Source organism: Lepidochelys kempii, chromosome 3 (genome assembly GCF_965140285.1).
Source record: "Lepidochelys kempii isolate rLepKem1 chromosome 3, rLepKem1.hap1, whole genome shotgun sequence".
Classification (NCBI taxonomy): domain Eukaryota; kingdom Metazoa; phylum Chordata; order Testudines; family Cheloniidae; genus Lepidochelys; species Lepidochelys kempii.
In genome coordinates, this window is record NC_136382.1 from 14,922,447 (window position 1) to 15,066,625 (window position 144,179).

The 144,179-nt window shown below is 43.8% G+C and overlaps 2 protein-coding genes and 1 long non-coding RNA gene across 4 annotated transcripts; 2 read left to right on the top strand and 1 right to left on the bottom strand.

Moving 5' to 3' along the window:
• Positions 1-5,878: 5,878 nt before the first annotated feature.
• On the top strand, positions 5,879-16,871 carry LOC140908510 (uncharacterized). 2 transcript variants are annotated; one of them, XM_073335761.1, is made up of 4 exons: positions 5,879-6,022; positions 11,070-11,717; positions 12,771-15,145; positions 16,754-16,871. In XM_073335761.1, the coding sequence occupies exons 1-4, from the start codon at positions 5,980-5,982 to the stop codon at positions 16,778-16,780; spliced, it is 3,093 nt and encodes a 1,030-aa protein (XP_073191862.1). In that variant the 5' UTR covers positions 5,879-5,979; the 3' UTR covers positions 16,781-16,871. The 2 variants fall into 2 exon arrangements, with proteins under 2 accessions (XP_073191862.1, XP_073191861.1); XM_073335760.1 differs by lacking the exon at positions 16,754-16,871 and having other exon boundaries at positions 12,771-16,745.
• LOC140908515 (uncharacterized) lies at positions 16,723-19,624 on the bottom strand. The gene is made up of 2 exons (XR_012157898.1): positions 19,326-19,624; positions 16,723-16,876 (listed from the first exon to the last, which is right to left on the bottom strand). It is a non-coding gene; the product is annotated as an uncharacterized LOC140908515 (long non-coding RNA).
• Positions 19,357-68,647, top strand: CDC5L (cell division cycle 5 like). The gene is made up of 16 exons (XM_073335763.2): positions 19,357-19,536; positions 23,731-23,834; positions 24,784-24,945; positions 25,577-25,704; positions 26,826-26,925; positions 27,674-27,892; positions 29,327-29,471; positions 29,925-30,113; positions 31,763-31,911; positions 33,649-33,811; positions 35,342-35,506; positions 37,939-38,019; positions 38,440-38,685; positions 43,266-43,463; positions 62,061-62,273; positions 65,820-68,647. The coding sequence occupies exons 1-16, from the start codon at positions 19,492-19,494 to the stop codon at positions 65,922-65,924; spliced, it is 2,412 nt and encodes an 803-aa protein (XP_073191864.1). The 5' UTR covers positions 19,357-19,491; the 3' UTR covers positions 65,925-68,647.
• The last annotated feature ends 75,532 nt before the right edge of the window (positions 68,648-144,179 follow it).

A 144,179-nucleotide genomic window follows, 5' to 3' on the forward strand; every position in this document is an offset into this window, starting at 1 on the left:
GAGCAACATTTGTATGGTGTGCAGTACGTGAAGTATAGGGCCACACAATGAACAACGAGGAGAAAACAAAATACTGAATAACAGTAAGCACTGTCCAGTCTGTGCCCTGAAGAAGTCAGAAGGCTTGTAGAAAAAATAATATGAGACGATGTAATTAAACACTATCATAATGCATATGCATGAGTGAAGTTAATTCTGGAATTACCTAACTTTTCAATACTTGGCATTGCAACCTTAATGCTCTTTTAACATACTGGTTTTTGGGGGTATGGGGGTTGTATATGATGTCCTAGATTTAAAAAAAAAGAAAATTGAAAATACCAGAAATTCCATCATGTGAACCACATGGTTCGTCAGCAGGGTTAGAACTTTTAGATTCACAGCATAAATCTCTGCCACTTGAATGAACACACTAACTGACAGCAGTGGGTTGCCATCCTCTGTGGGCCAGCCACTAGAAGGGAGATGAGACATCAGCTGTGACACCCACTGGCAAAGTTATCTACTGCCAGCAAAGGAATGTTGAGACTCAGGAATCCAGTGTTTCAGGTTTTCAAAGTGCCATGTTTAATTCTAGTGGTTACAGACCCTTCTGCCCTTGGCCCCTCCAGACTGTCCTTGTCCCAGGATGTTTCCACCTCCTGTCTCTTCTTGGCTCAATGCCTGTCTCAATGCCCCTGACTCTGGCTCCATGTCCTACTTCCAGTCCCCATTTACTACTTTTGGCTGTATGTCCAAATATCCACCCTTACCTTAGGCCTTGTCTACACTACACAATTTTGTTGTCCCTACCCTCTGTTTGCCAGGAGCTGGGAATGGGCGACAAGGAATGGATCACTTGATGATTACCTGTTCTGTTCATTCCCTGTGGGGCATGTGGCATTGGCCAGATCAGAAGACAGGATACTGGGCTAAATGGACTTTTGGTCTGACCCAGTATGGCCGTTTTTATGTTCTTATTTAATATGCCAAACCACTGTATCCGCCTGTAAGGTCATCAACATGAGGCACCACTTTGAATCAAAGCACAGTAACTTCAACGCATTGCAGCCTATACTCCGGGCAGCATTGCAAGATGTGACAAAATTGAAAATCTGAAGTCTTCCTATCACACTTCAAAAGTCATTCTCACAATAACAGCAGCTGTACAGAAAAAAGCAAGAGCTGCTTCTCTTTGGATAATGTGGACACTAGCTAAAAAGAAAAAGTCTTTCCTGGATGCAGAGCTTGTGAAGTAGTGCACATCCGAAATGCTGGAAAAGCTTTTTGTCAGAGATAAAAACAAAGATAACATTGTGAAGCAAGTTCCCATCTGATTCCATGGCAGTGCAAAGATTGGAGGTAATTTACGAGGATTGTCTGTCAGCACTGTCTCCAGAGGTGTGCGATTAATACTCCTTTAAAAAAAACAAACATGTTAATTGCATATATTAACTGCAATTAATTAACAGCCCTAAGATAAAGCCAGAGACTTGTATTGCTAATTTCACAAAACCAAAGACTATGGTACACTGTGCATGCAGCTTCACAGGAAATACTGCAGTCCCTGTAATGTACGAAGCAGTCGACAACACAAACCACTTTCTACTATCTGTCTGTCTACTATTTATTAGACTGCTCATTTCCAGTGCAGCGACGGAGGCAGCAGGATCAATTGAGGAATGGTGGAGTTGGCAGGACTGCTCTTCTGGGCCTATGTGGGACCTGACCAGGGAGCAGCTGAGCTGAACCATGCAGCAGGGTGGTGCAAAGCTCCCCTCCACAGAATAAGAGTAGGGATGCTGCATGATTCTCAGGTTTGGACCAGCTGTTTAAAGAGCATCCATAAAAACTATTCTGACTCTTTTGTGCAACTAATCACATCCATATTAGACAGAAACAGAAACCCTTTATCCAAACTCGGTCCTGTTTCATGTTTGATTCTTTTAATGGAATGTCTCCTCAGTGCCATAGAACATTCAGAGCGATACAGGAGGGAGCTACCTACAAGACCAGGGATGTACATGCCAAGCACTTTGCAGCTGACAGGAAAAGTTAGTTAGGTTCTGAACACTGCTGACAGATGAGGTGTGGCTTCAATGCAGAGCAGGGGCTGGTATCTGGAAAAGGATATCACTGAAATCATTGTGTTATAAATACCGACAAGATACACATAACCAAGGATTTCAACTGCTTTCAACAGAGGCTTCCTCTGAAGTCCAAAGTTTTCCACATTCATTCCTACCCCACATTCTCGGAGTTGAAGTCATTCACATTATGTGCAGTGCTGCTATTAATTTAGATGCAATATATAGGCCCAAAGATTTAAAGGTGTTAACATGACCCTGTCACTGTCCAACGTTAAACAAGATTTGGGGTTTGGGTATACAGAGATGTTGGTTTGTTATTTGCATGGCAAACACACTAAAACTCATGCCAAAGTAGCTTAGGAATGTATTATCTAAAATACGGGGTGTGGGAGAGCTAAAACAAGTTATAAAGCTGTTTAAAACAGATAACACTGTTTAAAATTGGAATTAAAAGATTATATGAGACAAACTTAACTAACACCCATCTTCTCCCTTTTGAAGAAAGGATATCAGTTCGAGTCCGTTATTTAGTTGGACAACCCTTTTTAGTGGTGATGAAAGGGTTCATTTCCAAGATGTGAAGGATGGTTACTTTTCCTGCTTTTGACAAACAGATAGACACAAAGGGGTGAAGAGAGAGGATAGTAAGAGTAGCAGAAACATGACTTTTGTTAATGTTCTTGAGATTCTGGGCAGCAGGTCAGTCATAGATAGATATTCTGCTATCATGGCTAACCTGCCAACCCAGTGCTCTGGGCTCTGGCTCATCTCTGGGTCTGCGACATCATCTGATTGCTCTGGTCCCTCTCCTTTACCAGTCTTTCTCAGGTTGGGCAGAACTAGGTAGAGCTGATGGGCTGCCTTGTCTCATTGTGCTGGTGCTGTGCAATACAACTGGGGGCGGGGCGGGGCGGGGGGGGGAGCAGATGTGGGGCTGCTGGCATATTATTGTGGCTCTTTGGCAATGTACATTGGTAAATTCTGGCTCCTTCTCAGGCTCAGGCTGGCCACCCCTGCTCTAGACTAATTTCAGTTGTTGGGTTTAGTGTGAGGGTGCTGGGTGGCTTTGGTGGACTGTGACATACCAAAGGTCACAGTAGATTATCCAGTGGTCCCTCTTGCCTTAAACTCTATTTGCTTTTTCAAATCGTAACATTTCTCTCTCTCCTGGCTACAGGTATAATTCTTTTTATATTATTGATTGAATCTATCACACTATTTATTTTCCTTTTCAGGCATTTATCCCATACCATGTCCACATTCTGCTTCTTCAGCAACAGTAGTTGACCCAGAAACATCACAAGGTTTAGCTGACAAACATGATCAATTCCAGATCAGGACAGGAAAACATGTGCTGGACCTGTTTTGTGATAACTAAAGGATTACATTCTGAATGGTTCCATGAAGATGATCTGACAGTTAAAGCGAATTCAGGATTTCACTATCACTGATTCAGGATAACTGGTCCTATGTCTGCCTCCTGTAGACCTCCTCTGGGACCCTGGGCAAGTCACAATCTTTGTCTGCCAGAGTTTCCTCAGAGATTTCAAAGTATTATCATTATTAATTATTATTATTATTATAGCTGCTTTCTTCCTGAACACGGAAATCATATGAAAAACAGTTCTAAAAATATCTCAGCAGTTGCTCAATGGCAGAGGCTCAAAGATGAAGTACTGTAATTCAGCCAGGCCAAATATGTAATTAGACACATCAGATGGCACTAAATTCCTATCAGTCAGTTTCTGTGTCTTCCTACTTTCAGTGGAAGATACCAAATGCTGTTTATATCCAGAGGCCACTTCCTACATCTCTTCCAGTTTGCAATTTCCTTCCAATTCTTAAGAACCAAAACATTCTGGAATAATAATACCTATAAAAGTCATCTTGATTTTTTTAAAAGCTGCAATCAAAAGCAGAAGATACCTACAAAACACATGAGGCAGGTAATGATATTTCCAGAGCAAGTCACTGGCATACTGATTTCAGCCCCAACTCATGGCCCTAATTATTTTTTTAGGCTTGTTGCATCTGCCACCATATTGAAATTTCATTTTTCAGAGGAGAAATGCACTTTCTATGAATCTGAACATTTTGATGTGATTTATATTTAAAAAAAATTGTAGGAAATGTCAAGTCTTGCTACTTTTAGAATCCAACAGCCTCAGCAACGCAGCTATGTGGCTGTTTCTGCATGCACATATCCATTTGTAGGCATAATCACAGGAATAGTGCAGGCAAATTAGGCCTACTTGATTTGTGAAAACCATACCCTAAGAGCCCCAATAACTACTTCCCAACAGTCCAAGGCTGCAGCTCATTTGTATATGAATTTACAAATATTTCATCGATGCAGATAACTAACATTTGCTTATACTTTCCAGATCAATATATAAAAAACTGCTTATGGCTGAGACTACCAGCAAAACAAGCAAAAAATCCCCAAGGCATTCATAGATGTGCTAGGCATAGCTCACTTAGATTCTAGCTTTTTAGAATCCTAAATCATAGAATAATTATTCTGTTGGTCAAATTCAGGTCTGCATATCTTACTTATATGGAGAAACAAGAGTTTGACACATCTAGGGCAACATTGTGCAAATTGATGGGATTAGTACGGTTTTACCAAAGTAGTGAAGAAAAAGGCTGCCCCCTTTCCTAGTCTTTCCTATTCCCTACTGTGTCCAGTCCCCTTCTCCAGTGTCCTGCCCCACCTGCCCATTTTCCTAGCCTTCTATCTGCTCCCTGCATCCTAGCCCCTCCCACCTCCTTGTCCCCAACTGTGCCCTGAGCCCCACCCCATCTGTCCCGTGTCCTGGTCTCTCCCAGGGGTCCTGGCCTACATGCCCACTCCACTGAGACTCCAGTCCCTCTGTATTAGAGGGGTAGCCGTGTTAGTCTGTATCCACAAAACAACAAGGAGTCTGGTGGTACCTACTAAAGCTTATGCCCAAATTAATCTGTTAGTCTTTAAGGTGCCACCAGTCCCTCTGTGATTATCCCCCCCCCCCCCCCCGTTTCCAAACATGTATTGCATGGTCACGCCCTCCCCTCAGGCTGGGGACTCACCTACCCTAGTGCAGCTGCCCCTATACCTGGGTGCCCTTTAGATCGTCAGCCAGAGGGGTTTGCTCAGGTTTGGGGGGGGGTGGGGGTAGAGTCCAGCTGGGAGGGCATATATAGCCCCGTGCCTTGAGTGCCTCAGCACCTCCTTGGAGAGATTCCTAATGCAGGGGTGGGCAAGGCTGCTAGCTCCTTGGGGTGGGGACCCCAATGGGTGTCCTTCCAGGAAAGTCTGTTCATGGAGACCCCTACTGCTATAGTTGCTGCTCGGTCACCCCAAAAGGGGAAACTTACGGGGGGGAGCCACAGGGGGTCCCCATTGAAATGTGGTGCTGTTTTAAAGGAGTCACTTAGGTTCCATGAATCGTTTTACCAGACCCCGCATGGGGCGGGGGGGGCGCTTACCCCCCCCCCCCCAGGCAGGGCTGTAGTCGGGTTTCGTGCCCTTATTTTTAACTTTTTCTCCTCCTGGGGTGGATGCCTCGCCCTCCAGACTCCCAAGCGTAGGGGGCTCTGCCCCTTGCATCCCCGCTGTGGGCTTTGCCCGCGGGCCAGCCCCTACATTGAGCGGGGCGCGCACCCAGCAGCGCGACCGGCCGCCGCGCCCTCCACCACGACACGCAGGCTGGCTCTGCCAGCAGCCCCCCCTCCGGCCCCGCGCCTGCGCACAGGCTACCCAGCCTGGGCCCTCCCCCGCGCCGGCGCCTGCGCCTGCGCCAGCAACGCTCTCCCTGACAAGGGGCGGGCGGAGGCGGCGCTCCTAGAACGCGCCTGCGCGCGGGAAGCTCAGGGCACGCGTAGTGGCACGTTTCCAAGGCGGTAGTTGAGGCCGCGGGCCGGCCGAGCCATGTCGGCGGGGCTGCTGAGTCCGGAGCCGGCAGGGAGCGGCGGTAGGTGCCTGGTGGCCGGGAGCCGCCGGTTTCCGGGCCGGATCTGGAAGCGGGAGGAGGCCGGCTGGGCTCCAGCTGAGGCGGGGGCGGGGCCGGGCCGGGGGCGTCGGGGCGGGGCGGGGCGGGGCGGCGAGCCCTGGGCGGGCGAGGTGCCGGCTGGGGCTCCCCGGCCTGGCTGAGCTGCGGGGCGGCCCAGCCCCCGCTGGGACGAGAGGACAAAGGCGGGGGCCGCCGGGCCGCCCCGGGCCTGGCGGGAGGCACGCTGAGAACGAGGCTCCCCTCCGCCCGCCGGAGGGTTGGCGGGGAACTGGAGCCGGCGGGGGCCTGCGAGCTCCGCTTGCCCGGCCGGGTGGGGGCAGCGTGGCCCTGCCGCCGGCCCTTCTGCCCAAGCAGTAGCCGTGGTGCCATTTGAGTCGCCGGCGCCTCGGCGAAGCGAGCGCCGCTGCCCGCTGCGATACCCCAAAGCCTTCCGCTTGGAATCGGGAAAGGAGGTTTGTAACCTGGAACAAAATCCGGAGTAGCGGTTGTGTTAAACTGATCGATGGTCACCTGAATTCCTGCGTAATAAACCTGGGGTGTTGTGTCCCAAACAACAGGGGAGCGATGCCAAAGGACCCCCAAAGCCCTGCAGGGGCGACAGTGTGAACACTCAAGATGAAGCTGAATGACGTGAGGGACTTGGTTCTGCAAGCTAAGGGAGCCACCGAAATTTTCGTAGTACTAATTACAGTAACTCCTCGCTTAATGATGTAGTTAGGTTCCTGAAAAATGCGACTTCAAGTGAAATGATGTTAAGCAAATCTAATTTCCCCATAAGAATTAATGTAAAGGGGTGGGGGTGTTAGGTTCCAGGGAAATTTTTTTCACCAGACAAAAGACTATATATCGTATAAATTTTAAAGAAACCATTTAATATTGGTACACAGCGATGATGATTGTGACTCTTGGTTGAGGTGAAGTCAGAGGGTGGGATATTTCCCAGGGAATGCCTTACTGCTAAACGATGAACTAGCACTCGGCTGAGCCCCCAACGGTGAACACAGTTGTTAATATAGCCTCACACTCTACAAGGCAGAAGGAATGGAGGGAGGGGAGACAGCATGGCAGAGAAAGACACAGCTACACTGTGTGTGTGTGAGAGAGAGAGAGACTTGCATTGCCCCTTTAAGTACGTTGACCCCACTCTAAGTACATTGCCTTTTTAAGTAGATCAACAAGTTGAGGCAGCTGCTGCTGGCAAGCTCCCTCCGACCTGAGCCCTGTCCTGTCCCGCTCCTGCTCTATGGAGATGGGGGTAAGTGGGGTGCAGGAGGACACCCTGACATTAGCCCCCTTCTTTCCCCCACGCACAGCAAGCAGGACTCCTAGAAGCAGCTCCAAGGCAGAGGGTAGGAGCAGCACATGGCAGTGGGGGGAAGGACAGCTGAACTACCCGGAAATTGATAGCCTGTTGTGCAGCTGCGACACAGAGAACTTAGGGGAATGGGGAGCTGATGGGGGGGCTGCTGGTCCACCCTGGTTCCAAGTCCCCACCAGCTAGCTCCAATGGGCTGGTCTTCCTGCAAGCAGTGGACAAAGCAGGTGGCTGCTAAAAGACGTTATAAGGAAGCATTGCATAACTTTAAACGAGCATGTTTTCTAACTGATCAGCAACGAAACAACGTTAACTGGGATGACTTTAAGTGAGGAGTTACTGTACTGTGTCCAGATATGTTTGCAGTAAGCAGTCCTAACATAGAACAAAGATCAATAACAAATTCATTGTTAAGTACAAAGTAACGTACATGGGAAAACATCCCAACTATACATACAAAATGATGGGGTCTAAATTAGCTGTTCTGACCTCAAGAAAGAGGTTGTTGAGTCATTGTGAATAGTTCTCTGAAAACATCTACTCAATGTGCAGCAGCAGTCAAAAAAAAGCTAAAAATGTTTGAAACAAATAGGAAAGGGATAAATAAGACCAAAGATGATATAATACCACTATATAAATCCATAGTATGCCCACACCTTGACTACTGCATGCAGTTCTGGTCACTCCATCTCAAAAAAGATGTATTAGAATTTGAAAAGGTACAGAAAAGGGTAACAAAAATGATTAGGGATATGGAACAGTTTCCATAGAAGGAGAGATTAAAAAGACTGGGAACGTTCATGGAAAAGACTAAGGGGTGTACGATAGAGGTCTATAAAATCTTGAATGGTATAGAGAAAGTGAATAGGGAAGTGTAATTTACTCCTTCACATAACATAAGAACCAGGAATCTTCTGATGAAATTAAGGGGCTGCAGGTTTAAAACAAACACAAGGAAGTGCTTCTTCACAATATGCCTGGGAATGTTGTAAAGGCCAAAAGTATAACAGGGTTAAAAAAAAATTGGATAATTTCACAGAGGATAGGTCCATCACTGGCTATTAGGGACAGTAGATGGGGAAGGTTCTGAGTTACTAGAGAGAATTCTTTCCCAGGTGTCTGGGTGGTGGGTCTTGCCCATATGCTCAGTCTAACTGAATGCTATATTTGGGGTTGGGAAAGAATTTTCTCTCAGGCAAGAATAGCAGAGACCCTGGTGGGTTTTTTTGCCTTCCTCTGCAGCATGGGTCACTTGTAGGTTTAAACTAGTGTAAATAGTGGATTCTCTGTAACTTGAAGTCTTTAAACCATGATTTGAGGACTTCAGTAACCAGCCAGAGGTTAGGTGTCCATTACAGAAGTGGGTTGGTGAGGTTCTGTGGCCTGGAATGTGCAGGAGGTCAGACTAGATGATCATGATGGTCCTTCTGACCTTAAAGTCTGTGAGATGATGAAGAATGTAACCCCATGCTCTGGGTGTCCCTTAGCCTGTGACTGCCAGATGCTGGAACTGGGCGACAGGAGATGGCTCACTAGATTAATTGCCCTTATTTGTTCATTCCCCCTGTAGCATTGGTCGCTGTCGGAAGATAGGATACTGGGCTAGATGGACCATTGGTTGGATCCAGTATGGCTGTTCTTATGTTGTGACAGTGCTGTAGCTGAGCATGGTGCTCTGCAGACAAAAAGGAACACATAATTCCTGTTCCCTGAAGAGTTAAGAATTTAAATTAGATAAGATGACCCTTGAATTCTCTTCTCACCTTATTGTCCCCGCCACTCCTCCCCAAAAGGAAATTAAAAAAACTGTGTGAGGAAAGACAGACGTGTGTAGGTGGGATTTTTTTTAGATTTTGTATTTTTATAAGAACATAGGACACAGAACTCTTCATGTAGATGCTTGTAAATTACACTTTTTAATTTAGAAGAGAAGAGAAATTTTTCTTTTGTTTTTATATTTATTAAAGCTTATGTTTAATAATTTATTTTTCATATTCTCTCCAGACATTTCTTTAGCAGAGCCAAGACCAGTGAGAGCCTTGATGGCTTGAGGCAGTGTGGCCTACTGAATAGGGCAGTGGACTGGCAGTCAGGCAACTTGGATTCTATTCCTGTCTATGTCACTGCCCTCTTAGAATCATAGAATATCAGGGTTGGAAGGGACCTCAGGAGGTCATCTAGTCCAACCCCCTGCTCAAAAGTAGGACCCATACCCAATTAAATCATCCCAGCCAGGGCTTTGTCAAGCCTGACCTTAAAAACTTCTAAGGAAGGAGATTCCACCACCTCCCTAGGCAACGCATTCCAGTGTTTCACCACCCTCCTAGTGAAAAAGTTTTTCCTAATATCCAACCTAAACCTCCCCCACTGCAACTTGAGACCATTACTCCTTGTCCTGTCCTCTTCTACCACTGAGAATAGTCTAGAACCATCCTCTCTGGAACTACCTCTCAGGTAGTTGAAAGCAGCTATCAAATCCCCCCTCATTCTTCTCTTCTGCAGACTAAACAATCCCAGTTCCCTCAGCCTCTCATCATAAGTCATGTGTTCCAGACCCCTAATCATTTCTGTTGCCCTTCGCTGGACTCTCTCCAATTTATCCACATCCTTCTTGTAGTGTGGGGCCCAAAACTGGACACAGTACTCCAGATGAGGCCTCACCAATGTCGAATAGAGGGGAACGATCACGTCCCTCGATCTGCTCGCTATGCCCCTACTTATACATCCCAAAATGCCATTGGCCTTCTTGGCAACAAGGGCACACTGCTGGCTCATATCCAGCTTCTCGTCCGCTGTCACCCCTAGGTCCTTTTCCGCAGAATTGCTGCCTAGCCATTCGGTCCCTAGTCTGTAGCGGTGCATTGGGTTCTTCCGTCCTAAGTGCAGGACCCTGCACTTATCCTTATTGAACCTCATCAGATTTCTTTTGGCCCAATCCTCCAATTTGTCTAGGTCCCTCTGTATCCTATCCCTGCCCTCCAGCGTATCTACCACTCCTCCCAGTTTAGTATCTCTCAGCAAATTTGCGGATGTGCAATCCACACCATCCTCCAGATCATTTATGAAGATATTGAACAAAACCGGCCCCAGGACCGACCCCTGGGGCACTCCACTTGACACCGGCTGCCAACTAGACATGTTCAGCTTGCGTGACTTTGAGCAAATCGCTTTCTCTCTCTGTGCCTGTTTCCCTTCCTACCCTTTGTCTATGTTGTACATTTAGATTGTAAACTAACTTTGGGGCAGACGTTCGTAGTGCGTGCAAGTATATGAGTACAGTGCCTAGCATAATGAGATCCTGATCTCAGTTGTGGCCTCTACGCTCTATTGTAATACAAATAATAGTAATTGTTCTTATTCCTGCTGATGGGGATTGCATTGTGGAGTGGAGCTGGGAGACGTAGCTGTAACACTGCACACTATGTAGATTACTGGTGTGGCCTGCATTGACACAGCTACAGGCTAGGCTGAGATGTGCTCAGAGATTTGTGTGTTCTGCTGGTGGTTGCAATGCCTGTAAAGCATGGGTATGGAAACAAGGTGTCTTAGAAATGTTGTGGGCAGTAGATCTTGGAACTGCCAAATAACAATGCAATTTTTGGTTATGTAGATGGGCCTCTGTCTTACTCTACATTGAAGAGAATGTTTTGGTTTTTTTTAAAAAGCACTAATACGGTTTTTGTTTGTTTTCAGAGTCTGATGTCTTTGAAATTGACCTTCCCATCACGATCTTTGTGCTGAGTGATGATGATTTTCTAGAAAGTGAAGACGAAGAGGAGGCAATTTTGAGTGGTGATGATATTTTGAAGAGTGAAGAAGAGGTGGCCACTTCGAATGATGGTGATCGCCCAAAAAAAGGCAAAGAGGAAAAGCAGGTGCCTTCAAGTGGTGGTGATGTTCTAAGGAGTCAGGTGCAGCCCCACTTGAATGAAGATGATGTTCTAAAATGTCCAGAGGAAGAGCAGGTTACTCCGAGTGTGTTTGAGAAATCAAATTCAGCCCAAATTTCTTTAAGTGATCAATATGCTCTGGGCAGTAGCAAACCCAGCCAAAATGATGTGTCATGCCTGTCAGCTCCCAGAATGGACCCTGGAGAGGTAAATGGATGTGTCGAAAGGAAGGATGACATCGATTGCCAAAAGGTTCCTGTTCCTCTCTCATGTGGTGACAATAAGGGTAGAGATGGTCTGACTATTGAGACAAATAGGCAGCTGATTCCAGGAGCAATTTTTAAAGATGGAAAGGAACATGAGACTTCTGCAATCAGTTCCTCTGACAGCAATCAAGAGTACCAGCCAGCACTCCATTGTAAAGAAGCAGAGAGATGTGTTGAGACTGAAGGTGAGAGAGAGAGAGAGAGAGAGAGAGAGAGAGAGAAAAGGACAAGGATGTAATCATGAGCTAATGTTAAAAAAACAGAAGTGAGAAAAGAAAGAGGTACAAAACACAGGAGTGGGAAAGGGGGAAGAGGAAGGAAGTACACTGAAGACAACTCAGGATAAAGTTACACCATATTGTATTATAGGAAAGAAATTAATAATGGTGGAATTTGATATACCCAGTGACTTTTTTTTCTGCTACTTGACCACCCCAGTAGAAGCACGCGCACACAGTACATTTATGAAATAGAAAGATGATTGCCAGTGTTATAATGGTACACAGCTCTTCTGTTCCTTTAATTTGGAGTGGAGGGGCACCATAGTGGCACAGGCATTTTTCCACCCTGGCTAGTAAACTGAGTCGTCAGACTAGTAGGCATTAGGTACATTTTCAAGACCTGTCCACAGAAGTGTTCATTATATGATGGTATGGAGAAACGTGGTACATGATTTACTGGTGTGAATGAAAATGAGCTTGGTCTCATTCTCATGCCCAGCACAAAATTTCTGCACAGACTTTGTCCAACCAGCAGTTTGTGCTCACAAATAGGCCAGGACTAAAATAAGAGGTGTATTGCAGGTTGGGAGTTCTGTCCATATTGTTGGGGAAAGCTTGCCCGGCACCTCCCATACATTATTTATACCTCTAGTCAGTGGTCTCAGTCCCTAATTTAGCACTTAACTTTGCTCACCAATAAGGATGAGGTAAGGGCTATGAAGATACGGCTGTTGGTGAATACTCTGGGAGAACCAGTAGTTATGTTGTGGTGGTCCACGTCTACTACAGCTGAGTGAAATTATATAAGGAAATAATTTTACCTTTTTTAGCATCAGTGAGTGGCATTCCCTACTCTGAATACAAATTCTGCTGGCAGTCAGTAATTCTCCAGTTTTATCACTGGGGCTCTTTTGTTTTCTCTGTTTAGCGTATCATAACTTGGATGGGAGTTACTGAGATCATGCCAGGCTGTAGATTACTAGATGACATGTCACATGTATTTTCTTACATTTTTAGGTACTGTCCCTTTAGAGAAGGCAAAGAATAAAACTGATGACAGAACAAGAAAGAGAAATGGTTCTACCGATGAAACTCTGAATTGTGGAATGGATAGCAACTTTGAAGATCTGAATGCTGTAGAAGAAATAGAGCAAGTCCAAAGTATTTTTTTTACTTGTATTAATGGTGACTTTTCTACAGCAGGAGAGTTGCTAGAAGATGTAGGGGACTTGGCAATGAATGCTTGTGATAATCCTGGATTAAATATTTCTGAAGAGCTTATTCATCAGTCTGTAATTCATTCTCCCAGGGAGATGGATAAGCGAGAAGATTGTGATTTTTCTCATGTGATTATAAAACACCCAAATGTAAAGCATCAAGAAGAGACATTCCTACTAGGTAATGCGCATAACAGTGAAGCTGTTTCTGTGGGATTTTGTTCTACCTACAAGAATGAGAAGAAACTGAATCTGAAATGCAGGTTTTGTAGCTCTGTGTGTACAAGTAAAAATACTCTAAAGAAACATGTTTGTTCAGCACATCAAGATAAAAAAATTCACAAATGCTGCTTTTGCCAAAGAAGCTTTTTCTTTTCTGTCAACGTTAAACGCCATCTTAAATTTCATAAGAAAATGACCAGGTTGAAAAAGACAAGAAAAGGTAGAAGTATGAACATTGAAAAAGCCAGGAAGGAGACCCCAGCAAAAACACAATCTGCAAATAAAAAAAAGGAAAGTAAGTATAAGAAATTTTTCATCAAAATTGAAAGGGACTGTAAAACTATAGATGCTCCAGTTATTTTTTCTTGTAAAATTTGTCTCTTTGCTTCACCAGATCCTAAACTTTTTGTTTATCATATGAAGGGACATAAAGGCAGACAGCCTTATCAGTGTCCCCAGTGTAACTATTCTTGTGTTAGCTTGTCCTATATGCTAAATCACATGTACTGGCATGCTGGCTATAGACTGTACAAATGCAGGTTCTGTACATTTTTTTCACTGTATTTTGCAAGTATGGTGAAACACAGTTACATTCATACAGGGGCTAAGCCGTATTCCTGTGAATTCTGCCAGTCGTCATTCACAAGCACAAGTGGCTTAAAGAGACACACAAATATACATGTTGCCAAAGAATTGTGCCAAGGGCAGCAACACTTTGGCTTGCCTGTCGAGGGGAAGAGAACTAAAAGTCCTCCAAAGAGCTATACATGTGATCAGTGTAACTTGGTATTTTACACTAAAGGACTACTCTGCTTTCATGAGAAATTTCATAGCCAAGTTAAAGGCTGTGATGAGATGTTTGCAAATAAGAGTAATGAATACAATAAAAGCAAAGCATGTACAGATGACAACGATTACCAAAAGTACTGGGTTTCTTCTGGTTCTGACAATAAATGGGATGATCACCTGCTTAATGAGAAACATGAAATGCTGGCTTCAGGAGCAGAACTTGAACAGGAGAATGAATTTGAGAAGGATATGAATATATGCTCTGGCAAAACAATGTGCCAAAGCAGCCAGGGAACCAACAATTTGCCTGTTGTGAGGACTGGATCAGAAACTCTTTTCAGTATTTACAAGAGTGAGCAGTGTGATATTGTGTTTTGCAAAGAGAAGCATCTGTTTTTTCAGAAGGTCGCTCATTCACAAGTTCAAGAATGTAATGAGATTGTTACAAAGGCTCCCAAGGCTGAGGAAAATGCTAAGTGTATTGATGTACAGCCTCCTGTTGGGACTTCTCACAAACTGTTCAAGTGTCAACAATGTGATTATGCCACTTACATTTTTAGCAACCTTAAGCTGCATTTTAGAATACACACTGGTGAAAAACCATTTGAGTGTAAAGAGTGCAACAAGATGTTTCGCACCTCCAGCCATTTGCGGAGACATAGTCTTATGCACATAAAGAAAGGTCATGAAAGTGGCCATTGCCATTATTTGGGCAGCACTTCAGATAATCTTAAACTGCACTGTGAAATACATAAGGGCACGTGCCCTAAAAGGGAAGATCTTAGTTCCTCAAAAGACTTAAAGTGTGTTCGTTCCATATGCAGCTCAGAAAACCTTCAGAAACAGATGGATGTTCATGAAGGCAAAGAAAATGAACATGTTCTACCATCACAAAGTCTTCCACAACTTTACAAGTGTGAACAGTGTAATTACATCACTTATGTTTTAAGCAACCTCAAACTACACACAAGGATTCATACAGGTGAAAAACCCTACAGCTGTGACACTTGTCAGAAGAAGTTTCGTACTTCAGGTCATCTAAATCGACACAAGCTTGTGCATTTAAAGATGGAACGCCTTAAGTGTAGGAACTGTGACTATTCAACAGACAAATGGCAGTCCCTTAAGTGGCATTTGGCTTCACACTCGGATGAAAAAAACCTGGTTAGTAGCAAAGTCAAAGCGCAATCACTGCTACCTGTCAAAATATACAAGTGTGAAGAGTGTGGCTATGCTACAGCCCATAGTGGAAACTTTAAGCAGCATTTGAGAATTCATACAGGTGAAAAGCCATACAAATGTGACCAGTGTGCTCTTGCTTTCCGCACTTCTAGCCACCTGAAGCGTCACTTACTAACTCATTTAAAGTTACGCTGCAACAAGTGAGTTTTCCACCATGGATAAATGTGCTCTAGAGAAACATGTAAAAACACAAGGATAAAAAAATGTACAAATGCCAAAAGTGCAGTGTAACACTTTCCACCATACATCTCTTAGAGAAACATAAGAAACAGCATTTAAAAACTGGAAAATAAAACCAGGATTTGTTAAAATTCCTGAGTTACAAGCTTGGATCTAGGAAGTTTTGCAGTAGTTTGAACTTATACCTTGGCAGAAGAGCACAATTTCTTCCTCTTTGCCCTGTATCCCACCTATATGAAATGCCTTCACCTGGCACTAGGTAAAATTGACATGGTAATGATTATGGACCAGACTCTTGGGTATTCCCACAGTGTATAGAGTGGAAGTCTGGGGATGGTGTGGAATGCTGACATAAAACACTGCCCTACTGCTATGAGCATTACTTCCACTACTGCGTTAAAGAAGCCTCAGAGCTGTTTCTAAATTGTTGGCCTATAAAAGTCACAAGGGGCTGTTTTAAACTAGCTCAGACTGGAATGTTCAGACAAACTTCTGCTAATGCTCATCCATTCAGTAAGCGAACGTCATACCACTGTCCTGTCAGCAAGGAGAGGGTTTGATGTCAGCACTCCTACATTGGCTGTACTCCACTGCTGGGTCACCCTTACACTAAGATCTTCCCTGTCCCATTTACTTGGGTTTTACAACCAAAATATGCTATGTCTTTCTGAAAAGAATTTAAATCAAATTCTTCTCTATTACAAATCAGTAACCTGTAGATCAAAAATTTAGTTAAAAATTAGTCCTGCAACTACTGATATTGCCATGCATACCTAATACTGCAAGAGGATGACTTATAAAACCACTAGTTATAATAATTGATTATAGAAACGGAGTGGGCAAGTTTGTGTGTGTGTGAACACCCTAGAAGACAGGTTACTAATAAGGATTCAGCATTGATGAGTGCTGCTGCATCAGTAGCTTTTGAGGCTTAACTCTTGATTTGGACTCTTGAGTAGAAATGTTCTTAAAGTTTTGTACTGCTGTCCTTCAAAGGCCTAATCCTGTAAAATACTGTACCCCCTCAAAGCACTTTGCAAGATAAGTTCCAAACTGTTTGCAAGAAATTAAGTAGGAAGTAGAAGATACAAATAATGGATACCTCTAACCTACCATTTGATGCCTGCTTTCCAAGTGTTCTGCTGCATATCAGAAAATCTCCTTCATTAAGAGGATTTGATGGAAAAGCTGTGGATCTATTAAGATCCCTACAGTTTAAACTATCTCCTTAAAGGAGACTTTACTAGAGCCGCTTGTTTGCTTACGTTCTTTGTTGTTACAGGTCATTATCAATGAAGTGTTTATTCCAAATGTCTGTCTGATTGTGACAAACTTTTTTCTTTATTTTAGATGAAGGAAATTACTCCGTTGATTTAAATACATTTGGCAAAATGCTGGTATATCTTTCAGAAATATTCAAGTTTCTACTTTTCAGTGCCGCTTGTATCTTTTGAAGATTCCTCTGTTAGCCCTCTACAAAGGACAAATAAGAGAAATATGTAGTATGTATATTTCAGCAATTTGTATTAAACAGTTTAATGTTTGTAAAATGTTTTTTCCTAACATTAGTCTCAAATCCTAAAATTTCCCTTTATGTCAAAGGTGGATAAAATTCAGTGTTTGCTGTTAAAATATTTAATTTTGCCCTTGTAGGGAGATAACATTACTATGGTTCCTTCAAATATAAGGAACACAATGGTAATGTTAAAGATGTTAATAGAAGGAAAAATTGGTAAATTAATCTAACTTAACACTTTGATATACTGCCTCAAAGGAATTTCATTAAATCATGTTATACTGTCTCTTTAAAATTGCATGTGCAAGGTCCACTCAAGCAAAGAGCTAGGTCAGCAAAGTATCTAGCTACAACTTAGTAGAAATACAGCAAGTGGGAGACCTAAGAATGGAATTGGGCTTTTTATTTCATGCTGTAAGAGTAGGTGTTACTTGAGCATCTGCAATGTATGATGCTAAGATTTCCCCAGCACTACTTGCCCCAGGGGATTTGTAATGGCAGAACTTTGTGCCTAGCATCTGTTACAATTACTGCAAAAGATTAAGAGACTGGGAAATTAAAAGAAAAACTCTCTAAAGTAGGGGATTCTTGGTATCCCTTTCTTTAATCTTTTCGAAGCCACAAGACAGGAAAGTTGCACTGCAGAACAAGTAGAGCTAGAAAACAAGAGAGCATGAAGTATGGGTACCTACAGTGAGATCTGGTACATCTACCAAATGTACCTTGTGGTCTTCCTTATTAATATGGAGGTGTAGTATAGAAACTATAGGTTTCCAACACTAGCTGTTCTCTTGATCGGAGGAGAGGGTGGTGGTCTCTCAGCTGCATCTCCATATTACCAAAGAGTGTGGCTGCAGTGTGCTCCATTTTACGGAATTAGGAGCAGCCCTTAGGCTCCCATCAAACTGCTTCTATAGCCTCTGAATAGGGCACAGTTTGGCCCGAAAGATATTTTAGCTCTTTTTTTTTTTTTCCCTTCAAAAAGTGCCTGGTTTTCTGTTGAGTTTTTCTTATTACCAATGCTTAATGCTGTAGCATTTTGGCTCTTATCAAGCTGTGAAAACCTCTATTAAGATGGCCTATCTCCTATCTTTCCTGATATTTCAATATAGCCCAGAAGTGTGTTATGCTGGAGAGTCTACGTCTGAAACATAAAAAGCTTTCTTAATTTGATTTATAATTGAAGTCACAAATGCTGAAGAAAGCAGCAAAAATCACTTTAAAAGTGCAAGTTACGTACTATACCATGGGGGGCCCCTAGTGCTCTATAGGTGTAACTGCACGTGCTCTACTGCTTTTGATCTTACCTAGCTAAACCTTGTTGAAACAGCAGAAGAGTGAATGGCCTCGCCACTGGGAAAAATGTGGTAATGACAGATTTTTACACTTTAGTCCTGTTTTTGTATGCAGTGCACCACAATTCTTATTGCCTTGCATTGTGCCTTTTCCAGAGTATAGAGTATTATAAAATGCATCTTTGTGAAAAGTAAATGGGTGTAGGTGAATTACATCATTTCATGTAATAAGTTATACCACTTCATTTATCTGTCAATGGAGGCATTTGGCTTAAAAAAAAATAATTAAAAAATTACAATGAGGTGAAGGCTGACCTATGTTTTTTCTTGGTATTAGAGCTCAGTGTTCAAGAGGAATATTAATATACGTTGTTTGGTATGTGCTTTGAGGTAAGAGCAAGGAAAAGATTGTGAATCTATATAAAAATGATGGTCCTTTTTGAAACAAGGTACCCTTGAAGGTCTCTGTGGAACAAATGAAATACATTCCTTTACATTTTCTTACATATAAAAGGCCTTCAGGGTACATGACTGTCGATGTATGTGAAGAAAATGTTCCTCTTCTGTCTCATTTGTTTCTTACCACTAAAGATGGTCTTTTGTAAACAACCATTAATCACCCGAACTTAAATGCATGGTCTGTTTAGTAACTGATTCTAAAACAGGCTGTATTCAACTTGAGTAATATTTAGAGGACCAAATTTTTGACTCAGTCAAGCAAATAATCCCGCTGATTTCACTAGACCACATACACCCCGCCTCCAGCGCCCCCCTCGCCGCATTACAGGAGGCTGTCTCACCTCCAGGGTCACACCCAGCCCCGCTCCCTCCTCCCCCAGTCTCGCTCGTACTGGATCGGGTCTCCTCCCCCGCCCAGGTCCCTCAAGTTGCTTCCAGCCGGCGGAGTTCCGTGCTCGCAGCACCGCCGGACGCCAGATGGCGCTATGGCAATACTTCCCAGCCATGCCGGCTGCTCCTGAGCAGCCCTGTACACCAGCCCGGCTCGTCTCTTCCCCTCCCTCCACTTTCAGAGCTGCGCACGCGCAGCTTTTACAATTTGACTGGCGGGAGCCTCGTCCCCTCAATGCGCATGCGTACAGCTCCGACTTACGGACTAACTGTGCGTCGGCTCGGAGTTTTGACACATTCCCTGCGCACTTGTCCGAACTGCGCCTGCGCAGAATCTCAACCGCCCGTAGCGCGGAGAGACTAGTGGTGTCTCTCGTGCGCCGCCGTCGTCTCTTTTCTTCCGCAGCCCGCTCGCCTTCGCTGCCAAGATGCCGCGGATCATGATCAAAGGAGGCGTGTGGCGAAACACCGAGGTAGGGGCCGCTTCCATTCCTGGGGCCCACCCGCAGGGTCGGCGGCTGAGCCTCTGCGCGGCAGCGAGAAGGGGTAGCGGAGCGCATGCGCTGAAACGGGGGCTGGAGGGGGTCTTGCGCATGCGCAGATGGTGTCTCCAGCATGCTCTCCGAGATACTTTTACGTGCCTCAGGTTCTCGAGACCCCGCCGTCCTCGTCCCCCCCCCGCCTGCTTAATACTTGAGGGTCCCCAGTGTGCAGCGCGGGGAGGGCCCAGATCCGCTTGGGCCCTGTGTGCTGGGAGCTGTCCCCCCTGCAGTCTGGGGTACCGAGTGTGTAGTATGAGCAGAGAGCACAGACCCGCCTGGGCCCTGTGTGCTGGGAGCTGGCTCTGCTGCAGGCTGGGGTTCACAGTGTACAGCACTGCTGTGGGTCTCAGATCCACATGCGCATCTGTGTGCTGGCAGGGGTCCCCAGTGTGCAGAAATGGGCAGGGGCCCTGTCAAGGTTCCTCCCCCACTCTGAACTCTAGGGTACAGATGTGGGGACCTGCATGAAAACCCTCCTAAGCTTATCTTTACCAGCTTAGGTCAAAACTTCCCTAAGGTACAAAATATTCCACCCTTTGTCCTTGGATTGGCCGCTACCACCACCAAACTAATACTGGTTACTGGGGAAGAGCTGTTTGGACGCGTCTTTCCCCCCAAAATACTTCCCAAAACCTTGCACCCCACTTCCTGGACAAGGTTTGGTAAAAAGCCTCACCAATTTGCCTAGGTGACTACAGACCCAGACCCTTGGATCTTAAGAACAATGAACAATCCTCCCAACACTTGCACCCCCCGCTTTCCTGGGAAATGTTAGATAAAAAGCCTCACCAATTTGCCTTGGTGACCACAGACCCAAACCCTTGGATCTGAGAACAATGAAAAAGCATTCAGTTTTCTTACAAGAAGACTTTTAATAAAAATAGTAGTAAATAGAAATAAAGAAATCCCCCCCTGTAAAATCAGGATGGTCGATACCTTACAGGGTAATTAGATTCAAAAACATAGAGAACCCCTCTAGGCAAAACCTTAAGTTACAAAAAAGATACACAGACAGAAATAGTTATTCTATTCAGCACAGTTCTTTTCTCAGCCATTTAAAGAAATCATAATCTAACACGTACCTAGCTAGATTACTTACTAAAAGTTCTAAGACTCCATTCCTGGTCTATCCCCGACAAAGACAGAATATAGACAGCAACACAGACCCTTTGTTTCTCTCCCTCCTCCCAGCTTTTGAAAGTATCTTGTCTCCTCATTGGTCATTTTGGTCAGGTGCCAGCGAGGTTACCTTTAGTTTCTTAACCCTTTACAGGTGAGAGGAGCTTTCCCCTGGCCAGGAGGGATTTCAAAGGGGTTTACCCTTCCCTTTATATTTATGACAGGCCTCTTGTGCACTGGGAACCAGTTCCTCTGCAGGCTTGGGTCGCCAGTGTGCAGTATGAGTAGGGTACTCATGTCCACATGTGCCCTGTGTGCTGGGAGCTGTTCTCTCTGCTGGGGTTCAGAGTATTCCGCATGGCCAGGGGGTCAGAGCCACATGGGTCCCTGTGTGCTGGAAAGTGTTTCTTTCTGTAGAATGCTTTATCTCTCCCTATGAGGAAGGGTGAGGAAAAGTATAGGCTGCTCTCCTATGGTAAGAAGCATTTCTGACAAAGTAATTATGTGGTCCTTCAATTAGCTAAAGTTGGGTCATATCCTGACATAAAAAGCACAAACGTTTCCCTCCATCTGGCAAGGCCTGTATTCTCCTACCTTCTCAGACCTTCAGAGATATTCTCTCCCCTTTGTCCTTATACTCTCAAAGGATGATGACCTCAAGAATGCATCTCCTCTGAGGGCTCTACAGAAGCTAGAGTCTTACCAGGATGACACCGAAGCAAGTGCTTGTATTTGGTGTTGTATTCTGGTGATTGTTTCACAGTAAACATGTGTGGCTACATGATGGTCATGCAAAAAATGATCAGTGATTATTTGTACATCTTATCAATGTTATTGCTGTGGTGCTAACTTGTAGCAAATGGACTCTTGCAGCAAGAGATGGAAGTATGATAAATACAGAGAGAAGATTTTTTCATTTAAAAATATATATCTATTCCCTGGTAGTATCCCAAACCAAAACTCAGCAGCCTATGATTAAAGCCACAATGCACTCTGAAGACTTGTGTACACTATGAAGAACAACTTTGTGCAGTTAAACTGGTGCGGAACATAGTTTAACTGCAAATGTCTGTTGTTGGCAATGGATACTCTTCTTGTATAGACTGGGCTATAATAAGCATTTGTGGAGCACTTGGTAGATGACTTATTTGATCACTCCATGTGCTTTTCTCTACACTGCCACTTAAGTCAGTGTAACTTAGGTTGCTCAGGGGTGTGAAAACAACACCCCGTGAGCGACATAAGTTACATCGACTTAGCGCAGTGTGGACATTGCTTTATGTCGGAGGGAGACGCTCTCCTGCCAATATAGCTTCCGCCTCTCATGGAGGTGGAGTAATTATCCTGACGGAAGAGCGCTCTCCTGTCACCATAATGCATCTTCACCAGTCGCACTACAGTGGCACAGTTGCATCGGTGCAGCTGTGCCAATGTAGTGCAGTAGTGTGGACTTTCCCTTAGAAAAAGATGCCATCTGATCCTAGGAAAACTTCAAAGGGTAACTGAGCTTTTCAGCTTTTGTTCACATCTCTGGTCACAGTACCAGTGCATGCACTTTATGGTTTCCGTGCTAGAATAGTCTGCAACAGGTCCATAACTTTCTTCCCATAATCTCCTAAATTTGGGGGTTCTAACTTTATTCTAATAAAAGTGAAATGTAAGGCTTCTGTGGAAGAGGGGAAGTTTGGGTTTGGGGACATGTAGTTCTTTCTCTTTCATGGGATTGATGCTTCTATAACTTTGTCTTCTGAGACAAAACTGTTCTATCTCAACACAGGTTTGCATTCCAGTGTCTTGACGTTATCTTCACTATGTCACCTGCCATCAGGAAGTCATGGTGCACACCTTGTCTTGTGACGTAGTATCAGCCCTGATGTAGTGTAGTGATGTAGTGTCAGCCCTAATGGACACTTTATTGTGAGGTAACCCTGTGAAAAATGGAGCTGATGTTTACTGAATTCTTGTGGTGAAGATTTCATGACACTTGGAGATCATATCCTCTTTCCTCTGTTTGAAGTCTTCTCAGGATCTGCAGCTGTTTCAGTTGAAACACCTGCAAATGGGATATTTCATAAATAGATTTCATATGCCATTGTTTGTTTGGTACAAAAACTTTTAGCACTCCTAAGTAACATATTTGCCATTAAACTGTAAAATTAAGTGTGCCTACAGTTGCCTTGTCACAAAACAAGTGTTCCTAACAACACTTTGTTCATACTAAACATCACGTGCACTACATCATGTATATCATAATGATCGCTATCCCCAAACAAAGTTGAGACTAGGAAATGGCTGTTAATCTGCCATGTATTGTATTAAATGACTATACAAGAACAGAAACTTGCTTAGGTTTAGGATGCAAATATAAAAAAATAAACAGTTCTAGCTGTGACCAGATCTGCAACCAAGTGCTTGTCTTGTTATTGACTTCTTCTTTTAGGACTTTCAAAGCTTGCTGTTCTTTAGCCAGTTGGCTCAATTTCCATCGCAAACTTGAAACTTCCAATTAAAGGGACATCATCAACTTGAAATCTACTCAATTTAATAAAAGTTGAAAGTGGTTTTAGGTGCCATATATGCCCCAATTTTCATGCTTTTACAATGTCCTATTGTTAAAAATATTTTCTCACCACTCTTGTTGTGTGAGGGATTCACACAACCCTGGAAACTTACTGTACAGGAGAAACGATGAAACTGGCCATTCACCAAGTGCTGTCAAATACCCAAAGTAAATGGTAATAATTTTCTTTTGATAACCTCTTTCAGCTATAGTAATTTTAAATTCAGCTGTAACATTAATGACATTGGTGAAACAGCCCTAAATCTTCACTCACCTTCGATGAGAGCAAAATTTTGGGGAAAAGAGGGTTACTTTGCCCTTCCCACCTGGCCACCACCCTTATCAAACCCTCTCCTCCATCTCTCCTCACAGAGCTCAAAGCAAGCATTCATCTCTGATAAAGTTTTCTAATGACCCATTGTAATAAGAATTCTTTTTGTTTTAAGGATGAAATTCTTAAAGCAGCTGTGATGAAATATGGCAAAAACCAGTGGTCTCGTATTGCTTCCTTGTTGCACAGAAAATCAGCAAAGCAATGCAAAGCCAGATGGTAAGTAGAGAACACAGTAAATGGGAAAGCGAGATCCGTAGTTAGTGTGAATTTAAAGGTTATTATAGAATTTGTCAGTGGTTCAGGTCCAGGGGAGAGAGAGAGAATTCTTATTTGATGTCATCTTCTGCAGATATCAAACTTGTATTCCTTGAAAGTAACATGAGCAAAAATAGAAAGCCATTCACTTTACGGATGACATCAGTGACATCACATAAACTGAAGATACAGGATCATTATGAAAATTAAGTTCATAATAATCACTTTGTAGTCTGACTTACATATTTTAACGAGATATTTGTCAGAAAGAAACTGCACAAAGAAAATTCACTTTAAGTAAGCTCTTTGTATTAATATAAAGAGGCTTTCAGACCATTCAGTTTAGCGTCCCCTTTTTTTATTTTCCAGTACTAGATTTGAATGTGTACCAAAAAACCCCAAACCCTTAAAATTAACACACATGTACTCTAACAAATCCATATGAGATTTAGACCCCAATCCTGCAGACACTGAAGCGCACATGCTAAACTTAGTGGAAGCATAATCTAATGGAACTACATGCATACTTAAAATTAAGTGTGTGTTTAAGTATTTGCAGTATCGGGACCTTAATTGTTCTCCACCATTTCTTGTAACCATTTGAAAATGGTATGTAAAACCACATTACTAATAAAGGCTAGTTTTGTGAATCCTGTCTTGTGGCAAAAAAAAGTGAGGATGAGGAGAGATGGGACGATCTGTATGACAAATGAGAACAAAACATAAAGCTTTCTGTGTATAAAAGTGCTACCTATAATACATGTTTTTGAATACCATAGATTAGATATATCCAGGATGAGATTCTAAATCCTATCATACTGGTGTGTGGAAGCAATATGACTTGCTCACAAGTGAATTGTCATAAACTGTCTCAGAAATGCCCTCCTTTAATTTTACGACCATGTAACAGGTACGAGTGGCTGGACCCAAGTATCAAAAAAACAGAATGGTCACGGGAAGAAGAGGAGAAACTATTACACTTGGCCAAGCTAATGCCAACCCAGTGGAGGACCATTGCTCCAATCATTGGAAGAACAGCTGCGCAGTGCTTGGAACACTATGAATTTCTGTTGTAAGTGACTCTATTTTGCTAAACATAAATAGCATGAAAATGTTTATAGTTTGTTACATAGACATCAGGAGGTTGCTGGCTGTGTGGACATATTCTCTTCTCCTTCCCTGCTGCTGCAGCTGGAAGGGCTTCCAGTTGGCTTGGGCCTTCTGTAGGCTGCTTGGTTGGGCTACCTAGCTTGATGGGAAAGGCTCCTGGTCCCTGGTGGTCTGGAGGGAGGCAGAGAGAGAAATGACTGGCCCATTTCCTGGCAGGAGTTGCTAGCAGGCCCGTCTTGCAGCAGTTCTCTATTATCAATATCTTTCCATGTACAGCTGTTACCCACAACAGATGAGTTCACTCCTGTCACCCTCATTACTGCTGACTTGTCCACTTTGCATGTTTCATTGCCTCTCTTTCAGTTGTTTTTATTAATTTGTGATGCTTTTGTTCTGGTAGCTTAAATATTAGTGTTCAATGATTTCATAATTCTTCTCTGCAGTTAGTAAATGTCTGTAATATTTACTGTGAGCTACCAGCTTACATTTCTTGGGCTTTTTTGGGGGGTTGGGATTTCAGGAGATAGTTGCTCATTTTCCCCAGATTCATAAAATGGGTCATATCACCTGAACATGCTGGTACATCTTTGCAGGGATAAAGCTGCTCAGAGAGACAATGAGGAAGAAACTGCAGATGATCCTCGAAAACTGAAACCAGGAGAAATTGATCCAAATCCAGAAACCAAACCAGCCCGGCCAGATCCTATTGATATGGATGAAGGTAAATTAAGAATATGTTACATGTATCCGTATTTTTTAACAGTTCAGTCTCTTGCAGTTCCTTTGGCCTTTGTTTGATCATCCTGTCTCTTCTGTTCTCTCTGTTTTTTCAGGCTCCTATCTCTGTTCCTCATACAGTCTTTATCTTGTATTCTGCCTCAGGTCCTCTGTTTCACTCTCGTCTTTCAGGTTTCCTCTTTCTTTTCTTCAGTTTCATGGAATCTTAGAGTATCAGGGTTGGAAGGGACCTCAGGAGATCATCTAGTCCAACCCCCTGATCAAAGTAGGACCAATCCCCAATTTTTGCCCCAGATCCCTAAATAGCCCCCTCAAGGATTGAACTCACAAGCCTGGGTTTAGCAGGCCAATGCTCAAACCACTGAGCTACCCCTCCCCCCAATTTCATATGGTCGCCTTCCTCCTTTGGATCTGCTCCCCTCCTTCTCTTCTGTCTCTTTATCACCTGTTTCCTTGGATGGTGTTTTTTTTATTTCACTGCCTGGCTTTCTACTATTTACTGCCCTTCCACTGGTAATGCTCCTCTCTGTGTCTTCACACCAGATAATGTCTCCTAGATGAATCATTACTGAAATGTACCAGTAAAAATTCTTCTGTGTGTTACACCAGTAATATTTGAGACTAACTGTTAGGAGGGGTAGGAGTCCATGAAGGTGCCCCGGGTGAAGATTGAATAAGGACTGTTCTTGAATAGTAATAGTTTCTCAAGTGTCATGTTCCTGTCATCATAATAATAGGTCAGTCATCATTATTGTGTAGGCCTAAATATAAATTAAATTGTTTTCTATTATTGTGCTCAATCTCCCTTTTACTAGGAATATTCTGATTTCAGTTTAAACAGCCTCGTACATCAGTAAAATATTGCCAACATTATGAATGTTCTTGTGATCTGTTTGGTTCATCTGGTTGGTGGCTTGATCTCTTGTGTTCATCTGGTTGTTTGTGCTCATTGTAAAGAGAGAATGTAGAGGGCATGGGGAATCCATGCTGGCACACCGATCCTGGCAGCTTTCTAAAGGTTTTCTTCTGATCTTAATATTAACCCCCAGCTCCCCAATATAATGTGAAAAATTGGTAATCTTCTTTCTCTATACTTTTTTGCAGATGAACTTGAAATGCTATCTGAAGCTAGAGCACGTCTGGCTAATACTCAGGGAAAGAAGGCCAAAAGAAAAGCAAGAGAGAAGCAGCTGGAAGAAGCTAGGTAGACACACCCCATCCCTTCCACTTGTCTGCTCTGTTGTCTCTTAAGTTTTTAGTTTCTCCCTCTGTCCCTTTCACATGGAATCCCTTTCCTGAACCGATCTGTGAAGCCACTGCTCTCTCCTCTTTCAGCTTCTCTTCAAGACCCATCTCTACTGAGATGCCAAAAAGAAATGAGCAAGTTGATGATGCTTGAAAGAAAGATGCGATTAGTTGCCACTTTATCTAGTTAGAGTGATTAGTTGCTTTATCTAGTTAGAGTGATTTTAAAAAATAATGATTTGCAAATGTGTATATAACAGCAGGATACGATGTACCCTTCTCCCCTATCCTTCATATGCTGCTCGTCTTCTTGGGCCCCACTCCTGTAAAGACTTGCGTGTGCTTACACTGATGCAATAGAATTACTCAGACTGACTTCACTGGGACTACATGCAATGTACAAATTAAAGCACTTACTTAAGTCTTTGCAGGATCAGGGGTTTAGATTGTAATCTTTTCAGGGCATCAGGGGCTGTGTCATCGTATCTTTGGATGTGTTTGCACAGCACCTAGCATAATGAGTCTGCAGCCTGACTGGGGCATCTGGGTGCTCCTGGAATATAAACATTTAATAATGTCAGTGCTATTATGGTCCATCACATTTTATAAATAATATCTCATCCCTAAGTAATATCTGATGTTAGCAGGTGACTGTTGTACAGGAGGCATTAACTTTGAATTAAGTAGCATTTTCTGTGTTTCCTCAGACGTCTTGCTGCTCTCCAGAAGAGGAGGGAACTTAGAGCTGCGGGGATAGAGATCCAGAAGAAAAGGAAAAAGAAGAGAGGAGTGGATTACAATGCAGAAATCCCATTTGAAAAGAAGCCTGCTCCTGGCTTTTATGATACATTGGAGGAAAACTACCAGGCACTGGATGCGGACTTCAGGAAGCTACGTCAGCAAGACCTGGATGGAGAGTTAAGATCGTAAGTTTGTTTTAAATTTTGTGAGTAATTTTTAGTGCTCATGTAACAGAGGCCTGGTATGGGCAAGTGTGTTCCTCACTGGGCATATGCCAGTGCACCTTGATTCTGACTTGCAGGCCGCTTCTCTTCAGTTCTAGGTCTCTTATGATTACTTGTCTTGGTGAATTTTGTGTCAGTTTAATAATGTGGAAAAATGTTGACTGGACCCAAGAATGAGGCTCCCGAACTCCTTTTTTGCTCTTTTGAACCAAAGAATTTCAAGACTTCAAGGAATTTAAACCATTGCATCACCAACTCTGTCATATTTTTACATCAGTAAGATAATTGCATTTTAGTTTTCATCAGAGGAATGATGATTTTTCTTCCTACAAAACATGGCTTTATTAAATTGCTTGTAAGAGCAGCTCTGACATGTCGTGGCAATACTTCATTTGTTTGTTTTATTGCCATTTTGCCACATGTGATTATATTATTATTAGAATCAGCTCAAGTCTTTTTTTATTTATTTAACAAAATTGTCTCTGAAAATGTTTGCTGGAGCAGCGACAAACGTTGTCAAATGGAACAGCAGAGCTAGCCAGCATGCTGTTGTTTGTACTTCCCCAATTCACTTCCAGTTACTTCTGCCAACTGTTCCCTGTTGAGTGAGCAGATCCAACAATCCGTCCAACTTGATTTACTAGCTCTAATCTAATTAATTTTTCTTTTAATATTTCCTAGTTTAGGCAATCCATTGTATACAGCATAAATAGCAGACAGCTGTGAATTACAGAGCTGCAATTCCAGCAAGAGCGTCATGTGATTGTGAACCATGAGAAGGAAACTCAAGTGGCTTCACCAGAAACTCTTGTTGGAATTATAGCCCTTAATTCCAGTGTTGTTGTTTAAAAAAGTGTGTGTAATATACAGATTCAAACCTGGCTCCATGCCCTACTAACTCTTCCTCCAACTTTCCTTGCAAGAGTTCATGTGCTGCTTCTTTTACTATTCCTTCAAGGGCAGAGCCTTGTTTCCTAAGCTCCCATCGCTCCCTGGCTTCCTCCTACCACTTGTTGGAGGAAGGACAGCTCCTGCTTGCTTACACTTGGGGCTTCTTAGCATTTTTCAGTGCTCCTCCCTCTTCCTACAGTCACTGGCATGCTGGCGAGCACCAATGGATGTCTACTAACTGCAGCCGAAGTAGCAAGCTGTTTCCTAAATCCCATTATTTACAGATGTGACATTCCTTTTCTTATTGCATGGTTTTCAATCCATGTATTATCAATTGACTTCTGATCCACAAAGCTGCTACCTCTTCCTGAAATATGTTTTGTTACAGCATATCCCACCTTCACCAGCTAGAGCAAAGGATTTTCTGTCTCTCTCTGAATTGCCAGTTTTGCTTTGCTGATCAGTTCTGAGCGTTTTAAATGACTTTCTTGTCCATTGTGACAGGGAGAAGGAAGGAAGAGAGCGCAAAAAAGACAAACAGCATATGAAACGGAAGAAAGAATCTGACTTGCCTTCAGCTATTCTTCAGACCAGTGGAGTGTCAGAGTTTACTAAAAAAAGAAGCAAACTAGTGCTTCCAGCACCTCAGGTAAATTGTCGATCAGAGGCAAACTGTTACCATCTGTCTGATGTTTGGTAGCCTGTGTGAAATGAGTCGAATGGTCACAGTTCTGTACCTAGCATACCACAGTTGTTGCAGAGACCAAGGTTCAAACGGGCATAGAGGTGCTTTTCCTAGGTTAGAGCTGACATACGTTGGCAGCACTGCACTGCCATTGCACGTACCGTACCTTTCGACCTCTCAGTCTCGCACCTTTTTATCATCATACATGGCAGACAGGTTGTTTATTTTTTAAAATGCATTGAATAAGCAACTAGCCAGTGCATTAAGTAGGAGTAGAGTATCTGTTTGAGCTGGGTGAGAGGAGAGTATTCTTAAAATGTTACCTTTTTCCTTTGGTATGTAATTCTTGATACCTGCAAGTATGAACTTTATTCTCCCAAATGTAACTCGTTGTTTGATACTGGTTTCCTTTGAAAGATTTCAGATACAGAACTCGAGGAAGTAGTGAAAGTAGGCCAGGCGAGCGAGATTGCACGTCAAACAGCTGAAGAATCTGGAATTACTAACTCTGCTTCCAGCACCCTTTTGTCTGAATACAATGTCACCAACAACAGCATTGCCCTTAGAACGCCCAAAACTCCAGCGGCACAGGACAGGATCCTGCAGGTAAAGTATAAATGTATAGAGCAAGTTCTATGTTATACTAGAGTGAGGGTACTCAGACTTTGTCATAGCAAGCCTCCCTAAGCAAAGGAAAAAAAGTTATGCCACTCCATAGTTTAGTAAGACAACACAAAGAGGTGAAAATCCTATAGCTTATAAGAATACAAGTAATAAAGTAGAAGGGTTTTGATCAATATAGTCATAATAAGAGTCTGAGTATCAAAAGGAGTAATTTGATTTCCTAGAGCACCTTTCGTGTTATCTCACAGTTCTGCTCAAAAAGAGTATAAATCATAGCAGCTAAAATAAAACTTGCAAACATTTTAGGGAATTTTAACACCCATTGACACTGCGACACCCCCTACCACGACCTGAGGGGCCCTGGAATGAAGAGAGCAGGGCTAATAGGTGCTAGGGTCGCAGGCAGAGAGAATGGGTACCTCTTTTAGTGCGAGCAGGGGCAGTGTAGGCTGTGGGTAGGGGGCCTTGCTGCCTGGGGCAGATCTTGGCACTCCTAGGTCCACCAGTACCATGAGCACTGTGGAGATCTGCTGCTGCAGGAAGTCAAGGGTGCTGAGCCAGTAGCTGGGACTGAGGCTGGGGCCAAGGTGGTGCTGCTGTCAGCTGAGACCAATGGGTTACTCTCCAGCTGCATCAGTGCTGTGTGGGAGGCAGTATGTCACCCAAGGCAGGAACCCTGTGGGGCCCCCGCTTCTCCCAGGAACTGACCCAACCAGCTATCCATTCCTGCATCATCTCCCCCCAAGTGAGTAGGTACTTCAGCGTGGGGTGGAAGTGACCATCTGCCTCAAACCTGACATATAAGGCACTTTTGGACACAAGATACTAGAATAGAGGGATTATCATTGTGTTGTAGTTACAGTTCTTGTGTGACTCTGTTTAGTCCACTGTGTTAACCTTTAGGGTTGTCTGATTTCTTTAAGACAAAAGGACAAAATCTTTGTGAGAAGAAAATGTTCTTGACTCATTTCAGGCATATACCCAGATTTTCAAAAGTGACTAAGGCCTGGTCTACCCTACGAAGTTAAGTCGACCTAACTACATCGCATTGGACTGTGAAAAATCTCACCCCCTGTGCAACATAATTAGGCTGAACTAAGCCTGGTGTAGACACTTCTAGGTCAATGGGAGAATTCTTCCTTCAACATAACTACTGCCTCTTGGAGAAGTGAATTTATTACATCTAGACATGGCCTTATGGTCTTGATAATTTTTGGATGAACTTGGACACCTTAAAAGACCCTGATTTTTCAGAGCGCAGGAGAACAGCACTTTCTGAAAATCAGAGCCTTTAAAGTGTCTTTAATTACATGTTAGAGATCACAGATCACTTTTGAAAATCTTAGCGGTGGTATCTACCCAGATTGAAGGAAACTGAAATATTAAGCAACTCCCTCATTGTAGCAACTAAGGAAGATTAAAATACTCAGCTCTGTTGTAAGACATGTAAGTAGCCAGTGTGTTCTTCTTAAAATTAGGAAATTTTTAGCAACTTCAACAAAATACTTTGACATTTAAATGACTATTCAGCATTCATACCTATTTTTTAACACTAGGTCTATTAAACTTGCACAACAGAGGTTGATTTTGGAAATCCTGGTAACGTGCTCTGTATATTGTCTGTCACACAGGAAGCCCAGAACTTGATGGCTTTGACGAACGTAGACACCCCCCTGAAAGGTGGTCTTAATACCCCCCTCCATGAGAGTGACTTCTCTGGAGTGACACCCCAGAGACAAGTTGTTCAGACTCCGAATACAGTGCTTTCCACACCCTTCAGGTAAAGCAAACTATTCAGAGATGGTGGGATGAGTGGAAGTTCTTAACATATTTTAAATAACAGGATTTGATTATTGACCTACAGCAAATGCTAGTTTGATTTTTTAGCCCTTATTATACCACTTTCTTTTTCTTCTTATCATCTTTGTCAAGTTGAGCCTCACATCTTTTAGTACAGTGTCTAGCACAATGTGGTACTGGTCCATGACTAGGGCTCCTGGCTGCTATGGCAATACAAATTAACTGGTATATTTAAAATGGACAGTGGCATTCTATGTAATATCTGATCCTAACGTTTCCAAAGTATTGCATCTGAGTGTCAGCTGTTGAGAGACACTTGATTAAAACTTCTGTGAACCTTTGAAAAGCCAAGGTGAATATTTTATAGGCCATGTTTATGTGTATGTGTATGTATGTAATATAATTCTTGTACAGCCAATCCAAACATTGTGGAATTGTTAGTTTGACTCTTACAGTAGGTCCCAAATAAACATATATCCCACAAATGCCATATTCCGTAGAACTGGAAAATTCCATAGACTCAGTATATTTTGTGGCTGAAGTTTTTCAATTCAAGTTTTAATTTTACTTCTGTTCATCGTACTTGAGGAAGCAGAGGCAAATGAAGTAAATAGGTATTCTTGTGGCAACTTTTCAAAAATAACCTCAGTCTGTTCCCTAAAATTTTTTATCCAGAAGCCACAATTGGATCCACTCAAGCAGGTCTTTATTTTATGCAGAGTTCTGTTGAAGTCAGCGCAGCTTAACACAAGTGCAAAGGTCAGCCTGTGCTGATCCAGTTGCCGGCGTGTGTGTGTGTGTAATCTAATTTTGCGTTCAAGTTTTTCATTCACTGAAGATCAGATCTGCACTTGCAAATAGGGTTGTTTTCTAGCCACCTAACTTTCATGCATTGTGGGTGTTCACATCCAAAATCTTGGATGGAAAATGTGTGCTTGTTATGTTAGAAACAGTATTCTACGTCTTTTTTGTTTAAAAGAAGCAATATAACAAAGCAGAACCTTCATGTTAACAGTTTTAAGATGGGTTAGATGTTATTATTATTTATTCTCTCAACAGAGCAAGTTTAAACATCTAAGAGCCCTTTTAACTGAAATGTTTCCTGTACTTCAGTGTTACTCTGTGGTAATCTGTGAAATTTGTAACATTTTGTTGTGACTAACCCATGCAGAATACATGGGGGCTTTAGTTGTAACAATACTTTGAAAAATCTAAGTTAAAAAATATGTTACTTTAATAAATTCAAGCCTGTAACAATTTTTTTGGCACCCATGGAAAGCTGTGTTTTTCATCTATGCAACCAGAACAAAGCTTTCTCTGGGCTAAATAAAATCAATAGGCTAAGTTAAATGGGCTTTGCCATTCTGACATGTGAAGTGTTTTAAGAAATCCCTATCCTTTCAAGCCAAAGAGAACTGCAGTATCTTTCTAAATACATTTATGCAAGGCTATAGCATTTTTAACGTTGCATCTTAAATATGGTGCTTTGGATCAGTAATAGATTTTCTCTGTGTGTGCATGCGCATTCTCCATTATTGTTTGTTCTATGAAAGAAACCGCTTTTATTAAGCTATCATCACAGATTGTGTGTCTTACAAAAAGTTCTGAAAAGTGGCTCAGTTTAGCTGTATCTTACTATGCAAAAAAGCATTCAAACTCTTTCAGAGCTGATGCCCTTTGATTAAAAGTTCAAATGTGCCTTTACTTAACTCTATAGGACTCCATCTCATGGAGCAGAAGGTTTGACACCTCGTGGTGGAATAACTCCTAAACCAGTGGTTGGAGCAACTCCAGGTAGGACTCCCCTGCGAGATAAATTGAACATCAATCCAGAAGAGGGAATGGCAGATTACAATGATCCGTCTTATGCAAAACAACTGGTAAGTAGTACGTGTGAGGAAGAGAAGAATGTTCTATTAACTTCCTGGGATTTGAAATTCATGTTGATCTCCTGTACAGAATTTGTATTACCAGTTACATATAAATATTCATGACCTAATAAAATTACATCTCTGCATTTTCATCACATCAAGAATACACTTTAAAAGCAAAAATCTCACCACACATGAAAAAGAAAAACAGCTTTGAGTATGCCCAGTCAAAGAGCTCCAACGCTCCACCACATAAAGACATTTGGCTATAACTAGACCTCAGTCCCACTTGTGTCTTTGAAGTGGAACAGGAAATACTTAGTCCCAAGAAAAGATTTGTTTATCCTGTAATCCCATTCCACCCTCAAATCCCTCATATTTTGGCCGCCAATTCTAGGTACAGGACTTTCTCATCAGTGTACCCCGTTGACAAAATTGAAGTAGAGCGGTTTTAAGGTTTACCCATTAAGAGCTGTAGCCCTTGAGATGCCCAGTAATGTAGCAATCTGGTCCAGATTCTTTCATCACCTTTGTCAACAGATGTTTCCATTCCTGGCTATTCTGCCAGATGAATCTTGCCAAATAGATGTGGTATAAGAGGGCACAGAATTACATAGGAATTGCCTTGGGAGCTCCTTTTATGTGGCAAATTCTGCAGCCTGTACTGTGGTTTTGGATATCTCCCACTATAGGCACCGGTGTTTCTCTTTGGGCTAACAAAGGATTTCCAGTCCAAAGTGCTTGGCATGTTCTTTTGAAGGAAATAGCTCTTTTAGTCCAGAATCTGAAGTTTTCTCTTCGCTTAAAGGACTAAGTCTATTTGGAGGTCTTTGCAAGTGTCTCAGTGCCATCTCGTCCTTTTCAAGGGTAAGCTTGGCTCTTGACTTCGGAAGCTCAACAAGAGACTTCAGATTCCGAAGGTTTCCAGAGATGCTTGTGCTTTTGCCATTACCCTACTGGCATAATTGCCATATCTATAAGCCACTGCATTGCAATTCTAGAGCAGTGATATCTGAAGAGAAATGTTCCCGTTAGACAACTCTCCACAGATAGCCCTATATCCAGGCTGTGCAACAACTCTCTATATGAGTAACTTCGTAAAGTGCATGTCATCTTGAACTTCTAGTGTCATGTTGAAACTGACAGTGAGAAAAGAGGAGCCACTCCTGTGCTATACTCCTACACTAAATAGCTGGTTTCTCTGGATCCCTTTCCTTGCACCTTTCACAAGCTGTTTTCAGGGACGGTGCACATCTTCCTTCCACAGGCCTCAGGAGACTATTCGTAGAGCATGAATTCTGGAGTCATTGTCTTTTGTATAATGTGGATTAATAACCTTCATCTTTCATTTGTTAAACTTGCTTTTAAGTTTTTACTTACATTTTCTGTTAAGTTGACTGCATAGCTAGCTAAAATCACCAGATGAAATCTGTGTACTTTTTCTCTGTATTTATTAGTACCCAAGGAAAATGAAAATCTACCAAATAATATAAATGTCTGTGCATTCAGAATGATTAAAACTTGATTTACTTTCAATAGGAAAGAGAGTCTCGTGAGCATCTGCGTCTAGGGCTTATGGGTCTTCCTGCCCCAAAGAATGACTTTGAGATTGTTTTACCGGAAAATGCAGAGAAGGAACTTGAGGAACATGAAACAGATGATACCTATATAGAAGATGCTGCTGATGTGGATGCTCGCAAACAGGTGAGAGTACATTGTGAAATCAGTAAAAGTTCTCTACTCTGTATGTTATTTCCTGTAGCTCAAGATACATACTTAATTAAAGCAATGGGTTATATGAGGAAAATTAGAAAAAAACGTACATGTTACCTGCGTTAGGGTAACATTAGAATATTTAAAGGAACACACTCAAGTTAAAAATCACACTTCTGTTGAAAATTTTTTTAATTTACTAGTATCATAAGTCACACCTAATCTTAACACAAGGAAAGAGATAATAAATATAAATTTTTCCTGAAATATTTTTTTTCCTAGTCACAGTTTTAGGTCCCGATTCTGTAAAGACTTAAATGTGCTTAACTTTATGCACATTAATTAAATTAAAAACTGTCTATTCAGGTTTTCTTTCAGAATCTAATATGGTAACCACAGAATATCACATGTGAAATATAGTAAGGATGTGCACCTTTATTGGGCACCTTGTTTTTTGCTTTTTCTAAGCTCTTTGGAGTATTAATTTTAGGAACATAATTAGAAATTTACTTTCAGTGTGTACCTTTAAAACAATATTTTAATAATTCTCTTTGCCCTTCACTATATGTTGGCAAGTGAACAAAAGATGGAAATGAAGCCTGAATCTTTATTCATGTGTGACAAACGTTTTCCATGTTTGTTAATGCTAGGCTGTCCCACTGAAATCAAGTATATACAATTCATATTCCATTCCATAAGGTCCTATAGCCTATTAATATTGCATGCTATGTACTCCTCCTTTATGTAGAAATGATCACAAGGAAATGAGGATTGCTATTCAAAATATAGTTGGGTGCAAAATTCCCACTTGCCTACTGCTTTACAACTTCAAAGAGCTACACAAGTAACAGGAGTCTGGTGGCACCTTAAAGACTAACAGATTTATTTGGGCATAAGCTTTTGTGGGTAAAACACCACTTCCTCAGATGCATGGCGTGAAAATTACAGATGCAGGCATTATATAATGACACATGAAGGGAAGGGAGTTACCTCGCAAGTGGAGAACCAGTGTTGACAGGGCCAATTCGGTCAGGCTGGATGTGGTCCACTCCCAGTAATAGATGAGAAGGTGTCAATTCCGGGAGAGGCAGAGCTGCTTTAGTCCCTGTGCAAGCCCAAATTAATGGTGTTAAATTTGCAAATGAATTTTAGTTCTGCTGTTTCTGTTAGTCTTTAAGGTGCCACCAGACTCCTTGTTGTTTTTGTGGATACAGACTAACACAGCTACCCCCGATACTTGAACAAGTAAAAGTCACAACTCTCCGTGAGAAGCAGGTGTTCAGATACAGTGGTGGTGAATGTGGTGTAAATGCTGGGATAAATAGCAGTATGTTCATTTTGTAGGTGAGGAAAACAGGGTCCGGGGTCAGGGGCACTGCCCAAGACCTGGTGCTTGGAGGGATTGTGCTTTTAAAGAAACAATACTTCTATTGGCATTGGAGGGAAGGTGCTCGGAGGAGACGGCTCTTATACTTTTGGAAAGGTGTAGCTAGTGCTTTTCGCCTGCATGCATACACCCCCCTTTTCTGGCTAGTGTTTGGAGGAGAAGGGGACATTATTGTTCAATAATAATGAATAAATGGCCATTGGTCCCTAAGGCAGCAGACAAGGCCTGCTATCCTCCTCAACCTTTCTAGTATCCTGCAGCCACCTGCGCAAGTACATTGGGCAAAGTCACTTTATCTTTTGTTCCTCTTGCACATCCATGTGGGGCCAGCTGGTGTCCTGTTTTAAGAGGCAAGGTAGTGGCAGAGCTGGGATTAAAATTTAGGAGATCCTGGCTACCAATCCTGAGTTTTTAGGCAGTGCTACCTCTCCATTTTATTTGTACCCTGTGTGTTGGAAAGTGTGAGAATCCCCTTATTATTTTCTTAAACTTCCATTATTGTAATTCAGGTGGAGGCTCAGTCCCCTGATTTAATAGAAGGGAGAAGTGGGGGCCTGCCAGTAGAATGAAAGGAAGTGGTAAGGAGCCTAGCCTGGATGAGCCAGGACCACATGGGATTGTGGAGCAGGTGTCTCATGAGGTTGAAACCAAAGGGCAGGAGGAATTTCTAAAGAACAAAGAGTATGGAAAAGGATGACCTCATGGGAGAATATTAAGGTTGGGGTATCTTCTCTGAGGGCCTGATCCAAAGTCCAGGAAAGCCAATGAGAATCTTTCCACTGAATTCTGTGAGCTTTGGCTGAGGCCCGAAGTTCTGTCTAGTACAGTGGATGGGAGGTAAGCTGTCAGTTGGCCATAATAGCTCTCCTCCATTCTCTTACAGTCTCTTGCTATAGCCTTTATTCCTATAAAAAAACCCGCAACTAATAATACCACCTCTACTGCAGTAGTCTAGTGGCATTCATCTTTCCTGTATTATTGGGAAGCATCAGACTGTATTGTGGTGGTTGGACTAACATTTGAAATATCTGTTTAGGCTATTAGAGATGCAGAGCGTGTAAAGGAGCTAAAGCGGATGCACAAAGCTGTTCAGAAGGATCTGCCAAGGCCCGCAGAAGTAAGTAAGAGAAGTTTCTTAATGATGGTGTAAGATCAAAATGGCATTTAAAGGAAAAATTGGAAAAAAGGAGACATTTATAATAGTTGTTTGGCTCGCTTTTAAACAATAGCTACTGTGAGGCATAATACAACTAAGCTGGATCATGAAAGAATAAAATCATTCCTTCAGTATGCTAATTTCATCATCTTGTGGCCAATTTCTGCCTTCATATGGATATAATCAGTGGGTGTTACATACGCGTAACTGAAAACAAAATTTGGTTTTTAGATTATTGTGCTGGTACAAAGTTCTTTAATCATCTGTTACATACAGCTCAGTTTTAAATACCAATATTATAGTGTGTGCATTATACAAATATATTTTGGCTAACATGACAATAATGCATAATGTTTCTGAACATATTTTATTTCTGGCTAGGTAAATGAAACGATTCTGAGACCTTTGAATGTAGAGCCTCCTCTAACAGACTTGCAGAAAAGTGAAGAGCTAATAAAGAAAGAGATGATCACCATGCTTCATTTTGATCTTCTGCATCACCCATATGGAGAGCAGCCTGGGGGTAAAAAGGGGAAAGGCCCAGGATTTGGAACGAACAGTGCGGAGCATATTACGTACCTCGAACAAAATTCTTATGAGAAGCACTCCAAAGAGGAACTCAAGAAGGTAAGAGTCTTTCCATTGAAAGTTTCAGAGTAACAGCCGTGTTAGTCTGTATTCGCAAAAAGAAAAGGAGTACTTATGGCACCTTAGAGACTAACCAATTTATTTGAGCATGAGCTTTCGTGAGCTACAGCTCACTTCATCGGATGCATGCCGTGGAAACTGCAGTGAGTCTGTGTGTGTGGTTTTTGGGAGGGGGGTGAGAGAACCTGGATTTGTGCAGGAAATGGCCCAACTTGATTATCATGCACATTGTGAAGAGAGTTGTCACTTTGGATGGGCTATCACCAGCAGGAGAGTGAATTTGTGTGGGGGGGTGGAGGGTGAGAAAACCTGGATTTGTGCTGGAAATGGCCCAACCTGATGATCACTTTAGATAAGCTATTACCAGCAGGACAGTGGGGTGGGAGGAGGTATTTTTTCATATTCTCTGTGTGTATATAAAGTCTGCTGCAGTTTCCACGGTATGCATCCGATGAAGTGAGCTGTAGCTCACGAAAGCTCATGCTCAAATAAATTGGTTAGTTTCTAAGGTGCCACAAGTACTCCTTTTCCATTGAAAGTGTGTGTCACAGGATTATTGACATATGTGCTTCAGGTACTATGATCCTTGTCATCTTGCAAGGAAAACAAGCTCAAGCCTGGATTAAATTTAGTGGGAGACCTCCAAGCAGCATGTAGGTGCTGCAGGAGATGTTACTGATGATGCAGCGCGTGGCACTCTCCCCTGGGGGTTATAACTGAGCCAGTGCTCCAGCATGGTGTTGGGAGGCAGTGTGCGGTTGATGGTGCTGACCTTGGGATGAAACGTAGAACTGTGGTCCTCATCACCTGTCTGTTAGTAAGAGTAGGAGCTCTATAGCCACTCCTGTTGCCAAATTACATCTTGATAACAGTCCATTCCATGAAATTAAATGACGCCAAAGTTTGAATTGGATCTGTTATTATTCACTTCCCATCTGCTACTGGCTGTGTAGTGTTCCTGTGCGCTGTCAGATAACTGTTTCTTTTTGTCACTGCTGAGGTAGAAGCAAATCTATGTATTATAAAAATAATAATAATACGTAACTCTCTATATGACACTTTACATATTCAAAGCACTGTACAGGCATGAATTAAAGCTCACAGAATTCCTGAGAGTATTACCCATTTTGCACACGGGAAGACCTGAGACTGAAAGATGAAGTGAATTTCTCAAGCCGTGCAGTGAGTCAGTGGCAGAGCCAGGATTAGAATTTGGAGCCTTCTGACTCATGCAGACCTCACCGTCTTCCAGTATCCATTGCCTATGTCACAGGGTGTTTAGTTTGTTTTGTAACATTTGGAAAGTGCTTAGAGATCCTCATGTGAAAGATGCTATAGAAGGGTGAACTATCATGTGGAAAATAATAATAAAGCATTTTTGATCCCCTTTCCCATCTAGTCATTCAGCTTCTAAATAGACTCTAGCTGTAGCCAGCTATAGGCCTACAGCATTTGATTTATCCATTGCCAAGTCTGCTGCTCTACATCAATATGATCCTCAGTTATAGCAACTGAACTTAAACCATAGCTGGCTGGACGTGGCTATGAAGGCAGAATTGGCTACAAATGGAACAAAGCAGCAGGCCTCAGAGCTCCATTCTCACTTGCATTGTATGCCCAAAGTGATATATCAAGATCTCTGGTTCTGGGAGTTCATTTATTAAGTACCTACAGATGTTTCACTTCACAGCCAAGTGACTGACTGACAGGTTAGAAGTAAAGCAGTGGAGTTAGCTCCTTGAGGGGGTCTCCACTGTGAATGTGTCAGTAACTTTTAACTAAGGTTATATTTACATTAGCACTTCTGTCAGTAAAACTTATGTCACTCAGGGCTGTGGAAAAAACACACCCCTGACCGACATAAGTTACACCGACAGGAGCAATGGTGTGGCCAGCACTATGTTGGTGGGAGACACTCTCCCAGAGACATAACTACTGCCACTTGTTGGGGGTAGTTTAATTATGCTGCTTTCTCCCATCAGTATAGAGCAGCTACACAGGAGACCTTACAGCCCAAAAGTTTATGGCAATCAAAATGGATGAAAAGGACAACCGCTGTACTACTGTGTATAAGCCTTGTTCATTGGTAGATTCTGTACAAAATCTGTCTAGATTCTTAGACTGTGCCATCACTGTGGTATTTTAGCACCTAGATCCCTGGTTACTTGGAAACATCTTTAAAGATGTATAAATGTGAAATATCTTTCCCTGCCCATATCTGACCCATCATTCAAGAGCTATACTTTGTCAAACTCCAACAATGCTGAACAGAATGTACTTCCAATTTGTTATTAAATTAAAAATTACACTTGAAGATTTCTTCTTAGTAGAAATTAAGTAGATGCAAAATATAGTTAGATCACATACTTTGCCACTCTGCCAATATCAGTTTGTTTCCTAGGCTACATTATCTTAGTGCTTTGTCCAGAATTTTTTTAAGTGTAACAAGAGTTGGGGCTGCTATCACTTCCCTTAGAGAATATTCCACAATTTAATAGAGCTCCTGGTCTGGAAATTTTCCATATATTCACTAGACATTTTCTTAACTTTAGACAGAATTTGTTTCCCATTCTGTCTGGCTTAATCTCTCTGCACGTGTGAGTAGTATCCTCGGTACATCCAAATTGCACTTTCACATGGAGGTATGGTGGACAGTAAGAATGGTCCCTTGTGAGGTGGTGATAGCTTTTCTGATTTTTTTTTTTTTCACTTCCTCCTCCAGAAGGTACCGCATTTCTTCAGTGATTGCCCTTCCGTGGAAAGGGCTACTAATGATACTCACCGTGATACCTGAGCTAATAAAGCTGTGAAAGCCAAGTAGCTTTCACAGCCACATAGGCTAATTCTTCAAAGGGTGAAAATTGATACTAGCAAAAACATTACCCTTTGTGGGATTTAGCTATATTAATAACACTAGGGCTACTCCTTTTCTTTCTTTCTGAGCTACAGCCTTGTGTGGTTAATTAGCTATTCGTTAGATTCACCAGATAAGATGATTTCAGAGTACCCAAGTAGCATTCTTGATAGTGTGTTGCTATAAAGTATAGTTGAAGTTCAGTGATTTATCTAGTGAATCACTACATTTGAAAACTCAGAGTTTGCCTTTTACATTTGTGTGTAATATTGTAAGAAAAAAGGTGTAGTTATGACTCTGTCAATAGTATGTGTCACATGGCAGTTTTTGTTTCCCTTATGTGTTTGTTATGTATACCAGACCTGATGCTAATGCCAGCAGTTGGTTTCACCACACCGTTACACCAGCTTTCTGTCAGTGTAAATACATTTGAAGTTGAAGGAGTTACACTGGTATAACAGATCAACGAATTGAGCTCCAGATCTTTGATCTTTGGAGTCTTAGAGTTCTGTCTTTTATGCAGGGGGTTCCTGTCCCACAGTAAATGCCATCAGATTATGTTGAGTTACGTGTTGAGAGCTTTTCCTGAAGCTGGAGTGCTGGAGCTCTGGATTTCTTACTTTTTTCGTAATGTTCTAATATTTACTTTGAAATAGGCCAAGATTTTCAAAAATGACTAGTGAGTTTAGTGCCTCATTTTGTCATGTCCAACTTGATATGCCTTAAAGGGGTCTAATTGTCAGAAGACAGGTACTTGGCACTTTCTGAAAATCAGGCCCTTGTAAGATGTGTCAAGGTGCACACCACAGAATTAAAGTATCCCAGTTTACTAGTCACTCTTGAAAACCTTGGCAGTAATCTTTATTTCTCAAACTTCATGTTGTCACAAGAACAGTCGCACCACTCTGTGGGTGTGAGAGGAGCTCTTGAAATCTACTTGTCAGTTTGATCTTAATGTCTAAATGACTCTTGTTGGTGTCATTTCAACAGACTGGGACTTGTGCCATAGATCTCTTTTGGAGGCATACGCGCTCCAGATGGATTTTCTCATGTTTTTGATTGTGGGGGAGCAGCGTGAGTCCTTTCCTCTTCTCATTCCTTCCTCATTGTTAAGATGCTTCATAAACTGGATTGGAAATGGTAGAACATTCAGATCCTTCAACAAGGTCGAGCTGTATCTTCTTCAGCTGAAATCAAAGTAGTCTTTCTTGCATTGTAGCCCATATTGTATGGAGCACAGATCATCCGTTCCTGCTGGAATAGATTTTCTAAGCTGTGCTAAGGAGAGCAAGTAAAAGAAACCAGAAAGTGATGGTATTTTACATTCCTTAGGCATGTGCTGAAGCAGCTGTTCTTTCTCCCTCTCTTAAGATATTTACTTTTAACTCCCCCCCCCCTCCACCCCGTTGCATCAATGCTAGACACCTCAACCTGTCTCTGCTTTATTAGGTACCTCAGATTGTTGGGTTTGGTCAAATTATGTGAAATGAGGAATAGCTGCAGCATAAGTAGCCCCATTGCCTAGGTTTCATTTATAATTTAACGCATTTGTGTTGAATTTCAAATTTAGCTTAACCTAAAGTGGCCTTTTTGTATGGAGAGAGAAATTACCCCTGAAAATTGCACTCTAAAGGATTGAAAACAACAAGAGGAGTTTTCTCGTCGTCTGTACTTTGTGATTGTAATTTCTCATAATTTTCAACAGGCCCAGGATCTACTGGCACAAGAGATGGAAGTGGTAAAGCAAGGAATGGGGCATGGAGAGCTCTCAAGTGAGGCTTATAACCAGGTGTGGGAAGAATGTTATAGCCAGGTGTTATACCTACCAGGACAGAACCGCTACACACGAGCTAACTTGGCCAGCAAAAAAGACAGAATAGAATCACTTGAAAAAAGGCTTGAGGTGAGTATCATTTTTCTGCTTTTTCACTTGATTTTTTTTTAATGCCAGCTTTCATTGTTTTGACTGATTTACAGATGACTAGATCATTGATTCAGCTATCACAGATGGGATTGCAGGGAAAAGAGCATCAAGGAGCTCTCCTAGAGCATCAAAAGATGCTCTGCTGTCCTCTTTTCTCCCCTAATAGTAGGGGATGGATTTATAAAACCTCCTGCTTCAGGTTCACTTCCACAAGTTTTTTTAGCATTAACTATTATAAGCCTGGTTATTCTCTTGTTATCCCTATTAACATCCAGTCGCTCTTTAAGGCCAAGAGCTTCACAAGATTCAGTGACAGCCTGGGTCAATGAGTGCCTGTGACCCAGAAAAGGAGGGAAGAGTGTGGATCCCAATGACTCCAGTCCATTTAAACAGGAAACGTCAGACTTTTTTATGCATGTTGGGTCCTCTGGACCTGGTATGTACGTTAGGTTTTATGTGCAAGTGTAAAATAAAAATGAAACACCTCTTCAGCAAGTTCAGCATAAAAGAAAGGAGAGAGAGAAAAAAACAGTTCATTGAAAATAATTTGATTGGATTTCAATATTTCACTGAGATGTCTGCAGCCTGAATATTGCAGCATTGTGCTAGGGCAGGGGTGGGCAAACTTTTTGGCCTGAGGGCCACATCAGGTTTCGGAAATTGTATGGAGGGCTAGTTAAGGGAGGCTGTGCCTCCCCAAACAGCCAGGCATGGCCCGCTACACCCCCCCTCACCCCATTTCTCGTCCCCGCTACCCTCCTCCCCCCCCCCCCGCTTCTCGTCCCCTGTTGCCTCCCCCTCCCCTGGGACCCCTGTCCCATCCAACCCCCCCGTTCCCTGACGGGCCCCCCCGTGACACCTGTCCCCTGACCGCCCCTGGAATCTGAACCCCTGAGTGCCCCCCCGGCTCCCCATCCAACCCCTCCTCTCATTCCTGACTGCCCCCCCCGGACCCCTGCCCCATCCAACCAGCCCTTCTCCCTGTCCCCTGACTGCCCCCCGCTGCCCCATCCAATCCCCTATCCTTCCTGACTGCCCCCCCGGGACTCCTGCCCCCATTTAACCCCCCCGGACCCCTACCCCCTGACCACCAGCCTCAAACTCCCCTGCCCTCTATCCAATCCCCCCTGCTCCCTGCCCCCTTATCACGCTGCCTGGAGCACCAGTGGCTGGCAGTGCTACGGCCGCGCCGCCAGGCTAGAGCCGGCCGCGCCGCCAGGCTGGAGCCGGCCGCGCCGCCAGGCTGGAGCCGGCCGCGCCGCCAGGCTGGAGCCGGCCGCGCCGCCAGGCTGGAGCCGGCCGCGCCGCCAGGCTGGAGCCGGCCGCGCCGCCAGGCTGGAGCCGGCCGCGCCGCCAGGCTGGAGCCGGCTGCGCCACCGCATAGCACAGAGCACTGGGTTAGACCAGGCTCTGCAGCTGCACTGCTTCAGGAGCTTGCAGCCCAGAGCATTATGCCGGCACAGTGAGCTGAGGCTGCAGGGGAGGAGGAACAGAGGGGTGGGGGGGCTAGCCTCCCGGGGCAAGGGCTCAGGGGCCGGGCAGGAAGGTCCCGCGGGCCGTAGTTTGCCACCTCTGCGCTAGGGCCTGGGAAGCAGAAAGTGAAACTACTCTTTCTGCAGTTGTCAGAGTTATACAAAGTAGCTTTGTCTGTTGTCATCTCACTCACTTCAGGTACATACAAAATGCTGTAATCACAGGCCCCAATCCAGCAAAACATGTAAGCACAGACTTAACGGTGATCACATAGGGCCAAAATCTTCTTCATTGCCCTCCTGTTAGATTAGATTACTCCCCTCCTTGAATCCCTCCACTGGCTTACTCTTACATTCAGCATCAAATGAAAGCTTCTTGTCCTCTGCTTCAAGGCTGTGCATAACTCCTCTCCCTCTCTCACCTACATGTCTTCTCAACTATTCCTATATCTGTCTCCTTAGCCCGTTGATTTTTTTTCTTCTTTTGCCTTCATGCTCTCTCTCCTGCTACTTTGTTCTCTTGCAGGTTCCTTCCCCTGATATGGAAGGCTATAACCTTCCTTTCATTCTATCCCTCTTAATTGCTTTTTTCTATTTAGAGCCGTTAGACAATGACTGTTTCTTCCTCTCTGTTGCTGTACAAACTGATGCATACAAATAATAAGTGCAGAAAGTACACAGCATTGATAGTGTAAAATAAGATTTGCTTAAAATTATTTCTTTTGAAAGACTGTGTAGTATCAGTAACACTCAAGGAAACGTGATTTATTACAATTACAATTTTAAGCCTAACGGTGTCCCTTTAAATAATGCAGGCACCCTATTTTCCCATGATAAAAGGAAGATTTCTTTTTTATGTAAATTCTTCATCAGCACATCTATTGTTGCTGGTAGTGAATGCCCTCAAACCACTGGTACCAAGAAAGCAGCATGCAAGGTAGGTCAGAAGGCTGGATTTGAACTTTGCAAGGTTGACTCAGTGAATTTAAGTAAGTGTGTCTTGCGTCTGTGTGTAGTGTGCAAACCAAGAAGCTAATCCCAAGGACAGTTCTGCTTCAGGAAGAGGTAGATGTTTAGGCCGCAGATTGTTCAGCTCCAGGTAACTCTATAATTATTTAGGCCTGGTCTCCACTAAAACATTAGGTCGACCCTGCTACATCGCTCAGGGGTGTGAAAAATCCATGCTTCTGAGCAATGTAGTTAAGCCAACCTAACCCCCAGTTTAGACAGCACTAGGTCAACTGAAGAATTCTTATTTCAACCTAGCTACCGCCTCTCAGGGAGGTGGATTACCTATGCCGGATGGGAGAATCCCTTCCATTGGCGTAGGTAGTGTCCACGCTGAAGCGCTACAGCAGTGCAGCTGAGTTGTGCTGCAGGAGTATTTCAAGTGTGGACAATCCCTTAATTCCCTTCATGTGCCATTAATACATGAATGTTGGTTATGTTCAGTGTCTTCCAGCAGAGTGCACTATTGCTCTGCATAATGCTTTATGCTGTGATGCAATCCCAGTAAAGAATTTTTTTTTCCTAAAAGGTATATCTTCGTTCAGGAGCACCCAGCCTTTGTGGCGACAAGGGCATGTTGGCATCTTGCCTGGAACCTGAGGACTATGTCTAATTTATGTATAAATACACATAATCTTTGGAATTAAAATTAAGTATTACACACACAAAACTACAACTTTAAGGTAAAGTCAAGCACTGAAAAGTTAGGAAGTGCTAGAATTAAGGATGCCTCTTCTAACTTAGTTCGGCCCCCAGTGCCTATGCATGCATTACTATACAGTCTTTAATTACATGATTACTTATTTATTTTTCTGCATGCTCATCAGTGCACACGATAGATGGTGTTCACTTAATGAACAGCCATTCAATATTTTTTCTCCTTGTTGGTCAATGTGTGGCCCCATGCTTTATTTACTACACGCTATTCAAACCCTGCTCTGAAGACAGACTTACTGTTTTCATCATGGGCTTTTCTGAGGTGCTGTAGTATCTGAGTGCAAAACAAATATTTATTAATTTATGTTCACATATGAGATGTGAACATAAATTAATATGAGATGAGCGGCTATTATTATCCCCATTTTACAAATGGGGGACTGAAGTCTAGAGATTAAGGGCAAAAGTCTCAGCTAATTTTGGGGCCCAGTTTGAAATGACTAGGACCTGATTTTTATTTTTGAGTACTTAGCATTATATAGCACTTCACATGTTCAAAGTACAGCTCTCATTGCTTCAGTTGCGCTGTGAGTGTTCAGCACTTTGCAAATCAGACCTCAGGATCTCAAGTCTTGCACCCGGAAAATGAGCAACACACAACTAGTGACCACTTGTGAAAAGTATGATTTAAGTGACAGGACTCTCCCTGTGGCAGAGGCAGGGATAAAATCCAGTTCTTCAGGGCAGCATTCAGCTACCTTAACCATAAGACCATCCTATCGATTCCTGCAATTCTGTCTCATTCCCGATGTTCCTTCTAAATTTTGCAACAACAGATGAGGCAGGGGCCCTACCGACAACAGCCTCCTTCACTATGCAACCCTGATTCATCCCCAGAGCAGGTCCATCCTGTGCACAGAATGAGGCAGGGTCCTGTGGAAAAAAAATAATATGTGATTATATAATTAAGAACTGTATTATAATGCATACATACAAGGAGTTGAATTAAGGCACAGGAAACCTTAGTTCCGGCATTTCCTAATTTTTGAGTCTTGACTTTGCAACCTTTTAACATCTTTTTGTGTGTGTAATTTCCTAGTCTTTCAAAAAACAAATAAAAAAAATCCCAAACCCTCAAATTCCATTATGTGGCATTATATTGACCTCTTGATGTGTCGTCCCAGGGTTGGAACCTTTAAATCCAACTCACTGATCTCCATCACTTGTTCCTAGTAACTCATAACAATAGATGGTTATCCTTTATGTGAACCAGCTTTAGAGGGGGATGGGACACTTTGCCAGTGAGTTTCACAGATTATTGGTGAGACTCAGGAAACTTGGGTTCCATTCCAGGTTCTGGAGGGGAGTGTACTCTAGTGGGCACTCACTCTTCCGCCCCATCATCTCCAACCCATCCAGGTCTCAGTCCTGTCTTTTTCTCACCCATAACTCCTTTTCTGAGTCCCATTCTCCTTACCAGACTGTCTTCACTCCTCAGGCTTCTCATCCCAGGCTCCTTACCCAGCAAGTCCTTGTCTTTCCCCAGTCCCACTCTGTGCCCAGTCGTTCCCTATTGCCACCCGCCCCCAACCACTTCGTTGTCTTCAGTCTTCTTACCAAGTCAGTCCCAGTCCCATTTCCCCCCTTCTGGTTCTTCATCTGGATCTGTGTCTCTTCCATTGCTACCGTCCAGCTTGTTTCCTGACCCCGCTGGCTCCCAGTCACAAAGTCACTCCCTGAGCTCCTTGTCCAATCTGAGTGACACTCCTTTCCCCTCCCTTGCAAGTCTTTGTCTAACTAGGGCCAATCTTCTCCCACCTGGTCCAATCTCAGACCTCTACCCCCATCCTGCCACTTCACTGAAACTTATTGGCTCCTACCTTCGCCCTCTCCACCTGTTTTCCTCCCTGGCTCCCATTATCCCTGCCCAGTCAGTCCCAGTCTTCAACCCCCCAGCTTCTTGCCCCAATCTATTCTTCCCCATCCCCATACAGGTCTGGTTCTTGTCCCCTCGGTATTCATATTAGGCAGCTTCCTCTAGTCTGCCTGAGTCCAGAGGTGGGGAGCGTTGACAGCACAGGAGAGACAGTTTCCCTGCTCTTAGTTCAGGTTCCAAACCCAGATGCAGATCCACCATGGCCTGCAACACAGATCGGCAATTGCAGAGAGAGTCTTGCTCAGCCCCAGACTGGAGCATGTTCCATGCAGATGGAAGTCTCAACAGAGAATGTGGGAACTGTGGGTTTTTTCAAAGGTTTATAACTTGGCCAAATTTGGATGGATTTTCACAGGTATGGCAAAAGGCACATCCCTGACACAAAGGCCAATTCCCTGCCAAATCTCAAGTCCCAGCTCCAAAGCATGGAGATGCTAGAGCTTTTGTGAAGAAAACCTTGCCAGAATTTGGGCAAAACAACGTATTTTTCCCTTGCCCCATTTTCTGAAATGGCAGAAATTTTACAACAAAAATTCAGCCTGAGGCAGAGACCCACCATGGACAATATCAGACCGAGCAGTTTACATTTTGCAAAAGATATAATCATCTGAACACAGAGTCTTATAATGGGACATGTCAGGAAACCTGTATAGGTGGAGTTACCAGCCTCGCTTTTAATACAGCAAAATATTTGCTCATACTTTTCTCTTCCTTGAGAGATGAGTAAACGTTGTATGATGTTTGAGTTTGCCAGCAGCAAAATCTGTCGATGGTCAGCTTTTGGGGCTGCCTTTAAACCCTAGGACTGAACTAAAATCTCATGCAGAGAAAATGTAGGCGTAGCAGTACTGGCTAGAGGCAGCTGTAGGTTAGGTGGTGATTGTGTAACATTTCCGTCTGGGCCTGTTAATACACCACAGTTCTAATATAACAAAGTCCAGCTATTCCTAGCTCTGTCTTCACTGCACAGAAATTACCAGTTAGATTTATGGTGTGGATAAATAGTCCTCTTCTTATAATCCGCCTGGTTCCACTGCCTGCCTGATTGAGTGACAATAGTCAAGTGTATTTTGAGGTGACATTCACCTCTGTGAACGTGATTGCGCAATTACCAACAGCAGATTGTGCCATTAGTGATTGAACTCTGCAGGAGGAGCAGGTTAATTATGGAAAGCCTTTTGCTTATGCCTGGATACGATATCTTGCTGTTCAGCAATAATGAGAAATAAGAAAAACTGCCTGATGATGATGATAGTTTGAATGCTGGAATGTTTGGTTCAATAATACTTTTCACTTCAGTGGTGTGAAACTTCAGTCTGGGGATTTTAGAGCAATTGACAAGCATTAATGAATAAAGCCTCTCAACATCCCTTTGAGGTAAATAAGTACTATTATCATGTTATAAATGGGGAAACTGAGGCACGCAGCCATTAATAGACCAAGGTGTCACTTGAAGTCAGCAGCAGCACTTGAGACTCCTGATCCACAGTCCTGCTCTTTTTCACTATAAGGTTACCCACCCTCCCTCCCTTCTTTCTAGAATATTGGTATATTGGCTAGTGGCACCAGGAACTGGAATTTTCTGATGTGACAGGTATGTGACACTGGTATTCGGCAAGCGGTACAGACAAAATAATACCACACCTTGTCCCCCTCCTTTTTCAAGCAGAATATTTTTAGACTTAATGCATCGATTGTAACTTTCTGGTGAAAAGTATACCACTTAAGGTGCAATGAGAGATGGCAGGAGCATCTTTTTAACAAGTTAGCTTCTTTCCTTCTTAGTTCAGAACTAAGTTACTCTTTCCGCCAGCATTACTTTGTCTTGGAAGAAAGAGAGTTCATAATGTTGGCTTGCAGCACATAAATATTTTATTTCCATTGTGGTAGTTATGTCGTCATTTCGGTTAATTGCTAAATTATAAATGTTATTCAAAGTCTGTAGGGGAGGAAACTCTTGTTACATTGTATCCACAAAGTACAGTAAGTTATACTTTCCACACAGTCAGATTTGCAAATGTATCTTTTGCTGAGTAAGCACAATGCCCTGAGGCTACATTAGCTAGTTCTCTTTGTTGGTTGCTACTTTGAACTTGGTAGGAATGAGAAAGATGGTAACTTCCCAGACCAGGCGGCCATTTTTGCTCCTCTACACAGCCAAGTTTGACTGAATTCAGTTTCACTGGAAAACCCTAGTTTCACTTTATGGGTTACGTGCTATGCTCTGTGCTAGTGGATGCTTCAATTACTCTTCTTTTATTGGACATACACAAAATACTGTCTCTGGTTTGTCTTCCCTAAAGCTTAAAACTTCAAGTGGGTTTTCAGATCTGGTATTATTATGTTGGTTAGGGTAGAAAGGGGAAAAGGACACTTTTTAAATAGGAATGACCTTTCATTGTCCAAGTACAGATAGGGAAAAAGTACACGATCTTTCAGTCTCATCTGGTTTATCAGGTGGCTAAAATATGGTGATACCCAAGGAGGGAAAGGCTGAGAAATAGCTGATAGTGTGGTAACAGCCATAAAAGCTTGTACTCAAATTTCTACCTTAGGTATCACTGCAACAGGTATAGAGTTGCCTAGGTGTGCAGAGTGTCTGCATACCTGTAGAGAATAAAATCTACTGAGATATAGTTGGGGGGAAGAAAATCACACCTCTCTTCAGGCCACAGGTTCATTAAAGGCCTGAGCCTCCAGATATCTTGTCTACACACCTAGCTACGTATCAGGCAAACTAAGGAAGAACTGGCACATTTTCCATGTTATCTGATGATGGTTATACATTGACAATAATGTTTAACATGATAGCTGCTGAAGGCATATGCCAATCATGGGCATCCCAAATGGTTAGACTAATCCCAGAGATACCATGTCTCCCAGTAATATAAACACATTTTCAGGAAAAAGGAACCATAGCTGAATGGGCAAACATCTTGTACTAATAAATCTGAAATGTTTGCCATATAGGCTGGATAGGAGCCTGGTTCCTCTTTCTCTTGCCCTTCTAGGAACGGAACAAAGCAACCACCAGCAACATAGGTGGAGGGGAGGCAATAAAGGGGTCAGAAGTAGTGATAATGTTCCTTAGCAACAGACACACCCACAATAAGAAGATACTTTCTCTTGGGAGGGAGGAGACTCTTGTGGTTAGAGGCAGGAGTCCTGAGTTTTGGGCCCAGTGCTGCCAAAAATTCACTGCATGGCTTTGAGCAAGTCACTTAACTTCTCCATGCCTCAGTTTTTCAGTCTTTAAAATGGGCATAACACCTACCTTGCAGCAGTATTGTGTAACTCCATGTTTGCAAAGTATTCGCAGAGCTCTGGCTGGAAGTTGCTACAGAAAGGCCAAGTTTTATTACTCCTGTTTATAATATATTCAGTGTAACATCCTTTCCATTCAGAATGTGAACGTGTGAAACCCGGAGCACTGAGTAGTTATGGAACTCTTCTTCCTTTTATGCTACAAGCAAGGACATTGGAAAAATTGGAGAGGGTTGAGAGAAGAACCACAGGAATGATTAAAGGATTGGAAATGTGCCTTCTCAAGGAGCACAAACTAGTTAGCTTAGCAGAGAGAGGGTTAAGGAGTGACTTGATCGGTCTGTAAGTACCTACATGGGAAACTCTTTCATGGGCCCTTTAATCTAGCAGACAAAGATATAACATGAGCCGATGGCTCGACGTTGAAGCTAAACAAATTCAGACTGGAAATAAGGTGTATATTTTAACAGAGAGGATAACTAACCATTGGAACAATGTTCCAAGGGTTGTGGTGGATTGTTCATCATTAGCAATTTTAAAATCAAGATTGGATGTTTTTCTAAAAGATCTGTTGTAGTTCACACCGGAATTATTTCAGGGAAGTTCTATGGTCTGTGTTATGCAGGAGGTCAGATAGATGATCACAGTGGTCCCTTCTGGCCTTAGAATCTATCTGAGCTTTCCCAGGGTCTAGAATAAAATCAGTTGCCCTCCACGTTCAGATGAAGTCACAGATTTGAGACTTGGTTTTGTTTTTGCCATTCCCTGTAGTTTCTGCCTTGCAATCACAAGGTCCCCACTCCACAAGCATGTTCTGGGTTAGGATGTCTGTTAAAGAACTGATCAACACTGGACCATGGAGTCTGCCTATGAGGGAGAAATTTGGTTTTATTCGGAAGTGAGCAGTTCTCTAGGACTTTAACCTTTGGGACACTGGTGCTAGACAAATGAGTTTGTTGGAAACTAGCTAAGAATATTGCCCCTTGAGGGAGAAAGACTTACAATAGCACCTGCAAAGTGCTTTTACACATTCCATGCACTACATGAACTTTAATTAATCCTCAGCACCTTTGTGAGGAAGATGCTACCTTATATATTATGAAGGGGCAAATGAGTTCACAGAGAGGTGGTCTTGCAGGGATCACACAGTGATCACTGGCAGAGCAAGGAATGTAGATGTCCTGTATTTCCATCTCCTAATTAGTCCATTAAACCATAGCCATGCTGCCTTTCATGCATTTAAAGATTAATATTTTGAGAGGCTATCATGTGTGAATGGTTTGAGAATTGCTCTATATTGCACCAGACTTTTACCCAGTTGGTGGACTCATTTGTGTCAGTGCTCAGCAGGGGCATTGCTCATGAATCCTTTATGATATGCCAAGAATCCAAACAGCACTGGAAGTTGGCAGTCAAAAAAATATATAAAATGTGAGGTAAAATGGCCAGCAGTTACAGGTTGCTTAATCAGCTGCTATTAGTGAGGTGGGGACTCTTTGCTCAAACCATTGCAGCTGGTATGGTTTAGGTAAACAGAACTTACACATTTGAAAAGGTGATTTGTAGTAGAAATCTGTGATTAGGAATTCAGATAACCCTTCTTAGCACTGACATAGATCATCAAAGGATTTCACAAACACTATCCATTAAACATTAGCTTATTTTCTGGTCTGTCAAGAATCAGAATGATCAATGGTTTGAGGCCACCTATTTGCCTCAATCCTTCAGATGCAAGAAGTGGTTTTTTACCCACGAAAGTTTATGCCCAAATAAATCTGTTAGTCTTTAAGGTGCCACCGGACTCCTTGTTGTTTTCATGTTCAGGAAGAATGGTTTGATTCCTGTTCGTTTGGCAGACCAGCATGCTGTAGCATGTGTACTGTGCTCTGGCAGAGTGGTGAGATTTCTCTTTCCGGTCAGAGTAGTGCGGTTCTCTAGAAAAGCGTTGACTGTGAAGGTGAATGCCAAAGCATGGAGTCCCCAGACACCTTTTGTTTGTCGTAAAAGGCTCATAAACCAACGTTGCCTACAGCAGGGGTTCTCAACCCTTTTTTTCTGAGGCCCTCCCTCAATGTGATAGGAAAAACTCCAGGGTCCAGCCAGTGGGCAGCGAACTCGGGGCTCTGGACCAGCGGTGGGAACCCTTGGGCATTGGCGTAGTTTGACTTCTATTTTGGGGGGCGGGGACCAGGGCCAGCGGGGCTATGGCCAGCTCTGCACAGCAGGGTCCAGGCAGGGAGCGCCATCTCCACTGCCGACTCCCCTCAGCAGGCCACCCACCTGTCTGGGGCTGTGTGCTGGTGGTTACTCCCTGAGGGCTCTCCTGGGCCTGGAGCCACCTCGACAGCTCTGACCGACTGCGTGAGCAGTCAAAGGGGGCTGGGAGCTGAGGAGCAGCCACAGCCCCGGGCACCAGCAGCAGATGGGGTGGGGATCTCAGGGTTTCAGCCCTGCACTGCTCCTGGTTTCAACAGGGGGAGGAGGGGAGCTTGGGGTTTCAGCCCCACACCATTCCCGGCAGCAGCGGGGAAGTGGGGAGCTCAGACTTGCAGCCCCATTCTGCTCCTGGCTGCAGTCAGGGAGGGGCAGGGGGAGAGCTCAGGGCCTCAGCCCTGTTCCACTCCCAGCTTCAGCCCAGTGAGGGGGCGCCGGGGCTTGGGGAGCCAGGTTTCAGTGGTGGGGCTCCATGGACCCCCTGGAAGGGCTTGCAGACCTCCAGGAGGCCACAGACCCCTGATTGAGAACTGCTGGCCTACAGTATGGTATTGAGCTGTGGGGAGAATGAGAGAATTTAAATACTAAAGAGGGGAAAGATTTCAAAAAAGTTTAAAAAAGAGAGAGAGAATCCAAGGCAACACCTCTTTATTAAAATCACACTTCTCTAGGTTTATCTTTATTGGGATCAACCATTATGATGGGTCGGGTTATTTAGTGTACTGCAATTATAGCAGGTAATTTCCAAATAGGGATGTTAAAAGGAGATGTGAGCTAAATGAATCTAGTGTTTATAAAGATTGCTAATTAACTTAGATCTGGCTCCTACAGATTTTTTCTGTTTATAAAATAAATCCAGTATTTAGCCAATTGGGTCACCATTTTCAGAGAAAGTTATGAGCTTGTGTGTTGGTAACAGCCAGGGGACCGTATTGTTAAGGGTGTAACATTATATAAATCTTGTATTGGCTTTATTTTAAAAAAAATCCTATCAAAATGTATTATGAAACTTGAAGGAGGCTCATAAGAATCCCCACCTCCAGCAACATATTTCACTCATAGACTGCTGTTGAGTTATTAGTTGTGATCTTGGCCAAACTGTTCAGGAGACAGACTGATACAAGTGTTAATAAACAGTAGTGGCATGTAATCTATATAATAAAGTGAAAAATAGTGGTTCACCCTTAAGCCTCCTGATTGTTGGATTAAATAGGAACATAAAATGTTAGCTGGCCTTTTCTCATTTGAGTTATGCACATCTGGTCTGTTTTCAGTTCTGGGATATAATTATATACAGTAATACCTCACTTGATTGGATTTTTATTGAGTAATTTTTCTATGAAAAATCAAGATGCCTGAGTAAATCAGGTTTAAATCTCACTTTACATAATTTTTGAGAGATGTCAAACTCAATGCCTTTACTGAATACAGTACAGGTGAGTCGCATGATACGCGCATTTAACTTACACAAATTCAACTATATGCGCTTGGCAAAAAAAAAGAAAAATAACAAGATACCTGTAAATAGTGCAGGTGATTCCGCCCACCGTTCCACTCAATGAGCATATGCCCCGGAGTGAGCATGAGATGGGAGATGTGAATCTGCTGTTCCGTCAGTTGGTCTCAGTTCCTATGTGCCTCTCATAGTGAGCATCTCACCGCGCTGAGTGTGATTCTAGTGTTTAAAGATACTGTACGTATTTTTCATAAAACATGGCCCCTAAACCAAGCTAACTACTTCATCTGGTGCTCAACCGAAGAAGCAGTGATCTGTTCCAATGCTGGAGGAAAAACTGGCTGTGTTGGACTTATTGAGAGACGGTATGTCGGTCTCCAACGTGGTGCGTAAATATGGCTGCAACGAATCTAGCATCCGTGCCATCAAGATTTGAGAGAGAGAAATTCGTCAAGCCGTGGCATCAAGTGCTCCAATAATTGCTAAGGTGACGAGCCAGATGTGTGATAAGACTTTAGTGAAGACTGAAAAGGCATTAAACTTATGGCTGGAAGACATGAACTGTAAACGTGTGCCTATCGATGGCAACACGTTGCGAGACAAGGCTCTTAGCCTCTATGCGCTGTTCAAGCCTCTCGCCGAAGAGGGACAGCCTTCTGATGAGAAGGAATTCAAAGCCAGCCAAGGTTGGCTTAACAGTTTTAGGAACCGCTTCAACCTCAAAAATGTGCAGACTACTGGTGAAGCTGCACCCACCAATGAAGAGGCAGCAAAAGCCTACCCCGAACAATTAAAGAAAATCAATTTAATTGATTATTTAAAACCATTATTGTTTTATTACAGTAGAGCTTAGAGCAGTGGTGGGCAACCTGCAGCACGTGGCCCGCACGCAGCCTGTCAGGGAATCTGCTGGCGAGACTGTTTGTTTACATTGACTGTCTACAGGCACGGCTGCCCGCAGCTCCTAGTGGCCGCGGTTCGCTGTTCCCATCCAGTGAATGGTGAACTGTGGCTACTGGGAGCTGCGGGTGGCAGTGCCTGCAGACGGTCAATGTAATCAAATTGTCTCACAGCCCACCAGCGGATTACCCTGGCGGGCCGCAGGTTGCCCACCACTGCCCTAGAGTCTTCAGTTGAGATTAGGGCCCCATTCTGCTAGCAAGGTAGTGAGAGATGGGCCCTACCCCAAGAGCTTGCAATCTGAATAGGCAAAACAGACAAAAAGATGCTTGAAGGAAAGATGATGAGGAACTGAGGCCTGGAGCTATTGGCAAGTTGCCTAAGGTCACACACGGAGTGTATGGAGGAGGTGAGAAATGAATCCAGAACTCCTCAGTCCCAGTCCTGTACCTCAACCACAAGGCTATCCTTCCCCCTCATCCTTGCGCAGCGTACGTCCAGTCAAGAAATCCCTGGACTCTGCTTTGTTTTGTTAAAGTGGGAATTGGCACAGAAACCTAAGGTTGCATAACCCCCCCTCTTTCCCAATCACTTCATGAAGTTTTCATATATTGGACTGAAACTTTCCATACTTGGCCTTTGCTCAAAACTGATTTATTGCAGAAAAAAATGGCACAGTCATTTGTGAATACGAGGAGTGTGGAAGAAAAAACACTTTATTTTAAAAAAATAAATTCTTGTGACCTTTTGTTTGGTCTACAGCCGAAACAACTGACTGCTGACACTGGCATGGAAAGAGCTCCCAGCAGCAGAGGACCCTGAGATGCTGGAGGTCTTGGTCCATGTGGGTCCATTTGAAATATCGGTGTAATTTAACTCATGTTCCAGTGTCATGTGGTACAGGATTATAAGTGCTTCATACTGGTAGAGCTTTGTGGTGACACCCTGATTCTCCAGAGTTATCAAGCAAGTTGTGTCCGTCACTGACCATTTTTAAATCAAGATGGAATGTTTTTCTAAAAGATACGCTCTAGGAGTTATTTTGGGGAAGTTCTATGGCTTGTGATATACAGGAGGTTAGACTAGATGATCACAATGGTCCCTTCTGGCCTTGGAATCTATTAATCTAGGAATATATGATTGCAGCCCTGTCTGGAGCACATAGCAATTTTCCCTCCTCCTACTTTTACATGAAATCTCCATTTCCCTAACACATACTAATTCTAGATACCCTCCCATTCCCTACCTTTGTCACACAGAACTGACTCCTGGTCTCTCCTTCCCTGAACCATGCGCCAGGAGTTTGGGGTAGAGGGAAAGGTTGAATATTGATATTTAGTGATCGCAGCTGAAGCCTCCCTGATAACTGCTTTTGTAGGTGGCTCCAGGTTTGCTATCAAAGGATCCACTGCACATCTGTAGAGAGAAATATAGTACACAGGGGCTGGAAAGGGAAGGTTCCTGTGTCTTTTTAAGATATACAGAGGTTTTGCCCTGATCCAATGATATTGCATCACTTTGCCCATGTCTGTGCACATTGTTCTGTTCCAGGATAGTGGGTGCATCAGGCAGCATGACCAAAATTGGCCCAGAAGCAGTAGGAAATAAGTAACTAAACAGAGAAATCCTTCAAGTGTTTTTAATTTTCCTGTTATTTTCACGAGGAAAACAGTTGTCAGACTTTACTGAAATCCATTTATCAGTTTTAATGAAAAAATGCATTTAAACACACCTCTTTAACAGCTTTGAATTTGAGCCAGGTATCTGAGCCTTAACACATTTTATGAAGCTTGAACTAAAATTATATGGAGTTCTTGGCATTAATGCAGCAGTCAGCAATTTTTGATACATAGAATTTGTTACAAAATGTTGAGACGCACACACACCCCCTCGTCCCTGACCCATCCACAAGGACCTTAAGTCTTCTAGTTTGGGTGGAAGAGGGAAAGGTGAGGAATGCTCCAGTTTCTTGGTTACAGGCTAGGAAGGAAGGAATATATATTGTTTCTGTTTTTAAATATTTAGGAGGCACCAGATATTACAGTGGGGGGGGGGAGGGGAGGAGTGTCTATGATTACCTAGATAAGCAGGAAGCAGTGCAGAAAGCATGCGATAAATGGCAGCTTGAGAATCTATATGTAGGTGAGAATGAGAATCTGTATTCAGAAGGAAGTGGAGAATATGAGTTCAATTCTGACCTTCAGAAGATCTCAAAGTATTAGATTATGGGTGACTGAGATCTAACTTGTATTTTCAGTAAGAATCTCACTTGAATCCCTTTTTTACTTTGTACCCTGGGCCCTTTGTCAACTTCAGCCTTTATCAAGTGTTAGAATTAGGAGGATTTGTTTGTGTGGGGCCAGCTATGGCTGTTATTGCTGGGACTGTGGTCTTCAGCATTTTAGTGGGAAGTTATAGAAAGCACAGATTATACACTTGGTCCTGCTATACAATCCTCCTCTCTTATAGTGAAGTCCTTTCCAGCCTCTTCCTGTGAGCAACTTCATAGTAAATGGAGGTTGGCTTTTGTGCACTGCAATACAATGAAACAATGTGGTACTCTCTTCTCCTTTGCCAAAAGTAGAGTTTCATTATATCAGAGTTCTCTGCCTACATATGCATCTATCCATGCTGTGGCATCCAAGCATAAATTATTCCAGACTTGTTTTTCAGTAGTAGTAATCAGAAAAAGGATCCATTTATTATGTCGCTGTATTTGTTGATGAAGTAATAATATATTTAACCATCTGCACATTTAAAGTTTACATAGTTTTTTAGTCATAAAGTAACCTCAGGAAGATTAGGGACTCATTTCTTTTATTTATGTGATTTTTTTTTTCCTTTAGATCTTTACAAATGTTGAGAAAGGAGCACCTCTTCATATACTCTTGATCAGAGGTTTTCAAACCGGGGGGTGTACCCCCTGGGGTGGGTGGGCAAGTGTTGATGCCAGGCAGCTTGGGGAGGGAGCTCCCGCTACCCCCTGACTCACCTCAGTGGGTCTCCCAGCCTGTGGGTCAGTGTCAGCATCTGCAGTGGCTGTGCTGATTTCTGCTCCCAGCAGCCTCCATGCCCAGCGCAGGCTCCACCCCCAGAGACCATGGTACGTGAGGAGGGGCAGGTATTGTGTCTATTTTTGTCTGGATTGGGGGAGGAGAGTGCAACTAAAAATTGTAACTCAAAGTGGGGGCTCAGCTGAAAAAGTTTGAAAACTGCTGCTCTTGATACCCTGAACATACATGGGAAAGAGCCACAGTCCAATTCAGTCTAACCCCTACCAGCAAGCCAGGCAGCTCAGAAGTGTAAATCTCTCTCCCTTGTCCCATTAACAGTTTCCCACCCTTACAATCCCCTTGTTTTTCTGTATTTTGCCTATTAAAATACTGGTATGTTAAAGGCTCTAATTCGCACGTTTAGTTCTAGGGTAAAACTCGTTAATAAGTTGAGTTCTACAGGAGTTGACATTAATATCTGCTTTGTCCTAACATGGATCATGTGACTATAATGGTTGTGATTGATTGGTGTGGATGTAGGTGTCTATTTGAGTATATTTGACACACTACGGAACTCTTAGAAAAATGGTCCTTGCCCAGTGTGCTTACAGTCTCCATACACAATAAACTGCATCATGCACTGGGAGAACAGAGGGTAGACTTAGCGCAAAGCAATGCAGTGTTCTGCATTTTTGTTAATCAGGGTTAATCGTGACTTTGTGATATTTACCAATACAGCACTTGATTTCTAAAAGAAAATAGACCACACTAACTACTGCTGCTTGAGTTGGGAACTTGTAATTTAGCATTTACAGATCGTGTTGCCAGCTTAAAAGAATCATTTATTCCCATCTCCTGCACTGTTTGATGCACCGTTAGTACTGGGAAGCCAAATTTTGAGAAGATGGACTTTTACCCGTTATTAAATTTAGAATTGTTTGCACAACGCTTTCTGCAAAAAGACGTATTCCATGAAAATAGCCTAAAATAAGTAAATCCATATGTCCATAAATTGAGATGTGAAATGCTACACCTCTCCCAGACTCTGTTCAGTGATATTTCATAGTGCTAATAGATTGCTGATTCAACACAGAGCATTTCTTTGATACTATCAGTTGGAGCTGGGCTAGGAGTGTAAGCATTAACAAACCTTCACAACTTTGACAGTCCGATTAATATTGCCCAGATAAGCAAGGTGCCTCTCTCTCTCTCAGCACTATCTGTGGCTGGCAGACATATATCTCACAATACGTGACAGGTTATGATCCCTTTCATTTCCAATGGTAAAAGTTGTCATTACTGTGCTTGCTCCTCTGCATATATAATGTCCTAGGTGGCAGGTGTTTGGATTTCATCTTTTTCATTAGCATTTGTCATTTGAAAACCCTAATTCTGAACTGTGGCTACCATCCGAATAGCTTAGAGGCCTGGGCAGGACTCTCTTGGGGCAAGGCGTTACCATGGAGCAATGTAAAGTGCTCACTGCAAGACCCCAGGAATAAGAATCCAATTCTGGTAACTAGCAGGCCTCTACCATGGTGCAGATTTGTTTCTCGTTTTAGTGCATCATTGAGCCACAACTGGAGCATGCTGTTAGAATATAAAATTTCATTAGAATAGCTTTAAAGTCCAGTTTGGGCAGGGGATTAGGCAGGATATCTTTCCACTAAACAAAGAGGAAATGAAAGCGTAGGGAAAATGGGTATAAACAGTCTCTTCTCTTCTGCTTTCATATATTTAGGGGGGTTACAATATTTTTAACTCTTTCTCCCCATTTACACTTCTCATGACCCAGAGCCCCGCTGTTGGCACTCACCAAAATGATGCTTCAAAGAGAGATCACCACTTCTTTCTGATGTACCAGTCGCCCCGTGTGTTGGTACCTCCCTTTTACTATTCCCCCGCCCTATTAGCTGCATGTGGCCCTGGATTGTGAATTAGGAGATTTGAGTTCTATTCCTGCTCTGCCACTGACCTGCTGGGTGATCTTGGACAAATCATTTTCTCTCTCTTTTCTTTCTGTAAATAGGGGAGAATGTTACTTTCCCACTTTTCTACACTGCTTTGAGATCCACAGATGAAAAGCACCACAGCAGGGTGGTGGTGGTCTTGCAGGGGCAACTGTGGTTTTTTAACTGTGCTTTTATTACAGAAATATGAACTGGGAGTTGCTCTAAGGCTCTTCATTCAGTTTTTTTAATGCAGAAGAGCAAGTTAAATGGGCATAGTGGGGGTAGGGAGGTAAGGGGAGTCAGATTGAAGGTTTTGACTGCCTTTGCAGGTAAAGTATGTAATATTTTAAAAGAGGAAAATATTAATCTCCTTTATTTTATTTTCTATAGCAGGGGTAGGGATTTCTCTCCCATCTATTCCCTTGGGAATTGGTATGTAGCCATGATATGCATTGTATAGTGGTCTTGCTGCCCACTCAGCACAATGCTTTTAATAATCTTTGTCTAAAGCTGTACTCTGATAGACTGTAATGATGCTTCCGTTTTCGAGGGGTTGTTACAGTAGGAAAATCTGCTCCTTGCTTTGAGGTTTTAGTACAATAATGTCTCGTCTGTCTTGGGTTGTTGCACTATAGAAGGTACTTATCCTACAGTGCACTTCAGAAATAAAAAGATTTAGCATTGTTCTGCATGAATAATACACATATTGGTTTCTTCTCTACAGATAAACAGAGGTCACATGACAACAGAAGCTAAGAGGGCTGCCAAGATGGAAAAGAAGATGAAGATTTTGCTTGGTGGTTACCAGTCTCGGGCAATGGGACTCATGAAACAGTTAAATGATTTGTGGGACCAGATTGAACAGGCTTACCTGGAGTTACGTACTTTTGAGGAGTTAAAGAAACATGAAGACGCTGCTATTCCCAGGAGACTGGAGGTAGGATTCCTAAACACCACTTCAGTGAATCGTCTAGGAGCACAGAAACAGAGAAGTGTTTGTTTAACAGTGTTAAATTTGCATGGGCTGTTGCTGCTTGTTGGCTACATTAATTTTTTAATAATGCATTTTTTTAAATTAATGTCAAGTTCTTTTCTTCTGTGTAACTATCCAGGTTCTTACACTGTTTCCCATCACTGTAGTATCTGAGATCCTGAGCCATGTTAAAGCTGAGGCTGATCTTTTTATTGTTGCTTCTTCCTACCCTTGTTTATTTTATTGTGTTTTGGTTTTTTAATCTCATACAACACAAACTGTTTGATTTAGCAGAAGTTATGTTACCTAGTTATTTTTAGTTGACTCTTCTAATATATTGAGATCCATTGCTGAAGTCAATGGGATCTATGACCATTTACACCAGCTGTAGATAGGCCTGTTATCTCTTTATATGTTAGTCTTAACAAAGAGTAATAAGGCTATGGTCATGTTTAAATAAGAAAAAGTGGTAGAGGAACCATATCAGGATGAGCATATTACTGTATAGTAGTATAACATCCTAGGAAATTAGGTTCCTGCTTTCCTCACCTATTTCTACACAAGGAAAAAGGTCCAGTTTGGATAAGGTTGTTTTCACATGAAAAGGCATGCTTACTACAAGCAGCATAACTTTAGCAGTTTGAAAAGAGAGGATATTTTTATAAGAGGTTGAAGACACTTGACCTTCACATTTGTGTGTCATTTAAAAGCACCAAGGTCATGTAGCTATCTGGAATGTAGATACTCATTTACAGAGGCAAATTAATGTATGATAACTCTGTTTTGGGATTTTTTTCAATGTTGACATCCAGCATCACTGGTCTGTTTCAAAAACTAAACTATTGAATGACTTAAATTGATAGTGTATCTAATGCATTGTTTTCAAATTAATATCTGATTTCTTATGCATATAACTGGAAAAATGGGAAATAGGGATAAGAAGATATGGGCTTCATATAGGATCTGAGCTGGTCAAGGTGACTACAGAACAGCAGCTGTATTCTCTTCTCCCTCTTGTATTTAAAAAAAAAAATTACAGTTAGGTTTAATTCCAAGTGCTTATGGTAGGAGAAGATATATGAAGTGGGAAGAAGCCACTTTCATTTTCAGGTACCAAGCTGTGTGTGCAGTGTTGGCAATTAGAAAGACCTTGTTTTTGTTTTACAACAAAGCAAACTATCTGGAAGTCATTCGGGGGAAGGAAATGTGGAACATCACCCATACATCACCCTTCTGTGCAGTTACTTTTCTACAGCATGCTTTAAAAACCTGGTGCTGATTGTTCACTAATTGTCCCTGTTTTGTTAAGTATCATCAGCAGTCTCACTTAAGGCAATTTACAAGAACTGTATTTACATGCCTATGTAGGGAATTTCATGTAAGAAACTGCCAACTCCCTGCACTTTTTCCCATATTATTTTATCCAAAATCTTTGGAGTACACTGCCTTGCCGTCCTAAATGCGTCACTGTTTTATTGAACAGTGTATGCCCTGTGGTTCAAACGTATCATTATTTTTTCGTATATTATTAGTATATTTAAGTATATTATTTTTCTGCTGCTCTTAAATGGCCAGATTTTGATTTCCGAGAGAGAGATTGTTACATATATTAGTAGGTCAGGTGACTAGTGCTCTGTGTGCCCCTCCTTGAATGAATCTGCTCTGAACCCAAAGCTGGTCATAGTCATTCAGTTGTGAACATGCTAGTGCAGGGGTTCTCACAACAAAATTTTTGGTGGCCTCAGAGTCCAGCCACCAACTCTTGCTGGTGGCTCCTCTGACAAACCCATCTCTCTGTCCCTGCCTCCCAAGGCCCTTCATCGAGAGCCCTCCCCAGGGAAGGTGGGTCAGGGACTCACTGGCCACCTACGGAGTCCCAGGCGCCACATGCCCTGGCCAGCGAACACTGCAGCCGCCTCCACTGACAAGATCCGCCTCCGGTGCCAAGCATATTGGCCCCACTCATCTCCAAGGAGGCTGCACCATGCAGGGCGCTGATCCCTGCTGGCGGTGCCAGTGTAAACACCAAGGCAGCACATCTCACTGCCCTTGGTAACAGCTATTCAGGAGCAACAGCTGGGCACTGCAGGGAGGGGCTGCTGCTTTGCTCCCCACTCCCAGTCCCTGCCCCTGCTTTAGAAGCTTTTAAAATCCACTAGTGGCCACATGCAGCCACGGTGGCCGCATTTTAGAAACGCTGCTCTAGGCAGTAGCGTGTGCTAGAGTTTTTTCAGCAGCTCCGCTCTCATTGTGGACTGCAGTGTACACAACCAAATGGGAGATGGCAGCCATGAGACATTACAGCCAGGATCTTAATCAGGTAAACCAAAGTCGTATGCCAATAGGTTGGGAGCCACTGGTATTAAATTATAATTTGAGTTGGAAACTGTAATTAATAGTGCACACAGGAAAATTGTGAAGAGTTTTTGTTAATCAGAATAAGAATGGCTGGTCTTTAAAATTGTGTCATTAGGTTAATACAAGAGCTAGTAAGTCAGGAATCTGCTATTTTGTCAAAGCCAAAATGGTTTTGTGGAGACATATCAGTTTTGATGAAGCTTTAGAGAGAGACGGGCAATCTCTATAGCTCAGTGGTTCTGGCACGGTCTGGGATGCGGAAGACCCTGCTGTGCCTGATTCAGAGCTGTTTTCACCCCAGGGCTGGTCTACACTGAAAATTTACATCAGCGTTGCTACGTCTCTCAGGTGTGTGAAAAAATCCACGCCCTTGAAGGATGTAGCTATGCTGATCTAACTCCCAGTATAGACCCTACCCCTAGGTCAATAGAAGAATTCTTCTGTCCACCTATCTACTGCCTCTTGGGGAGGTGGATTAATTACAGCGATATGAGAAGCCCTCCCGTCACGAGTGAGTGCCTCCACTGAAGGGCTAGAGCCGCGTAGCATTTTAAGTGTACACAAAGCCTGATCACTCTGAACTTGCTCCAGTGCGGAGTGAAAGCAAACTTTGTAACCTTGAAAATTGCCGCAAAATAAAATTGTCATCATCCTCCGGTCGGCTCTAGTTATAACTGGCAAAGGCAATAAAATGAAATCCTTTTTCATGCAATGTAACTGAACTGTGGAACTCCTTTGGCACAGGATGTCATTGAGGCCAAAAACTTGGCAAGAGTTAAAAAGCTAAATATAACTAATACAAACAGATTTTGGAAGAGACATTAAATCTAAGACATGGGATTTTAAACTAATTTAACCAGGGATTAGGAGGAGACCTAATGTGGGGAGCACATCTTCCCATACCTGCGTAAGGCTACTCGCACTTCCGCTGCAACAGCTGGGACTGGCCACTCTGAGACAGGACACTGGACTAGATGGACCACAGCTCTGATCCAGGATAACAATTCCTGTGTTTCTAAACCAATCAAATAGCATTTCTATCTCAGACAACACTCTTTGGTCTCAAGGAAAAATACAACCCATGCTAACTCAGTGTGATATAGTGTAAATTGTGGTGAACTAACCAGTTGTTACATTTTGTTTTCCTGTTAGTGTCTAAAAGAAGACGTGCAGCGGCAGCAAGAGCGAGAGAAGGAGCTCCAGCAGAGATTCGCAGACTTTATGCTGGATAAGGAGACTTTTCAATCAAAATATTGAAGCACAAAATTACTTGGTTGTTCGATGTCACATTTTTCAAATGCACGGATACTTCTCCTGCATCTTGCCATCCATGTGTCAGAAATCAAGCATAGGTAAATTTGCAACTCTTTGCATCTTGTGTTTTTTGTAAATGGACTGTCATTGTACCAAATGTTCTAGGTGTGAACGGCTTGGTTCAGTATTGGAGATTTGGATTTAAACATCCAGGACTTTGATATTAAAAGAAGAAATCACACTGGGATTTTTTTAGCCATGTTGTTTGCTAGGGTTATTGCTGATTCATGCTCCTAGTGTCTTACCGTTCTTAAGATCTACCAAACATATACCTGCAGCATATGTGCTTGTGAATAATGTCTCTTGAATAAACCTGGAATGTAAAGAAATATATAAAAAGAAATGTTTGTCTCTCACTTGGAATGGAATCTTGAGAAAAAGAAAAGGAAATATCTGTTTCATGCTAATGAGAGAGCCTTTCTTTTACTTTACTGTCAAACAATTAAGAGCTATGTTATCGGTAAGGACATATGTGTAGTATAAGTAGGGGACATATACATAGGATTGGAAGGGACCTCCTGGGTTATCCAGTCCAGTTCCCTGCTATTGCAGGCAAGCCAGCTAAAACTAAAGACTCCCAATTATTTTATGCATCTGTCACTCAATGCTCTTTTTTAACATCTGGATATCCAGTGGTCATATGGATACATAAAAGGATTGAAGAAATAAGATTAGCTTTACCTTTCCCATGGAGGAATAGGGTGTTTTTTTTCAAAAGCACTCAGCATTAGCCTAGCTGCTCCCATCAACACCAATGGGAATTTTACCTCTGAATTCAGGGGGAACGGAATTAGGCCAGCTCTGAGCACTTCTGAAATTCCTACTGTAATAGTATATCTCCTCTTAGTTTAGCTGACAATTAATTTATTGGATGAGATCCTAACCCACATTTTGGCCCCATAAACTGGGTGAAAGGGCCAGAGTAGCATAAAGGGGTACTAAAAGCACTTGATCCAGCTAGGGAAGAACCTGAGGAAGGCAGCCACAGGCTGCTTTGTAAGGCCCCCTCACAAGCTATAGATTGCATGTTGAGGGCAGGAGGGTATAACTGGGCCGTGGTCACAGCACACAGTGCTATGGAGATCCTGGACAGGACTACTGAAACCACCTTAGCCCTCCTTCTCCTGGGCTGCGAGTTTTGTACTGCGCCTCTTAGACGCTCAGCACAGAATCGCACCCTCTGTTTTTGCGCTACTAACCTTCTGACCTTAACACTCTCCCTATAAATCATAAGGGTGGGACTTGTGTTCCTAACACACCAAGCAACTTCTCAGAATCCCATCCCAAATCTTTTTCTCTTTGTTGTTCTGGCTAATCTGAGACGATGAAGATTTGGGTTTTACTATTATGTATATGCCCGTGGGTTTTTTAGTGTTACTTTCATATTGTTTTCTAACATTTTTTAACTACATCCCTTGTTCCTTTTCCCTTTTTTTTTCTGCTTCAGGTAATCTCATCAAAAAAAGCTGTCCGATTAGACAGAACCTATTTTCCATAAACCCACGTTGATTGGCATTAATTATATTATCCTCCTTTAATTCTTTATTAATCGAATTCCTGTAAAAGGTGCTCCATCATCTCACCTGAGATCTGTATCAGAGTGAGAGGCCTGTAATTACTCAGGTCCTCCTCTTTACCCTTTTTAACTATTTGCACAGCATTACCTTTCTTCCAACTTCTGGAACTTCCCTGGTGTTCCAAGACTTATTGAACATCAACATTAACAGTCCAGGGAGCCCCTCAGCCAGCTCTTTTAAAAGTCTTGGATGCAAGTTATCTACACCTGCTGATTTAAAAAAAATTGTTTGCTCTTTTGTTCATGTACTCCACAAACAACTGACTTTTTTAATTTAATTGATAGCACTGAAAAGCCCCATTAGACTGCTGTGTGATCATGCAGGTTCTCTGTGCTAATGTGTATATAGAAGAATTTCAGAATTACAAACACCTCGGGAATGGAGGTTGTTCATAACACCGAAATGTTTGTAACTCTGAACAAAACGTTAGGGTTGTTCTTTCAAAAGTTTACAACTGAACATTGACTTAATACAGCTTTGAAACTTTACTATGCAGAAGAAAAATGCTGCTTTTAACCATCTTAATTTAAATGAAACGAGCACAGAAACAGTTTCCGAACCTTGTCAAATCTTTCTTTAAACTTTCCCTTAATTTTTTTAGTCATTTACATTTAACATAGTGCTGTACTGTATGTGCTTTTTTGTTTTGTTTTGTCTCTGCTGCTGCCTGTGATTGCCTCCTTCCGTTTCCCGATGAGGTATGTGGTTGACTGGTCAGTTCATAACTCGGAGGTTCTACTGTAATTTTAAATCCTACATTTACTTGATTACAGCATGCCCATTACATTGCAGCCCTTATGGGAAGAACCTTGGAGGGCAGCATGAAGATCTTAGGTGTGCAGATTTCTGTTTAAAGCATCAGCAGTGGCCATCATTTTCACTGCTGGATTGGGCAATTTGGAAAAGCATCAGTAGTCCGTATCTGACTCCACTGATTATTGATGAGAGGATTAGCAGCCCTTCAAAATCTTTCTTTCTTCAATAACAGATTCATTAGAGTGGGGATCTCATCATAAGTATTAACACAGGTCAAATTATTTTCTTTACTTTTGTGTGTGTGTGTTTTGTTTTTAACTGCATCAAAGAAAGTGTCTTTAAAGAATAAAGAAAATAATGATCAGTCTTGCATTTTGGTTATTTTAACCTTGGTGTGTATATATAAAAGGAAAATCTTGTAATGCGTATCGTGTGTTATACAGCAGTTCTTGTGGTTGTATAGTAGCTGGAGATTTTAACAAAACCCCTTTTAGGTTTACCACAACCACAGTTGGGATTCTTCCCTTTCTTGTTGAGGAAAGCAACAGAGTCTTTGAGGTTTCCTGCATTTCTTCTTGACAGTTCCATGCCAAGTAGGTACTCAAACCTTCTGCCTCTGACCGTATGCTCTGTGATGGCAAGTTAAAGGACAGAGTCATCATGAAAAGTCACATTTCTCTCTGAAATGTGTGTACCTGCTGCAGTTATTCATATCTGAGGTTATTGCATTTGAAAGAAGTTTGCAGAAATCTTATTCAGTTTTCTCAGTTGTTTGCTTCCTGCCTTGACAGCACTTTGTGTATAGTCAGTTTCACTGTTTTCCCTGTCTTTTGGGCCCAGATCCACAAAGGGTCTTGGGTGTCGCACCACTGCGTGTCATGGCACCTAATTTTTGAGGTGCCTAGAAAATCACAGGAACACGACTGTGATCCCAACAAGCCTGAGATAGGTGTCTGGGCACTGGACGGGGAGAGCTAGGTGCCTTAGACTGTGGTCCACAAAGCCACCACTCTAGGCAGGGGGCTGCTTAAGCTAGCCGTTAGGAGACACTGCCCAGAGGGATGTGTGCTAAGCCCCACATCTCTCTTGGAATCATAGAACCACAGGGTTAGATGGGACCACAAGGGTCATGTAATCTAATCTGCTGCCAAGATGCAGGTTTTGTTGTTTCTAAACCATCCAAGACTGATGGCCATCCAGCCTCTTTTTGAAATCTTCCGGTAAAGGAGATTCCATGACTTCTCTAGGCAGTTTGTTCCATTGTCCTACTTTTCTTACAGTTAGGAAGCATTTTCTGAGATTTAATGTAAATATGCTATTTTGTAGTTTGAATCTGTTGCCTCTTGTCCTGCCCTCTGTGACGAGAGAGAACAACTTTTCTCCACCTTTTCTATGGCAGCCTTTCAAGTATTTGAAGACTGCTATAAGGTTCCCCCTTAATGTCTTTTCCAAACTAAACATACTCAGTTCCTTCAGTCTTTGCTCATATGGCTTGCATTCCATCCCTTTGTTCATCTTTGTCACTCGCCGCTGGATTTATTCCATTCTCTCTACATCCTTTCTATACATTGGTGACCAGAACTGGACACAGTGCTCCAGCTGAGCCCTAACCAGTGCTGAGTGGAGTGGTACTATCACCTCCTGTGACTTGCATACTATGACCCGTTAACGCAACCTAAAATTGCATTTCCTTTTTGTGTGGGTGTGTGCAACAGCATCGCAGTGTTGACTCATGTTGAGGTTCCCAGATCTCGCCCACAATTCCCAGATCTCTTTCAGAAGTGCTGCTGCCAAGCCAGTTATCCCTCAGTCTGTATTTGTGCATTTGGTTTTTCTTCCCTAAGTTAGCACCTTACATTTGTCTTTATTGAATTTCATTTTGTTGTCTATAGCCCACTTCTCCAGTTTATCAAGATCCCTCTGAATTTTAGCTCTATTCTTCAAAGTGTTTGCAACCCCCTGTGGCTTTGTATCACCTGATAATTTGATCAGTATGCTTTTATTCCTATATCCAGGTCATTAATAAAGATGTTAAATAACACCATATCCAGAGCAGATCCCTGCAGAACCCCACTAGAGACCTCCCTGCGATCTGACATTCCATTAATAGTTACTCTTTGAGGTTGTTTAACCATTTATATATCTACTTAATTGTAGTTCTGCCAAGCCCGCATTTATCCAGCTTACTTATCAGAATGTCATGTGGGACTGTGTTAAAAGCCTTGCTGAAATATGATGTCGACCGCATTCCCTACCCACCAAACCAGTTACCCTGTCAAAGAAGGAAATCAAGCTGGTTTGGCATGATTTGATTTTAGTAAATCCATGCTGGCTGCTAGTGATCATAGAATCATAGAACTGGAAGGGACCTCGAGAGGTCATCTAGTCCTTTCCCCTGCACTCAAGGCAGGACTAAATATTATCTAGACCATCCCTGACAGGTGTTTTGTCCAACCTGCTTTTAAAAATCCCCAATGATAAAGATTCCACCACCTCCCTAGGCAATTTATTCCAGTGCTTAACCACTTTGACAGTTAGGAAGTTTTTCCTAATGTTCAACCTAAACCGCCCTGGCTGCAATTTAAGCCCTTTGCTTCTTATCCTATCCTCAGAGGTTAAGAATAATTTTTCTCCCTCCTCCTTGTAACAACCTTTTCTGTACTTGAAAACTGTTATCATGTCCCCCTCTCAATCTTCTCTTCTCCAGACTAAACAAACCCAATGTTTTCAATCTTCCCTCATAGGTCATGTTTTCTAGACCTTTAATCATTTTTTTTGCTCTTCTCTGGACTTTCTCCAGTTGGTCCACATCTTTCCTGAAATGTGGTGCCCAGAATTGGACACAATACTCAGCTGAGGCCTAATCAGCGCAAAGTAAAGCAGAAGAATTACTTCTTGTGCCTTCCTTACAATACTCCTGCTAATACATCCCAGAATGATGTTTGCTTTTTTTGCAATAGCGTTACACTGTTGACTCCTATTTAGCCTGTGATCCATTATGACCCCCAGATCCTTTTCCGCAGTTCTCCTTCCTAGGCTGTAATTTCCCATTTTGTATGTGTGCAACTGATTGTTCCTTCCTAAGTGGAATACTTTGCATTTGTCCTTATTGCATTTCATCCTGCTTACTTCAGACCATTTCTCCAGTTTGTCCAGATCACCCCTTGAACTCCCTCCTTTTGAGGGGCAGAAGGGATTTGACCAGGGATCTGTCCCCTCTCTGGTGAATGTTCCAACCACTAGGCTAATTAAACAATTTAATTGGGTCAGTGAAATTAAAGTGGAACAACTTCAACAGGAGAGAGTGAGGGAGCCCCATATCATAATATTCAATTGTGTAGTGATTTTCTTTTCATCCCTTGGAATCAGGCTTGGTATTTTTGTACAGGATCAGTCCTCAGCTGTGGCCTACTCCAGAGCCCATTGAAGTTTGTTGAGAGACTGCCATTCACTTCATTGGGCTTTGGATCAGGCACCTGGTGAAGTTAATGGTGAACTGTGCTGATTTACACCAGCTGAGGATCAGGATCCTGCAGATGACCACATTAAACATGCTCAGAAACAAGACAACGGGGCAGGTTTTCCAAGGCACAAAGGGTAGTTAGGTTGCCACTGAAAGTCAAAAGGCATCAAGTCATAGAATAGCCGGGTTGGAAGGGACCTCAGGAGGTCATCTAATCCAACCCCCTGCTCAAAGCAGGACCAATCCCCAACTTTTGCCCCAGATCCCTAAATGGCCCCCTCAAAGATTGAACTCACAACCCTGGGTTTAGCAGGCTAATGCTCAAACCACTGAGCTATCCATCGTCCCCTCAGTCCTTCATATTCTATGAAGCAAGTCCCTAACTCCCATCGGTGCCTGGGCAAATCTATCTTCTCCACAGTGAACATTGCATTTAGCCACACAGTTTCCATCATTTTGACAAGTTACAAGTTATTAGCCAGTCTAGCAGCTGTAAGTGAAGTCTAGAACATGCAGGCCAAAATTTGGGTTGGTACCATAATCAATATTTCGTCACCAATTTGGCTGGATGGTGGCTGTTGAGGGAGTTCAGCACCTTTGAAAATGTGGCCACTTTTCAAAGGTGCCTTAAAATGTGGCCTAAACATGGATTTTTATGCTTTATATTTCTTTGTCTACAAATCCTACAGTAATAACTTACTCTAGTGTGCAAATGTTGGCTTGATTTTTACTCCCCAAGACAGCACAGTTGCTGGGCAGGATGGCATTATTAAGGCCTGGACTTACTCTCCCTCACACTCATCTCCAAAATCCAATGCTTGGAGTTATCCCCCATGCTGTGAGTTCAAAGCAGCACCTGTATAGCAAGTAGGATTTAAAAGTGCAGTATCAAATAGCATTTTCCCCATTGTCTTAGTTTTGTGAAATGCTGGCTGAAAAATAGCCAGGTATTAATTCTAAAAGCAAAAGCAGTTCATGGTCCCTGTAAATGATTCCAGATTCCCCCCTTCCATCATTCTAATGCTGTGACTTTCAAAGCTATTTATTAGCAACTTTGGGACTGGTCCTGCTCTCAGTGAAATCAATGGCACAGCTCATATGGACTGTATGGAGAGCATAAGATCCTGGATTAAGAAAGCACTGAAGCATGTGCTTAATTTTAAGCATGAACAAATCAGTCCCTCTTCAGCAAAGTCCTGATTCAGTAACGCACTGAAGCACTGCTTACGTCCCTTGAAGTTGATGGGACAACTCCATGTGTTTAAAGTTAAGCGTGTGCTTAAGTGCTTTGCTGAACAGAGTCCTTAGTGACTTGAAAATATTTAACAAAAGATGAGTAGCGGTGCATAGCACAGTCACGTCACACTAAAGCCGAGGTAGCCTTTCCTCCAGGCCCATATTCTTACAATTAATTTTGTGGATGGCTCATAATACTTACCAGTGCCTCATCCATGATAGTAAAATGCATAACAGGTGTGAGAAATGATCACTTGACTCTCGAGCTTCATATTTGAACTCAAGGTTGCTTTTTGTCTTCCTTTCTTTCCTTTGTTTGGCTCAGGATTTGTTAGGGGCTGTCGTTGGGCCAGGGTTGGGCTTCTCAAGAAATCTCCCTTTCAAGTTAAAGTCAAAGGTTTTCCACATCTCGGATTAGATGGGACTTGGCTCATTAGATCATTTTAACGTTTACAGGTTGTAACAGTGGTTCTGATGTATTCAAATTACTTAAAGATTTCTCAAAGGAAACTCAAGTACCTCTTTTAAGATCATTTATGTACATGGATAGCATTTATGAATTGTGATGCATGGAAATGGAGACTATATTTCTTATTTAGTCAGATCATATGTCAGATCCCTTGCCAAGTATATGCTACAGGTGAATGTTGCTTGGGATCGGACAAAAAAATGCTCTTAAAAAAAAAACAAAAAACATGTGGGGTCCATTTTGTGTAATCATCATGCCTGTACCATTTTAAACCATTGTAAGCATGGAAACTTTGCCATTGATTTCAATGGAGCCAAGATTTCACCCTGTTTATATCTGATTAGTCTTTCTGTAAAGAGAGGGAAAAGATAGATAGTCACTTATATTTAATAGTTTCATAAGCCAGGCCAACAGCTCACCAAATTAAAAAGGAATTCTTTTAACTTGATCTCCTGCAAGATCTTGTGCCAGAACTAACTCCGTTCAAGGGGAATAAATCTCCTGCTCGCACATCAGATGCAAAGGCACCGACTGAATTGTTTGTTTCACTAAATATTTAGCTAACTCTTCCACTGATGCACAGGGTCTTAGTAGAACTCATCATTATAATTTTGAACCACCATGCAAGCACTATACATGTAACCTGATTAGCATAGTGTAATTGTCACAGGATGTTGGCAAGACTACCACCATAGCTATATCTTTAGAAAGACTAGGTAGCTATAAACGTGATTGATGATCATATATTTATGTTAGTGAAGATTGATTTCAAACCAAAGGGCATATAAAGACTACAGGCAAAGCCAGGAAGGTATCCCTGTCGCTTTCTGGCTTCCCTAAATCAAACACAGCCAAACCAACATATAAGACAAAGACCAGGTGTGTACAGCCTTAGGGTACATCTACACAGCAAAACAAAAACCCACAGTAGCAAGTCTCAGAGCCCAGGTCAACTGAGTAGGGCTAAAAATAGCATTTTGTGCTTGGGTTGGAGCCCGGGCTCTAAGACTCTTCTCCCATCACCACGTTTCAGGGCCCAGACTTCAACCCAAGCCCAAATCTCTACACTGTTATTTTTAGTTACACAGCATGAGCCCAAGTCAGTTGCCCTGGGCTCTGAGACTTGCTGCTGTGGGGTGTTTTGGGGGTTTTTTTTGTGTTTTTGCTGTGTAGACGTACCCTAAGGCTGTACATACCTGGTCTTTGTCTTGTATGTTGGTTTGGCTGTGTTTGATTTCGGGAAGCATCTAAAGTCTAAACGCCAAAGATTTTCATTACCTTTTGCCTGGAGCTTTAATAGTATTCTTAGCTGAAAAGAGAAAATGCCAGATGGTCATTTTTTAAATTGAGGAGGAAACTGAGATAAATTGGGAGCAGTTTGCATGGTGGCGAAGGAGGAGAGACATTATTTCATGTCCCACAGCTCTAAAAAATTGATCACGCTGTTCTTCAGAATTCTTAATAGAACAAACCATCGGCATGCGGCAGCCACCTAAATGTTCCATGTGTTCTTGTACTCCATGCTTTTTTTGCCTCTGTCTTCACGAACAAGGTCAGCTCCCAGACTGCTGCACTGGGCAGCACACCATGGGGAGGAGGTGACCAGCCCTCTGTGGAGAAAGAAGTGGTTCGGGACTATTTAGAAAAGCTGGACGTGCACAAGTCCATGGGGCTGGATGCTAAAGGGTTGGCGGATGTGATTGCAGAGCCATTGGCCATTATCTTTGAAAACTCATGGCAATTGGGGGAGGTCCCGGATGACTGGAAAAAGGCAGTGTAGTACCCATCTCTAAAAAAGGGAAGAAGGAGGATCCATGAAACTACAGGCCAGTCAGCCTCACCTCAGTCCCTGGAAGAATCATGGAGCAGGTCCTTAAGGAATCAATTCTGAAGCACTTAGAGGAGAGGAAGGTGATCAGGAACAGTCAGCATGGATTCACCAATGGCAAGTCATGCCTGACCAACCTGATTGCCTTCTATGATGAGATAACTGGCTCTGTGGATATTGGGAAAGCGGGATTGGTCCTGCTTTGAGCAGGGGGTTGGACTAGATGACCTCCTGAGGTCCCTTCCAACCCAGATATTGTATGATATGATTCTTTCATTGCTGTGATCACAAAGGGAGAGGAGAATTGTGGGGCGAGCCTGGCAGAGAGAATTGAGAGAGGAAAGAACAATGACAGTTAATAAATATACAGAGAGAATGATCCTGCAGCTTAAGAAAGGTCTCCCTTCCGCCTGCTTTGCAGTTACGCCCGAATAAACACATGGGGCTGCATCTTCATCTGGTGTAAATCAGCATAGCTCCATTGACTCCAGTGTTCTGATGTACATTAGGTTAGGCTCTGGCCTATGGGAAGAGAATAAATGAAGAGGAGGCATGAGTAGCGAACCACGGAGATTCACAGCACCTGTTTATTGTCTTGTGAAACACCTAGCTTGCTGGTGAGCACATGGTATAATTGCTCACTTAGAGCATGTTTGCTCCAGGAACGGCACAACTATACATGGATACTGTCCAACTCATGGAGGAAACTAAAGCCAACACCAGCCTGTTTTGCTTACGCTGCACACACAAGCTAAAAGAATGAGCTCACCTGAGCTGGAAAGCAGTTTTAAAAAAACCGGACTGCTAACGTATGCAGGGTGTTACCATACTGATGCAGTAACGTATATTGTCAACACTTCTAGCCCAACACGTCTAGCACATCTGCTACGTAAGCTGATATAGTTTAAGTGGAGGAAGCCCTGGAGGATGAGCAGTCCATCTCCAGGGGATGCCTTCAGGTGAGTTGCTGAGGGGTAGTTTACTGCCTGGTAGTTTAGAGTCATGTTGGCTCTTCCAACAGCAGCTTTCAGTCCTTCCTTGGCTGATATACATGCATGAACTGTAGCCAGTGCTTCCCCCACCTGCTAGCTTGCTCCTTGAAGGCTGACTGAATGTTCAGCTCTCTGTGCTTTGTCCCAGTTCCAATGCAGATGGGGTCTGCTTCACACAGCTGTTCTGTTACAGGCAGGATGGTCCAGTGCTTCAGTTGGTAGCCTGGGGCTCATGCGGCCCAAGTTCAAATCTGCCCTGTGTGAACTTACAGAGCCAAATTCACAAAAATACGTAGGAGACTCAGTCCAGTGTATAGCTGCCACAGATGTTCTCAAAACCACCACACAGCTGCCACCTCACCTTTTCGAGGCCAAGGTTTCTGCCCAGGGGCGTATGCAAACCTGCCTAAGTCCTGCTTGCACTTGAGCTGCTTGGAGCGCTAGCCCAAGCCATGGCCCTGAAGTGGCATGCTCAGAGCAGACCTACCGGCAGGGCCCTGCAGAAGAGGGGGTGAGTGTTACCCAGCAGCCCACTGGTTAGGGCACTGAGGTGGGAAGCTCTGCTTTGAATCCCCCCTTCACCTGATTCAGAGCAGGGAGTTGGACCCAAGTCTCCTACCTCTCAGGTGAGTGCTGTAACTAGCAGGCTAGTAGGGGTTTGGAGGCAGGTCTCCCCTCTTGGAACGGTTCCACTTTATATAAATAATGAATATGTATTGGTGCCTTTCCCACATTCCAGGCTGTAGAGTCAAACTCTCCCTTTTGCTGGCCCAATGAGCATTTCATTATTTATAGGAAGTGGAACAGCTTCCGCAGGAGAAATGGAGGGTGACCAATCGCAGCACACTGTTTGGTAGCGGGGAACAGCTGGAGGAGCTGGGTTCAAGGCTCTGCTCCAAAGCAGGCAGAGCAAGGATTTGAATTTGGGACTCCTACATAACAGGCAAGTGCCCTAACCAGTGGGCTATTGGCTATAATGAGGCATGGGTCTCTCTGTCTCTGGTATATCAGGAGAAGGGGCTAAGCGGCTGTAGGCACTCAACTCCAGCAGAGCTCTTCTACTTTATTTACCAATTAAAGAGTCATTACAGCCAGGGGACTAAACCTTGGGGCTTCCAAGTCCCAGGTGAGTGCCCTCACCACCAGGCTATAGTGTCATTCTCTGGCCCTATCACTCATTAATTATTTGTCCAATGGGCAACAGCTTCAATAGGCGAGATTGCAGGAGTCCCACCTCTGAATATCTCCTAGCTCAGTGATGAGATCACTCCATTGAAAGGTGGAAGACCCTTGTTCTAAATCCTTTCTTCCCATCAGGCAAAGGGGGGAACTGAACTTGGGTCTTCCACGTGGGGACTCTAACCCCTGGGCTGAAAGTTGTAAGGGGGGTTGCTGCTCCACCTCTGCCCCCGTGCCTTCTTTTGTGTGGAACGTGACAGGAGCTTCATTCTCCCAGGAAATGAAGTAAGTGCCTAAGCCTCCCCATGCCAGGAGAGGGGGGCCTGACTCTGTGTCCCAGGCAGAAAAAGGCACCAAGAGAGGTGAGGAAGGGGGGAGGCGCGCCGAGTCCTCGCTCCTCCCCCCCCCACCCTCCTACCCCCTGAACGTTGCAGGCCACCTGCTTGCTGCGGGCAGGAGGGAAGGGGGAGAAGCGAGGACACGGCACGCCTCCCCCCTCCCTCCCCTGCCTCCTGCAATCAGCGGGCTTGTGGCGTTCAGGAGGCGAGGGCGGGAGGGGGAACCTGCGCGCTGTATCCCCCCTCTTCCCCCCACCCCCCGAACGCCGCAAGCCCACTGATTGCTGTGGGCCGGAGGCAGGGGAGGAATGAGGATGCGGCGTGCGGAATAAAGGGGAAGGAGTGGGGCGGGGGGGGGAGAAGAGGCGGGTTAAGGGTGAGGGCTTGGGGGAAGGAGTGGAGTGGGCGGACCAAGGGTTGAGCCCCCCCCCCCCCCCCCCCGGTGCTTGCAGAGTAGGGGAAGCTGCCGCTGCTGCTGTGCAACCTGCTTCTCCAAGCCTACAGCGCCCTCAGCCTCCTTGCCTGCCTCTGTCTCCAGTGCCAGCGGGCTGTGCCTGTGTGAGGTAAGGTGGGGGCACCTCCCAACTATAGTACTGTACTGTACTGTCTGGCAAAACAAAAAATTTCCCTGGATCCTAAACCCATCCCCCCCCCCCCCCCCTTTTACATTCATTCTTATGGGGAAATCGGATTCGCTTAACATCGTTTCACTTAAAGTCACTTTTTTCAGGAACATAACTACAGCGTTAAGCAAGGAGTTACTGTACTCATAAGGTCCCCTACATTGTAGCATTCTAAGGGCCAGACTTTCCAACATATTTCAGTGCCAAAAAATGCAGGGAGGCACTTAGTGGGATTTTCAAAAATGCCGGAGCAGCTTAGCACCTACCTCCCGTTGATTTCAATGGGTGTTGGGCCCCTCACCTGTTTTGGTAATTTTGAAAAAGCCACTAGGCACCTCTCTGCATCTTTAGGTTCTAAATATATTTTGAAATCTGGGTCAAAGTGCCTCACAATGGATTTTGCCTTTGCAGCACCCTTTGAGGTAGGAAGTCTTTACACCTATTTTATAGATGGGGAAACTGAGGCACAGGGTAGATGAGGTGATTTGCTCAACGAAGTGGGGGAGGGGGCTGGTATCTCAAGTCTCAAGCAAGTACCTGGTCCACAAGACCATACGTCAGGCTTTCCCCCCATTGTTGGCCAGCCAGGGTGAAGTGACAGAAGGGGCAGTGTCAGACAAGGGGAGGGTAGAGGCACAACATTCATGAAGTCGGCTGGAGCAAATCCAAAGAAGAGCTTCAAAAAAATGAGGGCAGTTTTGAACTGAATCCTATAGAGCCTAATACTATTCGACAGCCGGTCAAACCTAGTTGGTAACAGGCCTGAACACTAGCTGAGTGGAAAGAGACACACAAGTCCTGTCCCATGAGTTGGTATAGAAAATGGAGGGCTGCTTCTGCCAGATCTGCTACAAGAGATGAAAATGGATTGCATAGGCTGGGTGGCCTTTCTCCTACCTAGGTCAGTCAGCCACACGGCCAAGAGCTGTTACACCCTACACAGTGCTTGTGTGAAAGACGGAGCCTGATCAGTTGTATTTGTCACTAACTCTTTTAATCTGATGGCCTGGTGCTATGTACCCTGGCTGTTGCAGTTTCCTAAGGCAACCTGCAGTGATGCTCAAACAACTACTTATTACGGAAACCAGCATTATGGCTTGGCCCTTTCTCCTCCTCCCGTTTCCTCCCATCCTTTGGATTTTCTATGGCTTTGGGAGTGAAAGCCCCCAACAACTGCACAAGCAGCTTGGAGCCTGTCACTGCTCACAGCTGGAAGCAGTTTGCTCATGTATTCGGAGTGCAGCTTGGCACCGTGTGCCTGAGTGTCGTAGGAGGATGTTCAAGGAAAGAACAGCTAAGCAGGCGCTGTAATGAAACACACGCACATGTACCTGCGAAAAAAATAACCTGACAGTTGAGATGCAATCCAGCAAAAGGAAGGAAACTGTAACTTAAGGCTGCCACTGATCTCCTGCTTCAGCCCTGATGTCACATACAACCGGCTTCATGGAGGCATCTTCTGTCTGCAATTGTCTTCTGTCTGCAACTGAAGTACTCAATGCTTTTTTTGCCTCGGTCTTCACAGACAACGTCAGCTCCCAGATTGCTACACTGAGCAGCACAGTATGGGAAGGAGTTGTGCAGCCCTCAATGGTGAAAGAACAGGTTAAGGAATATTTAGAAAAGCTGGACATGCACAAGTCCATGGGTTCGGATCTAATGCATCTGAGGGTGCTGAGGGAGTTGGGTGATGTGATTGTAGAGCCATTGGCCATTATCTCTGAAAACAAGTGGCAATCGGGGGAGGTCCCGGAGGATTGGAAAAAGGCAAATATAGTGCCCATCTTTTAAAAAGGGAAGAAGGAGAATCTGGGGAACTACAGACCGGTCAGCCTCACCTCAATCCCTGGAAAAATCATGAAGCAGGTCCTCAAGGAATCCATTTTGAAGCACTTGGAGGAGAAGAAGGTGATCAGGAACAGTCAACATGGATTCACCAAGGGCAAGTCATGCCTGACCAACCTGATTGCCTTCTATGATGAGATAACTGGCTCTGTGGATATTTGGAAAGCGGTGGACGTGATATATCTTGACTTCAGCAAAGCTTTTGATACGGTCTCCCACAGTATTCTTGCCAGCAAGTTAAAGAAGTATGGATTGGATGAATGGACTATAAGATGGATAGAAAGCTGGCTAGATTGTCAGGCTCAATGGGTAGTAATCAATGCCTCGATGTCTAGCTGGCAGCTTGTATCAAGCAGAGTGCCCCCGGAGTCAGTCTTGGCGCTGGTTTTGTTCAACATCTTCATTAATGATCTGGATGATGGGATGGATTGCACCCTCAGCAAGTTCGCGGATGACACTAAACTGGGGAGAAAGATAGATACGCTGGAGGGTAGGGATAGGGTCCAGAGTGACCTAGCCAAATGGGAGGATTGAGCCAAAAGAAATCTGATGAGGTTCAACAAGGACAAGTGCAGAGTCCTGCCCTTAGGACGGTAGAATCCCATGCACTGCTATAGGCTGGGGACTGACTGGCTAAGCGGCAGTTCTGCAGAAAAGGACCTGGGGATTAAAGTAGACGAGAAGCTGGATATGAGTCAACAGTGTGCCCTTGTTGCCAAGAAGGCTGCATTAGTAGCAGCATTGCCAGCAGCTCGAAGGAAGTGATTACTCCCCTCTATTCGACACTGTTGAGGCCACATCTGGAGTATTGGGCCCCCCACTACAGAAGGGATGTGGACAAATTGGGGAGAGTTCAGCGGAGGGCAATGAAAATGGTTAGGGGGCTGGGGCACATGACTTACCAGGAGCAGTTGAGGGAACTGGGTTTATTTAGTCTGCAGAAGAGAAGGGGGGGGGGGAGGATTTGATAGTAGCCTTCAACTACCTGAAGGGGGGTTCCAAAGAGGATGGAGCTAGACTGCTCTCAGTGGTGGCAGATGACAGAACAAGGAGCAATGGTCTCAAGTTGCAATGGGGGAGGTCTAAGTTGGATATTAGGAAACACTATTTCACTAAGAGGGTGGTGAAGCACTGGAATGGGTTACCTAGGGAGGTGGTGGAATCTCCTTCCTTTGAGGTTTTTAAGGTCAGGTTTGACAAAGCCCTGGCTGAGATAATTTAGTTGGGGTTGGTCCTGCTTTGAGTAGGGGGTTGAACTAGATGACCTCCTGAGGTCTCTTCCAATCCTAATCTTGTACGATTCTATGTATAGGTGATCAAAATCTGTATTGGTGACAGTCACCTGGCAATAGTGGCAAGAATCCCGGAGACACTGGGAAATCTGACAACCAATGACTAGAAGACAAAATAGGTCCTCTCCAGCTTGAATGTTCTGGACAGAGCACTCAGTTTGTTAAAGCATGAAGTGTCCTAATACCAGTGATGCTACTGACAGCCTTGTCTTACTGAATTGCTCTCCCACATCCTGCTTCACCCATGACTCTCATCTCCTCTCATCCTGCCCCCCTCGCACGCCTCTCCAGTGCTGAGCCATGAAGCCAGACCCACTCTGCATTCAAATGCCTGCTGAAGACCCACTTCCACCACAGAGCCTAGAAGAAATGTACCAACAAGAGCATTTTGTCACTTAATTTTATTCCATTAGTCTTTGCTGAGTAATTGTGTGATCAGCAAACGCTCATTACCACTGACATGCCTCTACCAATCCCCACTCAACAGCTTTGTTAACTCCCATCCCTTCTGTTACATCAGGCCTGATGTTTACAGTGTAAATCCTTGAGGGCAGGGGCCACTTCTATTGGCAGCCAACATCATTTTTGCCCCTGTAAAATATTAATGTCAAGTTCGCCCCCAAGAGCAGAATAGAACATAAGCACGGCCATACTGTGTCAGACCACTGGTCCATCTAGTCCAGTAGCCTGGCTTCCGACAGTGGTCAGTGCTAGGTGCTTCAGTGAGAATAAACAGAAAATAGGCAATTTTTGAGTGAGCCATCCAGCCCCTGTTGTCCATTCCCAGGTTCTGGCAATCAAAACTAGGGACATTCAGAGCATGAGGTTGCATCCCTGACCATCTTGGCTAATAGCCATTTCTGAACCTAACCTCCCTCAAGGATACAGTCTTCTGTTAGAGGGGCCCTCGCATGTCTACGATGCTTAAACTTAGCTGAAAGGATCCCCAGGTGCTTTACTATCCACACGGCTATACACGATACATGTGAGGATCAACTTTTCATCCAGCCAGGTAGAACACAGTTGCTGGAAAATGCACAGCGACATGGGGCAACAGTTTAGAGCAAGAAGATGACTACAGGGCCAGATTGTGAGCTGGTGTAAATTGGCATAACTCCATTAGCTTCAGCGGAGCTATGCCATTTTACTCCAGCTAATCTGGCCCACGGGATCCAGATGGAACTACTGGGCAAGTTAGGTAGACACATTGTAAAAAGCCTGGTTAGAATTTGGCCATGTTGTGGTGGAAATCACCCCTCACACACACATGTCAATAACATGGCTGGAATCTACGTTGTACGTCTCAGTTGAAAAACCTCCAGTAACACAGTGCATTGGTGTAGAGAGGAGAGCAGCCCGTAGTGACTAACTGACCGTGTGCCTAACCAGGTTTTCCTTTGCGGTCTCCCATCAAAACATTGGCCAGGCTGGACCCTGTGAGATCTAAGAAGATCACAGTGGATGGTGGTATGGCCGCCTTACAGTACTAGGATGTAGACTAGCATGATTAATTCATGATCCCTCCTCTCACAAAAGATGGCCTTTTACTGCAGCAAGGTGGGTAGAACTGTTGAACCAAAGCACTACAGTAATTTATTTTTATAACACAGTTTCAAGGTTTGAAACCGTTTCAAACATGTCTACTTTGCATTTAAAATGTTAGTTTTGCTGCCAATGTTATCAGCATATTTGCTCAGCACATGCCCTACCTGAGCCTTTGATTGATTGGTCCCTTGAATCCTTGTTCATAAAATGTTCCAGGACTTGGAGTTGATTAAACAAAGTCCTGCCAGCGTATGTGTGTGTGGTGGTGGAAGGAGGCGGGGGGATCACATATTCACTCAATATTTTTCTGAGAGCCCAGTATTTGCAGAGTACTCCTGGCAGGCTGAGCTGCAATAATGCTGGTCCTTCATCATTCCATTCTGTAGCACTGTACAGCACGTATCGTAAGCATAAAAAGAATAGTGCTATACTATGGTACTTACATGGCTGCCATCTCTATGGCATATGAGCACATCACAGTCTTTACTGTATCCTTGCAACACATCTGTAAGGTAGTTGTAAATTTTTAACAGTGAGCATAATTCACCATTGGAACACCTTACCAAGGGTTGTGGTGGAGATGCCATCATTGGCAATTTTTAAGTCAAGATTGGATGTTTTACTGAAGGATATGCTCCAGTCTAGAAATTCCTTGGGGGAAGTTCTATGGCCTGTGTTCTACAGGAGGTCAGACTAGATGATCATATGGTCCTTTCTGGCCCGGGAATCTATGACTCACCCCTCTTGTAGTATGAGATTAAGGCCTAGTTCCTTAAAGGTATTTAGGCACCTAACTCTAATCAATAGGAGCTAGGTGCCTAAATATCATCTAGATTCTGGACCTAACGGACTTGCCCAAGGTTACATAGGGAGTCTGTGGTAAAGCAGGGAATTCAACGTGGGTGTCCCAAGTTCCATATTAATTCCCTAACCACTGGACCAACCTTCCTCACCTCATTGGAGTCAACGCTTCCTAGGAGAGTCACCTGGGTGTACTGAAGGACTACCAGCCCCTTTGCACCTTCTAGCTGTGTTCCATTCACTAGTGTTGCAGCCTTCCTCTTTGATTTTCTGACATTCAGAAAACTTATTGAAGGAGTCACAGGAGTCCAGCATTCCCTGCTCCTATGGGAATACCTTAAACGCTGAGGAGAGCAAAGGAACGCTGCAGTTGTGGGGGCTTTTTCTAGTGTCGGCGCCATGAAACATTCTGAAAAACCAGAAGACTGGAAGACCAGGATGTTGAGAGGGAAGTGCTTAGATTCATGCTGTTTAGCACAGAAAATGGATGAGATTTTCAACAACACTCTAGTGCTGGGGAGCACAACTGCCATTCGGCCTAGGGAGCCAGATGCCTAAATACCTTTGAAGATCTGAGCCTTAAGTGCTACTAAAAATCCCACCCACTCTGTTTAGATGTACTTTAGAGGTTCCAAGCGAAGATCTCGCTCTTCCAAACCAGTTCATGACACAGAATACTTGGAAAGTCTCTATGCTGCATGATGAACTATGCATGTGACTGGAGAGTGTCTGGGAAGGCATCTGTTTTTCACTGCCCACTGAAATTATGGGTGAGCTACATTCTCTGGCCTACAAGACAAAAGGGCAAACCCAACCCACACAAAATAACAGGGGCCTGGCTGGCCCTTTGATGAACTGTGCTATCCAAGATATGTTTACTAAACGGGACTTGTATGGCCACTGGATGAGCCTGCTATAGCCCACTGTCCTATTAGAAAGGAGAAATCCAAGACAGGGTATGTAGTTAGTGATATAAGATAACTGCACACTTTGGGCATGTAGTAAAGAAAGCCGCAGGGTTCCCGGAGGCTTATAATGCAACCACTGGCCATGCTGAAGCCTGAAGGACTGCCAAGGAGGGATTCTTTGGGTTTAGAAGGTGCCCACACTGGGAGCAAAGTGGTGCTCAAGCTTTTGTTGTGGCTGTCACTATCAGCATCCTACTTCACTTCCTTTGGAGGGGAGGCAAGAGAGAGAGACTTTACGTATAAAACCAGTTTCTAGCTGGTCGAAAAAGGACACTGGCGGCTCTGGTCAGCACTGCTGACTGGGCTAGTAGAAGTCCAGTCTCACGGCACAGCAGGGGCCAGGGCTAAGGCAGGTTCCCCACCTGTCCTGGCTCCATGCGGCTCCCAGAAGCAGTGGCATGTCCTCACTCTGGCTCCTCGGTGTAGGGGCAACCAGGGGGCTCTGTGTGGTGCCCCCACCCAAACGCCAGTGCTGCAGTTCCCATTGCAAGGAACCACAGCCAATGGGAGCAGCGGGGGTGGAGCCTGCAGATGGGACAGTACGCAGAACCGCCTAGCCATGCCTATGCATAGGAGCCAGAGGGGAGCCATGCCATTGCTTCTGGGAGCTGCTTGAGGTGAGCGCCGCCCAGAGCCTGCACCCCTGAACCCTCCCACGCCCCAACCCCCTGCCCCAGCCCTGATCCCCCTCCTGCCCTCTGAACCCCTCGGTCCCAGCCCGGAGCATCCTCCTACACCCCAAACCCCTCAACCCCGAGCCCACACCCCCAGCCGGAGCTCTCATACCCGCCGCATCCCAACCCACTGCCTCAGCCTGGAGCCCCCTCCCACACCCTGAACTCCTCATGTCTGGCCCCACCCCAGAGCCCTCACCCTCTCCTGCACCCCAACCGCCTGAGCCAGCCCAGTGAAAATGAGCAAGTGAGTGAGGGTGGCGAGAGCAAGCGATCGGGGGTGGGGAAATGAGCGAGCGCGGCCGGGCCTCAGAGAAGAAGCAAGGCCTTGGAGGAAGAGTGGGGCGGGGGCAGGGCAAGGGTGTTTGGTTTTGTGCTAGTAGAAAGTTGCCAACCCTATAGCTATCATCAGGAGAGGGGAGAATGGAGGGAGTGTATACACCACATTAATAGGAAATGTTCTGATACTGCTATATGTTGCCTGCAAACATTTTCCATAGGTGGAGGAGGAGGGAACATCTCCAAAGTACAGTACCGGTGTATTGTAGAGAAAATTCTATGAAGGGCCTAGGCAATGTGGTCAACCATATTCCCTCTCCACCTCTGAAGTTGCAACTTTATCTCACGCTGTAGTCAGGATATTACAGCAGGCCTGCAAACCCCCAGCCTGCCTGCCACTTAGGTCTCATAAGGTTCACAGGACAGTACCCAACTGAGATGCACCTTGGCTCTTAAAGAGGGAGGCTGGCCCAGTGGATACGGTGCAAGCCTAGGACTTGGGAAGCCTGTGTTTAAGTCCCTGCTCTGCCACAAACTTCCTGTGTGACTTTGGGCAGGATGTTTAGTCTTGGTGTGTCTCTGTTCCCCTTCTGTAAAAGGGAGAAGAGCAACGTTGAGCCTCATAGGGGTGTTTTAAGGATGAGCATGTTAAAGATTGTGAGGCATTCAGATGCGATGGTGGCCATCTACTCCACAGCTAGAGAGGTAACTGTCTGTCCGATGTGAAGTTTCCCTGTGTGATGATGAGCCTGGAGCATAGGAGCTGCCACATTGGATCAAGGTACTTGTCTGTCTAGCTCAGCATCCTGTCTCTCGGAACAGCCAGCACAAGGGGAAACGATAAACTGCAGCAGGCAATTATTGGATAACCTGCCTCCAGAGATGTTTCAGCAACCAGAGACTGCCAGAAGCTAGAGGAGGAAGGCAGGGTGTCTCCCTTAGGAGCTCACAGTCCGAGAGACAGACATGTTAGGAGAGTGGCCATGTGCTGCTAAATGCCTAGTTATTGGTTTAGTCATGGTTTTCACTTCGTGACTCAAATGACTTCAATGAGACTACGCATGTGCTTAAAGTTACACATGTAGTAAAGTGCTTTGCTGAATCGGGCTCAGTGAATGACTGAATTTACAAGTGTAGTTATGAGAAAAAATGCATTCACATCATTAGCATAACAACACAATTTAGCATTCCCGTTCCATTTCTAAAATTAAATAGTGTTACTGGCTAGTTGATATTTAATACTGGTCCACCCAATCTTGGTGCACAGTTCAATTAGTTGCTGTTTGTACATTTCAGTTATTCTTAAAATTAACAAGTTTTTATAAGATTAGAGGAAACTAATTTTTGTATTTGCTTATATATGGCATGAATAAATACAGATTTAGAGATGCTAGTGTACAAATATATTGTCTTATAAGACAGGGATAAATCATGCATCCAAATCGTGCATCAAAGTCATGAAATGGGCTACAAATGCAATAAAAAATAAGGTATTCAAGATTTTAACAAATGGGTGGGGGGGGGCAAACATGCTCCTCGCCTTGGGCACCATTTGGTCTAGGGCTGGCCCTGAGGAAACTGAAGTGGGAAATTAACATCTCAGGCAGTCCTAGGACAAAGGAGGGTTAGTAGGTTACAAATTGTTGTAGTGAGCCATAAAACCAGTGTCTCTGTTGAGTCCATGTTTTTTATTGTTCTAGTCCTCACCTTAATGATACTATTTTTAAGTACATCTATGTATCTAAATATAGTCAAGAGGAAGAGCAAGTGTAGTGGGAATGAATTCTGGTTTCAAGTTCTGTCACTTTAAAGCAAAACAAATCACATGATGGCAAGATTTAGTCTGGGCTTTTCAAGAGAGTGCAATGGGATTTGGGGGCATAATTTCATTAGGATTTAGGGTGCCTAACTCCTTTTGACTCCTTAAAAACTCCAGTCTTATTTGCTAATAAATATGCACCAAATAATCATCCGGCCATCTACAGAGCTGGTTTGTTCATGGAAAATTATCTGATGAGAAAAGGCCAAAAATTCACAATGGGTGGGACTATTAGGAGCACTTAAATGAGTCAACTGTATTTGTGCTCCTAAATCGGGTAGATGCTGCTGAAAACCCCCATTCCACATGTGATTTGCAATGAAGCACTTGTTATGACTTGGTTTTGGTAGGGCACAGAGAGTATGAGGCATGTTGAGGGAATGGCAGCTACAAGGCACGAAGAAAGTGCTTGGATTCATCACAAGGCTCCTTGCCTGGAAGCCACTGTTTCTTCCCTTCATGGTCGCACCATTGTCGCTTGGTCGCGGCAGTCCTGAAGCTTTATTTTATTCTCATTCAAAATGTTCATACACAGTTCTATTAGGCCTTTTCCAGTAGAGTCATCCACAGACCAGAAACAGATAAAGTGTTCCTTTACGTGGATACAGCCATCCTCAGCATCAACATATCTTACTGTAAATGACATCTTTTCACTGTGACTAATGTTGGGAATACAGTCCATTATTATGACGTTTTACTTTGCTTTGCTGAGCTGCATCAATATGTTATCAAGCACCATAAGGTCAATCAATTCATTTTTAATTGTTTTGCTGCAGTAATGGCCCATAGCTTCTTTACGAACTATTCAACAGAGGTGCTCATGCATGACAATGTCGTATTTCCCTAGGAGCTCTTCCAAACTGAAGAAATTACCATTATGTTCAGTGAACAACTTATCTGATGAGCCCCGGAAAGCCAAATTATTCTTTGCAAGGAAGAGGGTAATTGCGATCAGACGCTCGAGCACATTCCTCCAATGCTGGGTTTCTACATTAATAATACGCTGGATTTCTGCGTCTATGCATTTATTCAGCTTGAGCCTAGACTCGACCATTTGGAGTAGGCCATAAAATAGCTAAGTGACTTTTCACGTTGCTTCAGAGCATCAGCTAAGTTATGCCAGTCGTTGTACCTGAAAAGTGCAGGCAATGAATTGGCATTCTTGTCAAATATTTTGCAACAAAACAGAACTCTGTCAGTTGATTTTAAGTAAACTAGCCAATGCCGATTCAGTTTCTCACCATTCTCAAGTACCTCTTTCACAGCATGACTTTGAAAGCGTTGCTTCTGCTCATTTACTGGAAACATCATTGTGACGGGTTTCCCCCCGGGCTGCCACTTGGAACTGGGGTACCACTGAGCCTGCATGACCCACCAGCCTGGGTTCGCTTTACACTATACTGCTGAGGCAAGCCAACCACGCCCTCCCTCAGGCTTTAGACTGCACTTTACCAGCACACACACAGGTAGGGATGCACCCAGCCTCACCTATATACACACAGATGCTAAGATCAGCTCTGCATGGGAAGGCTCAGCTAAGGTACTGCCCAGCACTCAAGTGCATACCCCCTCTGGAGTGTAAACCCAAAATTGTACCGTCTTGTGCTGCACAGAGAACTGTGCAGCGTAAGCTCATGAAATTCGGCCCCTCCCTCAATGTGGCGGAAGATATGCACAGCTTTTGCCCCCCAGTTATGAATTCCACAAACTGGTTTTAGAGAAAATAAAAACAAGTTTATTAACCACAAAGGATAGATTTTAAGTGATTATAATGGATAGCAAATAGAACAAAGCAGATTACCTAGCAAATAAAACAAAATTCAATCTAAGCTTAAGATATGAAAGAAACTGGTTATAAGAAGCAACATTTAAGGTGAGAAACTTTTTTAGGCAGATTGCAGTGACTCTTGAAAGCCAGCTGCACTTGCCTGCAGTTTAAAACTTCAGATATTTCATTCACAGGCTAGAAGACCTTCCAGCCTGGGCTCAGTCCTTCTCCCCTCATTCTGTCTTTGTTTCTTAAATGTTTACAGCAGTCATCTTTGGGGGAGATTCAGTGAATAATGAGCCAAGATTATGTCACTCACCTGCCTTAAATAGGTTTTACATATGGCGGGACTCCTTTGTCTTCCAGTGTGAGTCCCACCCCCACCCCAGTCAGTGGAAAAGTATTAGTATTATCATGGAGTCCAGTAGCAGATGACTTGATCACATGACCCTGCAGCCATAACTCAAAGGCTGTTTGCAGAATCCCCAGAAAGACTTTCTAGGAAAGCTCCCCCCGTGAGAGATTAGCAACTTTTAAGACCTGTTCTTCCTAATGGCCCTTTCCAGCCAGCAATCTAGACTGATTGCATTCTGTCTAGTGGGCGTTCTCCACAAATAAACACATTTGTAATAGATGAATAGACAATATTCCTAACTTCAGATACAAAAATGATATATGCATACAAATAGGATAATTATATTTAGTAAATTATAATCTTTCCAATGATATCTCACATGCCTTGAACAAAATACATCATAATTATGCCATACTGATCATAATAATATTACTATGAAGAATATGGGGCATAAAGCCACAATCATATCCTTGATGTTGCCCAGACTGTTCAAAATTGTACGATCAATATTGGCAGAGTTTAGGATTGTCGGCCATATCATCACTCTCCTTTATGCTGCCAGGACAACTGTCCGATTCTCCATCACTTGCCTCACATTTTCATTCCTTATCTTCAGGTAGTCTGCTAATTCCTTAGTAATAGGACTTCCAGCATTTACGCTTCGCTCAATTTTGTCTGTACCGGGAGAATTGCTAAAGCCCAGTCTATGTTGATATTTTCCCATAAAATTTGCCCCTTGCTGCAAACTAGATTTCAGTTGAGCCTTTTGTTTCCCATACTGAGCTCCTGAAGGCTTCTTTGGGGGCATCTTTTATTTTCTACAGGGGAAAACAGATAGTATTAGGGAGAACAAAAGTCTATGTTCTGCAGTCTTAGAAAGTCATCAAACATTACATGTTAAGCACGGTAAAAGAAGTAACAGTATTTCTTTTATATTGCTGTGTAGATAGGGATTTGATAGAGATCTCTAGCATCTCATTAAATATGTCCTTTATTAGTCACTACTTACACTCTTGAAGTCTTAAAACACAGGTACATTTTCACAATTAAACAATAAAACAAGGTTCACAATATCGTAGCTAGGCTCTCACTTAACCTCATTTGGTTCTTATATCTCACTGACTGACTGGCGACACTACACCCCTTATATACCTGCGAGGGCATGGCTGACAGCATTCTAGGAGGTTCAAGGAAAATGTATGTAACACAGACAGACCCCGGTTGTCAGCGCGTGGGATTGAACCTGGGACCTCAGGAGTTAAATACATGAGCCTCTACTGCATGAGCTGAAAGCCATCTGGCCATCAGCTAAGGCTGTAGAGCAAACTCATTAATCTCTAAGTGGTCTCAGTGCCACTAGATGGGACAGAGCACCACACCCAGAAGGTGTGTCGGTTACATGTAGTTCTCAGAAAGTCGGAAGGTTCTAGGAGATTCTACAAAAGTCCAGAACATTCTAGGAAGTTAGTGAAAAAACAAATCCACATACGAAATACCTGAAACTTTTTACTTCAAACATTCTCTTTTCCCTTTTGTTGCTAACAACAAAAACAACTCCCCGAGCCAAGGGCCCCCAAGCCCAGCACCCCAAGTGGTTGCCTGGGTCTCCTGCCCCTAAATCCAGCCCTGGGTTTCCTGCAACATGTGTGAGCCACTTATGCCTAACAATCTGTTCCACCTTGTATTTAACTGTGATGCTTGGGTAACTTTTTCCAGACTTGAAGAAGAGCTCTGTTTCACTCAAAAGCTCATCTCTTCGATGACTAGAAGTTGATCCAATAAAAGATATTACCTCACCCCCCTTGTCTCACTCATATCCTGGGACCAAAATGGCTACAAAAACATGGCACGCAATATATTTTGGTCACGCATTTGGCTAAACCAAATAAGATTAATTACCAGAGCCAGATGTTCTGTTATAAGGAAAGTAAAAATAACTCATGAGTCATGACACCAGTGACCATTGCGGAGCCAGAGAGTGTATCCTGTTTGCCATTTTTCTAGCCACAACCTAGAATAAAAGATGTGATTTTGCAAAATTGTCTGCTGCTATCTTTAGTACCTTTGCTCTGTTTATACAGCAAGGAAAATAATGATCTGGCATTTCCTTTAATGACATACAGACGTGGTTCACATGAAGGATCTGAGTTTTAACGGCAAGGAAATGGAGTGTTACTGAATATGGCAGAGAGGCAGTGGAGGAGGTTCTGTATACATTGTGGTCATATGACTTGGTTGCAACTCTGTAACCCTTAAATATATCAGAACTCAAAACTAAGGGAAAGCCTGTGGCTGTAATTGCGCAAAGCACTTAAGCACGTGCTTTGCTTTAAGTACATGAATAGTCCTATTGACTTCATTGGGACCTTCAGCATGTGCTTAAGTGCTTTGCTGAATTGGGACCTAGCTGCTCCATGGGTAAGAACTCTGCTTATTCCAGAAATGGCGAGTGACTGGGCCACTTTCTATATTAACCTGTTGCTCTTTGTCTGAGAGGCAGCACGGTCTAGAGACTTGAGTATGGGGCTGGGAGCCAGCAATGCCTCAATTCTAAGCCAGCCTCTAATGTTAACTTGCTGGGTGGCTTTGAAAAAGCCACTTCACTTCTCGATGATTTAGCTGCCCTAGCCACAAACTGAGGTTGCTAGTTCTTACCTGCCCCCAGAGAGCTGTAGTGAGGGTTAAAGTTTTGAAAAGCAGTTGCCTACAGTTTGGCGCCAGAGTCAATAATTAGAGGTCTAAATCAGTGGCTTGATTTCTAAACGTATGGCCAGCCCATCGGTGCCTGCTGGCTTCTACGGGAGCTGCTGGGCGCCCGTGCTTTTGAAACTCAAACCATTTATTTTGGAGACTACCCACTTTGGAAAATCATGATATAAATTGTTTAGGGAAAGATTTGCAAAGGCATCCCAGGGATTTAGGTGCACAAGTACCATCAAAGGCAGTGGAACTGTGCTCCTCAGTCCCTTAGAGGCTTTCAGAAAATCTCTTTCGTGATTGGAAATGGCCTGACCTAAAATTTTGGGGCTGGATTCTGATCTCAGTGATGCCCGAGGAAATCCAGAGTAATACATGGGATGGCTGTTCATAGAATCATAGACTATCAGGGTTGGAAGGGACCTCAGAAGGTCATCTGTGTCCACATAGGAATTCCATTTTGGTTTGCATGTCATTTAGGATGGTAACTTTTCTTGTGGATTAGAGCAGCCATTTTGTAGCAAAGACTTGACACCGAGGATGTGTCTACCCAGCAGCTGGAGAAGTAATTTCCAGTTCAGGCAGAGGTACACACACATTAGCTTTGCTTGAGCTAGCATGTTAAAAATAGCAGTGTGGCCACTTCAGGGAGAGCAGCAGGAGGGGCTAGTCGCCCGAGTACACAGTGACGGTCTCAGATGGGATTGTTCTCAGCATGCTGCCATGACCACACTGCTATTTTTAGTGTGTTAGCCTGAGCAAAGCTAGCATGGGTGTGTTTACCCTATCCAGAAATTACACCTCTGGTTGCAGTGTGGAAGTACCCTCAGTGAGGCTCTGTGTGTGTGTGCGTGTAACCTTTCAGCAAGTAATTTCTGTCTCATAGGGCAGAAGGAGAATATTAAATGGTTTTGTTCAATATCTTCATTAATGATCTGGAGGATGGTGTGGATTGCACCCTCAGCAAGTTTGCAGATGACGCTAAACTGGGAAGAGTGGTAGGTAGGCTGGACGGTAGGAATAGGCTACAGAGGGACCTAGACAAATTAGAGAATTGGGCCAAAAGAAATTTGATGAGGTTCAACAAGGACAAGTGCAGAGTCCTGCACTTAGGATTGAAGAATCTCATGCACCGCTACAGACTAGGGACCAAATGGCTAGGCAGCAGTTCTGCAAAAAAGGACCTACGGGTTACAGTGGACGAGAAGCTGGATATGAGTCAACAGTGTGCCCTTGTTGCCAAGAAGGCTAACAGCATTTTGGGCTGTATAAGTAGGAACATTGCCAGCAGATCGAGGGACGTGATCATTCCCCTCTATTTGGCATTGGTGAGGCCTCATCTGGAGTAGTGTGTCCAGTTTTGGTCCCCACACTACAAGAAGGATGTGGAAAAATTGGAAAGCATCCAGCGGAGAGCAACAAAAATGATTACGGGACTGGAAAACATGACTTATGAGGAGAGGCTGATGGAACTGGGTTTATTTAGTCTGCAGAAGAGAAGAGTGAGGGGGGATTTGATAGCAGCCTTCAACTACCTGAAGGGGGGTTCCAGTGAGGATGGAGCTCAGCTGTTCTCAGTGGTGGCAGACAACAGAACAAGGAGTAATGGTCTCAAGTTGCAGTGGGGGAGGTCTAGGTTGGATATTAGGAAAAACTTTTTCACTAGGAGGGTGGTGAAGCACTAGAATGGGTTACCTAGGGAGATGGTGGAATCTCCTGCCTTTGAGGTTTTTAAGGTCAGGCTTGACAAAGCCCTGGCTGGGATGATTTAGTTGGGGATTGGTCCTGTTTTGAGCAGGGGGTTGGACTAGATGACCTCCTGAGGTCCCTTCCAATCCTGATATTCTATGATATTCTATGATAAGCAGGTTCTTAATTTATATGTTGCTGGGTAACATTTCCAGCAAGCTACACAACGTTTATACACCTAGGTGCATGCTTGCAGGTAACTGTGTGTTTTACTTCTCATTATAATCCAAGACCGAGATTTTTGCCATCTGTACTGGTTTAAAATGTGCTGATTTATTTCCAGCAACATGCTGGCAAACTTGTTCTATTCTAAACAAAGACCCCTGTGCCAGACATGCCAAACCAGCGGGGAAAAAAATGTAGCTATTGGGCTTGTTTTTGGCTTAATTGACTTGTGAGTTGCTTGTTGGCTAGTTTTTTTGCTAGTAGCTTGTTGCTTTTTTCTTTTGTTCGGCTTCCGGCAAGCAGGGGTAAAGGGGGGTAAAGTGGGGAGAGAGTTAGGGGTGCACAGCAGGCCCACAACAGTCCCAGACTGCACGCAAGGGGGGTCTAATCACATTGGGGTTCTTAGGGATTGGCTTGTTTTGGCCTTGTTTTGAAATGGGATTAGCTTGATTTTTGGCTTATTGTGAAAATTGGGGTGCTTATCTACCACACAAAAGTTGGCAACTGTGCCCTGTGCTGATGCAATTGCTTGAAGGATTTTGCTCTGCATGGTGCTTTGGAACCACCAAAGTGCTGTTCTCTGTATACAAAATATAGAAACTAGCTATAAAATAGGCTCAGAAATGAAACAGGATCTCTTGAGTATAGCGAGGCCTTTTCAGAGAAGATTTTCCCCTCTCCAGACCAGCTAGCTGAACTCCTAGAAACAACCAAGTCTGCTCCAGGAAGTTTGGTTGTCAGTGGCAGCAGATGCCTCCTGCAGGGCTGAAGCCCCAAACCCCTCCTCCTCACAGGACAAAAGACCCTAGCCCCACCACTCTGCTGCAGGGCTGAAGCCCCAAGCCCCAGCAGGTGCACCCAGCTCTCCAACTTCTGAAGATTATCATATGCAGATCAGAGGGTCAGTAAGTTTGGCCACTCCTGGTATAAAACGACCTAGCTCTTATACATCACTGTTCACCAGTAGCTCTAAAAGCACTGTATAAAGGAGGTACATCTCATTAACCCCATTCTACAGATGGGGAAGCTGAGGCAAAGGAAGATTAAGTGACTTGCTCAACATCATCCAGCAGGCCAGTGGCAGATCTAATAAATAAAATAAATACATAAATAATCATAATATAATAATTAATAGAAAATTATTTGTATTAGTGTAGCTCCTAGGAGCCCTAATCATGGAACAGGACCCACTGTGCTAGGTGTTCTACAAACCCAGAAGAAAAGATGGGCCCTGGCCCAACTAGCTTTCAATCTAAGTATAAGTCAAAAGGTGGATATAGACAGCTGGAGTACAAGTGAACAATATTGGCCAGTATGAGGGGCAGTGGTCCCAGGCCAGTGCTGTATCTAGTAGGCCACTGTAGAAGATTAGCGGATGAGTGACAGATTAGTGATGGCTAGTGATTATGCTAGCTGGAGTATGCAATTCATAGATTTTAAGACCGGAGGGGACATTACAATTATGTAGTCTGACTTTCTACATAACACAGGCCATAGAATTTCACCCAGTGATTCATGCAATGCAGGTTATTATTCTTCCAAACTAGCTAAGAGGATTCTATCAAGTCCAACAACTTGTGGTTTAACTAGAGCACATTTCAGAAAGCCATCCAGTCACAATTTACAGCCTCCAAGTGAGGATGACTTTACCACCTCCTTTGATAATCTGTTCCAGTGGATAATTAATTGTCTGCCTATTCCCCGTGTGAACTTTCCAACTTCTAGCCACTGGATTTCACTCTGACTCAGGGCATATTTGCATCACATTCTGACACTCCCGCCCTGTAGCTTCAGCCAAAAGGTGTTTATTCCTTGTCTCTGTTTCCTTCAAGAGCTATAGCCCTTCCTACATCTATGAGATCAGAAACAGAAACCAAACTCAAAGAAGTATGTGAGACATGTTGAAATTTCACCCCACTACACACACTTGCTATCTTCTTCCTTAGGAACGGGGAGCCATTGGTTATCTTTTGCCTCCCCTAATCAGCCCCTCATGGGTCCAGGGGGAACAACACTGGTTATGGTGCTAAGGGTGAACAGAGCAGTTCTCCTATTATTAATTTACTGAGCATTTCAAATTCTGGTACATCGTTCATCACACACACGCAAATGAACTGAAAGGTTTTTCTTTTTCAAAACCGTTGACCTGAGGATTCACATATAATCACATCATTTCAGTTTCTTCCTGTAGTTTACATGAACTATAGAGTGGATAAAAGCTATGACTGAGTCTGAACCAAACCTGGACCAATATAGCTTCTGGAGGAAACCATGTCAGAATTAAGTGATTTTGCTTGGTTTCCAGCCAAAACTAAACCAAACGTGGAAGGAGTTCCACTGTGAATTTTTGCTTTGTTTCAACCCTGAAGAGTAAAGTGAAACTGAAGCGGGTCAACCCATCAGCGGATGAATCTGAAAAAGGATCTTCACAAGCCCCTGTGAAGTAGCTCTAGTTAACAGCCCCATCTGAGCGAACTTGTTGCAGGGATCTTCCAGTCTGTAAATGAACAGGCCAAAGTGACAGGAACGTTTGCATACGGTGACCTGCATGACTTCTAAGGTCTTGGCTTTGCTTAAGAGGCCGCATACAATTCTATCAATCATTTGGGTGCTGCCCCTCATACCAAGTACTCCATTGTGGGCCCCATCTGCCTGGTATGTGCCCCAGCTAGTGCCAGAGTTCCATGGGTGCCTCACTGTTAATGCACCATATGCCTGACAACAAAGACAATGGGAGGATAGACCACTGGACCCCATGCGATACCTATCACTGTAAATGGAAGTCAAAGTATTAACACCCCGCACATAGAGCTACCACTAGAGGGAAGTCGCATGGCTATCAACCCCACGCCGGTTCATTTAGCTCTCTGCCTGTCTATCCAACTGTCTGTCCATTGGTTTGCCTATCTGTCTACATCAGTGGTCTGTGAGGCATGCCCCCATAGGGGGGGCGCAGAGGAACTTTTTGGGGGGGGGCATGCAGTGGGGCCAGGAACAGCCCCCATTGGGGGGGCAGAAAGGGAGTGTCACTCTTCCAGCCCTGCTCCACCCCCAGATCAGCTCCGCCCCATTTCGCACCCAGTCCTGCTCCACCATCACTCCCTCTCCACCTGCAGATCAGCTCTGCCCCCAGCCACAGCTCCACACTGCTGCCTGCTGTGCCCCCAGCCTGGCTCTGCCCTCATTCCCTTGCCGCCCCCAGCCACAGCTCCACTCCGACCCCAGCTCTGCCTTCAGCCCAAGCGCCACTGCTGAGGAAGCCTTGGCTGGGCAATAGTGGGGGGGGGAGAGGGGACATGGCCAGATTCCGTTACTGATTGTGGGGGGAGGTGAGCACCACCGATCGACATACTTATATTGTGCCCATCACTGCCGCACCTGGATGCATCTCTCCCACTAAAGTCACTAGCTTTGTATAGCTCATATTTTCTACCTCTTGTATTTTTATTTTCTCCTCCTTCCCCTGATACTTCCTGCCTTTCACGCCCTCTGCTTTGTGTAATCAGGCTCCCTGGGGGCCTAACAATCTTGGAGTTCCCCTATATATACCATTTTATTTCACTTATTTTTAGAAGACAGTTTGACCACAAGGCAGCATTTTCCAAACACCCACCGACAAAAGAGCAAAATGCAAGGAGTCGAGCTTATTCCCACACAACTGTTCATGGTAACGGAGAGTGCATTTCACTGCAGTGCCTACACAGGCCTTTCTAGCTGTCATCTAAGTAAATGTTAGTTATACTGCACATCATATTGCCTAATGAGAAAATGATTCTAAATTGCCCCAAGGGATGGTTGTGATTAAACTATTTGCCTCCACTTCCTTTACTGAATTAAAACAAAAGAAAACAGAAAATCTGGAAAGCAGTCCTAATAATGACAGGTTTCAGAGTAGCAGCCGTGTTTGTCTGTATTCGCAAAAAGAAAAGGAGTACTTGTGGCACCTTAGAGACTAACAAATTTATGGTTTCTGAATTCCTTGAGATTTTTGCTTTTGCTACTAAACCCGTTGATTGGACATATTTTCATGCTGTAATTTGAAGCCAAATCTGTGATGAGATGGGGATGCTTTCTTAGGGGATATATCAAGATGGAATTGCTGTGTTGTCAACCAGACCAAATTCCTGGTCCACTTTAATTGTATGCATACCCACGGGTGCCATTAAAGCTTCCCCTTCCATTGATAAGCTTTGTCAGGGCATCAGATGTCTGTTTCTTAAAAAGAACTGCATTTCATAGACAAAAAATATATGGAGTTTTATTCAGACTCTTCATTTAAACTCTAATTCTTTTGAATTTTGTATGAATAAAGAAGGCCAAGTCATTGAAATTTAATCCATTTTTGCTGTTGACCATTTTCCAAAGCGAGAAAACAACATGTAATTTATGCTTCTTTTGGACTTTTTTAACTTATCAAGGGTAAAACAGGGTTCCATTGAATTTGTGTGTGCATGTGTTCCTGATTGTCTATGAATATAAACTGATCAGTGACGGTGAATAATATATGTGGATATGTTTTTATATGTGGGTGTCTACAGTTGCCTGAGTGCATATATGCAAACTATGTGGGGCCAGATCCTCCTCTGTGTAGTGGCATAGCTCAATTTAAGTTAATCTAAATGATAACAGAATGAAAAGGAGTACTTGTGGCACCTTAGAGACTAACCAATTTATTTGAGCATAAGCTTTCGTGAGCTACAGCTCACTTCATCGGATTCATACTGTGGAAAGTATAGAAGATCTTTTTATACACACAAAGCATGAAAAAATGGGTGTTTACCACTACAAAAGGTTTTCTCTCCCCCCACCCCACTTTCCTGCTGGTAATAGCTTATCTAAAGCTATTCTAAACCTTATCTAAACCTTTTGTAGTGGTAAACACCCATTTTTTCATGCTTTGTGTGTATAAAAAGATCTTCTATACTTTCCACAGTATGCATCCGATGAAGTGAGCTGTAGCTCACGAAAGCTTATGCTCAGATAAATTGGTTAGTCTCTAAGGTGCCACAAGTACTCCTTTTCTTTTTGCGAATACAGACTAACACGGCTGTTACTCTGAAACCTGGTAACAGAATGTTACTGTTCAGCGAGAGTTTACTTTATGCACAGAAAAGCAAGGAAATGCAAAGTTAAAGTTGCATGTGCAACCTTAATTCCATTCCCTCTGTTGTGCATGCCTCATGAAAGAGTTATTAATGACATAATCACAGTCTAGACCTTAAATAGCACAATGTATTACAAAAATATTTCTGCACCTTTCGCTATGGTATGGCTGTGCAATAGTGTTGTGTACTGCTGTATTAACTATTATGTTTACACCAGATAAGACATGAAAGCCCAGGAAAGGCATTAATGACAACATGCAGAGTAAATTCATTTATGTAAAACAAGATGCGCAGAGAGAATCCATAAAAGTCGCTTATATTATGTACAAGATGCCTTATACATAATAGAAGTGAATAAGTAAAGAGGCAAAGGATCACTGAGCACCATGCAATACCAATAATAAATGAAGCGAGGGCTTCTGTGGGTGCAGGGCGCTCACCTGAAGAGATCTCCAGCTAACTGCACTCTCATGCATAATAGACCCTGACCTCCCTTCAGCTCATTGCTCCGGTTAAAATTTACTGCGCATGTATGAAGGGTGGTTTTCAAAGTCTCCTAAGCTAGCCTAATCACAACATACTTTTCACTGGAGCTTTCAAAAGCACTTCTTCTCAGCAAGGGCTATTTCTCTGTCAAACAACAGCTTCCTACACCCAGCCATTTCAGTTCTAAAGCTTTTCAAAATATGGAGCAAGAATATTTTCCTCTGTTTTTGAACATCTTGGCTTAGCTGTGGAACACATCAGGCCAGTAAGGGGAATTTTTGGATAGTTAGAAGCAACTCAGAGCAGGGCTTTAGAATAGAATGCTTAGGCAACATTTAACCTGAGCTGTCACTAGCTATCAAGGCATTAAACAGGGGTTGCCACTGAAAACTCAACATTCTAGCATCTGGCATACTGTGATATTTCTCTGTATTTAGAATAAGAAATGACTTAATAGTCTAGTTAATACTTAGACCTGCCTCAGTGAAAGGGACTGGACCAGGAATGACAGAGGCTTCCTAAAAGTGAGGGGAGTCACCAGCACCCGAACCATGGCTCCGCCCCCATGCTGCCCTTCCCCAAAACCCCACCCCCACCCCACCCCTTCCCCCCAAGGCCCTGCCCTCGTGCCACCCCTTCTCCCTGAGCCCCCACCTTCACACCGCTCCTTCCCCCAAGGCCCTGCTACCGTGCCATCTCTTCCCCCCAAGACTCTGCCCCCACACCCGATCTTCTCTGCCTCCTCCCCCTCCCCCCACTTGCTTGCCCTTATGGCCGGTAAAAAGGCACCCCTGTGTTAGGATATAGATATTCAGGCCTGTTGGTAAAGGCCTATACTCTAAGAATTTAGGTGTATTCTTATCACTTAGCTAGTTATAGAGGTATAAAAAGAATCAAAATCACTGTCTGCTGGTGTAAGGGCCTTCTCTTACTGTGACAGTCTGAGGCCCTGTTCTTAGGCTAAGGGCTTTGGCTAAGTAGCAGAGGCAGCCCTAAGCTGGGAAGCGACCGGTCACATCCTCACATTCCAAACCAGTCATATTGAAATCAGGTGCTATTGGGCTGCTAGGAATACAATCCTGTCCTGATAATGCCTATCGCCTCCAGAGAAAGGGAAGGGCCTAGAAGATGTAAAAGGAAACTTAGTTTGATAGAATCCTGTCTGGCAAGAACTCACTTATCAATAGCTGGGATGTGAAATCCTCACTTCTGTATTGTTTTGTCATTATAGTTCCCACTTTGCTATTGTTTATTTGCATGGTCTCTGTCTGGATCTGTGAATATTTCTGTCTGCTGTATAATTAATTTTTGCTGGGTGTAAACTAATTAAGATGGTGGGATATAAATTGGTTACATAATCATGTTACAATATGTTAGGATTGGTTAGTTAAATTTCAGGAAAATGATTGGTTAAGGTACAGCTAAGCAGAACTCAAGTTTTCCTATATAGTCTGCAGTCAATCAGGAAGTGTGTGTGGGGGGGATGGGAACAGGGAATGGGGGTGGGGAAATTGGAATCATGTTTTGCTAAGGGGGGAAATGGGAACAGGGAATGGGGGTGGGGAAACTGGAATCACGTTTTACAAAGGGGGGGAATGGGAACAGGGACACAGGTAAGGCTCTGTGGTGTCAGAGCTGGGAAGGAGGATACTAAGGAAGGAAACTGGAATCATGCTTGCTGGAAGTTCACCCCACTAAACATCGAATTGTTTGCACCTTTGGACTTCGGGTATTGTTGCTCTCTGTTCATGCGAGAAGGACCAGGGAAGTAAGTGGGTGAAGGAATAAGCCCTCTAACACCCTGAACTGGACTAGGTGCCCTATCCCTACATTTCTATAATTCTATGACTTGTATCTATTCAGTTGAAATCTGTCTTTTCTTATCATAATTTATATTGTGGTAGCGCCTAGAGGCCCCAGTGTTCTTACTCTATTCATTTTACAAACATAACTAGAGCTGGTCAATAAATAGAAAAACCACTGTGAACATTTTCAGAGATTTTGACGTCATCTTCGTTCCATGGGTTCTAGTCACTCAAAACATTTGCAAATATTTTTTATCTCAAATTTTTGATATAAATATTTTCTTTTCAATGTTTTGTTTGCACAGTTTGGGCTTTTTCAGTTTTCCTCGGTCAGGTCAACACTACAAAATTTTGTTGGCATAGCTCTGTCAGTCAGGACTGTGGAAAAAAAAACCCCACTCCTTAGCTGACTAGCTATGCCGGCAAAAATCCAAGTGTGGAGGCAGCTACGCCGACAGAAGAGTGCTTCTGTCACCACAGTTGATGGCGTTCAGCATTACTATGCTGACAGAAAAACTCCTTCTGTCAGTATATCCTGCATCTCACAGGACACTGCTGGTACAGCAATTCTGGTAAAGCTGTGTAGACAAGCTCTGTCTCTCCCCTCTTTTTTTCCCATTCCCACCATCTCTTTTTTCCTTCTTCTACTGTGCCACTTGGAAAAGGGGTAGGGGAACAAGAGAAAGCGAAGGGGGGAAGTGAAAAATGATAAATGTGAAAAGTGAAAAATAAAAACAAACAAAAAAAATTTGTTTTGCTTTCTAGCTTCATTCAAAAATAAACAAAATCAGAAAATGAAAAAAAAACATTTTAAGAAAATTTCTTATTAAAAAAGCGCAATTTTTCACAACAAGGTTTTCATTCAAAAAGTTTCAACCAGATCTACATAAGAAACAGTTTGTGCCACAAAGTGATCTGAGAGTGGTAGGAAAAAATCCTGTCTTGCTGAGCACTCTGTCCCTCTTCCCCATGACACACTTGGTTAAAGTGAGGTGTGAGCAAGCTCATTTGCTTATACATGCCAGACTGTCCCCTGGAGTAAATCGATATAGTTCCACTGACTCCCACCAGCTGAGGATCTGGCCTTGTGTGTTTATATGTATAAGTGTGGCAAGAGAGAGAGAGACTGTTCTGTGTATATTTTACAGTTACAAAACTGTCCTTTAAATCTTCTGGTTCCTCAGTGGTAGGAAGAAGAAAAGGAGTACTTGTGGCACCTTAGAGACTAACCAATTTATTTGAGCATAAGCTTTCATGAGCTACAGCTCACTTCATCGGATGCATACTGTGGAAACTGCAGAAGACATTATATACACAGAGACCATGAAACAATACCTCCTCCCACCCCACTCTCCTGTTGGTAATAGCTTATCCAAAGTGACCACTCTCCTTAAAACGTGTATGATGATCAAGGTGGGCCATTTCCAGCACAAATCCAGGTTTTCTCACCCTCCGCCCCCCCCCCCCCCACACACACACACACAAACTCACTCTCCTGCTGGTAATAGCCCATCCAAAGTGACCATTCTCTTTACAATGTGCATGATAATCAAGGTGGGCCATTTCCAGCACAAATCCAGGTTTTCTCACCCCCCACCCTTTTTTTCCAAAAACACACACACACAAACTCACTCTCCTGCTGGTAATAGCTTATCCAAAGTGACCACTCTCCTTAAAACGTGTATGATAATCAAGGTGGGCCATTTCCAGCACAAATCCAGGTTTTCTCACCCCCCACCCCCATACACACACAAACTCACTCTCCTGCTGGTAATAGTTCATCCAAAGTGACCACTCTCCCTACAATGTGCATGATAATCAAGGTGGGCCATTTCCAGCACAAATCCAGGTTTTCTCACCCCCCCACACACACACAAACTCACTCTCCTGCTGGCAATAGCTCATCCAAACTGACCACTCTCCTTACAATGTGTATGATAATCAAGGTGGGCCATTTCCAGCATAAATCCAAGTTTAACCAGAACGTCGGGGGGGGGGGGGGAAGGGTAGGAAAAAACAAGGGGAAATAGGCTTAATGACTTAGCCACTCCCAGTCTCTATTTAAGCCTAAATTAATAGTATCCAATTTGCAAATGAATTCCAATTCTGCAGTTTCTCACTGGAGTCTGGATTTGAAGTTTTTTTGTTTTAAGATAGCGACCTTCATGTCTGTGATCGCGTGACCAGAGAGATTGAAGTGTTCTCCAACTCGTTTATGAATGTTATAATTCTTGACATCTGATTTGTGTCCATTTATTCTTTTACGTAGAGACTGTCCAGTTTGACCAATGTACATGGCAGAGGGGCATTGCTGGCACATGATGGCATATATCACATTGGTGGATGTGCAGGTGAACGAGCCTCTGATAGTGTGGCTGATGTTATTAGGCCCTGTGATGGTGTCCCCTGAATAGATATGTGGGCACAGTTGGCAACGGGCTTTGTTGCAAGGATAGGTTCCTGGGTTAGTGGTTCTGTTGTGTGGTATGTGGTTGTTGGTGAGTATTTGCTTCAGGTTGGGGGGCTGTCTGTAGGCAAGGACTGGCCTGTCTCCCAAGATTTGTGAGAGTGTTGGGTCATCCTTCAGGATAGGTTGTAGATCCTTAATAATGCGTTGGAGGGGTTTTAGTTGGGGGCTGAAGGTGACGGCTAGTGGCGTTCTGTTATTTTCTTTGTTAGGCCTGTCCTGTAGTAGGTGACTTCTGGGAACTCTTCTGGCTCTATCAATCTGTTTCTTCACTTCTGCAGGTGGGTATTGTAGTTGTAAGAAAGCTTGACAGAGATCTTGTAGGTGTTTGTCTCTGTCTGAGGGGTTGGAGCAAACACGGTTGTATCGCAGAGCTTGGCTGTAGACGATGGATCGTGTGGTGTGGTCAGGTTGAAAGCTGGAGGCATGTAGGTAGGAATAGTGGTCAGTAGGTTTCCGGTATAGGGTGGTGTTTATGTGACCATTGTTTATTAGCACTGTAGTGCCCAGGAAGTGGATCTCTTGTGTGGACTGGTCCAGGCTGAGGTTGATGGTGGGATGGAAATTGTTGAAATCATGGTGGAATTCCTCAAGGGCTTCTTTTCCATGGGTCCAGATGATGAAGATGTCATCAATATAGCGCAAGTAGAGTAGGGGCGTTAGGGGATGAGAGCTGAGGAAGCGTTGTTCTAAATCAGTCATAAAAATGTTGGCATACTGTGGGGCCATGCGGGTACCCATAGCAGTGCCACTGATCTGAAAGTATACATTGTCCCCAAATGTAAAATAGTTATGGGTAAGGACAAAGTCACAAAGTTCGGCCACCAGGTTTGCCGTGACATTATCGGGGATACTGTTCCTGATGGCTTGTAGTCCATCTTTGTGTGGAATGTTGGTGTAGAGGGCTTCTACATCCATAGTGGCCAGGATGGTGTTATCAGGAAGATCACCGATGGATTGAAGTTTCCTCAGGAAGTCAGTGGTGTCTCGAAGGTAGCTGGGAGTGCTGGTAGCGTAGGGCCTGAGGAGGGAGTCTACACAGCCAGACAATCCTGCTGTCAGGGTGCCAATGCCTGAGATGATGGGGCGCCCAGGATTTCCAGGTTTATGGATCTTAGGTAGTAGATAGAATATCCCAGGTCGGGGTTCCAGGGGTGTGTCTGTGCGGATTTGATCTTGTGCTTTTTCAGGAAGTTTCTTGAGCAAATGCTGTAGTTTCTTTTGGTAACCGTCAGTGGGATCAGAGGGTAATGGCTTGTAGAAAGTGGTGTTGGAGAGCTGCCGAGCAGCCTCTTGTTCATATTCCGACCTATTCATGATGACAACAGCACCTCCTTTGTCAGCCTCTTTGATTATGATGTCAGAGTTGTTTCTGAGGCTGTGGATGGCATTGTGTTCTGCACGGCTGAGGTTATGGGGCAAGTGATGCTGCTTTTCCACAATTTCAGCCCATGCACGTCGGCGGAAGCATTCTATGTAGAAGTCCAGTCTGCTGTTTCGACCTTCAGGGGGAGTCCACCCAGAATCCTTCTTTTTGTAATGTTGGTAGGGAGGCCTCTGTGGATTAGTATGTTGTTCAGAGGTATTTTGGAAATATTCCTTGAGTCGGAGACATCGAAAATAGGATTCTAGGTCACCACAGAACTGTATCATGTTCATGATACAGGGGCAGAAGGAGAGGCCCCGAGATAGGACAGCTTCTTCTGCTGGGCTGAGAGTATAGTTGGATAGGTTAACAATATTGCTGGGTGGGTTGAGGGAACCATTGCTGTGGCCCCTTGTAGCATGTAGTAGTTTAGAAAGTTTAGTGTCCTTTTTCTTTTGTAGAGAAGCAAAGTGTGCATTGTAAATGGCTTGTCTAGTTTTAGTAAATTCCAGCCACGAGGAAGTTTGTGTGGAAGGTTGTTTTTTTATGAGAGTATCCAGTTCTGAGAGCTCATTCTTAATCTTTCCCTGTTTGCTGTAGAGGATGTTGATCAGGTGATTCCGCAGTTTCTTTGAGAGCGTGCGGCACAAGCTGTCAGCATAGTCTGTGTGGTATGTAGATTGTAATGGATTTTTTACCTTCAGTCCTTCTGGTACGATGTCCATCTGTTTGCATTTGGAAAGGAAGATGATGTCTGTCTGTATCTGTACAAGTTTTTTCATGCAGTTGATAGATTTCCACTCCATACGGCTAAATGCAGTGCCTTGCATAATGACAGGTTTCAGAGTAACAGCCGTGTTAGTCTGTATTCGCAAAAAGAAAAGGAGTACTTGTGGCACCTTAGAGACTAACCAATTTATCTGAGCATAAGCTTTCGTGAGCTACAGCTCACTTCATCGGATGCATACTGTGGAAACTGCAGAAGACATTATATACACAGAGACATTATATACACAGAGTTTATGGTCACATAAACGCCACCCTATCCCGGAAACCTACTGACCGCTATTCCTACCTACATGCCTCCAGCTTTCACCCTGACCACACCACACGATCCATTATCTACAGCCAAGCTCTGCGATACAACCGCATTTGCTCCAACCCCTCAGACAGAGACAAACACCTACAAGATCTCTATCAAGCATTCTTACAACTACAATACCCACCTGCAGAAGTGAAGAAACAGATTGATAGAGCCAGAAGAGTTCCCAGAAGTCACCTACTACAGGACAGGCCTAACAAAGAAAATAACAGAACGCCACTAGCCGTCACCTTCAGCCCCCAACTAAAACCCCTCCAACGCATTATTAAGGATCTACAACCTATCCTGAAGGATGACCCAACACTCTCACAAATCTTGGGAGACAGACCAGTCCTTGCCTACAGACAGCCCCCCAACCTGAAGCAAATACTCACCAACAACCACATACCACACAACAGAACCACTAACCCAGGAACCTATCCTTGCAACAAAGCCTGTTGCCAACTGTGCCTACATATCTATTCAGGGGACACCATCACAGGGCCTCATAACATCAGCCACACTATCAGAGGCTCATTCACCTGCACATCCACCAATGTGATATATGCCATCATGTGCCAGCAATGTTTCTCTGCCATGTACATTGGTCAAACTGGACAGTCTCTACGTAAAAGAATAAATGGACACAAATCAGATGTCAAGAATTATAACATTCATAAACCAGTCGGAGAACACTTCAATCTCTCTGGTCACGCAATTACAGACATGAAGGTTGCTATCTTAAAACAAAAAAACTTCAAATCCAGATTCCAGTGAGAAACTGCTGAATTGGAATTCATTTGCAAATTGGATACTATTAATTTAGGCTTAAATAGAGACTGGGAGTGGCTAAGTCATTATGCAAGGTAGTCTATTTCCCCTTGTTTTTTCCTAACTCCCCCACCCCCCCGACGTTCTGGTTAAACTTGGATTTATGCTGGAAATGGCCCACCTTGATTATCATACACATTGTAAGGAGAGTGGTCAGTTTGGATGAGCTATTGCCAGCAGGAGAATGAGTTTGTGTGTGTATGGGGGTCGGGGAGTGAGAAAACCTGGATTTGTGCTGGAAATGGCCCACCTTGATTATCATGCACATTGTAGGGAGAGTGGTCACTTTGGATAAGCTATTACCAGCAGGAGAGTGAGTTTGTGTGTGTGTGTTTTGGGAGGGGGGTGAGAAAACCTGGATTTGTGTGGAAATGGCCCACCTTGATTTTCATACACATTGTAAGGAGAGTGGTCACTTTGGATAAGCTATTACCAGCAGGAGAGTGAGTTTGTGTGTGTGTGTGGGGGGGGGGGGGGGGGCGGAGGGTGAGAAAACCTGGATTTGTGCTGGAAATGGCCCAACTTGATTATCATACACGTTGTAAGGAGAGTGATCACTTTAGATAAGCTATTACCAGCAGGAGAGTGGGGTGGGAGGAGGTATTGTTTCATGATCTCTGTGTATATAATGTCTTCTGCAGTTTCCACAGTATGCATCCGTTGAAGTGAGCTGTAGCTCACGAAAGCTTATGCTCAAATAAATTGGTTAGTCTCTAAGGTGCCACAAGTACTCCTTTTCTTTTTGCGAATACAGACTAACACGGCTGTTACTCTGAAATCAGTGGTAGGACTGCATTTTAAAGTGACCCCACATTTAAGCCCTAAGGCAGAGTCTTTGTATTCTTTTTTTCCCTCCTCTAACTGGAGGGTTATGTGTTTCTTAGCTACTGGTCAGACTGGTAGCGCCTGCCAAAAAGCTTTCAGAGAATTTCCTCACCATGTAACAAATTTATGAGTCATATGAAAAACTGGGAAATGATTCAACCAGCTGTCTTTCATTGACTCAAAGATTTTTACAACACCTTTGTGCCTCATCTTTGATTTGAGCCAGCAGAATGGTTTATTGTAACATCAAATAGTCTTATGTTCACTTGAAGGAAACTTCCTACTACAAAAAAGCTGTAAAACTTGTGAAAACAGTCCACCACTAAAGGAACAATGCACAGAGCTACTGTATTTTTTCACGATGAATTAATGAATTTTGTTTTTAACTTCCATCCATTAACACTGAAAAGCAGGCTATTAATGCTACCATTTGCTTGGTGGCTTTGAGTATATTTACCAAGTATGGCCGTGATCAAGCTAATGATTTTGTAAGGTTTCTGAGTGTGCCCAATGTGAACTAGATAGTTCCAGGAACCTGAGCAGACTCTGACTGAGCTGAGTGCTCATGAGGTCAATAAAATTGAGTGTTGCCAATTCTTACAATTTTATCACAAGATCTCATGCGTTAAAGCTCCAGGCTCCTGGATTTGTGCTATTAGATGAGAATCTCAGCTTTCATTTTAAATAAAAGAAGCGTCTAACCCTTATGCCTGCAGAGAAAAGCTTGAGAACATGACCCAAGTGTACCCTAAAGATTCAGAAACCAGAAGGAAAACAAAAGAACCTGAAATGTATTACTGTTGAAAAAAAACCCCATGATTTTAAAGCCAATCTTTGAGGCCCGACTCATGATTTCTGAGTGTTTGGGGTTGGCAATACTGCATGAGACCTGAACTCTCATGTGCTTACTAAACATTTACAGTGGCTAATTGGAAAATTTTAAGAAAAACAGAGGTGGTTCAGATGCAGCCCACAGAATTCTAAAATGTTGCCTGCAGTCCCCAGTCATTTGCATTAAAGGTGCATCTTTTCAGTCTGCGGAGAATCAGGATCATGGCAAAGTAAATGGAGCACAGCGCTGGAGCAATGACACAGCCCTGCTTGACACCAGTGCAAATGATGAATGGTTCGGTCTCTGAGCCATTACACAAAATGGTGGCAGTCATCCCATCATGGAGTAGTCTGATGATGGAAATGAATTTCTGTTGACAGCCAAACCGACAGAGCACCTTCCATAGGGCATCATGATTGATAGAGTCAAAGGCCTTGGTTAGGTCAATGAACAGTTTGTGGTGTTGTTCTCTGCACTTCTCCTGAATCTGTCATGCCAAAAAGATCATGTTGGTTGTGCTGCAGGATGGCCTGAAGCCACACTGTGATTCGGGGAGGAGTTCCTCAGCAAGGGGGAGGAGACGGTTTAGTAGGATCCGGGCAAGGATCTTCCCTGCAATAGAGAGGAGGGCAATACCTCTGTAGTTCCTGCTCAAAGATTTGTCCCCTTTCTTAAATATTGTAACAGTGTTGGTGTTTTTAAAGTCAGGTGGAGTTTCTTCGCAGGTCCAGATTTTGCCAAAGAGTTGGCAAAGTTTGTGCTGGAGCATTGTTCCGCCAGCTTTAAAACCTCAGTGGGGATACCGTCTGGATCTGGTGCCTTGTGATTTTTTGTCTAGGTGATGGCACACTGGACTTCCTCAGAAGATGTGGGATCAGCAAGGTGTTCCATTGCTGGGCATTGTGAAATGAATTCAATGGTGTCTTCGGAGACCGTGGAGTCGCGGTTTAGCAGGCTCTCAAAGTGCTCCTTCCAGCGTTGTTTAATGGCTGCATTGTCCTTGAGGAGAGTGGGGACATAAGGCAGTTGGGCCTTTGGAACTTGGCCCATATATAACTTTTGTTGCTTGAAAGAAGCTTCTCATGTCATCCTGGTCTATGAAACCCTGGATCTCAGAGGCCTTCTCTTGCCACCACCTGTTTTTGATGTCATGTAGCCTCCTTTGGACTTTGGCTTTGAGCAGATAGACTTCATGTTTTCATTGGTTAGAGGAATCATTTTGCCAATTACAGAATGCATTTCTTTTCTGTTGAATTTATGCTAGGATTTCCTTGTTGTTTTTGTCAACCCAGTCTTGGTGCCAATGAGTGGAATATCCTATAGTTTCAGCACATGCACTGTGAATGGTGTTTTTAAGTTGATCCCAGTGCTCTTGAATATCAATGATGTTGTCAGGCAAGTTAGAGAGTTTCTCAGACAGGTGTTGCTGGAATGTCTCGCAGCTGAGTTGGTTTTGAAGGGCTTTGAGGTTGTATCACTTTCGCTTAATCTTTGGTAGTTTGTGGAGTGGTGGAGCGAGCTGCAGGTACATGATTGATCTTATTAATTGATGATCTGTCCAACAGTGATCTGTACCTCTCATGGCTCGTGTTACGTGGACATCAGCGTAATCTTGAGCTCTGACTATAACATAAGTCAAGGAGGTGCCAGTGTTTGGGCCCAGGATATTTCCAGGTGATCTTAAATTTGGTGCTCTGCCTCAAGATGGTATTTGTGATGAGCAGCTCATGTTCCACGCATTGGCTGAGGAGGAGAATACCACTGGGGTTTATATTTCCCACCCCTTCTTTGCCTATTGTGCCGTTCCAGAGTTGGGAGTCTCAACCAACTCTGGTATTGAAATCTCCCAGAAGGATGAGTTTGTCTGCCTTAGGTGTGGCTGTAAGGACTGCTATAAAACTGCTCCTTGTTGTCTTCCTCATCATCGAGTGTTGGGGCGTACACGCTGATGACCATGGAATATTGGTTGTTGCTGAGCTTGAGCTGAAGTATCATGAGACGGTCATTGGTACCCACAGGAAGCTCCAAAAGTTGACTGGCGATCTTATTTTTGATGGCAAGGCCAATCCTGTGAATGCGACTCTCTTCAGGTGCCTTTCCTTTCCAAAAGAAGGTGTAGCCACCTCCATCCTCTTTTAATTGGCCCTCATCGGCCTGGCGGGTCTCACTGAGGGGTGCAATATCAATGTTGAGTCTTGCTAGTTCTCTGGCAATTATGACAATTCTTCTGTCTGAGCATTCACTGTGCTGAGAGTCCATAAGGGTGTGGACATTCCAGGTGGGGAAATTCATTGTCTTATCTCTCTTATTTTGGCCGCAAAGTTGAGTGATCCCACTGGATACCGCCATCCAGTCAGAAGAGTGTGAGACAACCTGTTTGGAGCACCTTTTATAGCTCCCACCCTATTTGGGATGAGCAGAGGGGATCCTGAAAAGACCTGCTCAGTCACAGCTGCTAGAATATTCTTGGCAAGCAAACACAAAATGGGTGTGAACATAGTCAAAACAAATTTGTTTGCAATTTGAAGTATTTACTCAGTTATATTAGTACATTACATTACTAATGTCTAGCTCTGTGGGAACAATAAGGGATCACATATAGGAGACTCAGAAACCCAGGAGACACATAAAATCCCAACCAATGAGGCTGTCTTTTTGCCACATTCTACCCCAGAATTCTCCTGTCCTCCTCCACCCCGTCTGGCAGAGTGCTCCAAGCGATTGCTCTCTGAGCTCAGCTGCCATTGTTTGTAACAAAGTGTGAAAGATATATAACTTCATTGGAGTTAGCAAATGTTCTAGGTCTTAACCTAACAAAGCACTTCTAACACACAAAACAGGCTCTCGCTTGCTTGCCCTTTGGGGTTTTGTTGCTTATCAGGATATGTGGAATCACATTAAGATGTGTTCCCTTGTTCACCATAAAATATTCATGAATTATAAAAATAGCTTGATAATAAACTTCAGAATACTACTTAAATATGCCCACGCAGACTGGGGGGGAATATGTGGTTAGTGTTGTGAAGGATAGATGCTGGCAACTGATCAGAGCATCCTGCTAATAAAGTTAATTAGATCCTGGAAGCATGCTCCATGCATTCTAAGGTTGGAGCATTACCGCCAGTGATGATACTTGCAAGATCAACATCAGAAAAAATCTTCTGTAATGAGGCTTCTTAAAATTCCATAAATCACACAGAAGCAATTTGTTTCCTGCAGAATTACAAAAAGAAATTTGCAGCTGGAATGCCTTCCAGCTGAGGATTGCCAGTAGATAACAAATGTGCTTCCTAGAGCAATTAGGGATGAATAATTAAATGCTGAGAGGCAGTGTGGTCTAGTAGATAAGGGACTAGAGTGGAAATCATAAGACTGGGATTCTATTTCTGGTTCTGCCGCATGACCCTAGATAGGCCATTTCACTTCTCTCCCTTGTCTATCTAGAGATAAGTTTTCTTGGGTAAAGACTGTCTCTTAGTATGTGTTTGTACAACCCTTAGTGCAATGGTGATTGCAGTCTTTGTTGGGGCCTCTAGGAGCTACAAATAATAATAAAGTACAGACTAGCAGGGTAAAAGAAATAATGGACACAGCCATTTTTGAAATTGGTTGGGGCAAGGTCTTCTCATTCTGAGTTGGCATGTTCTGTGCTCTCCAGGCCATATTCAGGCTCACATCTCTTTTACTCTCAGTTGGACTTGGATCAAAGCTCTGCAGGGAACAGCAAGTGTTCTTCTAATCAGCTTGACCCAATAAGATATAGACTGCATTTAGACCTTAAGAGGGGCCAGGAACCCATCAGAATCTCCATAGGCAGTTCCTTTTAAGACCCAATTGAAAATGTTAACTTATTGGCTATTATTATTGTATTGTGGTAACACCAGGAGCCCCAGTGATGGACCCAGACCCCCTTGTGCTAGGGGTTGTACAAACACAGAACAAAGCAATGGTCCTTGCCCCCAAAAGTTTACAATCTATGTGACATTCTCCTAGTTAACCACCTTGAAACCTGTTGCATTTGACAGCTGTAAATCAGGAGCTCCTCAACTCAGTTTTCTAAACATTTCTTAATGGTGAGATCTATTTTGGCTAAAAGTGAGCTCAGCTGTTTCCTTACACTGCATAATAATCTCCCTCAGGGAAGTGATGGAAGAGACATTTCTTGAGGTACTGGACTGGACAAAGCTCCGGAGAACACTCTGTCAGGAACAAATACTTCAGTGGTAGGTGGCTAGGCAAGCCGGATTTGAAGCCCTGTGAATCTCAGATGTTTGAAGATGAGTTTTGCTATGGAGCTGGATGGGGAAATATGTAATGTGAGGCGGGCACATGTGTTTCTGTTTATGCCCTCTACTGGATGCCATGTAGACCTTGCTCATAGTGCGTACGTCACTTTCTGTTGGCTGGCTCACGGAAGATTTAATCCGCAGTACTACTACAGGAAAAGGTGATTCTTTAACTAAAGTTTAGGGGCATCTGCTTTTAGAGTGTAGGCTCCAGGGTCCTGTTCTCTGCTGAGGGCCAGGAATCTCACACAGGGATCAATCCTCGAATGGCCCCAGCAGGAGGATCTAATAAGTCTTTCCTAGCTCTAAAATCAATGATAGTTGTACAGGAGGCAAAACTTTCTCTGGAGCCCAGGTCTGAGACTGGGGAATGAACTCCCCCAGGAACTAAGGACCATCACAAACCTCACCACTTTCCACGCCAAGTGCAAGGCACATTTCTTTGACCTTATTTCTAACAAACACATCACAACAGGTACATTTATAAAAAACAAAACCCTGCCAAAACAAGAGACACTCCACTGCACATGCTTCTCCCTCTGGGGAGAGGATGAGAAAACATACAACATGTGACAGACGTGTAGTCATGCTGCTAAATGCACTGTCGGAAAGTGCCTGGATACAAGCGATGAGTGTGGTATCAGAAACTATACAGAACAGGACATCAGGTCTCCTGTGGATAACTCACACTGGACACACACAGCCAGCTCAAGATCCTCTGACTGATCAAACTATCCTCTCACAATCATATAGGTGAAGGGACATGTTTGGAACTAGGGGTGCCACATCACCTGGCTTGAAGTGATTTCCATTATATACAGGTTCGACAGTTTGGTTCAATCGTTCTCAGCATCCCACTTTAAAAATTGTTCCAGCATCCCTGGTGCCTTGGTATCTCGAGACTGTGGTTTCCACTTCAGGGCAGACTGTTCGATAACAGGGAAGTTAATCCAACTGTGACTCTAACTCCTTCGGCACACGAGCTAATCACACTGCTTATTAATTTTTGCCAGCCTTAATATAGAATTTGAACAGCCTCCTTGGAAACCCCATTCCCTCTGAACACCATGTAAGCAGACACCTGTGATATTAGGCCCCTTTCACCTTCATAACAATAGGAAAGTGCTAGCAGACGCTTTTGGGCACCAGACTTGTTTCCTGGAGGGAACTGTTTGGAAGTGATAACACCTGGGGACCTGTGTGAGAAGCCAGTAGACTGGAGAAGCCATGTTGTAGATAGCCACAATGAAGCTGGAGTTTGTGAATTAACCCTGCATCAGAGTGAGATTGTAGATAGCAGAAGATCCAGACACAACGAAAGCACAAAACACAGAGACAGTGGCTGAGTCAGACAGTAGGAGCAACCATTGAGGGCTGCCCTGCAGAGAACAGAATACTTCTGTGCATACAGCATTTGCTTTACAAGACAAGGCTGATAACAGACAATGGAGGGCATTAAACATGCAATCTAACAATTTAGCTCAGGCACGGAAGAGCTGGAAGGAGGAATTTAAAGAAATTACTATGACAGGTAAAAGAGGATGCTTAGAAAATAAAACTGTTAGCTGATTAGAAAAAGAAGGAGCCTGAGAAGTGAGACTGCGCAGAAATTCCCCAAGCTCAACACACCTCGGAAGCAATAGCAGGCTGTTTTAATACTTCCTGTACTCCCAGGAAGAATGAAATGGTGGAATATCATCATTTCTTTACTCAGGATCAAGCAGCTGGGGAGGATATAGATAAATAAAGCAGTGATTTAAAAGTGCTAGCAGCCAGCTGCAATTTTGGAAAGATTCATTGATAAAAGACGAGATGTTGTTTGAGATACGAGAGTCACAAGTATGAGAGCGGTTGCTGAGGGAAGCTGACCTGACTTTGAGGAAAAGCTTGGAGACATGCAGGGCTGCAGAGCTACTCAAAGAGAGGACTGGAACCCTGGAAATGCAGTCAGCAGAAACGGTCCAGGCGATACATAAGAAACAGAAATGAAAACCAGATACAACATTAGTAGATGACAATGGTACAGAATCATGCAAGTACTGTAGGAGAAAACATGTAAGACAGAAAAAGAGGTTCTGGCTTATGGGGGGAAATGCCATATCTGTGACAAATTTAATCACTTTGCAGTCAAATGTTTGTCCAGAAAGAAGAAAAACAAATCCCAGGTGCACACAGTAACCGAAGAGAGCAACATAGAGTATGAGGACATTATGTGAGTGACCGAACAGTGGGTAAACACAGTGCAAGAAGACCCTAGAAAGCACCAGAAGCAGTTGCATGCAATCATGTTACTTGTGAAGAAAGCGATACAATTTCAATTTAGATTGTGGCATAAATTGTAACATTATCCCAACCAGTCTGTTGAACCCAGACATACCTTAGAAGAGACTAACCAGCTGTTAACAATGTACAATCATACCACTTTAAAGCCCATGGGGAAATGTACAATTAAATTAAGAAATCCAAGGCACAAAAAGAAATACAGACTGGACTTTGTGGTCATAGATGATGAGATACCAGTACCACTTCTGGGCAGCAAGGCCACCCAAGCCACGAACCTGATAAAAGTACAATTCCAGAACATAATGCAAGTGGATAGCAGAGTGACTGAAGATTTCTTGGATGATATTACCTGGGATCAGGCGATTATACAGAGAAAGTATAGGAATGTATTTCAGAGAGATGGATGGCTGGTCAGTGTTTATAAAATAGAGATTGACACCAGTGTGAAGCCAGTTAAATTGCCAAAAAGAAAAGTACCCATTGCATTACTACAGCCACTGAAATATGAACTGCAGGGCCTGGAGAATCACGGAATTTTTCAGCCTGTAGAGAAGAGCACAAACTGGATAAGCAGTCCTGTGGTGGTAAGAAAGCCATCAGGAAAACTAAGAATATGCATAGACCCAACCAAGACATTAAACAAAGTTTTGAAACGGAGCCATTTCCTTCTGCCTAGAATTGAGTACATATTACCAGATCTGTCCAAAATGAGACTTTTAACAGTATGCCATGTAAAAAATGGATTCTGGCACATCAAACTGGATGAAGAATCCAGTTATTTGAAGATTAAGGATGCTAGTGGGAGTCAGTCCGGCACTAGAAAACTATTACAGAGCAGAGTGACCCAAGAATTGGAGGGCCTGACCAGAATCTGGACAATAGCAGAAAATGAACGGATAGTGCGGGAGGACTACAATCCAGAACAAGCATGAGATCATGAGTACAAAGTACTACAATTTTTACAGAGATGCAGAGAAAAGAGTATTAAATTTAACATAGACAAGCTCAGGTTGAGAGTAACCTAGGTGCCACACATTGGATATTTGTTGACTTCCAAAGGCCTGAAAGTAGACTCAGAAAAAGTGAGGGCAATTAGATAAATGCCAAGACCCAGCAACGTCAAAGGAGTGCAAAGATTCCTGAGAATAGTTAATTATTTAGCAAAGTTTTGCAACCATCTCTCTGAGAGCTGCTGAGACAGCTGACACATTAAGACACCTTATAGGAATGGATGAACTGACAGGAGCAAGCATTCTGGAATGTAGAAGAGATAGTTGGGAAAGCTCCCATTTTGAAATATTACAACACAGAGGAACCCCTGATGCTGCACTGTGATGCATCTGAGTCAGATCTAGGGGCTATCATGCTGCAAGGGGAACAACTTGTTAAGTTTGCAAGCAGAGCATTGTCTGTGACAGAGAAGGGCTATGCTCAAATTGAAAAGGAGTTGTTAGCAATACTGTTTGGAATGGAAAAGTTTGACCAATACACTTATAGTTGCAAAGTGGATGTACAATCTGACAATAAACCTCTCAAAAGAATTTAGAGAAAGTCATTACTCAGTGCACCAAAGCACGTACAGCAGATGATGATACAACTGCAGAGGTATGATGTACAGATCAAGTACTGCCCAGGCAGAGACTTGGTGTTGGCAGACACCTTGAGCAATTCATACCTGCCACAACTCAGCGAAGAGGGATCAACAGAGGCTGATGTGGAGACAATAAATATGGTACAGTACTTATCTATGTCAGAAGAAAGGCTGAGAGAGATACAGAGCAAGACAGAATGCCACAGACATTGAAACTCTTGATCCTACAAGGATGGCCAGCCACAGAAGACCAAGTACCTAAAGAGGTACCATTCTTTCAGATAAGGGATGAATTGTGTGAACAGAATGGCATTATATATCCATGAGAAAAAGCAATTATTTCAGCATCTTTTAGGAATAAGATTATGCAAAAAGTTCATTCATCACACCTGGGAATTGAGGGTTGCTTAAAGTATGCCAAAGAGACTATATACTGGCCAGGAATGAAGGAATGATTACAGATATTCATGGAAAAGTGTGATGTATGCATATCCTGGGAAGACTGTCAACTGAAAGAGACGTTGTGGCAACATGAAGTTCCAGAAAAAAACATGGGTGAAGGTGGGAAGTGGATTTGTCTACCATTCGAGGCAAAGGATACATGATCATTGTAGACTATTTTTCTAATTTCTGGGAGATAGACAATTTACCAGATGCAGGATCCAGAACAGTCATATAGAAGATAAACCACACTTTGCATGTATGGGATACCAGATATCATGTGTTCCAATAATGGACCACGTTTTTTAGGTTTTTTTCCGGAGAGTTACAGAATTTCAATAAGGACTGGGATTTTGATCACATAACATCTTCACCGGGATATCCTCAAAACAATGGCAAAGTGGAACCAGCAGTAAAAACTGCTAAGAAACTGTTGAAAAAAACTAAAACTGCAGAGGCTAATTCATACTCAGTACTACTAAATCACAGGAGTACTCCTTCACAAGGCCTAAATTCTAGTACAGCCCAACGATTGATGAGCCAGAGAATGAAGACACTCTTGCCAGGTTTCAGAGTAGCAACCGTGTTAGTCTGTATTCACAAAAAGAAAAGGAGTACTTGTGGCACCTTAGAGACTAACAAATTTATTTGAGCATAAGCTTTCATGAGCTACTGCTCACTTCATCAGATGCATCCGATGAAGTGAGCTGTAGCTCATGAAAGCTTATGCTCAAATAAATTTGTTAGTCTCTAAGGTGCCACAAGTACTCCTTTTCTTCTTGCCAGGTTGTTAGAGCCTGTGTACTCAGGTGCTTCACTTGGCGAACTACAGAAAAAACAACAAAAAAGACAAGCATTTTACTACAACAGATACATGAGAGATCTGCCAGATCTGGAGCCGGGTGACAAAGTGCATATATATAACCATTAACGAAAAAGGGTAAGTTCTGGCAAAAAGCTACAGTGGTACAGCCAGAAAACATATCAAGAGCAAGTATCATATATCAAGTGCAAACGGACATGGACAGATAGTGAGGCAAAACCATAGGCACCTCAGGAATATAAAGGAAACCTGTAAGGACAATATGGACAGCACAGGTCTTACCGTTCTACAGCAGGAAACTCCCAACTTAGAGTTGATAGAAGTAGAAAATGTCAGAGGCTTACCAGAGGATAGACAGGATAAACAAACTAGGGAAATACAACCTAGATGGAGCTACTATCAGGTGGGTGCATAACTGGTTGGAAAATCGTTCCCAGAGAGTACTTATCAGTGGTTCACAGTCATGCTGGAAGGGCATAATGAGTGAGGTCCTGCAGGGATCGGTTCTGGGTCTGGTTCTGTTCAATATCTTCATCAATGATTTAGATAATTGCAAAGAGAGTACACTTACAAAGTCTGTGGACGATACCAAGCTGGGAGGGGTTGCAAGTGCTTTGGAGGACAGGATTCAAATTCAAAATGATCTGGACAAACTGGAGAAATGGTCTGAAGTAAATAGGATGAAATTCAATAACGACAAATGCCAACCCTCCACTTAGGAAGGAACAATCAGTTATACACATACAAAATGGGAAATGACAACCTAGGCAGGAGTACTGCGGAAAGGGATCTGGAGGTCATAGTGGATCACAAGCTAAATGTGAGTCAACAGTGTAACACTATTGCAAAAAAAGCAAACATCAAAAAAAGCAAACATCATTCTGGGATGTATTAGCAGGAGTATTTTAAGCAAGACACAAGAAGTAATTCTTCCGCTCTACTACACGCTGATTAGGCCTCAACTGGAGTATTGTGTCTAGTTCTGGGTGCCACATTTCAGGAAAGATGTGGACAAATTGGAGAAAGTCCAGAGAAGAGCAACAAAAATGATTAAAGGTCTAGAAAACATGACTTATAAGGGAAGATTGAAAAAATTGGGTTTGTTTAGTCTGGAGAAGAGAAGACTGAGAGGGGACATGATAACAGTTTTCAAGTACATAAAAGGTTGTTGGAGGGAGAAAAATTGTTCTTCTTAACCTCTGTGGATAGAACAAGAAGCAATGGGCTTAAATTGCAGCAAGGGAGTTTAGGTTGGACATTAGAAAAACTTCCTAACTGTCAGGGTGGTTAAACACTGGAATAAATTGCCTAGGGAGGTTGTGGAATCTCCATCACTGGAGATTTTTAAGAGCAGTTTATACAAACACCTTTCAGGGATGGTCTAGATAATATTTAGTTCTGCCATGAGTGCAGGGGACTGGATTAGATGACCTCTTGAGGTCCCTTCCAGTTCTACGATTCTATGATTCTAAGAGGGTGTTTCAGTGAATATGCCAGCAACACCAAGCCTAGAGACTCTGGTTGACCAGACTGGAGGAAGACAGCACCAGGGAGGCACCAGTGAACCATACTGTACTAGAGAATGGCAGATTGTTAAAAGACCTGCTCATCTGAGGGATTTTGTGTGATGGAGTTCCAAGTTGTTCAGGTATATAGCTAGACAAACTGATAAGGTGATAAACGCAGGAACCACAAAAATGGTCAGCATCTGAAAGGAATACGTTAGATTATGTTATCAGTTATTGCTTGGGTATTTAACAGTTTTCTTTAAACAAGAAGGGATATAACAATATGAAAGTGGTATCAGACCTTTTCAGGTAACAAACTGTTTGGAAGCGACACCGTCTGGGGAACTGTCTGAGAAGCCATGAGACTGAAGAAGCCATGTTGTAAGTAGCCACAATAAAGCTGGAGTTTGTTAATTAACCCTGTGTCAGAGTGAGATTGTATATGGCAGAAGATCCAGACACAATGGAGCATAAGATAACCATAATATCAAAGAAATTCCAAGTTCCTCTGTTCCCAAAGGACCAGACACATACCACAGGTCAGTTCCTCCTTAGATCTCCCTCCTTTATCCAATAAGGCAATGATCAGTCCAACCCAGGAATAAATTTGTTTAGGCTCTATTAATTAAATGAAAATGAAGCAAGAGATATTTGTACAATGCTAAGAATACTAAAGACACAGACAGACAAAGGCAAACTTAGGTTTATTATCTAATAAAATTTCTGTTCAAAGTAACAAGACTTACAGATTCAGCTTCTGAGGCTTATCCCCAGCTATGGTAGCTGGGGTCCTTTACCTGGCAGACAAAGTCCTTGCCTTTTAGGATTCAATCTGATAGAAAGAACCCTGTTTCCTTCTGTTAGGCAGCTTTCATCCAAAAACCCTGCCATGTGAGTGTTCTGACCCCAGGCCTCACAGATGCAAAAGGTAATGGGGGGAAGAGGGGCGGGGAGAGTCCATGAGGTAATTCTTCAGTGAAGTCATCCTTTGTAACCCTTCCCTGGGTGGGAGTTTCACCTTCTCCATTGTCCTGTAAACATGATTCTACCTACTGTATTGAGAATCAAGGGGTTTCCTCTGGACATGTTGCTTTTTAATGGGTATCAACTAACTACTCTCCCCGCTCAGGGATGTAGTCATTTTTATGGGCAAAACTCACCAATGATTGATGGCTCTTGTTATCATGGGGTCTGTCCCAACCATGTGAGAGTTATGTTACACACATGTAAAGATATTAATCTAACATGAGAAATTCAGAGATTTGCATATGAGTATTAGTCATCCACTCACCAGCATTTAAGAAAGTCCAAAAATGACATATATTACTGCAATTTTAACCACTTAATTATAATAATGTTCCACCAGCATTAAGCCTGACATATTGTCAGTTGATTCTCAGATCTAGAGCTGGCCCAAGCCTTCACCCCTTCTTCACAGGGGTCTAGAAGAGCCCATATAAACCCTTCTTTTAAGGAATTTTAAATAAACGATATCAGAAAATACTATAAAATACAGATAATCTCAAAAAGATCAAATTCACAGTGTCCTTTTACAAACAGTAGGGTGTACTACTGCCATTACAGTTCTTGGTCTATTATTTTCTAAATGCCTCTTGGAAATGTGTTTTAAGTAGAGACTGGGAAAAGGCATGGTGGGTTGTTTGACACAGACTATTCTTGTTACTGGAAGACGAATAATAAGAGAAAAGAGTCTGTGGGAAATAGAAACTGCTGGCGTTAAAAGATGCCAATAACAAAAATCAACCAGACTCTTTGATTAGGAGAAATTTTTGAACAGGTAGCAAGCCACAGGTCTGAGAAGAGTGATATGTCTCCCACCACAGCAGTGGTGGCATTCAAGCTGGATGTGGAATTAGAGGTACTGTATTCTCCTAAGCTGTGGTTGGCAAGAGCTGCGTCATTAAACCATGAGGTTTAGAGGAGTGTAGGTGAATATGTATGTGAGGGAGACACCAACAGGTTTCTGAAATGTAATGTGGCTTTAAGGTACCTACCCTATTTTCAGCTGATTCAAGATATAATGGAGATTTTATAGAACTGGAAGCTTCACCCTAAACTCAACTCTAACTCAACCTAAACATTTTCTATTATTAAGAAAAAGTTTGGATAACTTCCTCTCCCCACCCACCCCATTATAAATCAATGAGCCTAGAGCATATGCTTGAAGTTAAGCACGTTTAAGTATTTTGCTGAATCAGGACCATAATGAACAAGAGTTTGACAAAGTTCCTCTTTTAATTAGCTTCCAGGAAATGCACATTTGTTTTTAGTAGAAGTCTAATGAAGATAGATTTGTTTAAGATGTCAGTTGATAGAGCCAGAAACCAAGACACATCAACAAAACAAAAGCCCGGGGTTCATTAATAACAACAAAAAATCCCGATGCTGACTATACTTCCAACAGTACTGGGTGTAATGCCTTTAAACTTTCATTAACCTTACTCTCACATTGGTGGTGACTATTTTCCTAAATGTCTGATGCTGAATGATATATGTGCACCTGTGTGATAGCAGCTGGATAGCTATAATTTTACCGAGCTGGAAGAAACATGGAAAATCACCTGTACTCTTAACTATTTTATTTCTTTTATGACTTCAGTATGAATCCCATTCCTTAAAAGCTACTGGTTAAGCTTACATTTGTCAGGGGAAATGTGGCTGTTTTATCATACCAGCTGTTAAAAGTCTCCTTCAACTCTGCACACTGCTTTAGGAGTCCTTGCTTTTATCACTGCTCAAACTTTCAAGCGGTACCCAGAACAAAGGAAAGAACAGCTGGGAAGATTTAAAAACAGCAACGTCTGCCATTTCACCCAGGTTCAAGCACAATAATTAATAAAGCTCTTTTTTCCTCCTCCATTCAAAATATAAATGCACAATCACTTTTGAATAGATGAACATGACTTCTTTGTATTGTTGACATTGGCACTTCCCTTTGTATTCCAGGAACTGCATATCCCTGATCCAAAAATGCAATTAATTATTGTTATTATTAATAGAGGCCAACCTAAATGCCAGCCTGGTAGAGGCCCCATTGAGTTAGGTGCTGTATATAAAAAATATGTGAATCTGCCAATATCTTGCTCAGCTCAGAAAGAAAGAGTCACAAATCTATAAAGTTAACATACAAATAGCTACATACATGGAGAGACCAATGATCCATCCAGTCTTGTATCCTGACAGTGGCCAATGCCTGATGCTTGCAAGGAAGCCAAACAGAAAAACAACACCAAGCTCGATAATGCCCTTAGTATTGCAATAATGCAGTGAGAGAAAATTGTTTCCTGTTCCCATCTGTTATCAGTTTATGCTTTGAAGTATGAGGACTGGACTGATAATCTTTGTAATTTTATCATGATTGGTGTAATTAAAGATGCTGGGGTAGGTTTTCACAGACACAAATGGCATAGAAAGCCAATGGGAGTTAGGAGCCATTTTTGCCTTTGAAAATCTATCCTGCTATCTTTCATCACATAAATGACTTTTCCACTTTTTGAAACTTACAAAGCTTTCTGCTTTAACAATATCCTGTGGCAGGGCATTCCATAGGTTATCCACACGTTGAGTTCAAAAGCAATAGTAAAATAGTGCTCTGGTGTGATACCTCCAGCTCCAGTGTGGACATACCCTTAGGTGAATAAATCCCATCGAAAATTAATATATACTTTATACACACACACACACACACACTTTCTCTCCTTCCTTCTCTCTCTGTCCCCCCATCACAAACATAGGGAGTGCATTCATGCTTTTTGCCATAACTTGCCTTCACACCGTGTGCACTGGGTAGATACCTACCTGCCACACTCCATCTCAAAGCGTAGTTATTAAAGTACTTTGGATTCCTTTGCATTCAAACACTATGGGCCAGGTTGGGCCCTTACTCACAGGTAGCAGCACCATACATCCCAGCTACTCCAGTGCGGCTAGTCATGGTGTACAGTAAACAGGGGATCACAATCCTTTGAGGTAAGGATTAGAAAGCACCTTGAGACCTCCTGAGGAAAAGCGCATACAGAGGAGCCAGGTATTTTTGTTATTCTGATTGATGCTGAGCACCTTAAAATGCTCAATACCTTGCAGCATTAAGCCTGTGGTGTGTCTCATGGTGGAGAAGAGACAGTTCTCAGCTGTTGTCAATATAAAGGGGGTTCTTTACTGAAGCTTCTGAGCACAGACAAGAAGCCTGTCATTCTCCCTGGCTCTCAGCTCATACTGCTTAATATCAGTACTGAGCGTCTCCCTGGCTCAGACAGTCATGGAATAGACTGCCAACTGCTACATGCGCCGAGAAATATAAGATAATACGATCGCTTAAAAACGACCTAATTTGTTTCCAAAGCATATTGATGGGGCCTGATTCCGCTCTCCCTCGCACTGAGTTAACTCCATTAGCTTCAATGGCCGTACTCCCGATTTATGTTCAAGCCTTTTGGCTTTGAAACAGAGCCTCCGTCCCTCAAGGCATTAGTGGCTTGGTAGACTAACAGTGCCACTGAAAGGAAAAAATAAGGAGCACGTGAACAACTCGGGTCCCAGCCAGAGACTTTTCCAAGATGGTGACAGCAGCACTTCCAAGAGGCAGCATTTAAAAATCATCATTAACAAAAAACCAAGCTCTTTAAACAGTCACCCCCAGGCACTTGGGCCTACATTAAAATAGACTTACAGAGACATTCATAGACTTAAAATAAAACTCATTTTTAGCATGCCACCAAAATTGTCTCCAGTGTTCACTCTGGCTTCGCTAACAGTCTCGTCCTTAAATTACTCACCAGGAAAGGAAACGGGGGTTTTTTTAAGCTAAAAGGAGCCTGTGTATGAAACAAGGCTAGAAGAACTCTGCCAAAATGCAGCCTGCCAGAGGTGGGTGGCCTGCAGTTGATACAGTGTATATTCCATATTGTCATCATGATTACAGTAGCAGCTAGAGCAGGGATACTCAGACCTCAGTGGCTCAGGAGCCAAATTAGCGATTGACATTACCCAAAAGAGCCACACTCACGTGAATTCATTGTTTCATTTACTATAGTACTATATGTTCATATTTAAACAGTGTGACAAGGGAAATATTTAGTTTTTATCTATATAAAATTCTCACAGCAAAATGACTGACCCAATATTATTATTTTATCAACTACAATTGGTTAATAACATAGTAAAAGCCTCCTGATTGGTTAATAACTTTGATTGATTAATAAGTAAACCACACAGAGCTTTAATATCATGTGCTGCAAAGAGCTGCAGGAGACACATTAAAGAGCCACTTGTGGCTCCTGAGCATCAGTCTGAGTATCACTGAGCTAGAAGCTCCAACCAAGATCAAGGCCCCACTGTGCACGGTGTTGTGCTCGGACGGCCCCTGCTCCTGAAGAGTTTACAAACTAAATGGGCAAGACAAAGGGTGGGAGTGAGGGACATTACAGATGGGGAACTGCCACACAGCAAGATCAAATGATTTGCCCAAGGTCACACAGGAAGTCAGTGGCAGAACTGCACATTGACCTCAGATCTCCTGAGTCCCAATCTAGTGCCCTAATGACAAGACCATTCTTCCTCTATCCACTGTAACTGTCCATCATATTTCTAATGTGGCCACCTCCTGGATATCCAGGTGCCTATCCCAAGAACCCTGTCTGAGTTTAAATGTCAAATGTTGCACTTTTGGAGTCCACCCTGTCCTTCTTGCTGCCAGTGAACCACTGGTGTCTCCAATACGTCTCATATCAACAAGAGAAGAATGGCTGAAGGAATGCATTAGCTGGTAACTGCCACTTTGAGGCTCATATTATTAACTATTAACACACTGATCACAAATGCTTGGTGGCAGTTGTGAATACTCCTTGGCCTAGATTTATGGGTGTATGAATCCTTTCTGGCAATCAGCTCTGTGACACACCAGTACGCACTGCATTCAGAACAAAGAGCCAAATCCTGGTTCAGCTGAAGTGAATGGGAGCTTTGCCACTGACTTCAGTGGAAGCAGGATTTGGATTTGGCCCTGTCTGTTTGGGCCCCACATACAAAATAACTCACTAATGCACATTCGAAAAGCAAGAGCTTCATTAGCCAGGCTGAGATAGGAAGAATGGGAGAGAGAAAGAGTTGAAGTGCTAAAAAAAATGTAGGACTAAATTATGCCCTCACGCTCTCTCTCTGTTTCTGTAGCTATGAGGACATTGGCTTTTAAAATACCACAGCAGTGAGGCAGGGCTTGCGTTATGGTGCTAAAATTAGCAGTGTGGACACTGCAACTTGGGCTCCCAAACCTAACCCTCTAGTCTTCTGGCTTCAGAACCTGAGTTCCAGCCCCAACCCGAACATCTACACAGCTGTTCTGAGTGCTGTGTCTACAGACTCAGGCTCTGGGAATCGCTGCCAAGGCTTTAAAAATACAATGTAGACAGACTTGCTGTTATTTCTAAGGGGACGGCCTTGGTACATTGCACAAGGTGTAAGCCAGCTCGGAACTTGGCCCCATGAACCAGCAGAGAGACTGGCTGACTCCGGGGATTGGTAATACCACAGCTCAGTTCACCCCAAGGCCACCAGTTCAAATCCAAGGCAAGTCAGTAATGATCAAAAGTTGTTTCTGTCTAACGCTGGTGTGAAATGAGGTGTATTTTCTGTCTGGCTCCCAATGCACACTTGTCCAAACAACATAAAAATAACACCAAATCTAGCATTAATTGGCAATGTTGTTGTAATTTGAAGTAAACGTGCCAAAATAGTGTAAGAAGTGTTCCTTGTTGCAGCATTTCTGGCCCAGCAGAAATCAGGAAGAAGCGGAAACCTTACAAGACAGCTCTTCCGGGGAGATTTCCAGTACCATTCTGCAGGCCTGAGACACTTGGATAAACATCCAGATCTGACTTGCCCACCCACCTGCAACTGGCTCCTCACTAGTATAGCGAGTCATTTTTAGAGGGTACATGGCACATTAGGGTACTAACATTTGGCAGGGAAGGAATAAGGCCCTAAATGAGGATCCCAACTAATGAGTGAGGCTTCTGTTTGGATCAAAGAGCTAGCATGTGAGCGGCTGGGCTTGGAAGTGCCTGGCATAGTACCTCAGGAGCATAACAGCGCCAGGAATGACATCATTCCCGGACACGCACGTGAAAGTGGAGCAGCCTCCTTTTATGTTGCGGTGCTTCTTGTCACCCTTTAGCAGGTGCTGGGACTGGTGCTGCTTATGTTCCAGGAGGCCATAGCATGTGGCGTTTGCTCTAACACGCTGAGCAGGACAATGGGGGTCATGACGCCAAGGATCTCCTCCTGACCCGGCTGAGGGTGAAATCCTGGCTCCACTGAAGCCAATGGCAAAACTCCCATTAACTTCAATGGGGCCAAGATGTCATCCTTGGGCAAGTCACCTGATCACTCAGTGCCTCAGTTTCCCTTGTCAGTTAAACAGTGGTCTCTCTCTCTCTCTCTCAAAGGGTTTCTGAGGCTGTAATTAACTAACAACAAAAGCATGTTGAGATCCTCAGGTGTGGAACACAGCAAGGTATGATTATTACAAGCGACTTCATAACCCTGACAGACCCTTAATTCCTCTCTCCTCCACTCTTGGCCGCTGGGTGTTTCTTGCTTCAAGCACACCGCTCCTTCCCCTGGCAGCGAGCAAGTGAGAGGGAGAGAGCAATGTGGAAATCCCTGCCCTTGACTGATTACACAAGGCAGGTGAGATGCCAAGAACATCGTCACCAAAGCGCTTGCCAAGTACCTGGCTGCGGCGCAGATGATTGCATCCTGCAGATAGCTCTGTCAGTTGATGAGCACATTCCCCTCGGAGATAGGATGTCTGACCATGCAAGCTAATGGGCTCATGATTCTTTCCTGTGCGGAGCTGTAGCAGATGTTTAAAGATCATCCTCTGGCACCAGGAAAGTGTCTATGAAGCCCTGGCTGTGAGTTTTCTTGGCACGCTCACGTTTCCGATGAACTGGGTGTTGTTTTTTTTCCTGCAAGTGATTATTTTCTGTCTGTCTGCAAGCACTTACAATGTGTGTCCATAGCTCACGTGTCATGGAGCTCTCCCTAGTGTACCAAGGGCCCTCATGTGCTGCTGAGACAAAGCGCACTCCCCTTTCCAGGGGGCCTGCGAAGACCTACATGGTGCCCCATTCAGTGAGATGTTAGTAATTTGCAAGCCAGCAGCACCTTCCACTTCTGCTCGCAAAGCACTTTACAAACATTAATGGATTGTACACGAGGCCCACAAGCATCTCAGCTGAAAATAATACTGATCTGCATATATTTTTATTCCCTGAAGCTGTATCCCACAATAACACAATAGTAATGGTCCCAAACCCTGCAGTCATGCCATTGTAAGCTGTAGTGTTACAGGCGGTCACTGCAATAACTAGGCCTTTGTGAACTCAGCATACTCTAAGTTTGGCCTCCCCTTGAGGTAGTGGGGCCGGCTGAATGCTCAGTTTATTTTGGGATGCAGCAAGGGCAACCACAGAAAGAAGAGGCGGCAGCAGAGGAAGGAGGATGGTCTTGTGGCACTAAACTGGGACACAGACACGCTCTGTTCAATTCCTGGTTCTGCCCCTGGCTTCACGTGTGACCTTAGTCAAGTCACAGGGGGCCAGAGTGGCAAAAGAACTCAGCACCCACCATTCACCCAATGTACTCAGCTTGAAAATACGGTGGCTTATTTTGGTCCCTAAACAGGAGCTGAGCACTTTTGAAAATGTGGCCCTTAATCTCTCACTGGCTCAATTCCCCCATCTGGAAAATGGGGATAGTCCCTTCCTGCAACCTTTTTCTGACTGGTCTATTTTGAATGTAAGCTCTTTGGGGCAAGGCCTGTCTCTTACTATGTGCATGATCAATGCCTAATGCTTTGGGGCCACTCAGCCTCTGTGCATTACATAAAACGTAATAAACAACTTCCCCTTAGAAGCCAAGTGTAGTAGTGACAGAAGCTCAGAGGAAGTAACAGTTCTTGCCTGGGATTTTTTTTTAAATTGCTGATGAAGATGCATGGAAAATTCCTACAGAGATTAGCAGAAGGGTATATCCCACCTAGGGAACCTATACAAAGCCTTTCACTTGCTAATCAGTTCTTCAGGACCTTAGAATAGTTTCTATAGAATCCCATTACATTTCTATAGAACCCTATTGCTTTCAGCCATGGATGTTTTTGTTTTTTTTTTTAACAAGGCAGCCGAATCCTGGTCCCACTGACGTCAGCAGGTGTTTTTCCATTGACCTCAATGAGATCAGCATTTGGGCTTTGATTCAGCAAGGTATTCATGTATGTTGACTTTAACCATGTGAGTCATCCTATTGCCAAATAGGGGCCTTTGTCCTTGGGGCCTGATCCAAAGTCAACTGAAAGGGTCAGGTGAATTTCAGTGCTAAGTGGAATAATCCCTATCGATCTCTTACTTATTGTCATGTACTCCTTGTACATGGGAGGCTGCAGGGCAGCTGCTAGCAGGTTTCTGCACCAGATTTGGACTGGCCACAGAGCTTTCATTATGGAGAGAGACACAAGAGATGCGTTCTCTTTCAGACACTTGAATGCACTGCCAGATATGTCTGTTGGCAGCTCAGGTAAGAGCTGTTACAGACAGCACCACCTAGTGGCTGAACTTTATACTACCGTTTATACATCCCATCGCACCTGACAGGGGCGTTGTGGTGAGCTTTAGTCAAAATTTGTAAAACACTTTGAGACTTTCAGATGAAAAAGGCTATGCCAGTTCAGATTATTAATGTAGGCAACTAACTGCCTTTGATTTTACTGCTCACTAAGGGCCTGACCCAAAGCTCACTGGAATCAATGGAAAGTGCCAAACTATCACTGAAGGGAGTTAGAAGCCTAATTACCTTTAAAAATCTGATCTTTCAATTAATTTCTATGAGCTTTGGCTCAGGACCATAGTGGCTGAGCATGGAGACATTTAACCCTCACTTTCTACACAGTTGTTTGCACCTGGTGCAGAGATAAAAAAGGAAACAGACACAGATCAATAGCAAATTTTAGGGCATAACAGAGAAGTGGTACCAGGTAATGAAGAAATAAGGACATTCTACCAGCACAGAATGAAACATACCAGGGAGAACCCAACCATATCTCCCCCAATTTACTGATTGTCCACTCTGCATGCCGGCTTTTAAACAAAACGACTTATACAGCTGCCACTGAAGTCAATGCAAGTTTTGCCATAGGAATCAATAGGAGCAAGATTGAGCCCAAAGTGGTTGAGTCCCAAAGGGGAAATATCCATTGTGACCTGTAAGCAGTTGTTTTCAGTTTGTGTCAGTAGACTTTAGCACGCGATTGATGTCCCCTGCTGCTCTGGATTTTGTTTTTAACAGTGGGGCTATAATACTTTATCTTTTTGTAGCCTGGGTATACTTTAGGTTGAATTCATTAATGTTTCTAAATTGCTTTAATATCTGCAGCTGGATAAGTGCGAAGTATTATTATTACAAAAATACAGATAACTTTGCTTCTCTCTCATGCAAATCAGTTTAAAATGTGACTCTGAAATTAACAGCTATGAGGTTAACAATAGGCCCAACCACACACTAAACTGCAGCACTTATCATATCACAACATTGCCCTTATTAATTACACGCTCTGCTGTGGTTTTTGGACTGAAATCAGCTACACTTAAGATACGGGCACCGGGTCAGCTCCAAGAAATGTTTGTAACTGTACAACACATATGTTAATCATGAAATTAAACAGATGGCCCATTCACTCATCAGTGAAAGTCCACCAGGGGCTGTAAGAAAGAAGGAGATTTCCTATGCAACATAACAATTTGGACATCAGAAGGTTTAGAGTTACAAGTTTTTCTTTATCCCCCACCTGAAACTTTTAAGGGGTAACTTCAGGGAATTTCATCCGATCTTCAGATACTAATCTCGTTTTATGCTGGTTTGATCTGTCTGTTAAGAATTGGCAGCCTGCACTGTGGAATATATGTAAGTGTACACCGCATGGCAGATGGACGATCCGCGTTCAGTGATTTGGAGATGTTTGGCGCCCACAAATCTTCCATGTCTCGAGAATTCCTTGCACATGACGAGCTCATAAAAAAGCTAAACTCTGCACTCACTGTATCATTCCACTGCCGGCTCTGGTTTGAAATCTGGACTCATGGGCCACATACTCCACTGGTGTAAACTGGTGTAGCGACACTGAAGTCAAAGCTTTTAGGGTTAAATCTGAATTCAATCTTATTGCAGGCCTCTGAATGTAAATCTCGTCTAGGACCTGATTCTGTCCCTTTTACTGCCTTACTCCATAAGTAGTCTCCACTACTATCAATGAGTGCTACTTAAAGTAAGCAAGTTGGGGAGGCACAAATGTGGCCAATGGTTAAGATTAAACCCAGTTTATTTCTGAAATCTGTATCCTTGCTCACAGGTACTCACGAAAGGAACTATTATGATTATAATTATTTATTATTTGTATTATGGTAGCACCTAGTGGTGTCAACTAAGATGAGAGCCCCATTGTACAGACACACATTAAAGATGATACCTGCACAGAATAACTTACAACGTAAAACGTCCAAAAGAAAACGGGTGGGGGAAAGGAAAGGTTATTATTAGATCCGGTCAGAAATTCTGTGATTGAATGTCTCTCCTTCAGAACGCCACTTCATTGAAATCACAACATTTCGTGCAATTGGATAAACTCGCAATAGATTCCAGGCTGGGGGGGGGGTCTCTTCCCTTTTGGGGCATTTCCTAGCGCTTTTTTGGGCTTAGGCGCTTTATAACTTCAGGGGACATTTTTCAATAGCCACAGACAGGAGTTAGGTGCCCAATGTAGATTTAATGTCAATGGGATTTGGGCACCCACCTGCCCTTTGTGCCTTTGAAAATCTCCTACTCATGCTATAACAACACCTAGCTACTAAGGTGAGGGAGAGTTGGACCAACTGTAATGGCATCACCCATTTAAGAAAATCAACCCTTCCCCCCCCCACGCTCCTTCTTTTGCCATTTTTCGGCTTGTAATATCCATAATGACCATGGCACAGGGCATTTCCTGGAAACTAATGACCGGATGGGGTTAATGATCTCCAGCTGCAGTCTGAGCCATCAGCTTCTCCCAGGTGGTCAGCCTCTATCCCTGCATCTCAATTATTGCTGCTGAGCTCTTTCATACAGTAGAAAGGCCTAAGAGCGAGGAACCCCTGAGAAACCCGTCAGACGCTTCCCTAAATGCACAAGCTCACATGCCCTGCAGGAAGAATAATTGACAAAAAGAGGTCCAGCAACAGAGTCAGGATGTATTCCTCTAGGTTCCGATAGGGGTGCTCATGGGAGTGTTTTAGGTAACCATTCAAATACATTACTACTGTACCTTTAAGATTTGACTGCCTGAGTGACCCATTAACCAAATGCTCAGATACTCCGGTGATGGGCACCCTAAAATAGATAGAAAGAATGATTTCTTGTTGATAGAACGAGCTGTGAGTGATCACTACTGGCTGAATGGGGAGATGTATGTTCAGTACTGTAGCAGCAAGTAACAAACCCATGTGCCTTTGTCAACATTATGAACTCTACACTGTTTCTCAGAGCATGATAAAGGCACAACTTTAACCTCTCCCACTTGTGCTAAAGCAGCAATGCCATTGTCGTTAACTGGGGGTAACAACGTCTCTCTCACCAGCTGCTCTGTATATGGCTGCATGTGAATTCTTGGGGCTGCATTCATAGCATTAATCTCAACTAGGTGGAGAGATCGCTGCAGGCTACGTGTTTAATGTGACTCCATCAGAATTTCTGACATTCACTATTTTTTCAAAATGAAATGAGAAATAGGACAGGCCCAAACAGCCATTTCTGGACACTCCTTCCCTTCAACAAAGTCCTTCCATTGAAGCGTTCACACTAAGTGGCACCTTACCCTTCCATGCGGTGTTGAAAGCTCAGGACCGGGGAGGAGGAGCTGAGGGAAAGGGTTGCATTTTCTGAAGGGGTCTGAAAAATCTACAGGGCTCCAGTCAAGAACAGGGCCCAAAAAAAAATAGAAGGGAAAAGAGTTATGAATTACTTGCACCTTCAGCGCAGCTGCCACAGGGGATGAGTTTCAGCAGAAGTTGTTTCCCCTGCAGTCCCAAGGGAGAGGGGGACTCAGAGAATGTCCCCCAACAGGAGCAGGTCTGCAGAGCAGATGAAGCACAGAACAAGGCCGTACAATCATGAGTTGCTTGTGCTTTAAACTAGCCATAGCCACAATCTGACCACCATAAAAGCATCAGCCACTTCTCCTGGACTTATGGATTCAAAGAAAATGTCGGTGACTATTGCAGTGGCATAGCAGAGGCCTCAGATGATAATGCCAAAGCTGCTGGACAATGGGAAGGGGAGACTTCATTCATTGTTAACAGTCTAGACTATAAACTTGTTAAGATTTATAATTCACACACAGATGGGCCCAAACCAAAGGTCAGGTCCTAGGAAAGTTTGGGCCTGGAGTTTCAGTTTGGGCCTGTCTCTGTGCTTACAGCCATGAGGTTTCGACAGAGATGCGCCCCCACCGGAGAGCACGGCTGGAGCCAAGGCAACACAGCTGCAAAGGGGAGGAATAAAGGTGCAAGTCATAAAGCTGAAGGGGCTCTGCAAACCATTAGGTAATTAACTGGAGTGAAAAATCTGAGCAACCGGCTGCTGCTCCCAGTCGATGGCTGCGCTCCCTTTGGAGCCTGATTGGATAAAGTATTTTTATTAACTTCATATTTTGCCTCTAATTTTCCTCTCTTCCCTTTCATATCCCTGGGCCTGAGCTCCACCGCTCTTGTGGTGATGTTTATTGGCAGTGGCAGGTTGCAACACCCCTGCAGGCTTCCCACAGACAAACCCCAGAGTGCAGACCACGAACCCAAGCTACTTCAGACACTGCCCTTGCTGTGAAATTGCTCAGGCAATTTTTTTTTTCTGTTTTTCCTTTCAGCCCCTCTGCTCCCCACTCCGGGGGAAGAGGCAGCAGTCCCTGCACAGCAACTGCTTTTGCCAGGCATTGTCAAACCCAGCTACGTAACGCTCACAGAGGCTGTGGTTCAGGATAGGAAACAAACCCCCTTGCACAGCAGCAGCTTCTGCTCATTACAGGATGGGCACAGAACTAAAAGAGGGAGGGAGCGTGGTTTAATGGTGAGCGCTCTGTCCCAGGCTCTGCCATTGACTCACTGCATAGCCTTGGGAAAGTCACTTAAGCCAACGCTGTCCTAGATCTATAAGTAAGCATCCTGATTTCATACCAACTGTGATGAGATTCGTAGGTGCTCATGACCTCTCAAATCAGGCTACTGGTTCTAAATATTGATTCTGGTGCTTAACTTCAGGCATCTACCTTTGCAAATGTTAGCCTTTGACTGCTCCGGGCCTCAGTTTCCCCATCTGTAAACTGGGGATACTTCCTGTCTCACAAGGGAAGCCACTATGCTTATTTAACTACAGGCCAGATCCTGAGCTCCCCCCGCCCTTTGCCCCAACTGCCACTGATGTCAATCAGAGCTTGGGTCTGTTTGGAGCTTTACTCCTCATCTTACAGGATGTGGCTCCTGGTAGTTGTGAAATTCTTTGAGATCCTCCAATGAAAGGTGCTCGAAGAGTGCCAACTGCCATTAGCATGTGATGGCCTTCAGATACCATGGTTCATAGGTGTATTATTACAACTAGCACTTGAGAGAGGCAAGATGGACTAGTGGTAAAGGCATGGGCCAGAGAGTTAAAAAGATACAGGTTCAATACCAGGCTCAGTCAGAGAGATGCTATGTAACCTTGAGCAAATCACTTAATTTTCCTATCCCCTGCCTGTAAGATAGGGATGATAATACTTCCTTTTCTACGTAGATTGTAAGCTTCTTGGGGCAGAGACACAATGTGCATCAGAACTGGACCCTGATCTTGGTTGGAGTAGACTATAATATAAGTAATAATAAAACAAAAGAACTGCCCTGGGTATCTAGGATCAGCTACTGGTCTGGGTTTACTGTAGGGAGAGACTTTAGGTGGAGATGTTCAAAGGCATTAAGTGGCAGTTGTTAGGCATCCAACTCTCATTAACTTTCAATGGGAATTAGGCACCTAATTTCATTTGTGCCTTCGAAATTGCTCCCCTTCGATCTCAAATGGAAAGTATTTAACCCTGCCTGGTTGCTTGTTCTGCCCCAACGTACAATTAACTCAGTTTGGTTTCTAACCAGCTGAATTGACTAAATTGTCTTGTTATTCACTATGCTCACATGAGTGGCTGGTTAATGGCAATTGGCTACAACCCCGGCCTCCTTTTATAAAGTATTGGGGGGAGGGGCAGGGGCCATTGCTTGGGTCTCTGGATGCTAGAAGGAAAATAAAGAAACAATGAAACCCAGGGAGAAGCCAATTTAAAAAAAATGGAATGAGTCTGTTGAACTAGCATTAGTGACCATTTTCAGCAGCACTCCAGTTGTCTGTAATAAAAGAGGGGACTGGCTCGGTCACTGGAAGATTTATTTCAGGCCCCTTTTCTTATTAGAAGGAAGCACAAAAGATGCTTTGTTTCCTGGACAGGGAAGCAGGGCTCCTCAGGCTAGAGTCACTTCCAGCCTGCTGCCTGCACGGGAAGCTTGAGGCACTTCCCCATGTGGGATCCATTTCAGTCTGCAAACTTTACACTAAGTGTCATAGCAACACCAGGATTCCGCTGTCTCTGCCCCACGCTTCCTTGCTGGGTGGGCTAGCACCATTGTCGACTTGCTGTCGGCCAGCATAGACCCAGCAATGCTCCGTGCCGCTATGCTGACAACCACGAAGAGGCACAGGCTGCGCGGGTTGTATTTCAGCTCTCAAAGCTGGGTGGCCTCGGTTTTGGACTTCGCCCACCGCAGCACCAAGCCAACGATGTGCCAGCAGCAACCCCTGCTTCAGCGGTGGTGGAGGAAGCGGGACAAGGATGAGGAAGGAGAGGATGACTCCGAGCCACTGTTTCTACAGGAGCTGTTCCTGGGGCAGCAGCACGCTGTGCAGTGCCCTTTAGGGGCTTGGGAAACCAAGGCTAATTGGTGGGAAAGGACTGCTCTGCAGACTTGGGATGCCCAGCAGTGGTGAGAGAATTTCAGGATGGCGAAGCAGATCGCCACTGCCTTCTGGTAGCTGGCCACTCCCATCATTCAGCACAGGGAGATCAACCATCAGGGTCATTGTCATGCAGGTGTGTGATTTAGGGTGACCAGATGTCCCGATTTTATAGGGAGAGTCCTGACTTTGGGTCTTTTTCTTATATTCAGGCTGCTATTACCCCCCGCCCCGATTTTTCACACTTGTTGTCTGGTCACCCTATGTGTGATGCCATGTGTAAGGGGCTGTTGTACCATGTTATCAAGCTTGGCACTTCTCAAAAGATCGATGGCTTTTATGCATGAGATCCCCCAACTGTATTGGGGCAACTGATGGGAACTTTATGCTTATAATTTGCCTCCTCGCCAGTACCCAGAATTTATAAACAGAAAGGGGTATTTTCCCAGGGCACTCCAAGGCTGGTTGACCACCATGGCAGGTTTACAAACAAACACAGAATGAGCTAGAAAGGTCCCCGATGTTAGGTTCTTTTGGAACTCAGCTCTATTTACCTTAATGAATAAAGGACAGTTTACCCCCCAGGATCACTGTGGGCATTAATGCTGTGAAGATTGCACTGTTATCCTGGGAGACTCAGTTTATGGTCTGCTTTCCTGGCTAATTAAGTGCTTTCATCCGAGGATCCCAATGCACCTCAACAAGATTGGTTAACACTATTATGCCCATTTTACGGATTAGAAACAGACACAAACATGCCCAAGGTCAGATGCTGATGCAGTTGCAGAGTTAGGGCTAAAGTTCACGTCTGCCACTCTAAGCACTAGATCACATTACCTTCATTAAACAGAGAACTTCCTGCTTCATTTCCTGGCTGGAAATATAAAAAGAACAGCTTCTCCCCTTGCACATGAGCATTGCCAGTTCCGGATGGACACCAGGAATTCTCAGATGGAAACCAGGAATGACATGTATCCAAAGGTCCAGAGATAGGGATGGAAATATTTATTTCTGAACCATTCACCCATCCCTAACTTTACTGTTCAAGTGACAGTCACTGCGGTGAGCCTCACTGGTCTTCTGGCCAATGAGGTAAAGGCCGAGTGAGGAATTTGGTGAACCAAAGAAACGCTTCAGAAGCTGGTGGCTCAACATTGGCCATGCCAAACCCAAGGTTTGCAGCTTTGAGTTTGGATGGCTGAGTATTGCTGTGTGCTGCTTTTTATGTCAAGACACCACTATCTCAGGATGACCTTAGTCCAGAGGAGGCCACATCTCCTGACTCCTTCCTCGGAGCAGAGTGGCAGAATAGCGCTAAATGGAACAAGGCTTCAGGACCCCATGCCCAGGGGAGAAGGCAACTACTCACATCTGTATAGGGTCACCTGACACCTGAACTCCATCACCAAAGAGCCACAGGCTCAATTGAACTGACATTGCCAAACAGAACTTACTTTCCCTCCTAGTACTTCTCCAGTGGATTCCTTCTCTATCGATATCCCCACCACGGTTGCTTAGGCCCAGAACCTGTTGGTGATTTTTGACTCCTCTCTCTCCTTTTCTCCACACAACCAGGCTGTAACCAAATCCTGCTGTTTCTTCCTCCTTAACATCTCTGGGGTCCATCCTTCACTTTTCCATTCACACAGTCAAATCTCTTGTTCAGGGCCCCATTATATCCTGCCATCATCCCCCTGCCTGGTCTTCCAAACACACACTTTGCCTCCCTTCAGTCCATATAAAATGTAGCCACTAAACTCACCTTCCTTTCCCATTGGTTTAATCTTTGAATCCCTCCCTGGGCTCCCAGTCTGCTATCCCACCAGATTTAAGCTGCTCATCAGCACCTCCCTACATATCCTCCCTGGCCGAGCTTCATGTTTCTCCGTCCCCTCCATTCTGCCATCATTCCCAAACATATCCACCCATCCATCGGCGTCTCACACAATCTCATCTCTGTCTTCTTCCACATAGTCCCCTCCACATGATACAAGCTCCCTTAGCTCATACATGTGCTCCAATCCATCCACATTTAAGTCTCTCAAAAACCCACTCCTGCAAGTTGCATACAATGAATCGAGTGGACCTCTATTAAAAAAAACTCCTATACATTGGTCCTGTTCCCCTAGCCTCTGTGTATCCTTAGATTGTGAACTCCTTGGGGCAGGGACCATCCCTTCTTGAATATCTGGAAAGTACCTAGTGCATGTGGGCACTACCATAAACAAATGAAGAATAATAATAATGCCATGATGAGCTTTGTGATCACCAAGCTTTGCATCTAGAATAGAAACCTCCCTGGGCTGCCCCTCACCCCCACTAAGCCAAACTAGGAGATTTTAGGCATTGAAAATCTGGCAGTGCAATGGGGCGAAGGCAGGCTCCCTGCCTGCCCTGGTCCTGTGCTCCTCCCAAACGTGGCTGACATGTCCCTGGAGCCCCTGGGGGTGTGGGGCCAGGCGGCTCTGCGCACTGCCCCCACCCCCAGCGCCCACTCCTCAGCTCCCATTGGCAGGGAGCTGTGGCCAATGGGCAGGGGCGGCAGGTTTGTATAATTTTTGGTGGTGCCCATAATTGGTCCAAGTCCTGCCTCCCACCCACACCCACCTTGTAAGCCAATATATATTTTTTAAAATAATGTAAAAATGTGAGGGTTCTGGTGTGGGACTGGGAATGAGGGGTTTGGGGTGTGGGAGGGACTTGGGGTGCAGGGGTGAAGACTGTGGGGTGGGGCCGGGGACGAGGGGTTCACTGCAGGAAGGGGCTCACGGCTGGGGCAGAGGGCTCTGGCTGGGGGTGTGGGCTCTGGGGTGGGGCGGGGCTGGGGATGAGGAGTTTGGGGTGCAGGCAGGCTGCCCCGGGGCTGGGGTCAGAAAAGAGAACTCCTCCCAGCCCTCTCCGCCCCCCCCCCCCCCAGCAGCACACTCACCTCTCACCACTGTCACTGCACGTGCTCCTAGGGCCCCTCTCAGGTCCAGAATAACTCGCCACCTCTGCCAGTGGGAGCTGTGGGGGTGGTGCTTGTGGTCATGGGCAGCATGTGGAGTCCCCGTCTCTCCCCCCCACCCCCAGGGGCCACAGGGATATGCCAGCTGGTTCTGGGACAGCATGGGGCCTCGGGGAAGGGGCGGGGCCTTGGGGAAGGGGCGGGGCAGGGCAAGGGTGTTTGGGTTTGTGCGATTAGATAGTTGGCAACCCTACTTGCCTATGTCACCAGCCAGTGCCACAACCCTGACTGAGGTGCGCTCTCAACAAGAAGAGTCAAGCTCACCTCTGCGGAAGACAGAGCTTTCTCCAGGGGCCGTCCAAGACCGTGAAATGACTAAGGACCATGACAAACCTGACTCTCTTCTGTTCCAAGGCCAAGGTGCATTTCTTTGACCTCGCTTTCTCTAACATAAACCCGTAGCAGCATGACAATGCTTACACGAACTAGGTACCTTTTCATTCATGTTCGCAGCATCCGTACGGGACGGTTACAGCACAACACTTTAGTGCATGCCTGCAATTCACACCCCTGTCATCTGTAGTGCAGGGCCGTGTAGACGAGTCCTTAGAGTCTTGGGAGCATGGAAGTGGAACCACAAGTACCTTTTATTTGGGGGAAAAGGGAAAAAAGGCAAAAAATAAACGAGCCCCACTAATATATTTACATACAACACAATGAGCCAAACCCAACTAGTGTGTCAGGACTCCCGTCAACCCTGCAGCCCCAAAGGTGTCACTGGCCAGCCGATTGAGGTGCAGGATTCCTACTCACATACCAGTCCCCACCCACCTGAAACTCCACTCAGAGGTTCAGTCAGACTCCATTGTCATCCAGCGGTCTGCTCCAGTCCAGAGAAGTGTCTGCACTATCAGCTCCCCCTCCCAGGTGCAGCTCAATTTCATGATATTAGCTCTGCCATTGCCAGTCCAGTCAACCTCACTGCATAGCATTGCAGTGAGCTATGCACCACTGGTCCACTCATGCCCTGCAGCCATAAGACTCTGTGGAACAGCCCCACCTGGTGACTCCTTTCATCCTTCAGTCCCATCTTCATCTTTTCAGTATTCTCACCACTGGCCAATTCAATGTAGTAATTCCTAGAGATGGGGTCCCTTTGAAGTCAAGCTTGGTGCAGCATATTTACCAATCCAATGACTGCAAAATCCAGGACAGGATTTAGGGGGACCCTGTGTGGTGACACTAAGCAGCCCAGACTGTTTAATTCATTTATCCATGAATTGGAGAGCCAGAAGGAACTGCATGGCCCTGTCTGTGTCTCGTATCCTGAATGCAGGCTTCCCCTTCATGATCATTACAAACTAGTACTGTCTTCTCCATAAGGAACAAAGTACTGGATTCTTACAGCCACTAAAAAGCGTGTTAGCAAAGAACAAAGGACAGTTTTTTAGTATGCACTCTTGGTCAGTGCCAGCAAATGATACAAGTGAGGTCTTCTCCCACTCACTCATCATATTAATAAACTAGTGTTAATGACCGGTCTGTGTGTCCAAGCCTTGCCTATACAACAGCTCCCAAAGAACCATTTTGTCCACAGGGTTTTGTTATATGTGCTGTAGTAATTAACAGACAGTTTGTATTTCAACTAATATACCTATTTTTAGGGATGTTTTTTCTCATTGTAGAAATTAAATAAACCAGTTTTTAAAAAGAAAAGTGGAAAAACTAATTCTATCACGTGCAGCCCTAAAGACACCCCAATATGGGTCATCGGCAAGGTTTGAACCACAGACCTTTAAATCCCTACTACAGACCTCTACCACTTGAACTGCGGATGATACCAAACTGGGAGGAGTGGTAGATACGCTGGAGGGCAGGGATAGGATACAGAGGGACCTAGACAAATTGGAGGATTGGGCCAAAAGAAATCTGATGAGGTTCAATAAGGATAAGTGCAGAGTCCTGCACTTAGGACGGAAGAACCCAATGCACAGCTACAGACTAGGGACCGAATGGCTAGGCAGCAGTTCTGCGGAAAAGGACCTAGGGGTGATAGTGGACGAGAAGCTGGATATGAGTCAGCAGTGTGCCCTTGTTGCCAAGAAGGCCAATGGCATTTTGGGATGTATAAATAGGGGCATAGCGAGCAGATCGAGGGACGTGATCGTCCCCCTCTATTCGACATTGGTGAGGCCTCATCTGGAGTACTGTGTCCAGTTTTGGGCCCCACACTACAAGAAGGATGTGGATAAATTGGAGAGAGTCCAGCGAAGGGCAACAAAAATCATTAGGGGTCTGGAACACATGAGTTATGAGGAGAGGCTGAAGGAACTGGGATTATTTAGTCTGCAGAAGAGAAGAATGAGGGGGGATTTGATAGCTGCTTTCAACTACCTGAGAGGTAGTTCCAGAGAGGATGGTTCTAGACTATTCTCAGTGGTGGAAGAGGACAGGACAAGGAGTAATGGTCTCAAGTTGCAGTGGGGGAGGTTTAGGTTGGATATTAGGAAAAACTTTTTCACTAGGAGGGTGGTGAAACACTGGAATGCGTTGCCTAGGGAGGTGGTGGAATCTCCTTCCTTAGAAGTTTTTAAGGTCAGGCTTGACAAAGCCCTGGCTGGGATGATTTAATTGGGTATGGGTCCTGCTTTTGAGCAGGGGGTTGGACTAGATGACCTCCTGAGGTCCCTTCCAACCCTGATATTCTATGATTCTATGATTCTAACTAAAGGAGTAGGTTATTAGCATCTCAGTGGACCTCCCAGTAGAAGGGAATATGACACATACACTTTGATTGTGGGTTATGCAACTATTTGCTAGATAGCAAGAGAATGTTGGGACTCACTACACCTAGTTTTGATGCTTGTCTCTGGGAGTATGATCTAGTGGTTAAAGAAGGGCTCGTTAGCGACAGTTTAACTAAGAACATAAATATGGCACATGCATTCCGAAAGGTAGGGTGACTAAGACTTGGGTTCTATTCACAGCTCTATGCAAAGTGACCTTGTGAAACCTCTCAATTACCTTTTATCTGTAAAATAGCTTGAGTGCCTTCTGTGGTCAGAGGAGGCCTTGCTCAGTAATAAGGTTTGTGAAGGACACAGCAATATTAATAGCAGTCGGTGGAGGAAACTTGTCTCAATCTCCTGGCTCCCAGTTCAGTGCATTTCCCCCTGAGCGATAGATTATTTGAACAGGGCATCTCTTTCTCAATAGCACCAGGTTTGAGGGTGCAGTGAAGCAGGCGCCTGATTCAGCTGAACTGCAGGACATCCCACAAAATCCCATATGCTTGAGAGCTCTGCCTGTGAGTAAAGTATTCACACATAAACATTTGCAGAAAAAGCCCTAAAGCTGTCAAGACATCTAAGCTGTAAGCCAGAGATTTTGAAAGGAAAAAAGCTGCCTGGTTTCTCAGAGTGTAAACTACTGTGTTCTAAGTCTCCTGCAAGTGATCAGAAACCCATCTGTCTCTTTGCTGTATTATGAGTCATTGTCAGTTTCCAAGAAGTTGTTTTTGTCAGCTTCCAAGAAGCTTTTGTTTTTTTAAAACATCTATAAAGGGCCAATTTCCAAGCATGCTGCCTAAACTGAGCCTGCAGAATAGGGCCTTTTGCACCTGGGCTCACTGGATTCAAGCATACGGGAGGACTCAGGACCCAATTCTAAGAGGTGCTGAGCACTTGCCGTGGGAACTGCAGAGGCTCACACCTTGTGGGCTCAGGCACTCACTCGGCGCACCAGTAGAGTTTGTAGCAAAACTTAAACATACCGATTTCAGAAATATTTTGTAAAATCCCCTACTCCCCTGTCTTCTCAACCTCAAATCTATTATCATGTAGAAAGAGAACAGACAAAAGCAGGAAAAAGACCTTTCGACCTTTTCAGTCGAAAAACATTGGTTCTGGATTTCCCCTGTGCTAAACTTGTTCATGAAAAATCAAGACTAGGAGCCCCCTTAAAATCTCTGGGGCTCTGTGAAGGTGCAAGGCCCTGATGCATGGAGCTCATTGGAGGGATTGGGGCCAAGGAGTTCTCTCTTTTACTCTGTTTCCCTCTTGTTCTATTTGGCTTTCATCTCTCTCTCCTTCTCTTTCTCCCATGCATTGGCTAGCTTTGCATCTGGTTCCCTTTTGCCTCCTCTCCCCCTCCCTTTGTTTACTTTTGTAAGCAGACTGTTGTTTTTAATTCAATTCCCTTTGGGTTTTGTTTGGTTTTTCAGTTGTAGTCTTCTCTCCAACTGTCCCATTCTTTCCTTTTACCTTCCACCTATTAATGCTGTGACCTGCTTCCAATTAGATCTGTTTTGTCTTGTTTACTGGACTTTTTCCCCCTCCTGTGTGCAGTACAGCAACCACTTTTTCAGCTGGTCAGAAGCCAGAAAGCTGCTTCTCTTCCATCATTGTGGGTTTTATTCATTTACTTATTTATCTCCCCCCCAACCCTGAAATAACACTCATGGCTGTTTATGAGCGTTTAAAGAATGTTTACACTTTAATTGTAGCAATTGCTTTGGAAGTTAGTTGAGTGTATTTTAAAGGTAAAATTCAATAAATTTATTTGTTTTCATCTCAAACCACGTCACAAAATATTGATCTTATCTTGCAAATACTGACTACTATGCTGTCTATTTATTATTATTCATCATGTTTATTACGACAGTGCTTAGTCCCTTAGTGCGAGGTGCTGTAAACACATACACAGAGTAGTAGATGGTCCCTGCATCAAAGATCTTACAATCTAAACAGACAAGACAGACACGGGCTGCGGGAAAGGGACAGAACATACAAAGGAGAAAACCGTGAACCCTGAACAAACCCACTGACATGAGTGAACCTATGTGAAATAGTAAGCACCAGGCATGGTGGCAGGTCTGGGTTGAATAACACAGCCATATTTTTAAGATCAGATACTGCCTCAGGGTGCTTCAGGTTTGGGGTGCAGTGTCTCCAGCTGGGCAGACAAAGAACTGGGGACCCTAAGTCGGTGTTCGCTTTTGAAGGTCTTGGCCACATGACTATTGGATTTCAGC

Bases quoted from the DNA above. Each gene is read 5' to 3' on its own strand.
- LOC140908510 (XM_073335760.1), top strand. From the start codon at position 5,980: ATGTCGGCGGGGCTGCTGAGTCCGGAGCCGGCAGGGAGCGGCG. The intron at 6,023-11,069 runs GTAGGTGCCTGG...GTTTGTTTTCAG, and splicing joins GGAGCCGGCAGGGAGCGGCG to AGTCTGATGTCTTTGAAATT. The intron at 11,718-12,770 runs GTGAGAGAGAGA...TTACATTTTTAG, and splicing joins GAGATGTGTTGAGACTGAAG to GTACTGTCCCTTTAGAGAAG.
- CDC5L (XM_073335763.2), top strand. From the start codon at position 19,492: ATGCCGCGGATCATGATCAAAGGAGGCGTGTGGCGAAACACCGAG. The intron at 23,835-24,783 runs GTAAGTAGAGAA...ACCATGTAACAG, and splicing joins AAGCAATGCAAAGCCAGATG to GTACGAGTGGCTGGACCCAA. The intron at 35,507-37,938 runs GTGAGAGTACAT...ATATCTGTTTAG, and splicing joins ATGTGGATGCTCGCAAACAG to GCTATTAGAGATGCAGAGCG.